At 50.9% G+C, this 142,504-nt stretch overlaps 1 protein-coding gene across 4 annotated transcripts; it reads right to left on the bottom strand.

The window, feature by feature from the left end:
- Positions 1-27,696: 27,696 nt before the first annotated feature.
- On the bottom strand, positions 27,697-88,241 carry VWA5B1 (von Willebrand factor A domain containing 5B1). Of its 4 annotated transcripts, none has more exons than XM_086715866.1 (22): positions 88,025-88,241; positions 69,644-69,808; positions 68,174-68,326; positions 66,257-66,527; positions 62,600-62,745; positions 61,689-61,820; positions 60,942-61,066; positions 57,103-57,279; positions 52,673-52,783; positions 50,316-50,518; positions 49,742-49,856; positions 46,245-46,430; positions 44,181-44,364; positions 43,050-43,240; positions 39,116-39,317; positions 38,332-38,646; positions 35,687-35,824; positions 33,104-33,235; positions 30,659-30,733; positions 29,701-29,770; positions 29,073-29,190; positions 27,697-28,203 (listed from the first exon to the last, which is right to left on the bottom strand). In XM_086715866.1, the coding sequence occupies exons 2-22, from the start codon at positions 69,780-69,782 to the stop codon at positions 27,697-27,699; spliced, it is 3,690 nt and encodes a 1,229-aa protein (XP_086571992.1). In that variant the 5' UTR covers positions 69,783-69,808; positions 88,025-88,241. The 4 variants fall into 4 exon arrangements, with proteins under 4 accessions (XP_086571992.1, XP_086571994.1, XP_086571993.1 ...); XM_086715868.1 differs by having other exon boundaries at positions 33,122-33,235; XM_086715867.1 differs by lacking the exon at positions 88,025-88,241 and adding an exon at positions 78,196-78,338.
- Between the last annotated feature and the right edge of the window lie 54,263 nt (positions 88,242-142,504).

Genomic DNA, 142,504 nt, shown 5'->3' with positions numbered 1-142,504 from the left:
GGAGCTGGAATTCTAGCCCAGATTTGGGCTCTTTCCACCACATCAGCCGTACCTGAAAGTGGAGTTTTAAGCTGGTGCCCAGGAAGGATTTGGCTTTCTTGAGGGCCAGATGCTGGGAGGGCAAGGAGGCACTGCCCAGTAGGAGTGCAGGGCTCAGCACAGGCTGTGTGAGGCTCCCAGTAGCCCTGCTTTCAGACCAGGGATCTGCACCTGGCCCTGCCCCTCACTTAGCAGTCTCAACTCCCCTTTGTCTGCAGGAACTTTCCAGCCACATTGCTCTCCTCACTGTCCCCTGGGAATGCCACCTCTTTCTCACCTCCACGCCCTTTCTCACCTTTCTCACCTCCAGCTTTCTCACCTCCACGCCCTTGTTCCCATTGTGGCTACTTCTAGAAAGCCTTTTTCTGCCCATGCCCTGCCTGCCCTCTGCATCCCCGCTCCTGGCATAGTTCTCCTCATTCTTTGTGATCCGGCTCAGTGGTCTCCTCTGAACCCCCCTGCCTCATCCCCCAAGTAGAGTTGGCCCCCTATCTCCTAGGCCAGGAGGGTTCCTAAAAGCCTCAAAGCCAGACTCAAATCCTGACTCCTCCACTTAGGAGCTTTGTGACTTAGGGCAAGTGACTTCCCCTCTGTGGCTCCCTGGCTGCTTCTCTGCAAAGTGGGGATTCTAATGGCTCCAAGTTCACAGGCTCATGGTAAGATTAATGTAATGAGATGACAGAAGTAAAGCCCTGGGCCCAGTGCCTGGCACATAGTGAGTCCTCTGTGAGTGAAGGCCATTGTATGGGTTGGAGCCCATTCTTTTGCGAGTATTTATTTACTCTGTTTTCTTTACCAGGCAGGGAGCTCCTTGAGAACAGAGCCTTCTTTTGTTTTAGTATTCCCAGTACATACCATAGACCCGATACATTCTAGGTGATGAGTGCATGTTTGTTGAATGAATGGACAGACACCGGCATCTTTATTCTCTATATTTTGCTTCCTTTCTCCACACCTGGCTTTTCAAGGTAACATTTGGGTTCCATACTCAACTGTACCCCTTTGCAGAGCCCAGCCCTGCACCCAGCAGGTGCTCAACAAAGGTCTGTGGTTTATTTCCATAGGCAGCCCCTTTCCCAGACGAGTGGGATTCAGCCCCTGATCCACACAGGCGTCAGCCATCCTCTGGGTTGTAACGGATACATATTTCTCATTGCCCACGTGTCTTGCCTTCCCTGCTGAACACTGTGTTAAATGGTTGTTTAGTAGCTCAAGTGCACAGATATTCCTTTCAAAATTACTACCTTCACCTTTTGTTGGCAAAACATGCCATATGAAACATCCCAACCTCTTACTGAGCGTGGCTGTATGCTTTCTGTTGCCACCTCAGTGGCAGTTCTTGAGGCCAAAAGGCCTTGTCAGGGTTTCAAGTACCTGCTTTGCCAAATATTATCTGGACTCAAGGGGCCAGTGGGAGCTGACAGGCCAGCTGGGTTAACCTGAGCTGACTTGCCGTTGCCATCATGGCATCATCATCTTTATCACTGACGCCACCATCACCACCACTACAGTCGTCACCACTGCCAATGCCACCATCAACACCACCATCACTACCACTGCCATCACCAGCACCATCACCATCACTGCCATCACCACCATCACCACCATCATCCTCATCACCACCATCACCACCATCATCCTCATCACCATCATCACCACCATCACCACTATCATCCTCATCACCACCATCACCGCCATCACCACCATCATCCTCATCACCACCCTCACCATCACCACCTATATCACCATCACCACCATCACCACAACCATCCCCACCACCACCAGCACTGTCACTATCACCACTGCATCATCACCACCATCACCACCAAATCACCACCAATATCCTCATCACCATCACCACCACCACCGCCATCACCACCATCATCTTCACCACCATCACCACCATCATCCTCATCACCACCATCACCACCATCGTCACCATCATCTTCATCACCACCACCATCCTCATCACCACCATCACCACCATCATCTTCATTACCACCCTCACCATCACCACCTACATCGCCATCACTGCCATCACCACCATCATCCTCATCACCACCATCACCGCCATCACCACCATCATCCTCATAACCACCCTCACCATCACCACCTATATCACCATCACCACCATCACCACAACCATCCCCACCACCACCAGCACTGTCACTATCACCACTGCATCATCACCCCATCATCACCAAATCACCACCAATATCCTCATCACCATCATCACCACCACCGCCATCACCACCATCATCTTCACCACCATCACCACCATCATCCTCATCACCACCATCACCGCCATCACCACCATCATCTTCATCACCACCCTCACCATCACCACCTACATCGCCATCACCGCCATCACCACCATCATCCTCATCACCATCATCACCACCATCGTCTTCATCACCACCATCACCGCCATCACCACCATCATCCTCATCACCACCATCACCATCACCATCCTCATCACCATCATCACCACCATCACCACCAGCATCCTCATCACCACCCTCACCATCACCACCTATATCACCATCACCACCATCACCACAACCATCCCCACCACCACCAGCACTGTCACTATCACCACTGCATCATCACCACCATCATCACCAAATCACCACCAATATCCTCATCACCATCACCACCACCACCGCCATCACCACCATCATCCTCATCACCATCATCACCACCATCACCACCACCACCATCACCGCCATCACCACCACCACCATCACCGCCATCACCACCATCATCTTCACCGCCATCACCACCATCATCCTCATCACCACCATCACCGCCATCACCACCATCACCATCACCATCCTCATCACCATCATCACCACCATCACCACCATCACCACCATCATCCTCATCACCACCCTCACCATCACCACCATCTTCACTACCACGATTAATACTATTAAGTATTAACATTTTGAGAACCTTGTCTGTGATAGATGTAGAGCTAAACATCTTACATGCATAACTTTATATAATCCTCAAAATGACCTCATAGGTATGTATGTTTTTTATTTTTGTCTTACAGATGAGAAAACTGAAGCTCAGAAAGGTAAAGAAACTTGCCCAATATCACACAGCCAGCAGGCGCTGAAGTCAGTTTTTCAAAAAAATCAAGTCAGCAGACATTTAATGAGCGTCCATTGGCACACAGGTTACAGCACCCCCCCACGCCCCGCCATTACCAGGGTTGCAAAAATGAGTGTGCTTCTTTTTTTTTTTTTCAAGTTTATTTGATATGAAAGAGAGAGAGAGAGAGAGAGCAAGCAGGGGAGGGGCAGAGAGAAACGGAGAGAGAATCGTAAGCAGACTCCTGCTGTCAGTGCAGAGCCTGATGTGGGGCTCAATCTCATGAACTGTGAGATCATGACTTGAGCTGAAATCAAGAGTCGGATGCTTAACCAGGCGCCATGAGGCGCCCCAAAATGAATGTGCTTACTGACTGTGGGGGTCTTTACAGCCCTGTGAGGGAGATTGGATGCGTATCATCAATACTAAGCAGCCTAAACATGTGTCCTGGGCAAGCTACCTGAGGGCAATGGGAAAGAAAGGTGATATGCGGTTAAGACTACACCTAGAGGCACTCTTGTGCCACATACATTTTGACAAAAGCCATCCTAGGCTTCTGGTCACTTAGGAGCCTTCTCATCTTCATGTATTCCTGCCCCAGAAATGTGACCAACCCCAGGGAAGACTTGGTCCTCTCCAATTCCATGTCCCAAAGTCCCAGGCCAATTTCTTTTGCTGCTCTAGGTTTATGAGGACCCCATCTTGGTTTCCAGCTGGAAGGGAGTCTAGCAGCCTCTCACAGATGGACAAGCTGAAACTCAGGGAAGGGAAGAAACTTATTGAAGGCTCAGAGTATATTTCTTTTTTGTCAACTCCCTTATAGCACAGACATTCTGTGAGGACTGTATGGACTCTAGGTTTATCTGTAATGAAAGGGGATGAAAGGCACCCCTTTCATCCTGTCTTTCCTCATTGCTGGTTTATACAGTAGATGGTAGGGGAGGGGCTCCTCCCTCAGTCCCTTCCAAGGGGACCTCAGGACAGGCTGGTTGAGCCTGGAGGTAGGGGACTGAGAGCTCTTTGTCCACCAGTCTTTCAAGGGTTCATATTTCCCATGGCAGGCCAGGGAATCCTTCCCTTAGAGAAGGAAGGTTCCAGAGCACAAGGTTCCAGAGTGTCTCTAGATCCCTCAACGAGAAAAATGACCAGCAGCATTTCAGTCTGGGCTTCTGGCCTAGAGTAGCAGACTGGCCCGTTTTCCTGAGAGGCTAGAGCAGGCCAGAGGCAGAGCTGGAGAGATTTAAAGATATTTGGTCTGAGTGATGGATGTAACCCATACTTCTGGCATTCTCTCAAGAAACTACATAAAGCCTTCAACTTTCCTTCTCGTGATTTCTGGGTATAAGACTAATGTTCTTCTGACTGTGACTCATGCTGATGTTGACTTCAGGGAGGAGGAAAAATGGTCTGGCTTGAAGAGGGTTACACTTGATTCTTTCATTGGCTCCCATGACAAACATTTTTACCTCCCACAAAGTGTCAAGCATTGTGGTCCCAGTGGCGAGGACAAAGTAGAAGTGGTCCTTGCTCTCGTGGGGAAGACAGACATGACTCCGGTAGTTACACAAATGGAAACGTAGTTACAAACACTTTTAAGCTCTACCCCAAAGAAGCAGGGGCTGCTAAGAGAATTTATAACAGGGAACTCGAAGTGGTTTTAAGAGTCAGAGCTTCCTTGAGGAAGTAATGACCAATCATTATTTTACAGACTGGGAAATTGAGGCTCAGAAATATTGAGTAGAGTCCAATGTATACAGCTAGTAAGTAGCAGGGTAGGGATTTGAACCCTGGCCCTCTGGCTTTGCAAGCTAGCTTCTCAGCCATTTTACTCCCAATGTTTCCAGTGGATGAATGAGTTTAACAAGGCAAAGATGGCATGGGCGTGGGGATAGGGGTGAGTGCCAGACAGGTGGAACAGAGCTCCATGGAAAATTATGGGTGGTAGGAAGAGTGCAGAGTGTTCAAAGAGCCAGATGAGGGCCAGTGCAGCTAACATGAGTGGTCCAGTGGTAGGAAGGTAGGGGGGGATGGGCAGGGCCAGATTGCATGGGGCGTGGTAGGAGCATTAGGGTTTGGGTCAAGATTGTGGCAGAATGAGCTCCACAGGGCAGGCACTCTGTCTTTCTTCACCATAGGTACCCAGCTGTGAGCACACTGCCTGGTGCACAGTAGGAAATAGTGAATGGCTGAGTACAGAGGGAGAGAACTCCCCTCTCTCCAGCCCTTGCCCTGCTTGGCTTCCTTAGTTGCCACAGTCCATTGAAATCCCCAGGGATCCTGTTAAAAATATAAATACTGGGGCTCCAGCCCTGGAAAATCCAGTTTAGTAACTTGGCTAAGCCTGGAGATCTGTATTTGCAGTAAACTGCCCAGGTGATTCTGACCTGGCTGTTCCCTGGGTAACCTTAGAAGCCAACAGTTTGGTTTGCAATGGGCCACATGAAGGTAGGGTGCTGCCCTTCAGACACTTGCTGGGGGACACATCTCACTGTCTCCTATTACAGTGTTTACCTACAGTGCTCTGGAGAGAAACCCTCTTGGTAGGCGGTCTTCTGATGGACCAGCAGCCCTCTTCTTTTGGGAATGCAGAGGTCAGTTCCTGGACTGAGCCTGACCACCTGACCACCCGGCCACCTGACCACCCGAGAACCCTGGACCGGATCATTGTTGACCTCGAGTTTCATGTATTCCTAGAAGTCTGTTGGGAACCAGGAGGGAGAGAAATGAATCAATCAGTCTATCAACCAATCAACTAGCCAATCCAGAGAAGAGAGGAAGAAGAGGGCAGGATGGAGACAAGGGAACAAGGTAAAATAGGAGAGGAGATGGAGAGAGAGGATGGGATGCAGAGGGAGAGGAGAAATAGAATGGAGAGAGAGACTGAGAGGGGAGAGAGAAGGCACAAGGTGGGGATGGGGTGGCTCTGCAGGGACAGTCCTGAGTAGTGCCAGTTCTGGGCAAGGCACCAACTTTCCCAGCCATTCTTGGAGGGGCTCTGAGGGGTCACCAGGAAACACGAGCATAGCTTACAGGTGTTGAGGGGGGTGGTGAGAAGATGTCTGCCCCCCCTTCCCCACACTCTCGGCCAGGTTCAAGTCTTCAGCTGCTGGGAAAGAGCCTCCTTCTCTGCAGCTTCACAGACCCCATCTGTCCAGGATTCCTTGTTTGTCTGATTGGGATGGTCACTCCCAAGGGCTCTCCTAGACACAAGGGCCACCCCTTCCTGGCATCCAACACTATACGGTGTTAAGTCACAGGAAGCAGGCAAGGCTGGAGGTGGCCAGAAAAGGTGGCCATGCCAGTCCCAGTGCAGTCTAGGGTTCCACCTTATCTTATTCAGAATGCCATGTTTGATATGTGGTGGCCCTAGGTACCCTCTGGATCGGGATGAACCACTGGGCCATTAGCAAATGGACTGGCAGTAACATGAGCCCATCTGTAGGACTTCTTCAGCTGGAAAATGAGGACATGGGAGCAGAAGATCATACCTACAGCTATTATGCTGAGCTCCCGTGATGTGTCCTACTTCTGTAAGCATTCTAGGACCCATCCTGACCTGGCCACACTCCCTGACCCAATCTCAGCCCCTGCCAATTCCTATCACTCCTTGTCTTCAATCTCTCTTGCCTGCTCTTGCCTCTGCAGAATGTCTCCCCCTCGTCTTTGCATGGCTGGCTCCTTCTTGCCATTCCTCCATGAACACCTGTCTCTAGTCACTTGCCATTGTATGACTCGGTTTGTATTTTTTGTCACTCTACTCTCTGCAGCCCCCAGCCGTGCAGTCCATTAAGACAGGGACCTTGTCCTTCTTAGTCTTGGGTATTCCACTCCTGTCCTGTCTCCATGCCTTGTTCAGTGCCCAGCATACACAGACACAATGAATGAGTGATGAATGAAATGCAGCAAAAGCAGTCAGTGCTTAGTTTGTGTCAGTTCATGTAGCTATTATGAATACTTGCTTTCACTAGGTACTGGGGGGATAACATGGTCAGCATCCTACACATGAAGAAGCCAAGGTTCTGAGAGGTGAAGCCAGCAGCGGAGGCCCAGACCAAGGACTCTGCCCCCAGAGCCCTCAGTCTTTCCATCACCCTGGGCTGCCCCACCCTTTGCTGAGCTTAGAGGAGACACAGGCAATGAGGAGGAAGTGGGAGTTATTTGCATTTAGATAGGAGGTGGTGGTTCAGGGTGGATCGCCAGCTCTGGTTGGTGGCACTCAGCACTGCCACCCACAGGCCTTTGGTGGTGATGACCTCCATGGATGGTCTTGGTTCCCACCCTCTGCAACTCTGTGATTTGGGGAGGCCCAGGGCAGGGCTGAGAGTGTTGTCCACCCACCCTGCTCCTGTAGAAGCCAGGGACAGATGCCCAGTTTGAACAAGGTTTTGGGCCATAGGAGAGACAGCGCTGCTCTCAGAACCACTTGGGCTCACTTCCCAGCCAGACCCGGCATGATGTTCCAAATGGGGAGAGGGTAAAGGCCTGACCTGATTTCTCCCTGGTGGCGTAGGGCAGCTTGAGGCATCCCACCCACAGGGCAGAGGCTCCTTGTCTTTGTGGTCATCAGAGAAGTACCACATGTTCCCTGAGCCTGCAGGGATAAGCCTTCATGCCATCGCCTGTCAGGGGTGGCCTATACTCTGAGAACCACTGGGCTGAGGTTTATCAGGATCAAGGGGCAAGGTCATGGCCTTTAGAGCTACCCAGGTATGGGTTCAAGTCCTAGCTCTGCCACTTACTTGCTGTGTGATGGTAGGCAAGTCACACAACTCTGTGAGCCTCAGTTTCCCTCTCTGTACAGGGGAAAGCACTTAGCAGAATGCCTGGTCACAGGAAATCAAGCTAGAGGCACGATCTCCTCAGCATCTGGCCACACTGTCACTGTGGGCTACTGCTGGCTGAGTCCTCCTCTGTGCCTTGGCACACACTGTTCTCGCCTTGCCCTACCTTGCCCTCCCGGGCAAAGGCCTCATCCTCCTGCATGGTGGGCATCTCCTCAGAGAAGCCTTCCCAGATACCCCAGAGGGCTGGGCAGCCCTGGCTTCTCTGGTGGGAGCTCTGGAGTGCTCTGGAGTGATGGGGTTGCAAAAGTCAGTGTTGTGCCTTAAGGACCCACGCTGTGTCTCGTTCATCCGTGTCGCCAGTGCCCAGCACAGGACTCAACACAGAGCAGGAGGAAAAGGGCTAGCATAGCACTTGAACAAATATGGGAGAGGAATTAAAAATAGGAATGAATTAATGAGGAGGCAAGGAGGGAGGAGGGAAAAAAACAAATGAAGGGAAAGAAGGAAGGGAGAGGAGGAAGGAAACGGGGAGAAAAGACACGAGAGTGACAGACAGAGGGGAGATGAGTTTCGGGGGTGTGTCCTAGACCCCCGCCCCCCTGCCACAGCACTGCCACCTCAGGCCTGTCCTCTCTCCCTGCCTGGTCCTCTCTGTCTGTCACTCTGCAGAACCCTAGTTGCCTCCGGCTCCCACAAAATATTCGTTGTTCTCTTGCCTGTTCTGCTCCCTTAGGTGCCAAAAATGGTGGAATTATCAGAGGTAAAACACGTCTGTCACCAGGCCTGGGGAGTGGGGGTGCTGCCACCAGCAGATTCATCCAAAGACACGCCTCTCCCCAGGGCAGGGCTTGGGGTCCAGAGGCTGACTCAGGCCTGACTGTGTCTTCCTCAGAAGACTTGGGGAAAGTGGCAAAGCCTACGAAAAACGACAGTCCTTGGGGCTGGAGAGTCCTTGGCTAGGGGTGGGGGGCTCGGTGCTGGACAGGGTCTGGGGGAGTGGTGCACAGTCAGCTGGGCATCCTGGGAGAAACCTATGGGCAACTCCTTGAGCATGATTTGGGGCTGCTGGTATCTGGGGAAGGGCTTGTGCTGGGGGCAGGGGACAGACTCTCCAGATGGGGCTGGAGGCAGGCTGAGAGGGCGGCAGAGAGTCAGAACTGCAGGTTGACGGACAGAGGCCAAGACTCTGGAAGGGGACTGAGGCCGGAGCCAGAGCGGGTGCGTGATGATGGCCACACAAAGTCCAGCTAATAGCCGTTGTTTCCTGTGCACCCGCTCTGTGCCAGGCCATGCTACGTGCTCTAGAGGCCTTATCTCACTTTATCCTTACACTAAGCATCACCACCATCCCCATGTGAGGAAATCACAGCTCAGACAGGTCAAGGAAATCATCATGCTCATGGGTAGCAAATGTCAGAGTCAAGATTTGAACCAAGGACTGACAAGCCCTGTTGCCTCCCTATCAAGGCCCACTTAAAAGAAAAAAGCATTTTATTAATCTTTCTAGAATAGAGTAATACATGTTAGCTGTAGAGATTTGGAAAGTAGGGTTCAAAAAGGAAAACAGAATTTATTCTAAGCCAAGTATTTTTTCCTATGCCCTTTAAAAAGAACCGTACAGCACTCCACATTTGGCATCTTGTTTTTCCTACTTAACACCAGAGCATAAGCAATTTTATACTCCCAGTAACTATAATTGTTAACGGTTGTCACAGTGTTCTGTTTGGGGATATGTACCCCAATTCCCTTAGCCATTCCCTAGCAGCCAAAATGTGGACTCCAAGTTTTCCTTGCCTGAGCACAGATCCCTGGAAGGGGGGTGATTGGACCAAAGAAAGGGCTGCTCTCGGGGCGCCTGGGTGGCTCAGTCAGTTAAGCGTTGACTCTTGGTTTCGGTTCTGGTCATGATCTCACAGTTTCATGGGTTTCAGCCCCGCATCAGGCTCTGGGCTGGTGGCATGGAGCCTGCTTGAGATTCTCTCTTTCCCTCTCTATCTGTCTCTCCCCGACTCACACTGTGTCTGTCTCTGTCAAAAATAAATAAATAAGCTGAAAAAAAGAAAAGAAAGAAAGAAAGGCTGCTCTCAGGGTTGGGTAGGTGGGAAGGGGAGTCCGAGGTTCCAGGCAATCTGCCCCTGGGAGGTTGGTTTCTTTCCAAGGGAGACCAACTCATGAGGGAGGCTCCCTTCCTTTGGACTAATATTTCTGATTTCTGGTCATGGGAATGAGACCTAAAACACAGGTTGGGTTGATATGCTTTTGACTGTTTCCCCACTGTCTCTCCCTGGAGCTGGTGGTGGGTGGTTTTGCGGGGGGCGGGGGGGGGCGTGGGGAACTTCAGGTAGTCACTTAGCTACTGGAGGCATCCAACAAGTCAGAGATCTTTGGGATCATCCCATCCAATGCTCCCCATGTTCACACAGGTGTGTGTTTGACAGGTGAAGTCCCAGCAAGGACAAGGAAGTAACTTGTCAGAGTCACTCTGCCTGATGATAACTTTGCTGTGGCCAGAGGCAGGCACTGATTCCCAGTCCGTTGCTCTACCCACAATGCTAGCTGCTTCTCATTGTTTGATTCTAGGCCAAATAATTCTACACCCTGAGCATAATGAATACAACCGCTGGTATCATAGTTACCATGGCAACGTTGGCCCCAAATGTTCTCCCAGAAGTGCTGGGCATGGGGCTTGGGCTGGGAGAGACCTCAGGCTGGGTGGGAGCTGACCTGGATGGGGCTGGAGCCCACTGGTGTCTCAGACTGTCAGGATGACATCACCCTGATGCCCTCAAGGAAGCCCCAGGGCTGGGCCTGGAGCAGGGACTGTCACCAATGATGTTCCAATTTGGTGTTGATGTTTCTGTGGAAAAAGAAGCAGGATCTATGTTTTAGATTTTTTTTTTTTTTTGAGACCAGAAAATGAGAGTTAGAGCTGAGTCCTGGAGCAGATAAGCCACCTAAGCAGGGAAAGGCCACTGGAGAGAAAGAGTGTCAGACTCTTTCGAAGTTCCAGGAAGTGCTGGTGAGTGGCAGGTGTTGGTTTGTTCAGGGGAAAGAGCACAGAAAAGCGCCTGGAGAGAAGCTAGGCCCAGAATAGGGTTCCAGGGATGAAGAGGCTCCCAAGCCAAAGTCCTGGGTCTCACAGGCAGGACCAGCCCCCAAATCCTGCTCCCCAGGTGTCCCTAGAGCCCTTATGCACTGGGGGCCTCACCCAGGCTGAGGCTGTGAAGGAAGAAGGTGCTGCCACAGAGGAGAATGGGGGCAAGTGAGGCCCTCAGAGGAAGGTGGGACAGAGCCCTGGGACTGAGGGGAGGTGGTCCCCACTTCCTGCTGTTCTCTATTCCCTTCTGTTCCCTGCTTCTTGTCCACTCCCTCCTCTCCACTCTGTCTCCCCTCTCTCCCTCTCCACCCTTTGCTTTCTTCCTTCTCTCTTGCCCTCCTTCTTCCTCCTCTGCCCCTCTCTTCCTCTCCTCTACCTCCTTGCTCCTCCTTCCCTCTTTCCTGAAGGCACTCTCCATTTCTCTCCTGTCTCTGGTCCCTCACCAGGTGACTAGAAACTCAGCAGTTCTCAGCCTCCCTGCAGCAAAGCCAACCTGAACCTTACACATACACACGTACGTACATTCAACCACATGGGCTCTTCCTGCCTTCCAGTCATCACCTGGGCCTGCCACTGTTTGCTCAGGGAATCTAAACAGCAGCCCAAAGCAAATAAAACTGAAAAGAAAAATCTATTGCTAAAATCCCAGGTTAAATAGACATGCACCTGGGACAGCACTTCCCAGACCGTGGCATATGAACTCCAGTCCTCAAGGTGGGAGATGCATTTCAGTAATGCAATTTAAGTGCAGGCTCTGGAGCACACTAGCCACATGACCTTGGGTAAGTACTTAACCCCCAGTGCCTCAGTTTCTGTTTCTGCAAAAAGGTAATAATAGTATCTGCTTCATAGGCTGTTGTGAAGATTAAGTGCCTTAACATTGGGAAGATCTTAGAATAGCTCCTGGCACATGATAAGTGATAGATATAGATAGATATAGATATAGATATAGATATAGATATAGATATAGATATAGATGATATAGATATAGATATAGATATAGATATAGATATAGATATAGATATAATACTGTTAGCCATTCCTGTAGGTGTTCCACGAAAGGATGTTTGAGAAACACTGAGTACTTCTTGCCCGCCATCTCGGAAACAATCAACACACAATAGCACATTCGAGGGCCCAGAAGTCCTACAGCAAACAGATCTGTTTCTGTTTACCATCAAAATTCTCAAACTTGCTTTTACTGTAGTATTTCCCCTCCCTTCTTTGGAGGCACAAAAATGCTTGTCTCTTGGGACACGCTCACTTTTGAGGGTCACAGTTTGAGAAATGCTGGTTTGTATTATTCACTGTTTTGAGACCATGGTGAGTGGGGTAGAGGTAGAAAGCATTATCTCAGTCATCAAAAAGATCTGGGGTCAAACCCCAGCTTTGCTCTACCAGCCATAGGGCCCAGGAAATGGTGCAGTCAGGGCCAGAGAGAGGAAGTGGCTTGCCCAAGGGAGAGACTCAAGACTGATGCACAGGACTCCTAGTCCAGGACCCTTCTACTTCCCTCCTGGCTTCTCCCTCACTGTCAAGTAAAAGCAGGAAGTCTTTTTTTGGCCGGGGCGGTGTCCCTCATCTTTGAGCCATATGTGAGCCCACCCTCCCCTCCCCTGCACCATTGGCTTTTCATGTCCTGTAAGTCTTGGGCCTCAGTGGCCACAAAGAACATATGCTTTCCTCCCAACCAGGGAGAGGGAGGAAGGAGGTAAGAAGATCCTCTTCATCTCTCCCCACCGGAAAGAGTAAAAGAGCTAAATTCCCAGCATGGGCAGTGACCAGGAGCTTTTGAGAGAGCCTGTGCATGTGCCCCTGTCCCTGGTGCTGAAAGATGTCTGGCCCCTGCGTGGTGGTCCCTCAACCCCAGACCTAGCTGGAAGGACCGCTGCAGAATCTCCTAAGGAGAGTCCATCAGCACTGTGATCCCCGGGCCTTTCATCTCACCTGCTCACTCAGAATCTCCTGAGATAAGTACCTAGCTTCCTCATGTTTGGAAATCTTCCGAGGGGTGGCTTGGGACCCCACTACCTTGGGGAGCATTTGTGTATCCCAACCCCAGTCTGCTTCTCCCACGGATCATTGTTTTTCAGTGATATTATTTCCTGAAAACAATTTGTGATTTCGATACTCTCACAGGAAATATAAATCATTTTATATGTTTTATATCAATGGAGCAGATTTTATGGGTGGTTGGCAGTTCTATTATTTTTACAGCAGTAGCGATTTTTTTCGACTGTTGGAGCTTGAGAGTGGATAGTCCCTCCTGATTCCATATTTGCACTGCTCTGAAGTCCACTCCATTCTTTCCCTCAGCCTGCAGGCCTGGCAATTCAGGGCGCTAGAGCGGTTTTAATTATGTTTCTGTGTTCTCTGTCCCCACGTTGTAACGCTCCAGGCATCGATGAGATACCTCTGTTGCTGTATTTACTCTTTTCAAATCTTTCTCTTTCCCTCTGGGACCCCAAGGATAATCCTCAGTGGAGAAGCAGGTGCAGTGGACATTCTACCAAGAAAGATGCAGGCAGGGGCCAGATAGCTTCACCAGCCTCTGATGACACCCTTGGGCTCTAATGCTGGTGGGGAGTTTGGATCTGACCCTTGAAGCCTCATCACCTCTGATTTCCCTGATGCCAGAGCAGCTGGCTCTGAGGCTGTGAGGAGATACAGAGTAGTGGTCACAATTACAGGCTTTGGAGTCAGATCTGGATTCAAAGTCTGGTTCTGTCTTTGGGTGGCCATGTGATCTGGGACAAGTTGCTTCCATTTCCTGGGCCTCAGTTGCCTAATGTGTGAAATGTGGACAGTGCTACCCATGCCCCAGCAGGTTGGTGTAGAGATATTGGAGAAAATGGACATCAAAGTGTCATCCTTTACATCACCATAAGTTATTCTCATCATACATACGACTCTCTATCCAGGTGATGGCAGCAATTTTAAGGAGGGCTTTTGTATGTTAACACGATATTCTTGGTGTCCTGCAAACTTCCACTTCCGTCCCCTCCCCTGGAAATCAAGTTCTAAGAATGAAGTTGAAAGTAGATGTTTGGGGTCACGGAAGGGTGGGGGTGTGTGTCCAGAGCAGAGTATTGCTCACTGTCCCCTCTAAGGCATCTTCTCGGGGTGCCTCTACAGGGCAGTCCAATCCAGAGGAAGAAAAGAAGCTGTCCCAGGGGTTGGAGAAGGTCACTGAGTCTTCCCAGGTCCCAGGTGTGGAAGCCTTGGGCCAGTGTGGGCTTGGAGCTGCTCAGGTCTTAGGGTTGGGCTCAGGGGAGAGAACCAAAAGTCATAAACTGGGGGCCCCTTTACCCCCCTTGCACAAATGGGAAAATGGAGGCCCAAAGGCAACAAGCAGCTTGCTCAGGGCCACAGGGTTAGTTGGCAGCAGAACCAATGGAAAGAAGCTGGTGTCCTTTTCATTACCCCACGTGGCCTCCTGGACACAGCACGGAGTGCAGCCACTGAGTCTGTGTAGAGTAAAAAAGACAAGACTCACGAGGTCCTGGGTTGGTTTCTGGGGAGGTGGGTTGGATTGGCTCTGTGTGACCTCAGGGAGAATCAGTAAATTTAGGTGCTGGGAACATAGATTTTGGCATCAGACAGACTGAAATGTGAACTCAGGCTCTGCTGTCCTCCACTTCTGTGAGCTTGGCCTCTGAGAGACCCAGTCTGTTCACCTGTGCAGTGGGACTAAAGGGAAATACTACGTTAGTGATGTTGTGAGTCAATAAAACAGCCAGTGGCAATGCGTGTGATGATGCGCTTTGCTCCTTTTCCAAATGATACTTGAGTTCTCTGTCTGTGCATGTGCTAAGATGCTGCGTGCAAGTGAAGAGGTTATGGTGTGGCCAGAAACAGCTGAAATTGTGTGTGTGGCCATCCAAAGATGGAAGGAGCTGCCTCATCACTGGAGGTGAGCAAGCCCCTGGTGGGGATACCACCGAGAGGATTCAGGCATCTGCTAGAGAAACGAACCAGCGCCTCTGATGTTCTGTGATGCCCACTCTCCCCCTTCTCAATTCCCTGGCTCCTGCTCACCAGGGGCCTCTGTTTTCCAAAGCAGCAAGCAGCCTGCATGGTAATTACTTTTGGACTTATTAAGCATAATTATCCCCTAATCGCATACAACCAGTAATTACTGTGGCTGTTACCAGGGGCCTACCCAGGCAGTACCGCCCGCAGCCCTGGGGTCCAACACCCAGCTGGGGCTTGAGGTGGTGCTGGTGCCCCCTGCCACAGGGTCTGGGGGGGGACCTTGCCTGCCACAGGGCTGCCGCACCCCCCACTGGGTGCTCCTTCAGCCTGGGCACCAGGCTGGTGAAGAGTTGCTCACGTCCGACAGCCCTCGGACCACTCCAAGCTCCAGCCTGGCCAAGTGCTCCCCACCCTGTTTCGCTTGTCTGATGCCACCCTGCCTCCGCCATGCTGTTCCCTCTTCCAGGGGCTCTCTTTTCCCCGTGCACTCCTCTTCCTTCCCTCCAACCACCCACCCTCTCTTCTTCCCTTCCTTCAAATATTTTTGAGTCTCTTTTATTCTTGGTACTAAAGATACAGCAGCAGTGTTGGGGGCGGGGGACAAAACCCATGCTTTCATGGAGCTTAATATTCGGGAGAGAGAGAGAGAGAGAGAGAGAGAGAGAGAGAGAGAGACAAAGAAGAAAATGGGTAAGTCATGTTATTAGAAGAGGTTGAGCACTGGAGGTTGAAGGAATAGAAAGCAGAATGATGACGATGTAGAGGAGGGAAGGGTTAGAGAAGTTCATACTTTAATAGGATGGCCCTGGGTTGGCCTCATGGAGAATGGGACACTTGAACAAAGACTTGAAGTAGGTGATGGGTTAACCTATGATGATGTGTGGTGAGAGAATGTTCTAGGAAGACGGAGCAGCTAGTATGAAAACTCAAAGGTGGGAACAGCCGAGGGGTCTAGGGTGGCTAGAGCAGGGGATGGGGGGGGGGAAGCAGGTCAGCGCCAAAAGGGAGCGGTGGCCGGTAGGGTCTGGTGGGCCCTTTAAGGATGTTGGTTTTCCTCTGCATGAAATATCTGAGCAGAGGAGGGGCTTAATGTGACTAGTATTTCTGTGTCTCTACTCTGTCCATAGAGGGACAATGGGGAGGCCAGTAAGCCTGAGCTGTTGCAGCAGCCCAGGTGGGAAATGGCTTGGCCATGGAGCTGGGAGGAGTGGAAGGATTCCAGAGATGTTTTCAAGGCCGAGAGGACAGGATTTCCTAATAGGAGGGGAGAGAGGCATCAAGGATGCAGGTTTTTGGCCTCAACAACTGGAAGGAGGGAGTTGCCACTTGCCAAACGGGAAACAGGAGGGTGAAGCAGGTTTGGGAGGAGGGCGGGTGCTGGGCTGGGGGCACGTTAAGGTCTTGGATGCCCGAGAGAGGTGCTAGTCTGTGGTTCAGAGGAGACAGGTCTGGCTGGAGCGCACATGAGGGAGCCTTCCACACAGGGACAACATGTAAAGCATCTAGAGTGAAGGCCCTCATCTAGTGAGCCAGTGGGGACAAGTGAGGAGAGGCCCATGTCCCAGCCCTGGGGTTTCCCAGGGTTAAGGGATGGGGGGAGGTGAAGAGGAGCGGGCAAAGAAGCAGAGACACAGGAGGAGAAACCCAGGAGGAAGTGTGTCAGCAGGAGGGAGGGAGCTCTCTCCTGTGTTATCCTGGGACACCAGATTCTGCCTCTTCTACTGTCCTCACTCCGCTCTTCGGATTCATCCCTCTCCTTCCCAGCCCCCCACTCACGTTTTCTCTCTCCCCACGGCATTTTTTGTCTTCCTCCCAGTCTCTCTCCCTTGGGCTCCTTCTCTGGGCCTCAGCTTCCAGGCCCAGCCCCGCCGCGGGTGAGGTCCCTGGGGCGCAGGGCACCTGCCAATGTCCTGGGGTCTTGGGAGCAGCTTGCGGGCCTCGGGGCTGCACCTCCTGCCCACATAAAGCGTTCTATTTATTTACATGCCGTTCAGACTATTATTTATTGAGGTAACACTGTCAGCTATGCACGCGCTGATTGTTCTTAATGTGCCCCCACCCCCACCTCGGGTTCACAAGGCGGCAGAGCCAGCGCGGTTCGGCGCGGGGAAACCGAGGCCCGAGCGCGCAGAGGGTGCGGGGAGAGCGGGTGACCTCGGGGTGCGCGCCGGAGGCACAGAGGGTGCTGGGAGCGCGCAGTCGGAAAGGTGGGGGATGCGGGGGCGCGGGCTGGGGGTCGCGGAGCTCCCGCCAGGAGAGCGACACCGAGTCTTGGAGCGGGTGGGGGACCCCGAGCACGAGGGGGCGGTTCCGGGGGACTCGGGTGCGGCTCTCGGAACGGATGGGGGACATCAGGACGGAGGGGAGGTGCAGGGGACCCAGGTGGGGGTTTTGGAGCGGATGGGGGACCCCGAGCGCGGGGCCTGGCGGGAGTGAGGTTGGGACGCACGGCGCTGGGGCCCCGCGAGGTTCGCCTGCCTTGTGGGCGGACAGACGGACGACCGCTGGGCCCCGGGAGGGGACCGTCGCCTCCCCCCACCCCACCCGCGTAGGCGGCGGCCTCGCCTCGCCCGGTTCTCCCGACGTCAGCAGCGGCCGCGGGAGCCAGAGGGAGCGGTTTAATTGGCAGGATTTTGGGTTAAGGACAGATGTGGCTTCGCCGGGTTTGGAGGCAGGGCGCACGGGGGCGGGGAGGGTGCTGGGCGGATGGGGGGGAGGGGAGCGGGGCAAACAGATTGAGAGAGACCCAGGCTAGGCGCCCCTAGAAAGAGGGGACAAAGGCAGAGTTGAGGGGGTGTGGGAAACAGTGGGAGCGAGAAGCGGATGAAGGCGTGCGACAAATACAGCTGGGGAAGAACAGAGGCGACACGGAGGCCGCAGAGACCGCCAGGAGAGGGCGCTGGCGGGCTGGCTTCTAACGCCCGCCCCGCTTCTTGCCTGGGACCACCCCCTCCCTGTATTAGCCCAGGCCCATCCCAGGCAGCTTGGGACATTTATTCATTTAATTTTATTACTGGTATTGTGGGTACAGGGCCTGCCAACTCCCAAGCCTTGTTGGTGTCACCCTGAAAGTTCTCTCCGGGCTGGGAATCGCAGCTTAAGAAAACCAAGGGAACTGTGCCCTGCGCCTCCCGCCCTTCTCCCCCCCCCCTTCTCCCCCCCACCCCCCAACTCTGTAAAAGCTGACTTGGGGTGGACTGCGCAGGGGCCCCTGGGTCCCCCTTCCGAGCCGCACAGGGACAAGCACGTTTCTTCCTGCCAACACCGTGGAGGGAAGGATGGTGATTTTCCAGATAGGCACACCGGGGCTGGGAGAGGTGAGGTGAATCGCCCAGCCAGTGACAGGAGACAGGCTGGCTGGAGAGGCCGGCCCAGAAACTCACACTTTTTCCACTACTCGGGGCCAAACCTTTCATTGATGGTGGTTGTAATTTCATCGGGCCTCCGGCCCTGAGGGACAGTGTTGTGGTGGCCTGGAACTGCACCCAGTGGGTCTGCGGGGTTGGTGGCTGTTCTGCACATTCTCTGGGTTCCCAGAGCACATGTCTCCACCCCTGAGCCAGGCCTGGTGGCACAGGACTCTGCCACCTGCATGCTGGGGCCTTGTGGCCCGAGGGAAGAGTCCTTGTCTCCAGGAGAGCTGACAATCTCTGGGCAATCCCCACACCCCTCTCATCCTGGAATGTTCTGAAGTCTGGAACCAGGATGGTAAAGCCACCAGCCTCAGAGTCGGAGGGAACCTTGTCCAGTCTTCCTCCCTCATTCCCTGAATGAGGAAACTGAGGCCCAGAGTCTGTGTGCTTGGCGTGACCTGGGCCTTCACAGCAGGACTTTTGGGGTGTGTGAACCGTGCCCCCCATCTCCTTATTTCAGCACGGGGGGGGGGCTGGGTTTCACCACAAAGTGGGGGAGGGCAGCAAGATTTGTTTTGTGTGCTCCAGCCTTCTTTCCAGCTCTTGTTCCCGGTCACCTAGTGCTCTCTGCTGCCCCAGGACTCGAACTGCCCTGGGATAGTAGCCTTCTGCCCACCCTGGAGCTCCCCTTTCCCTAATAACGCTTCATTTTTCTGCCTTATCACCTTTTGCCTTAATGTGTATTTACTTGATTTTGTGTTTCTTGTCTGTCTCTCTCCACTAGAACATCAGCCCCACGAGTGTAGCATTATGGGTGAAATTGTGTCCCTCCACCCAAATCCATTTGTTGAACTCTTAACTCCCAGGACTCAGAATGTGACCGTATTTGGAGATAGGATCTTTCCAGAGGCAATCAAGTTAAAATGGGGTCATTGTGGAGGGCCCTGATCCACCAATATGACTGAGGTCCTTATTAAAGGGAAATTTGGAGGGGTGCCTGGGTGGCTCAGTCGGTTAAGCATCTGACTCTTGATTTTGGCTTAGGTCATGATCTCACAGTCGTGGGATCGAGCCGCACCTGGGGCTCCATGGAGCCTGTTTAAGATTCTCTCTTCCTCTCTCTCTGCCTCCCCCTCCTATGCTCTCTCTCAAAATAAATGTTAAAAAAAAGGGGGGGGGGAATTTGAAGACAGACACATCACAGGGAGACAGCCATGTGAAGACAGGTTCTAGGGTCGCAAGCCAAGGAAGCACCGGAAGCCGGGAGAGGAGCCTGGAACAGACCCTTTCCTTGTAGTCCTCAGAAGGAGCCAGCCCTGCCAGCACCTTGAACTTGGACTTCCAGCCTCCAAAACAGGAGACATGAAATGTTCTGGTCAGTGCCTGTGGATACAGGCAGAGGCTGCTGGGCTCACTATGTGGCCCCGGGCTGGAACGAGTTACCCTGGCTTGTGACATGCAGTGATGAGGGCCAAATTCTGGGTGACCGCACAGATGGAACGGGGGAACCCTCAGAGGCAGAGCCGACATGTGGTACAAACAGGGAGTCTGGTGTCTTCAATCCTTTCCAATCTCACCTGCCTGCTTTCTGTTCTTTTCCCGAATAGTATCTTTCCTCTGATCAGACCCATCTTTCTCCCACCCAGTGTGCAAAGCTCTCTGATCTCCCCTTAGGGGAGGAGGGAGGAGGGCTGTCTTCAGATTGATGATTGCCTGGGGACAGAGACCTAAGACAGGTGTCACTGGAGGTGCACAAGAGTTACCTCAGAGAGTGAAGGGTCTGATGGGGGAGACAACCCCTGGTCAGATGGAGGACGTAAGGCCTGTGGCCTCAAAGACCCTCCAGTCTGATGGGAGCTACACAGCCTTGCCCCGGAAGAGATCTGCAAATATGGTTGGGAGCCCCCGGTCTGATGGGGGAGACAGAACACACATATGTATACACTAGTAAATATCCCGTAAGAAGCTGCTGCTGTGGGAAGACCTGGGAAGGCTTCCCGAAGGAGGTGGGTTCTCGCGGAGTCTGCAAAAGGAGGGGTGCTAATATGGCGGACAGGAGGAACAATGGGCAGAGCAAGGAAGCCCAAGTAGTCCCCTTTCCAGTTCCCGGGAGCTGGCCCGGCGTCTGGACTCACGGGTGAGTACGTGACCGGCGCAGCCTTTCAGTGGGCTTCCTAGCTATCACGAATCACCCATTTTTAGCAGGGAAAAAAGGCTGTTGACAGGGGACGGGAATAGCTTCTGAAGCCTCTCTCCATCCCTGCCCCTGCTGCCCCTCCTCTCCCGGAATGTTTCTGCGGGGCCCGGGTCTGGAAGACAGGGCACGCCCACAGCGCCCTCTGCTGGAAGGCACCTGAACAGCTCTGCAGGCTCCGCGCGCCGAGGCGTTTGTGCCAACAGCCCGGGGTCCCTGCTCTGCGGCAGCCCCAGAATCCGAAGCCAGGAGTGAAGGATAGGACCTCGGTTAGTGCCTGGGAGGGTCCATATCTGTGACCTGGAAGATCTTGGAGTTTAAGAGTAGTGGAGGGGTGGTCAGTTCTGCCTGGAGTGGCTGAGGGAGCGATGGTAGACAACTCCCCCCACCCACCCCAGATCACACCGGGAGGCTCAGGAGCTCTGAGTATCTAGGGACCCTCCTCCCCCCAGGCTAGGAGAGGGCCATCTCCCAACAGATTACTCATGTCTCATTATATAAAAGAGGATGTGTCCCTTTCTTTCTCCAACCGCGGGTGTGGGGTGGCTAGACTTTGGGTGGGTGGTCTGGATCCTTCCAGGAGGGATTTAGGATTGGGAGATTCTAGGTGATGCTGAGAATGAGGGTGGCTGGTGCTGGGGGGGCAGAACAAGAGAGCTTGGCAGAGCTATGCCGGGACTCACCGTGATGTGTTCTCCCCATTTCAGACCAGGATTAAGACTAATCAAGCCTAATGGAGCTCAAGTTTCCCAGGGGGTCAGTAGTGCCTTGGAGAGGACTGGCAGCCACAGGACAGAGGACCTAGGGGGCCGAGAGACCTGAACCACTGGGCTTTCTTCATTGTCTCCGTCCACCGAGTTCCTGGAGAGAACCCAGGGGTCCTGAGTTTCTGCTTTCTTGAGTATGTTTTCATAGCATGAGGAGTTAGGAGACCTTTACTGCCATCCCAGCAGGACACACACACACACACACACACACACACACTGGCTTTTACAGAATGCACAACCGGAGAAGAAAGCAAAGAAGCAAGTTTCATACAAAATGGAGTAGTGCCTGCTCACATATTAGTGAGATGCTAAAGGAACCTCAGGTCGAAGCTGCTGGGGGCTCAGAGAAAGGGCTTGTCTATGTCAGCGAAGGCCCATTACTCATCTGAAAGTCATCCAAGAGGGCCATGCTTGTGAGCAGTATTTCTGTTAGCTTTTGTAGTCTCAGCCTGTTGGCTTCTCAGATTGTTCCTATTAGGGGCTGTTAGCATGTCACGGCCATGTTTCCGGCCCCTTAGGAATTCCTGTTTTAATTAACCGTCCTCCCTGGAGGCTGCAAAGGGATGACCGATCCAAGGATACGATGTAAGCTGCTAACGGATTTCCAGATGACTCAGGTTGGCTTTGGGGGTCCGTTTGTATGGGCTCTCAGGCAAGACGGTGGCTGGCGATGATTTTCGAAGAAATATATTTGTGATCGCTAATTGCTTCTGGGGAAAATCCGAAACGTGGACGTCAGCTGTGCAGAACGACTGTAGCAGGTGCTATCAGCACCTTGCATTGTGTCCCCACGGCTGGTTTTCAGCTCCGGGGCACGGGGGCTAGACACGTGCCAATACCTGTACTTCTTTGACCGGAGGCTTTCTCTAGTTGCAGAAGTGAGCCCAGCTCGGCCACCCGTGGCAGGCCAGACGTGCCAAGGAAAGAATGCTTGGGAGTGACCCTCAACCAGTGACCGAGTGGAGCTGGAGCCTGCGCTCACTCCTTCCTTCTCTGTGAGCTTTGAGATGGGCATGTACTTTGGTTTCCAGAGCCCTGTGGGATGAAAGTCCACACTCAGAGTAGTAACTTGCTCACAGCATTCCCTTTGTTGGTGTTTTGTGTTGCAATTTCACTTCCTCACTTGCCTAAGGGTGTGTTTCCCGGGATCATACGATTACCCTATTTGCACTGAATCCTTATCTCAGGCTCCTCTTCTGGCTGAACTACTGTGACCAACTTGTCCCGATTTCCCCGGGGTTGTCCCAGTTTTAAAAGTGAAAGCCCCACGTCCTGACACTGCCCCACACTTCAGTTCCAGGCAAACAGAGACACTTGATCAAGGGGGATCCCAAACCAAGACAGATGTGACCACACTAAGCAAGGCAGACAGAGCACTGAACCACGAGTTTGAAAGCCCAGTATCGGTTTCGAGAACAAAAGAACAGACACAAGTATAATTTTGCCATGTCGTCGGGTTCATTAGTTTTTATGAGCTAAATGCCTATAAGAGAACAGTAGCCACCATTTACAAATAAGCCATTCCTTTGAAGACAGACACGGTCATACAGCCCGAGAGCGTGGTTTGCTAATTATTGGTGGACATAAGACGGCTGACATCCAGGACTCCCACAGTGTTGACATGACCGGCTACCGGGAAAAAGGCAACGTGTATTCCGAGGACAAGAAGTATCACAGGCACTGTGGGGACATGACAGATGAGCAGGCAAGGGGATGGGGCAGCACGGTGTAGGCACTTAAGGCTCCGAGGGGGACAAGCACCGGCCATGCCACTTGAGCCAAAGCCACCTGGGCAAATAGTGAAACTACACGGCGTGTGTCACCACATTCGACCACATTGAGGCAAGGCGCTTTGCCTCGGGAAGCGGCTGTAAGCTCAAGGCAGCTGGCTCCGAGCCAAGGAGGTTTGCAGCATGAACAGGAGAAATCCCACTTTGGCGGGTAACCTGGGAGGCAGTGCTGTTGAGAGGCCAAAGTCAACAGCCTGGGGGCCGGGTGAACACGTGGGTCAGGGGGCTCCACCGGAGAGGGGCTGGGAGCCCGGCTGGGAGATGCAGCCAAGCTCCTGACCTTAGGACAGATCTCTGAAGATCAGATTATCCAGCTGCAAAATGCCACACACGCCCCTGCCCTGGTTATTTTTATACTGGAGCTGTGGCACGTGCTCCGGCTGAGGAATGCGCCCGTTTGGTTGGGGGGGGGGGGTTGTTGATTTCCCTGGTCCCTGCTAGTTGGTGGCAAGAAGAAAAAGATCTCCCACGGGTCGTGAACACAACCCGTTCCTGGTAGCAATGCCCTTCTCTTTCCCTTCCCAAAGCCCTAGGATACAGGATGCGTTTGTGTCTAGGGGCCACTTGGGGATGCTCCAGGACGCAAGTAGGGGACAGCAGCATTTGGACCCTGCAACAGCAGGTGCTGTGTCACAGGCTCTAGTGGGGCAGGTGGACAGGGTGGCCGGTCACACAGATCAGGGGAGACCTGTTTCCTCGCTTCCTTTCACCGGGAGTCCCTGCCAAGAAAGAGAGAAGTTTCCCCTCCTAGAGAGCAGGTGAAACCCCCACTCCCACCCCACCCCCACCCCAGCAGGTAGTTTTGGAACTAGCTACTCCATTCATCCATCACAGCAGCACAGGCCAATAGATGTCGTTTGTCCACAGGCAGGGGAAGGACTGGGCAACCGCAAATGCGTCGGCTGGAAACCAATGCTTCTTCTCAAATCCAGTGCAGGTCTGCCTAAGTGCGGGGCCCAGTTTTCCCCGGGATCCAGAGTTGATCTCCTCCGCTGAGGGAGGACTCTGGGTGTGGCGGGAGGTTGGCTCCTCAGGATACTTTTGTGGCGGGGACTCCCCTGCTCCACCTGGCCAAGGAGGCTCACTGCAGGTGCTCCAGCGAGAGTGCCACGCCGCCTCCATTCTGGCTACACCATACACGCGCTGCTGCGGGCAGCTCTATCGTGCCATCCGTGTCAGAAAGCTCAGGGGCTGGCCTTCGGTGCAAACGATGCCCAGACAGCACAGTCTGAGGCCACACCTGCACATGACAGAACCACAGGCCAGGGATGTCGCAGCTCAGGCAGCTTAAGACACAGCGTCCCCCAGGGGTGGGGAAATGGTTCGCGGAGGAGGAGACATTCTTCAAATACTTCTCGCCAAGCTCCAAAAGCACAGGACTACCACCCGACATGTTCACTATGCCGCTTGGTGTGCCTGGCATCCAGAAGGATCTCTTTGAATATCAGTGTCTGCAAACCCCTGAGGGAGATCTCCACCAGAACGTTCCCAGCTGAATAACCCAGGGGACAGCAACCTTCGGAATCACCTCATTGGAGCCTGACAATACATATTTACATATTCATGACTCTGAGTCGGTCTTGACCTAAAGAGATCTGTTTTCCTAGTGTTTCCCCAACATATTTGCCTGCCCTGACAGTTTCTCATGAATTGCTAATTCACATATCCACCAAGGGATAGTGTTGGAAATGCTGATGGAGCGTGACCTCCTCATTCTACAACAGACGAAACAGGGCCCAGAGAAAGCAAGCAACTTGCCGGAAGTCACACAGCACGCTGGTGGAGTTTAGACCAGCACTGAAATCCCCCACTCTCTTCAGCGTTCTCCCCACTGAAGTGTCCAGCCTTCGCTGGTCAGTACCACTAGGCATTTGTTGTCTCCTGATTCCCCAGCCAGGCAGGGCATAAACGTTTCTTTCCGTGACCTAGAATGTGAGGGTTAGTTTAACAAAGGATCCAGGTTAATCCAAGTTAATCCCAAGTGCAAGGATGATGTTTCCCTCCTTGAGAATTTCTGGAACCGTCTTAGCTTCAGCACCTGTGCTAATTACCTAACGTTCTTAACTTTTCCTTAAAGCGAGTCCCTTCGGTTCTCTGCTTGGCAATCCTAGGGGCAGATTCTAGAGAAACATGCCATCTCAATACCTCTGAAGGTTTAAAAAAAATGTCTTACCCAGATGTCCCTCAGAGCCCTTGGGTTATTTGCAATCAATGAGAGTTTGTCCCTCTGCACCTTTGGGTGCTGGGCAGGAGAGCCAGGGGGTCAGAGGTCAGCAATTTGCTTATGCATCAAAATTGCCTGGAGCCCCAGCAGCCGCTGGAGGAGCAGGAACTGAGGACATTCCCTGGAGAAGGGGGTGGTCCACCCACCACCTTGCTGGGTGCTCGGTTACCCCTTTCAGTTCCACACTGGGCCACCTCGAACCTGTTCATTGTCCACACTGAGCCTGGAGGCCCAGAATCAGGTGAATCGCGAGGCCAGACAGCCCAGTCCAACCTCACTGTGTAAGAGGAGGGAGGAGGCCCAGGTAGCCCACGCCACTGGCTCAAAATCACACAGAGAGAGCAAGTCCACGGTTGCTAAGAGGGAAACATCTCAGAGGCAGAAAATCTGGGAACGTCCGAGCACGGGGGAGCCTCCCAGCTCCAGGACACCCAGCAAGGGGAAGCCGTTGCCCAAACTGGTGCCAGGAGTTCACACTCTCAGCCTGACTGTTGTTTCCATTCATGGTGAGCCAAAGGGGGATGTCACACTCCTCTCTCCTGACCCTGAAGCTGGGCTGCTGGCTGCTGGCTGCCGGCTGCAGAACCACTACTTTTGGGCAGGGGTGTGTGTAGGGAGATAACGCTGTCCTTACACCTGCTTGAGGCCTTGGACACGAGAGCCTAAGACCCTTGTCCCTCTCAGTGGCACTGATTTTAAGCCAACACCCCAGACGGTCACCCTGCCCCAGCTGGGGTCGTGGTGGCCACGGTGTTGGTGACTGCCCAGCTTGGTTCCTCCCCAGAGGGTGATTTGGAAGCAGAACAGTGGGCCAGGCAGCAGGTGGGACTTTATATGAAGCCTCCAGCCCCTTCCCTCCCCTGGGGATAGATCCATTGCCTGCTTTTTGGAGCCTCAGCAGAAGGCCAGGGCAGAGCTCTGCTCAAGGGCGGGCTGCACAAGGGGCACATCCAGTGGGGACTCCTCTTCTTCATGCCCGAAGGGCATTCTGCTGGACACCCTCTCTCCCTCAGCCCCTGCTGCAGAACGGGCGTTTCTGGAGGCTTTGTGAGGCCGGGACTTGTGCCAGAGCCCATGGCTCCTTTCCTCCACAGGTCAGTTTGCTCTGTGGGGACCTCCAGACCTCCCTGAGGGGGCTTTGTGCCGGGGCCATGGGGCCTGAAGGGACGGCTGATGGAGACATTAAGGCCTTAGGGAGGGGGGCCTGTGGTTTCAGCCTGGGGTCTCAAGCTGGTAGACTTCCAAGGGAGTCTTCGGGGCAGAGATGACGGGGACCAGTCCCCAGGGAACCTGAGGCGGCCACAGGCCCACCACCACATGGTGTCACAGGTGGGCCGAGACAGGGAAGTCCCCAGGGGCTGTCTGCTTTACAATTCAAGCCTTCCCTGTCTTTGAATTAATCTCCCCTCCCCGCTGGAGCTGCTGGCCCCAAAGGCATGGCAGCTGAGCACTGGTTCTCTGTGCAAAGGGGGCCCTTCTCCCCCACAGTGGTGTGGCTGGAGAGGGTCCCCACTGCCCCCCGGTGAAGCCAACACGGGGGTCCCTCTAGCCCCTCAGGGCAAGCTGAGTTCGCCTTGCACAATTCTGGAAAGTGTGCAAATGACTTCAGGGGTCGCCTGGTTTCTCCTCTGACTTCTGCCAGCATGTCTATTCTTTTGGGACTATTTTTGCCCACAATGAAGCTTCGTTTCAACACGTCAGCTCATAGGGGGTCTCCCCTTATGTTCCCCGCCTCCTCTCCTTAGATAGGAAGTCACAGTAAATCTGCAAACTAAAAAAGACCGAGGGCTTTCCTAGCCCAGGGAAAAGGCCCCTGACGGACTCTTTTGTAACGTGTTGGGAAGGATGGTTCTCCAGTCAGTTTGTAGGTGGGATTTTGGGATTAGGGGTTCTGGACCGTCACTGTGGAGCGAGCAGAGGTGGTCTCCTCGTGCCTAGATGAGGCTCGCAGTTCTGGTTACTGGCAGCCTTTGGGTTCGCTCATCCACCCTTTTATTTGGCGGGGGGGGGGGGGCTTTGCCCACGTGACTCTCCTCCAGGAGAACTTGGGTTTAAACTGTATTTTCTCTCTCCCCACCCACGGCTCCCTGGATGTCCAGCAGAAAGGAACCTCCAGAGCTTCTAGAGATCTAGACCACCTCCCTCACCTCACACGCTTATTTTACAGGTGGGGAAACTGAGGCCCAGACAGGGGGCAGGGGCCGGCCTAAAGTTGCACAGCTAGGTGGTAGCAAAGTTGGGATTGAACTCAGGCCTCCCGGCTGCCAGTCCAGGGCTCTTTCTAGCAGCCAATATATTGGCTGTAGCTTCAAAATCTCCCCCCACCCAGGCCCAAATGGTCCCCTCCCTCTCCTCCCACCCCCCCCACCCCCCACTACACATAATTCGGGTTATAGCAAAGCATATCAAACTCCAGATTCTCGTCCCAATGCCGCAGGAGCACGAACAGCTGGCGGGCGGCCGCCTTGAGCGTGCCCCGCGTGCGGCCCTCGGGCACCTCCTGCTGTTCCAGCCACGAGTTGGCTTTGGCGGCCACCAGCTCCCACTCTACAAAGTAGGAGGCCGAGCTGTGCTCCAGCCACGCCAGCGCCACCACCGTAGCCCAAAGCTTCCCTGTGTGTTCGATCGCAGCCCTGGTCTCCCAGCCTGGCTTGCCCCCCACCAGAGGCTCTGGGGAGAAGCCATCACAGGACAGGTGCTGGGCCGAGGGGCCGGCTGTGCACAGCTGGGGACTTGGGGTCTTGGGCTCAGGCTGGCGGGTGAGGGGCACTCGGTGGCAGGTGAAGGGTGAGGTCCACTTGAGCTTCTCCATGGGGACGTGGATGGCCTCGCAGAAGGCTTGGTTGAGCAGGAAGGCTCCGGAGGCCAGCTGCAGAGACACCTGTGTGGGGGGGAGCCCCTCAGTGGGCCTCAAACTTTTCAGCCTGTGCAGCCCCGGGCCGGGCAAAAGCCTGGGTCCACACTGCCCGCCCGCTCATCTCCCCCAGCCTGCCCCTCCTGCCTGGGAGACCTGAGGGGTACCCAGGCCAATTAAGCCTCTCAGGATTGCCTGGTTCCTGGTCTGTGTCCCCACAAGACACTTAGTGCCATGAACTTAGGGACTCTGTTCATCCAGTTCAAGGTTGTCTCCCAGGGTCTAGCACTGTGCCTGGCTCAACAAATACTTACCGTAAGCACAGTGCTGTGCTACTCAGGATATTTGGAAATTCAAAGTGACACTATGCCTCGGGAGTGTAGGGACTGGGGCTGTGCGGTGAAAAGCTCACACCGCGTCCGTCTCCCAGCACCCTCTGATCCCCAGATATGCTGGGGCCAGGCCCCTTTGTTCCTCAATTCGGAGACGCCCCCGCCAGACCTGGGCACCTCACCCTGCCCGCAGCACGCCGGGCTGTCTGCAGAGCCACTTACTAAACACATCGCGTGTCCCTGGGGTGTTAATGTTACTCACTTGTGAGCTATTCCAAGGCTTATTTTTATGTCTTGAAAAATAAACACACATAGGTGGTGGAGTAGAATGCAAAATACCTGTGAATTTTTAAAGCAAAGACAGCGGATTGCAAAGAATGTTCACGATGCTGGTGCTGGATTCGAGCGACACTCTGAGGCCCCAGGCCCTTTCCCTGTTGGCTACTTGGGTGGGAAGGTGTAGGTCTTCTTCCCTTTGTGAAGGGGGAGGGGTGGGCAGGAGGCTCACAGGAAGGCCCCTCGGGGAGTGTGGGGGGCTGAGGTCTAGGGTCTGGGGCCACTCACCAGCGGGATGTAATCGAAGTTCTGGCTCCCTGGGGTTGGCTCCGGAGCCTTGGTCAGCGGCTTGCTCAGGAAGCCCTTGGCTGCTCGAGTCAGCAGCCTGGACTTGTGCAGATTCAGCCTGTGTGGGGGGAACCGGGGACAGGTGGCCGTAGCTGCCCCCATGGTGTCCCTGGGAATCTCCCCCCTCCCCCGTGCTCACTCAGCAGCTTCTGAAAGTCAGGGCCAGAAAGAATGTGACAGATGGCTTCCTCCGACCTCCTCATTTGACAGCTGGGGAAACTGAGGCCCAGGGAGGGAGGTTTGCATTTCCCGAGACATTCAGTGAGTTAGCGGCAGCCTGGACGAGGAACGTCCCGTATTCTTCTTCTGACCCTCTTCTGATCATGTATTCCTTTCAGCCCCGGGGGTCAGAGAGTCTTGGGGCAGCCCTCCCAGGGGATTTGCACCTGCATAGAGACCATGGACGTGTGGGGGCTTCTGCTGTGTGATGATGGGAAGATGGTGATATTTCTGGGTAGGGAGCCTCCTGGATCCCTTTCGGATTGTTCGCTTTTGTCTAAATGTCAGGCTGGGCCTGCTTTCTGCCTTTCACGCTAGGGGTGGCCCCAGGGAAGCTGATCCCACATACCTGGATCCAAAGAGACTCTCTGAGGCCTTCAAGGAAGACAGGGTATTGGTGGCCAGACTGCGCAGGGGACCTGGAGAACCACAGAATGACAGTTGGGACCTGACAGATGACCCTGTCCAATGGCTCACTCCCCAGCTGGGAAACAGTGACCCAGAACGGGGCAGGGTCCTGCCTAGGTCCCTAGGGATCCACGCTGATCATTAGGCTGTTTTTATTTATTTATTTATTTATTTATTTATTTATTTAAAAAAATTTTTTTAATGTTTATCTTTATTTTTGAGACAGAGAGAGACAGAGCATGAGTGGGGGAGAGGCAGAGAGAGAGGGAGACACAGAATCTGAAGCAGGCTCCAGGCTCTGAGCTGTCAGCACAGAGCCTGATGCGGGGCTTGAACTCACAGACCACGAGATCATGACCTGAGCTGAAGTCGGACGCTCAAACGACTGAGCCACCCAGGCGCCCCTCATTAGGCTGTTTTTGACCCAGGTGGTGTGGGGAAGGGTGAAACACGTGTGTCCACATATAAGAAATAGGCCTCCAAGTTTCCTTGGCTGGCAGCCGCTGGTATCTTCTGGAAGGTTACCCGTGGGGGCAGTGACAGTTTCTCATCAGCCCCCCTCACCCCCGAGTGGGGATACTGAGCTTCCTTCCCTGGAATATTGCTGGAGGATTCTAAGCAGAGTTAGGTGCTAGAATGCTCCCTCCGCTGGGAATTGGGAGGTCTGATTCCAGGCCTCGTGTTGTCACTAACTTGCTGTGTGACCTTGGGAAAGTCACTTCACCTCTCTGAATCTTAGTTTCCATGTCTTTCAATTAAGGATACTCCTATTTATCTCACACAGGGGCATTTTGAGGAATAAATAAACCACCAAAGACTTTGTTGGGCTAACACTCTCCTGGCTCAAGGATCAATCACTCCACTATCTTAATGAAAGAGAGAGCTGACTGCCTACTCACCTTCCGAAGCAGGATGCTTCTCGCGGCCCGGGGATGTGGTCTCTCTGAAGGGCGCACTGGGGCTTTCCTCCACATCTACAACAGAGGAACCGGTGAGGCCTGAGCCCCCTGGGCCCTCCCTTTCCCCACCTCTCCTGCCCCCCAAGGAAAGCGAGGGCAAGAATTCACAGTCCCTGGGGGGTAAGTTGGATGAGCAAGGCCAGGGTTTCCATCCATGTTTTATGGTCCTTCGTCTTCCAAAGATAACACCATCGCTCCACCGTAAGAGTCAGAGAAGCCTGGGTTCAAATCCCAACTCACCCATTGACTAGCTGTGTGACCTTGGGAAAGTTACTTCCTTTATAAACTGAGGTCGCAAATTGAGGATAATAGTATCTACCTCGCAGTGTTGTCTTAGGGATCAAGGGAGACAATACACAGATGATGGTGCCGGGTGCCTGGCCCATGGTAAGTGCTCAATAAAGCCCTGAGCTCAGACCCAGCAGAGAAGTGCAAGCAGGCCGGGGGCCTGAGGGTGGGGGGCAAGGTGGGCATTCGCTCACCAGGTCTGTGCCTCACTGAGAAGGGGCTCCTGCCAGCTCTCCAGAAGGCACGAGAACATGGCACTAACTTGTCAGAGGGCTCTGAGCTTCAGTTTCCCCATCTGTAAAATGGGGATAATAACTGAACATAGCTGGTTCAAAATGCATACTCACGGTGCTTATTCTTATGATTGTTTCAAGGGCTGGACAGTGATGGGCAATATACCATAAGGGAATTTCCAAAATATGGAAAAAGCTTCATGCATAAATGTTTATCAAAGCCTCTATGTCCCCTAGGAGGCCATTAGTGGCTCTGTGAGGGCCAGGAAGATCTGTTTATCGCTGGGGGTGCGGGAATAGCACAACAGTGCACCAGTGACTGAACGCCTGAGTGACGGAGGCACTGGGAGGCAACATGGCAGTTAGCCTCATGGCTCTGGAGCCAGACACTGCCTGGGTTCAAGTCCCGGCTCTACCAGCTGTGTGACATTGAGTAAGTCACTTAACTCCTCTGAGCCTCAGTTTCCTCATTTCTCAATGAGGAAGAGAAACCATGTCAGATAATTAGAACAGTGGCCAGCACACAGAAAGTTCTCAAGAAATGTCAGCCATTGTCATTCTTGGGGAGGGAAAGGGCTTGGGATAGAGTCAGAGTGTAGAAGTTATAGACACTTGGGTGTGAATCAGAGGTCAATTGAAAAGAAGGTATTTGTGGGGCGCCTGATGGCTCAGCCAGTTAAGCATCTGATTCTGGATTTTGGCTCCAGTCATGATCTCCCAGTTCATGGGATCGAGCCCAGCATCCAGCTCTGTGCTGACAGCATGGAGCCTGCTTGGGAGTCTCTCTCTCTCTCTCTCTCTCTCTCTCTCTCTCTCTCTCCCCCCTGCCCCTCTCCTGCTCCGCTCTTTCTCTCTCTCTCTCTCTCTCTCAAAAATAAACTTAAAAACATATAAAATTTAAAAAAAGAGAGAAAAGAAGGGATTTGTGATTTTGAAGGAAGCCATGGGCCACCAAGAACTGAGCTACGGAGAAATGAAAAGGTAGACAGAAATTTCCTCTAGACTGGAAGCCCGGCTTGGTTCAGGGGTTACAGCATGCTCCCCCCAGTTTTGGAGGCTCTGAGGGACCAAAGAAATGGCAGAGCTTTTTAATTCTGGAGTTACACTCTCTTCTACCCCTCACACACTGTTCCTTTTTTAACCCACCAGTGTCTGTAAGGACTTTCTAGTCTCTCAGGTAAAAAACGATCAGGATCTGGGTGCCTGGCCTAGTGGTCAGGTGGGACTTCTGATGTCCTTCCCATGCACAGAAGAAGGCAGCAGATCCTCACTGAACATGAGAGGGCACGAAGGAAAGTGTTAGGACCAGTGCAGCAGTTAGGCTGTCTTTGGAGGGACCAAAGGACACACGTACATTCAAGACACGCAGGGTGAAAGCGATCCCGTGAATTAGTGCAAGGCCACAAAAGGGTCGAATCATGAATGTTTAAGGACCCAAGCTGTAGGCACAAGGAAATCAGGCGAAGGCGGAAAGGAAGCTTTGGGAATCCTGACAGAAGCAGATGGTAGGACCCAACCAGATGAAACTGCCTCTTTGTTCCTGGCTTTCCCCCTGGTTTGTTAGCTGTCTTGGCATTTGCTGCCTGGGAGGACTCGGGAGACTGGAGTCAGAGAACGGCCACCGGCTTGGCAAACCGTGAAGGGGGAGACGTGGAGGGATGGCACGGGCAAGCAGGTGCCTCGCAGCTTGCTCCGCGAGGCTGTGTTGATGGTGGCATGCTTGGGCCATGCTGAGCCTCGGGGAGCCCGGGAGACCTGGCCTCACCCAGGCCCTGTGAGGACCCAGAGCGCAGACTCAGAGACTGGCCTCCGCGGCCTTGGACACGGGGCCCAGGCTTCAGAGCACGCCTGAGGCAGCTCTTACTCAGGTTCTGGAATTTGCCATCTCCTGCTGCCGAGTATTCCCCAAGGAGGGTCTGGGACCGTCTGAAGCCGGCAGAGGTTCCCCTCCGCTGTCGGGTCAGAACCTGAGAGCTGACCATCCGCCATGCAGCACCTTCACAAGGACAAGGAGAAGAGGGTCAGATGGGTACCGTTGTGTCAGTCCTTTGCCTCTCCCCCGAGGCTAGCGGGAATGATTCTGGCTTCAGTCTGTCACTTATCCAAAGGCAGAGAGACATTTTACAAGGCAAGACTGTGAACTTTGGAGCCAGAATGACCTGGATTTGAACCTCAGCCCCATCTCTTAGCAGCTGGATGGGGTGCTCACCACTCTGTGCCTCAGTTTTCTTATCTAGAAAATGGGGATAATAACCTTGCTGGGTACATGCTATTGCTGAGCTAGCGTTCAGAAAGCAGCAATGTTTTCTAGTTAGTTAAAAGGCTGGTTTTCTCAGGAACACCCCATTTTCCTTCTCTCTTAGTTTACTGTCCCAGAGACTGAGATCCCAGTTCCCCTCCCACAGGGAAGGCCCCTGAAGTTCTAGGGCCCCACCAATGGGGGATGGGTAGAAGACAGATGAAACTATAGCACCCTCGAGTATGTTTTGGGGAACCCCACTTTTGGAGAACACTAGTCTGTAAATTATGTCTTAAAAAATACCAAGGAGTTCTATGGGGAGGTAAATTTAGAAGATGCAAACTGCAGTCCATTCTCTGAGCCTCCTGATGTAGATTAACGTACTAAAAAAAGGCTCTGACAAGTTCTGCAATCAAAAGTTCCGAGCTTAATCCAGTGATTCCTAAATGTATTTCCTAACTAGTACTTCCTAGTTTTGTGCTGAATGGCCATGAACAGCACATGGAACTAGGGTACTGATTTCCTGGAGCACACTTTGGGAGGTACTGATCCAGGTCTTAAGGGGCTGGGGGACTTGGGTTAAGACGTGGGCCAGGTCCCCAAACCTTACAGGCTGTGGGCTACAGACACTAGGAGGACAGTCTGAGATGGGAGGGGAGGGAGAGACATCCTGAATGTCATTCAGGATGACAAAAGCCCGGTGAATGAGAATGCCCAGTGGAGGAACAGCCTGGGCTTCTGGCCAGAACTTGAAATGAGACATCTGAAAGAGGGAACGGGTCATTGATTATTTTGGTACCACAGATGAAAAATAGCAGGGGGAGTGGGGTGGGAGGGATGCACAGGAGAAATGAGGAGAGGCACATTTTGTTTTCAAACATTCTTTCAGGAGGTTTGCTAAAGGAAACAAAAAAGAAAAAAAAGAAAATGGAGGTGCAGCGGACGGGAAAATGAAATATAGGAAAGAAAAAGTACATATAGTTTATGCCCCTATGGAGGGTAACTCACCAAAAAAAAAAAAAAAAAACAAAACAAAAAAAACAACAACAAACAAAAACCAAAAACCAAAAAACCTAGAATAATTCCCCGAAGAGAGAATCTTTTCTTGTCTATGAGCCTGGCAGCATTTAGAAAGATAAGCAGCATGCAGTGTTGGGGAAGGGAGATTTCTGAACAACCTCTGGGCAGGGTCAGTTTTGCACAATACATCACAGTTTTCAACGGGCAGAACTTTGGATGTGCACTCTTACTTCTGAGAGTTAATTGGCCCCAAGGAGATAACCAGACAGGGGCATAAAGATGTTTTTTGCACCGTAATTTACAATAATCAAAAGGGGGTTAAACTGAAGGTCTAATAACACAGGGCTGGTGAAATAGGTTCTGATAAACCTTAAGAGGCGGCGGAGAGGAGCAGGAGGGAATACACACTGGAGGCAGAACGCTGGGATTCAAAGCCTGGCTCTGCCCCTCCCTGCTGTGTGACCTTGGGCAAGTAACTTAACTCCCTCTGCCTCTGTCTTCCCATCTGTAAAGTGGGGGGGGGGGGGGCTCATAACAGCATCTGGGTTGCAGCGCTGTTTTGAGAATTAAGTCATTTGCTGTAAAGTGCTTTGGGACGCTGTCTAACTGGCTGTTACAATGATGAAAGTAGAAAACCCTGCAGGTATTAAAAGGGTGATACAGATTCAGCTTCGTGGAAAGATATTTTCTACACCCATAGTTTGGAAAATGTAGCGCATATTGGTATGATCCAATTCATGAAAAAATTATCTGTCTTTTGATTTCTCTACATGTAGATATTCATAGAAGTCTGGAAGGATGGTCACACCAAGGAAGTAATTAGTACTCATTTCTGGAGGACTGTCAGTTCCAAGCACTTTTATTTATTTTAGGTCTTTCTGTATTTTGGAACTTTCTCCAGTGAGCACACATTGTTCCAGTTGGAAAAATACAATAAAATCATATTCACTTGGTGGGGAAAAGGGAGTGGGGTGGTTTCATGGCCTTCTGCAGAGCAGTGGGAAGGGGGCTCATGCGCCCCCCACCCTATGGTGACCAAGTCATCTGCCAGGGGCCCCTTTTGCTTCTAGGTCATTCCTTGTACTCCTCTCGGTGGGCCTATGCTCCTTTGTGTCTCAGTTCCCCTCTGCCGGCCAAGGGGGGCACTGCTTGTTCCTCAGGCATGCCCCAGCCACCCATCTGCCTTACCAGAGTTGGGGTACCCCACCACGGTGGGCAGGTACCGGCTCTCGCTCACGTCCACAGGAACAAAGGCCGTGTATTTGCTGATGATGTTGCAGGCCTTGCTGGTGTGCACAGCGTTTACCTGGTAGCGGCGGCTGGACCCTGCAGAGGGAGAAGTTGGGGGTCAGTGTGCAGGCTCGGAAAGTCCCCCTTGACGCGGAAGTTCTGGAAGCTAAAAGAAGGGCTAGACCAGTGGTCCTCATCTTTGGGATTAAATAAGCCTTTAAGGGGTGCCTGGGTGGCTCAGTTGGTTAGGCGTCTGACTCTTGATCTCAGCTCAGGTCATGATCTCAACGGCTGTGTGGGTTTGAGCCCCTCATCGGGCTCTGTGCTGGCAACGCGGAGTCTGCTTGGGATTCTCCCCTTCTCCTCGCTCTCTGCCCCTCCCCCACTTGGACTGCTTCTCTCAAAATAAATAAATAAACTTTAAATAAATGGATAAATAAATAAGCCCTTAAAATTGAGGGGATGCCTTGACCTTAGCCCCCACCCCAGATTATTAACCTCTGTCATCATTTCCTAAAAGGACATTTTAATGTCAAAGAGCTAAGACGTCTTAAGACAAAAAAGATAGTTACACTCCTTAAATAATTTCAGCATTATTAAAAAAATCCTCTAGGGGCGCCTGTCTGGTTTGGTCTACTGAGCATGTGACTCTTGATCTTCGGGTTGTGAGTTCAAGCCCCACGTTGGGTGTAGGGATTACTTAAAAATAAAATCTCAAAAAAAACCCCCAAAACCTTTCTGTTGTCTGTATTTTCCATTTTCATTTTGCAGCTATCTGGTAAAAACTTTGTAGCAGGACTTTGCAGGTTCCCTGACTGGGTGGGGACCCCTGGTCTGGCCCATTGGGACAATCTTGCTGAGAAGAATGAAAACCAGAGAGGGAGAGGGGCGAACACAGGGTCACACAGCGAGTCAGTGATGGATCTGAATCCAAGATGGTCTGACCCCAAAGCCCAAGCCCTTTCCATGGAACAGGTGAGCAGTCTCTGGCTTGCTGCCTCCAGAGGGCTGTCTGTGTGAGGATCCAAGGAGATAAAAGGAGTACAAGTGGTTCGTAAACTGTAAGGTGAGGTGCTCATGGAAAGAAAACGATGATATATATTAAACGAAAGTACAGGGGCGCCTGGGTGGCGCAGTCGGTTAGGTGTCCGACTTCAGCCAGGTCACGATCTTGCGGTCCGTGAGTTCGAGCCCCGCGTCAGGCTCTGGGCTGATGGCTCAGAGCCTGGAGCCTGTTTCCGATTCTGGGTCTCCCTCTCTCTCTGCCCCTCCCCCGTTCATGCTCTGTCTCTCTCTGTCCCAAAAATAAATAAACGTTGAAAAAAAAATTTAAAAAAAAAAATAAATAAACGAAAGTACAAATAATATAAAATATAAGCAATACATTATTGTATAAACAAAGCATGAACCTATAAATAAGTACTATTCTCTATGTCTATATCTATCTATTCTCTTAAGTGTGCACCACCCTGATCCCACGAGTCACCATCTTAGGAAAGTTTGTCCCACTTCCTGAGCTAAATTAGCTCCCCTCCCATCCCGTTATAGGATTTCTTGGATCCCTGTATTTCTTAATAGCACTTAGGACAAATGCACTCAATTAATTGTGTGTATAATTATTTGATTGATGTCGGCTTCCTGGCTAGTCCTTGTCAATCAAGCACTCGTAAGTAAGGGTAGGAATTGTGGTGGTCATCGCACTGTTCAGCTTCGAGCCTGGCCCCCCGCTGATCCAAAATCAATAAAATGGCCTTGATGAGTGAGGGAGTGGACCGACTGGGTTTGGGGGGGGGGGTTCCCTAAGAATGTGCGTCCCAGGGGAGCGGGTCAGGTGGGACAGGGCTGGCTCCATCGTTCTGTCTCTGGAGCCCTACAGGGGGCGCTGTAAGGGGAAGCCGTGGGGAGTGAGGGGGAATGGGGGACCTGTAGTAGAGGGGAAGAAGGAAAGAGAGGAAAGGACGGATCACCGGAGGGGGTGAGACGGGTGGAGGAGTCCCTGGGGAGGAGAAGGTGGCTGGGGGATGGGAGCTGATCAGGAGAGGATGGAACACCTGGCTGTGTGTGTGGGCGGGGGGAGGTGGAGGGAGGGCTGGGGGGTTGGAGGAGAGGAGAGGCACTTGGAGGCCGCAGTGTAGGGAGAAGAGGTGGAGCATAGACAATGGCAGCTGTGGGAAGATGGAAAGAGCTGAAGCCAGGGGAAGGGAGCAGATCTCCGGGTGGGTGGGCCGGGAGGGCGACGGGGCATTGGGCGGGGCTGTGTGGAGGGGGCCGAACGCGGCAGCTGGGAGGGGGAGGATCATGGTGGGAAGCGTGGGATGGGCATTGGGCGGGGCTGCGGGGAGGGGGCGGATCATGGTGGGAGGAGTGGGATGGGCATTGGGCGGGGCTGCGGGGAGGGGGCGGATCATGGTGGGAGGAGTGGGATGGGCATTGGGCGGGGCTGCGGGGAGGGGGCAGATCATGGTGGGAGGAGTGGGATGGGCATTGGGCGGGGCTGCGGGGAGGGGGCGGATCATGGTGGGAAGAGTGGGATGGGCATTGGGCGGGGCTGAGAGGAGGGGCTCCGGGAGGGCAGATAGGAGTACGCAGGCCGTGGGGCTCACCTTGCTCGATCTCGTTCTCGCGCTCCGCCAGCTGCTCGAAGTCGCGGATGATGGCGCGGGCCGCCAGGTGGTGGAAGGTCTCGCTCCACAGGTCGGCCTCGTGTGCCCCTCCCCTCTCCGGGCCGGGGGGCCCCAGCTCAAAGCTCACTTCCCACTGCAAACGTTGGCTGTCGCGCAGGCCCTTGACCACGGCCTTGCCCAGCACCGGGCCTGGGGTAGGGGGCCTGCTGGGACTGACCCGATCCTCGGACTCGGCCAGGGGTTCCCAGTCCGAGGACGTCTCGGTCTCGAAGGTGGAAGGGTGATGGGACGGTTCTGCGAGTGGAGGGACAAGCAGGTGGTGCTCTGGGCTGGGGCACGGAGGGTCAATCCCTAGGGACATCATTCCTCCCCAGGGGGCAGACATCCCTAAGCAAGTACTGTCTTCCCCGACCCTCCCCACCTCAAGGAACACAGGATTCCTTCCCTAGGACAGCTGGAGGGTATGGCTTCTCCCCAAAATGGGGCAGACCCACCTCCCAGGAATCCAGTACTTGAGGTGGCCAGATAGAATGGTGTGGGGACACTTGGGCGCAAGAATGCAGCCTCAGGGACATCTGGGATCCTCACAGCCAGCCCAAGGGCTAGGTTGATTGGGAGAGTGAGGTTCTCTGGCAGGGATGGGCAATAACGGATCCTTCTCCCTCAAGGGCACAGAGGAAGGCATTTGCCATCAGTCCTATCATCTGAAGGTGAAGGATTCCTTCCTGTCCCCAGTCGGGTCCTGGACCCTGCAGGCACTTACCCAGGTCCCCAGGGCTACGGCTGTCTGAAGCAGGCTTCAGGTTAAACCCAAGATCGGGCTCTTTCATGGGGCTCCAGGTCTGGGTCTCCTGGCTGGAGGGCAGGCTGGGCTGGCAGCCTTGGGGCAGCAGAGACGGCCTGCGGGCACCTGGGCCGCGGAGTTTGGGGCCCTGGCTCAGGTCCGGACCGCTGTTGAGCAAGGGCTAGGAGTGCAAGAGGGAAGGGAGGAGGCTGAGCTCCTGGTGGCTGCCCTCTTCCCTCCACCCCTAGCCACAGCTCTTTCCCTGGGCACTTCAGCTCCTGCGGTTCCCAAGGACACATAACCTACTCTGTACTACCCATGAGGAACCATCAACACAAACAATCCCAAAGCATGGATAAAGCCCAAAGCATGGAAAACCATGGAAAATCACATACCATGGATAATACTCTAAATCCACTTTTTTTTTTTTTTTTTTGCCATAAAGTTTAAAACTTTGTGTGTGTGTTGGGAGGAGGCTAAAATTATCAGCGTTTTCCTTATGTCTTCTCATATGTCATGCTTAAAAGGTCTTTCCCACTCAAAAAAACTCTTCTGGAATTTTTATGATTTATTTTTGTTTGCTTAAATCTTTGATTCACATGAAATTTATTTTGGTGTCAAGAAGTAGAAACCAGCCTTTTCCTTGATTTTCTGAGTAGTACAGATCTCAACACTGCTTCCTGAATATGGTCCATTCATTCAGTTTCTAGGGTTTATCAGTTCCCTGCCTCTCTCCTGTCAAAGCTCTCATGTACATTTGGTTTTATTTCTGGACTTTCTCTTCTGTTTTGTGCATTTAATCTGTCTGTTCTTGTGCTGGTACAAAAAAAAAAAAAACATCAAAAGGCAAGGGATAAACTGGGAAATATATTTGCAACATGCATAACAAAGATCATTTTCAAGAAAAAGCGCTTGTAAATCACTGGGGCAGGAGGGCAGAGGTAGAATGTGGGTTCAGGGTATCTACAGGCAATTCAAAATGTATCAAATAAACCCATGAAGAAATGTTCTGCTTCATGAGCATTGCTCTAAATTAAAATAAGTTATGATTTTTTTCCGTTTTCCAGATTGGCAAATACTTAAACATTTGATGACACACATTGTGGCTAATTGGGGAGACAGGGTAGGGTCTCTCTCTTGGACTGTCGATGTGGGCGTAAGCCGGTGCACGCCTGTGGGAGGAACCTTTAGCAGTGTGCTATCAACATGAAATGTGCACAGGCTCCTTTGACCCAACAATTCCATTTTCAGAAATTTAATTCTGTGGAACACACAAGGATGCAGATATCTACGTGCACGTACTGTAGATTTGTTGCAGTATTGTTTGTAAAAGTGAAAAATCTGGACCCTGCAAAAACGTGCATCAATAGGGGTTGACAAATAAGTTATTATGGTAGATCCATACAACGAAACGCCACACAACCCAGAAATCAAAGTGGCAGATCTCTTCCTACCAACGTGGTAAGCTGTCCGAGATCAAACATATTTTAAAAAAGTAACTTGCAACTGTTCGGTATTTTGATTGTGGAGATAGTTACAGGACTATGCGTTTGTCAAAAGTCACAGAACAATTCACCAAGAAGAGGAATTTTACTGTATACAGAAAAGTGAATTAAAAAGGGGCACCTGGATGGGTCCTCCAGTTAAACGCCCGACTTCGGCTTGACTCATGATTTCACTGCTCCTAAGTTTAAGCACCATGTTGGGCTCTCTGCTGTCAGCACAGAGCCCGCTTCAGATCCTCTGCCCCCCCCTCCACTCGTTCTCTCTCTCTTTCTGCCTCAAAATAAATAAATAAACTTAAAAAAAGACATTAACAAAGTAAATCAGAGATTTACTTATGGACTTTGGAGAGATCCAATAATAATTAGATAGATTGGAGATTTATAATGTGATTCTTCAAAACGTGTGTGTGTGTGTGTGTCTTTGTAGTACTTCTGAAAGGAAACACTGAAAATCCAGTGGGTTTGGGCACAGGGAAGGGGTGATGTTAGTTTTACTTTATACCTGACTGCACTGTTTGAGGGTTTTTATTGAAAACTCTGAATGTGTAGTGCTTCTGTAATTAAAGAGTATTAATTAAAAATGAATTTTGTGCCTCCGGGAAACTTGCTATGCTTGGTAGGGGGAGCGGATTGGGAGAGGCCAAAGGCACTTACAAGGTGAAACAGAGAAAGCGCCTCTTAGGTTTTAAGGTCAACAGTTAACCATGGAATCTTCCTCATCTCTATCAAGTATTTACTGAGAAGAGGACTGTGCCTCTCCATTAGATGGGGACTCCTTAGGGCAGGGGCCGGGGTCCTCCTTCCCATCTCCTCTGGGGCTGGGGACAGTACAAAGGTGTGGGAGAAGGAAAAGACCGTTGGTCATTGTTAGGATGTCCCTGATGGGAGCTGGTACCCAGCCAGGGCTGCTGGGTCCCAAGGGATCCTTAGTCCCCCTCTCCCATGACAGACTGGGATTCCCCTCACCCCTGCCCCAACATCACAGCCACAGCAAGAAACAGACGCTGCTACAGCTTCCATGGTAACAGATTGGTCTAAGATGCAGTCCTTCACCCAGCCAGAGGCTGCAGGGAGTGTGTACGTGTGTGTGCTTGCATATGCATGTGTGTGCGTTTGTACCAGCATGCTGGGGAGAGTCAGACTGGAGAAGCCAAGCAGGGGCTCAGGGAGAGACGAGCAAAGATGGGCCAGAAGCAAGCAGGAGGGAGCAGATGCTAAGCTGCCCAGAGCTCTCACCAGGTAGAGGTGCATCTAAGGGACACCTACTGCATACCAGCTGCTGCTCCAGGGCACTTCATCTCTTATCAGCCATTGCCTGCAAGAGCCTTCCACTACAGTTGGCTCTCAAAAAAATCTGTTGATGGCTGTTATTAGCTCAATCATCTGTACAAGCGATTCTCCCCATTTCACAGAAGGGAAAATCAGGGCTCAGAGAGGGTAAGCAACATGCTTAAGGAGCAGAGTCTGCCTGAGTCCAAGGGTAGTGTCTTCCAACTGGCTAAGCACAGACAAGGGCCGAGGTGGCCGAGTCTCTGCCCTGGGGGGGAGGGCAGGAGCTTACGGAGGGGCGGGGATGGAGGGGGCGGTGGGTGGCATGGGAGAAGTAACGGCTGCTTTTATGGAACCAGGACCTAATGATGACAAAGCTACATGAAACCCATTCCTAAGAAAATGGGAGAAAGGCATGCAGATAATAAGAAACCCCAATCTGGTTTAGGACAGTGTTTCTCTGTCTGGTGACTCTACCCTCTTCCCCAGGGGGATTTGGCAGTGACTGTTTTTGGTTATGGTGATTGGGGGTGCATTTCAGTTGGTAGAGGCCAGGGCTGCTGCCAAACATTCTACAAAACACAGGACAGCGCCGGCCACAAAGAATTATCATGTCATAGTGCTGAGGCGGAGACACTCTGGTCTAGCTGAATGGCGGGTGACTGGTCCTGCTCTGGCTCTAACTCTGCAATGATCTCTGCCAGGGGTGAATGTGCAACACTTAGGATTTGCAGAAGGTGCAGTGTGATGGAGGGAGGGAAGCAGGAGCTTTGTAGGGAGAGGGTCCTGGGTCACAGTCCCCCGACTGGCTACATGACCCTGGATAAGTCACTTTACCTTTCTGGCCCTCAATTTCCACATCTGTACAGAGTGGGGGCGGTCAGCTCCCCCACCCGCTTCGATGCTCCCTGCTGGCTGGGAGGTGTTTGTGTGCATGGAATGAGTGATGTCACTGGCCAATGGGTACCATTATTAGAAAGGGGGTCAGGCAGGTGAAGATCCAGAAAAATGAAGAGGAAGTGACTTGTTTGGCAGAATAGGATGTGGCAGAAAAGGCCCCATCCTTGTGGCTAAAGCAGGACACACAGCTCTCTCCCCATCTATGGTCTCCCCCAGCTCCAACTTGCCCTGCTTGGTACCTGCAGATCAATCTGCCACCACGAGGCCTCTGTGCTGGTCTGGTTGGTGAGATCCTGCGGCTTGGCTTTCCGCAGTGGGTATCTCCTGGCAGGCACTGTGGGGTCGCTGGCTGTGGTGGCCCTTGGGGAAGGCTTGTGGTTGGTGATCTGGTTGGTGCTATATGCCCGCCGTCGCTGGGAGAAGTCCAGACCTGGGTAGGGTGGTGACAGGGGAGCCATCAGGGTGGAGAACAGTGGGGAAGGAGAGAGGGGCTTGTATGCTCCTTTCCTGCTTGGAACCGTCTTGCATTTTCTACCTCTTGCCTGGTGAAAGATTTGCAGGTGTCTCGGCTCACCTGGCATTTAAAGCCTTGCCTAATCTGGTCCCAATCCATCTACCCAGCTACTGTCCTTTCTGCTCCTTTTTCAATGTATTATGTGCTCCAAATATGCCAGATGAGTAATCAGTTGTGTATGTGTTTTCTAGGTGTCACACTTCCACATCTCAGGTCCATTTCTGCTGCCTGGAATCTCCTCTCTTCCCGCTTCTAAGAATCAGTGCCCTCATTATGTCTTTGTTGATATCCTCTACCGATGTGTCTTTTCTTGGGACCCTCACAGCTTGTTAAACTTTCCTGTGGTCCCTGTCACTCTGCTTCTATCAGAGTTAGGGCCAATTGTATCTGTTTCACTAGGCGGAGAGCTTCTGAAGGACAGGAGTCCACATTTGGGTTATCTTTGCTTCCCAGATCTGTGTTGGGTAGCCTAGCCTTAGTAGGTGATCCCTTCTCTTTCTCTGCCCCTCGTGTGATTCTCTCTCTCCACCCTTGCTCACTTGAGCCCCCCCCCCCAAAGTAAGTAAGTAAATAAATAAATACCTAGGACCAGAAATTAACACCATAAAGAAGTTTTGGGTCCAGACAGCTCTCAGACCCTTTGTCTGTACCCTCCCCCTCTTTCAAGTTTCATGATTTGGCCAAATTGTTTAAAGTCGCCAAGCCTCCATTTCATCATCTGCAGATAGGGAGAGCAGTACTCATCTGCACAGCTGCAGTGAGATTGTTTGTATAAAACAGCTTAGCACATAGTAACTGCATAGTAAAATGTAGCAACCATGGCCTCCCTGGAAGAGAGAGTGGAGCACAAGCTAACCAAGATTGGCGATGGGGTCTCCGGTGGATGGCTGGGCATCTTTGGGCTGCCTTGGGCTGCAGGGCGCGCCCATGCCCCTGACACAGTCCCTGCTGTCTGGGCTGGGCCCCTCGTCCTGTGAGTGGTAGAAGACAGAGCTGCTGGACTCTTGAGAGTGCAACATGCTGTATCGTCTCCTTTTGTCCTGGAGGGAGGGAGAGAGAAGAGGGCAGAGAGTGAGACTAGGTGTCGGAAAGAACATGTGCAGGGCAGCAAGCATGTGACAGGAGGTGACAGACATTCAATCTTTGAAGATCTGGAATAACAGGAAAGCTTTTTGCTTGCTTGATTTGTTTAGGCAGACTTCTGTTTAAGAGATGGTGAATGGCATTGACTCTCCATATCATTTATACTATTTATATTTTTAATTATCTTATTTATTGAAACATGTTTAAAAATGTCATTCTAAATGCCACTGCTGTCTCCAAATAGGTCATCAAAATTAACAGAATGAACCATCTGTTCCTTCCATTCCATTCTCCATGACATAAATATATATATAAAACATAAGGGCTTTGGAGGGTCACTTTTATTCTACCAAAGCTGGACTGTATTACTTACATTTATCAGTATCTTGAATTTTGCACTTAAAACATTTTGGAAATCCTGCATATCAACTATTCTTTTTAACAATTGACTGAATAAATATTCTCCCACCCCTTATTTTTAAGCATTCACTTTGTGGCCATTTATTTTTGCCGCCATAAAAAATTGCTATGGTGCATCCTTGGGCACGAATCCATTACATCACTTTTATTTCTATGTGTTAGATTCTTAGGAGGGATTTCTGGGCTGAAAAGTTATGTATTTCAAATTTCATTAGTTATTTCTAGATTGCTTTCCAGGGGGAAAAGTCATGTTTCCACCACGATATACAAGGGTACCCTTACCCAACAGCCTTGGTAAGAGTGGGAGAAAATTTGCCATTCTCATGAGTAAGGAAAGGGAAGGGATTTGATGGTCCCTTCTAGTGGTAGGGTCTGCTGGTGATCTGCTGCCTCCAGACCTCCGAGAAGGGTCTATACTGTTCAAAGACTGACCAACTTCTCCCTGCATTTGAATGCCCTGCTCTCCACAACACATTAACCATTACCCTGACCACGATTCTTAGGAGATTCTATAACATTCTAAAATCTGGAAATTGCACATAAAATTCTAACTTCTCTTGTAAGACTGAAAACACATTTAACACAGAGCCCACATTCCTGCATGGGAACAGTTTGTTAGAGCTGGGTAGGGACCATCCAATTTAGATGGGTGCATGCTGTCCAATTTGCCATATTCCTTATCACTCCTTATAGCCTTTCTATGGACTCAGTGATCACTGCTACCCTTCATGGCATTTTCCCTTTTATTTTTATAAGTTAATTTCAATCATTTTATACCTGCACAATCCCTCTAGGCAATGAGTTTGTGACTCCTGCTTAAAAATAAAACAAGAGGACAAATCCTTCAAGCAGGAGAGGAGAGACTCACTAAAGAGGGAAGATGGATGGGGAAATAGCTTCTCAGGCAATCTCCCACATTTTAACATGAACTCCACCTTCCTTATAGACATTCCTCACTTTTATCTCACGTCTGTCACCACATACAAGAGAATTATCCATGTAAATAAAACACAAACTCATCTGAGGAGACATGACCTGAATAGAGTGTTTGGGGAAAGAAACCTGAACGCAGTTATTCTGAAATGAATTGTTTATCAAAATCATCTTGAGGAGATTATATAAAATATAGGTTCCTAGGCCTTACCCTCAAAGACTTTGATTCAGTAGGCCCAGGTTGGAGGTTGGAGTCTGCATTTTAAGCGCGTTACCCCAAGTTTTCTGCTGCAGGGGATCTTAAGAACCATGTATTGCGATGATAGCACTTAGCCAAGCAATGTCATCATGACCACATGCCCTTGGCCTGGCCACCATGCCCCACAACTGTAAACACCAGATCCAATTAGTTCCTAGTTCCCAGTAGTCTTTCCAGCTAAGGATGGCTTTGTGGGCAAGGTTCTGGAATGTCTAAGATACTTACATATCTGGGATGGGAGATGTATAAGGAGGCATCACACACAATGCCATACCCCACCAGCCGCTCTCCAGGGAAGAGGCAGCTGGTGCTGACAGGCGAGATTAGGACCTCGGTGGTCTCAGGGAAGACCCACTCCACAGTTACATCACTCAGGACTGGGGCCATAGCCTTCTTCAGGGATTTGATCATCTGTTGGGCAGAGTCAGAACACAGGTTGGAGGCATGCGTGAGCAGGGACATGCACATAGGAGGAGCACCCACAAAGATCGTGTGGGTATGAACACGAGAGGGTGTGAGCAGAGAAGACACAGTGGGCTTTGGGGTGGCTTGTCCAACAGTGAACATGCCTCTGAGCTTCTTAAACTACCAGAATGCTCCTCTAAGCCTAGCATATTATAATGGGAAAACCCAAGACCCAAAGTAAGGTTGTGACTAGCCCAGGGCCCACAGGAAGCTTGTGTCAAAGCGTGGACTGGAGAGTGATCTTGAGCAAGTTAATTTGCCTCCCTGGGCCTCAGTTTCCCCACTGGTAAAGTGAGTTAGTAATTTTCAACTCTCAACGTCATTGGGAGGATTAGCCGAGATACTGGATTTGAAGTAGCTGCCTCATGATAAATGTTCAATACATGTCATCTGTGGGGGTGGCCTGGGTGACTCAGTCAGTTGAACATCTGCCTTCAGCTCAGGTCATGATCTTGCAGTTTGTAAGTTCGAGCCCTGTGTTGAGCTCAGAGCCTGGAGCCTGCTTTGGAATCTGGGATTCCCTCCCTCTTTGCTCCTCCCTCACTCATACTTTGTATCTCTCTGTCTCTCAAAAAGTAAATAAATGTTAAAAAAATTTTTTTTAAATGGAAAAAGTTTCCATGCTTCCGGATAGGAAGAACAAATATTGTTAAAACGTCGATACTATCCAAAGCAATCTATATATTCAATGCAATCCCTATCAAAATAACACCGGCATTCTTCACAGAGCTAGAACAAATAATCCTAAAATTTGTGTGGAATCAGAAAAGACCCCGAATAGCCAAAGCAATCTTGAAAAAGAAAACCAAAGCAGGAGGCATCACAATCCCAGACTTCAAGCTATACTACAAAGCTGTAACCATCAAGACAGCATGGTACTGGCATAAGAACAGACACTCAGATCATTGGAACAGAATAGAGAACCCAGAAATGGACCCACAAACATACGACCAACTAATCTTTGACAAAGCAGGAAAGAATATCCATTGGAGTAAAGACAGTCTCTTCAGCAAATGGTGCTGGGAAAACTGGACAGCGACATGCAGAAGAATGAACCTGGACCACTTTCTTACACCAGACACAAAAATAAACTCAAAATGGATGAAAGACCTAAACATAAGACAGGAAGCCATCAAAATCCACGAGGAGAAAGCAGGCAAAAACGTCTTTGATCTTGGCCGCAGCAACTTCTTACTCAACATGACTCTGGAGGCAAGGGAAACAAAAGCAAAAATGAACTACTGGGACCTCATCAAAATAAAAAGCTTCTGCACAGTGAAAGAAACAATCAGCAAAACTAAAAGGCAACCGACAGAATGGGAGAAGATATTTGCAAATGACATGTGAGATAAAGGGTTAGTATCCAAAATCTATAAAGAACTTATCAAACTCAACACCCCAAAAACAAATAATCCAGTGAAGAAATGGGCAAAAGACATGAATAGACACTTCTCCAAAGAAGACATCCAGATGGCCAACCAACACATGAAAAAATGCTCAACATCACTCATCATCAGGGAAATACAAATCAAAACCACAATGAGATACCACCTTACACCTGTCAGAATGGCTAACATTCACAACTCGGGCAACAACAGATGTTGGTGAGGATGCGGAGAGAGAGGATCTCTTTTGCATTGTTGGTAGAAATGCAAGCTGGTGCAGCCACTCTGGAAAACAGTATGGAGATTCCTCAAAAAACTAAAAATAGAACTACCCTACAACCCAGCAATTGCACTACTAGGCATTTATCCAAGGGATACAGGTGTGCTGTTTTGAAGGGACATATGTACCCCCGTGTTTATAGCAGCACTATCAACAATAGCCAAAGTATGGAAAGAGCCCAAATGTCCATCGATGGATGAATGGATAAAGAAAATGTGGTATATATATATATATATATATATATATATATATATATATATATACAATGGAGTATTACTCAGCAATCAAAAAGAATGAAAAGTTGCCATTTGCAACTAGGTGGATGGAACTGGAGGGGATTACGCTAAGTGAAATTAGTCAGAGACAGACAAAAATCATATGACTTCACTCATATGAGGACTTTAAGAGACAAAACAGATGAACATAAGGGAAGGGAAACAAAAATAGTATAAAAATGGGGAGGGGGACAAAACAGAAGAGACTCATAAATATGGAGAACAAACAGAGGGTTGCTGGAGGAGATGTGGGAGGAGGGACGGGCTAAATGGGTAAGGGGCACTAAGGAATCTACTCCTGAAATCATTGTTGCACTATATGCTCACTAATTTGGATGTAAATTAAAAAAAAATAAAATTAAAAAACAAACAAACAAAAACGACAGCTGTGGTTTAGCACCAGCTAGGCTGATTTCTTCAAAGGTACTGCAAAGCTGGAGAAAAATGATTTGGGGATTGTGGCAGCCAAAAAGGCGCACTCCCAGATCTCCCTCGGAGGAAGACTGTGTTCTTTGCAGAAAGGCATGCAGTTAGGTGATAGTCTCCAGATGTAATGCTCCAGCTTCTGAGCCAAGACCACACTTCTGCCTGGAAGCCCCGAGGCAATGGCTGAGCAGGGTGGACCTGATGTTTCAGCCTAATCTGACTACCTAATGGGAGATCTTTGCTCCAGAGCTCTCTGTTGGGTCCTTGCTGAGACCTTGCCAGACCTGCAGTCAGGCTCTCCCTTCTCCATGCTGCTTCCCTTCCTCCCTTTCACAGGCATGCAAATGCATCATGGGCTGAAGAGTGCTCCTTCCTGCTTCTTCCTCTTTCCTCTTTCATAGATATTATCCCCCAGTGAACCTCTTGCACTCTTAACTCCAGAGCTGTCCCTGGTTCCTGGAAGACCTGGGCTGACACAGGGTTTTTCTAAGGGTTGAGTTATTTGTGCCAACTGTGCAGAAAATGGAGAGAAGACTATAATCCCTTTGATTTCTGGGTCCTTTAGATTTCTTTTGAGCCACCATTTGTCACCATCAGGAATGTGGTCAGAAATGACCCCAAACACAACTCGTATCCATAGAGGCAGTGACTCTTTCAGAAGCCCCTCTCCTGCCCAGCCAGGGGATGGAGCATGTAGATCCGGTGACTGGAAACCAGTGGATCTAGTTTCCTGGACTAGCTCCAGAAGGTGCCTGCTCTGTGGCCTCCACCTCTCTGATCCTCACTGGGGTGTAGTGTGGCCTAGCGGGGAGCTCAGACCTGGATGAAATGAAGTTCCAGCTCCACCCCTGAGGTACCAGCACCAGAAGAGACTGAGCCCCTGTCACCCACCTTGGGTTGCAGCCGTTCTCCCTCCATCAGAAACTCAGCACTGCCCTTGGACACAGTTGCCAACCCTTTCACCAGTCTGTGGCACACGTTCGGTCCAATTCCAAAGCTATAGCACCTGGGAGAAGGGGAGGAGAGAGGCTGCTACTTCTGGTCCTCTGTGCCACCTTTGTCCCTTTGGTGGGGAAAGGGACAGAGCATGAGCCGGCAGAGCTATCTCAGAGCTGGTCCTAACATCAGGCAGAGGGTGTAGGTGAAGGAAGAGGGCCAGCAGCAGGCACTCACATTCACAATAGCCCATCAACCCCCACCCCAGGACAGAGTCAAAGCAGCAGGAAGGACTTCCTCTGACAAAGCTGCCCTTTGGAAGCAGAGGTGTGGGCATCTCATTCCATCTGAACTCTTGAGGCAAAAAGGCAAACTCTGAAGTCAGCTACACCACCCTGGACGCAAAGCACTGTAGGAATTGGGAGTTCTCTCCTCCCCTTCTGGCACTTTCCATGATGCCCTGGTTCAGCCACCCCCAGCCCAGGGCCACCCAGGATAACCAAGCCCTAGACCTTCAGCCTGTGCCCACCTGGTGGAGAAGGCATGGTTTCGCACCAGTTCTAGCACCTTCCCGGTGTTGTTGATGGCACCGTCCGTGATCAGGAAGAGAATCCGTGGGTGGCCTCGGTGCACTGGCTGCCGGATGATCCACTTGAGCGGGGAGAGGATATTGGTGCCACCCATGTCGGCCCGCATTCTCTGGATGTTATCACAGGCCATGGCCACGCTCTCCTGCAGGGAAGTGCCACAGGCAGGGAAGGTAGTCCCCAGGATCACCATATGGCTCTGAAACTCCAAGCCCCCTGGAGGATAAGCCCTTTGTTTCCCTAGATCTTAGTTGGGTCTCGCTGGATTGACTCATATTCCCAATTTCAACCCTGTCTGTGCACAGGAGGAATAGATGGCGACTCATTTGGGGTGATTCTGCCCAATAACACCCCCTACCAGTGCCCTAATGCTGTTGATGGTGTGTTCACTTACCTTTGTGCTTTCTTTGTTCCTCATTAAAAATATAAACACCCCTTAAAAGGTAGCACATCAAGCCCCAACTGCTCAGCACAAATGAGGTGTCCTTTTCTGATGAGCAAGGCAGGAGGTGTAGTGATATAAGAACATTACACTAGAAATCTCAAGACTTGAGTCCTGGCCTGCCTGGGATGCTAACTCCCTATGGTGCTTTGAGGAAATCAAAGTACCCCGACGTGGGCTTCAGATCCCCCTTCCCCTGGATCAATACTGTGAAACTCAACTGGCCAAGGACTGCTGTATCAGATGGATGTCACTGCAGCAGGAACAGATTCTCACTGGACATCAGATGTCCTGCTCCCGATTCACGAAGATGCTTTTTCAACCCCCATGATTGGGGTAACGGCATATAGCAAAAGTGTTGAAATGTATATGTCCCTTTTGAACCAACAGAACTAAGGATTTATCCTAAGGGAATCATTAAGGATGGGTACAAAGTCTTTGCTACAAAGATGACTGAATAGAAAAATAAATAGAAGCAATTTAAATGCCCAACTGTAGGGATCTAGTTAAGTAAGTCCCGATTTACCTGTGTAGTGAAATACTAGGCAGCCATTTACATTATGCTGCAGATTAATATTTACTGGCACGGAAATATGCTTATGATAGGCTGTTGTGTTGTGGCAGGTCTAATCCTATCTTTATTAAAAATGTGTGTAAATACATAGAACAAGGTCTGGCAGGCTTTATACTAAGCCTATAACAGTGGACTTTCTTTCTTCTTTTTTTTTTGTGATGTGATCATGGGAGATTTAAATTTTTTTCTTTTTGATTATCCAGATTTAGAAATTGTGGGACAATCAATATATAATTTTTAAAAAATATTTTAAAAACCCATAAAGTTATTTTTCACTCAAAAATGTTCTTCCTTCCTCTCTTCTCTCCCTCCCTTACTTTCTTTCTTCCTGTTCCTAGGTCTGGATAGGATATGCTCCAATTTTGAACATGCTGCTGGGGCCCCAGCCCTCTTGTTCTAAATTGTAGTTTGAACCTTGTGAGTTCTATTCTTAGCCCACCTCCCCACCTATTCACTCCACAATCCCCTTTCCATTCCCTCCTTTAGCTCAACCTTGCATGGGTCCATCGTTCTCTTGAAACAGAGGCTTCAGTGAGTGGCAGGCCTAGGATATATCTTATCTCCACCCCTTCCTTGTATCCCCTCTTTGTGCACACCTACACTTTGCCTAAAATATTCCTTATTTTATCAACATTTATTTATTTTTGGGACAGAGAGAGACAGAGCATGAATGGGGGACGGGCAGAGAGAGAGGGAGATACAGAATCGGAAACAGGCTCCAGGCTCTGAGCCATCAGCCCAGAGCCTGACGCGGGGCTCGAACTCACGGACTGCGAGATCGTGACCTGGCTGAAGTCGGACGCTTAACCGACTGCGCCACCCAGGCGCCCCAAAATATTCCTTATTTTAAAGAGGAGACAGGGTGCCTGGGTGGCTCAGTCAGTTGAGGGTCCAGCTCTTGATTTTGGCTCAGGTCATCTCAGGTCATGATCTCATGGTTGTGGGATTGAGCCCAGCATGGAGCTTGCTTGGGATTCTCTCTCTCTCTCTCTCTCTCTCTCTGCCCCTCTCCCACTCATGCACATGTGTGCATGATCTCTCTCTCTCTCTCTCTCTCTTAAAATAAATAAACTAAAAAAAAAAAAAAAAAAAAAAAAGAGATGTTAGAAACCAGCCTACCCAGAGATAGCCTCCCTGGTTCTCTGCTTGCGGGCATCACTGAGGTGCCACGTGAGGGATGGCTTCTGAGGCTGGCCTCAGGGTTACCTGCTCCTTCTTTTTCTTCTTTTCCTCTGCTCCTCACCACCCATCCACTCCTGGACCCAGCCCTTCCCCCTCCTTACCTCACTGTAGGTCTGGCTGGAAGGGAAGAGGGTCTTAAATGTGGATCCAAACCCAATGACATTGAAGAGGCAGGCCGGCATGAGGCTCTTAAGAGCCACCAGCATGGCATCCTGGCAGGCAAGAAAGGGATGTTCAGAATTCAGAAAGGAGCTACGACCTTTGCCACCACACACCAGTGTTCTCATCCCAGCCAGAAGCGGCCTCCAGGCAGGCCTTCCACCCCCCGCCTGCACCCAACATTGCCTTCTCCCTCAGATCTAGAAATTTGCTGACAGGGAGACCAGAGGCTGGACCAAAGCCATCATCATAAAACTTCTCACCCGTGTAGCAAGCCTGACTTCTCAAAGTCCTTCTATTATATTTGCCAGTTCCCTTTCACCTCCTGCTGACCCTGAGAGTTGGGGAGAGCAGAGAATATCCATTCCCTTCTGCAAAAACAAAATCAATGTCTAAGGGAGGCATGTGGCTGGGTCCAGGGCACACTGTTGATGGAACAGGCTTCTGGCTTTCATCCAGGGCCTTCTGCATCAGATGGGCCCCCTCCCCACTGTTAACTAGGGGACAAGTCTCTTAGGGACAGTCTCTTCAGTTCATATTTGTTAAATGCCAGGAGATACTTAACACACATTACTGTATGTAATCTTTGCAATAACCCTTTAGGCAGGCACAACATTATTCCCCTTTTATGCAAGAGAAAATTGAGGCACAGAGGGGTGCGATAAGTCATTGGTGAGCATTCTGACAATAGTGGAGTCAAAAACTCAAACATGTGTCACCTTGCCTCTGAAGTTTGTGAACAGTAGAGTCCTAACCTGCTTAACTAGACAACACCAGGAGACCTTGATGAAGGTCTGTTGAAATAAATAATGACAAAGAAGAAAGGTGGAGAGATGGTGGGGGCGGGGGATGATGATGATGATGATGTTGATAATGGTGATGATTATAGAACAGTGCAGTGGTAAATATCAAGCAATTACTATGTGCCAAATCCTGTGCTAAGCACTTTCTATTAATTATCTCACTTAATCTCTTTAACATGCATTACAGCACAGTGGTTAAGAAGATACATTTTGAAGTTAGATGTATGTTGGTTTAAATCTCACTTTTGCCCCATTACTAACTTGAACTTGGGTTAGTTATGTCCCTCCTCTAAGCCTCAGCCTGGCACTTAGTAAACATTCAGTAAATGGTTATTATTACCACCCCAATGAGAAACATATTAATAGCAATGCCTCTGTTTTACAGGTAAGAAAACTGAGGCTCAGGGGGACCTGGGTGGCTCAGTCATTTAAGCATCCAACTTTGGCTCAGGTCATGATCTCACAGTTTGTGAGTTTGAGCCCCACGTCAGGCTCTGTGCTGACAGTTCAGAGCCTGGAGCCTGCTTCGGATTCTGTGTCTCCCTCTCTCTCGGCCCCTCCCCCCACTCTCTCTTCCTCTTTTTCTCAAAAAGAAAAACATTAAAAAGAAAACTGAGGCTCAGAGGGTTAAGAAGTTGCTCTGGATTGCAAAACCTAAGACAGCTTTTAAAACATAGCTCTGAGATCCTTATTCATGTTGGCTCTGCCTTGGCACAGAGCTCAGAAATGAGGGGCTCTCTGTCACCCTCAAGGAGTTTATTGATGGCACCCCAGGGATCTCAGCTGACTTCACAGAGAGACAAACTGTTATATTCCAGAATCCAGAAGGAAGCACTTGCAAGTCTGTCTTGGCAACTTCCACAGCAATACAGCCTTGCAGGCACCACAGACCTGCAGCCCCTCTCCCATCCCCCTCCACAAACATCAAACATTAACATCAACCTTCACCATTCTCTCTGTCTCTTTTTGTTGCCTGTGTCAATACATTTTGTTTCTCTACAAAAGAAGTCAATATCTGCTTATTTTTTCATTAGCCACTAATGTATATTCCCGCTAGCGGGAGACTCTGCTGATCCATACAGACTGTCTCTGCTCACACCTATTAGAATTTTTAAAGCCATGTTTTTGGCATCGAGTGGCAGCTGAAGAATGAGACCAGCTGCAGGAAATTAAATTGGCTGAACTTTCCCCCTTGATGTGGCTGTTTGGATTTCTATTCTCTCTCACCTTCCTGAGCCCAGTTTTCCCTAAAATGTCTACCTAATGGCACACAGTTAATGCTCCAAGCAACCCCCCTATGGCCTCGTTGTCAGTGGGGAAAGGAGCATGTGCCTGAGTGATTTCTGTACCTTCTTCTAAAAGGGGCATGTGTAGCAGAATGGATTGTGCCAATGCAAAGCCATTTGTGGAGAGATGACCTTGAGCTCAGTGAGCTGAACTGGAAAAGAGAGCAGGGGAGACTCCAAAGGGGGAAAGGACTGAGACCAGAGTCAGAGGAAGTCATTGTCTGAAAAGTCTAGAGGGTAAAGTTTGGAAAGGTCTTTAGTTCAGGAAATAGGTTTCCACTCATAAACTGACTCCATTTAACTGGTAGTAACAGCCTGGACCACTGAGATGACAAGGGTGTAGAGAATGAGTCCAGGCTCAGCGTGGGAAAAAAATGCCATGGTCAATTATTGATGTCTGTCTGGCTTTAGGAGAGAGGAACAAAGGGATGTGTGACATATGTTTGCCCTCTCTGAATTAATCGTTCTTGCTCATTTTGCAGAAAGGATAAATGAATCCCAGAGTTGAGAAGCCACTTGTCCAAAGCCACATAGCAGGTCAGTGGCAGAAGTGATCCCAAAACCCAAGCATTGCTCTTTCTATTAAGCCATGCAGCAGAAATGACATAGAGAAGAGAGCTTTTCTCAGTAAAAGAGTATTCTAATACCCTACCAGCAACCTAAGGAAAATGAGCCCTGATCCAAGATATGGGAGGCTTTGACTTCCTCATTAGCCCTGTGGTGCTGGGGAGAACACCTAGCTTCTTGGGGACTCAGTTTCTTTACCCGGAAAATGGCAGGAAAAATGACTTAAATGCTAAGAGCTATCATAAGATCCCATGATACTTAAGAGTAACTGAAGAGATGTCTTAAAAACTGATACAGCTATGGAATGAAATACACATGGCCACACAGTCCTGGAGCATACTTCAGCAGAACTATGGACAGCTCCCCACTCTAATTCTTGCTTTTGATGGCAGACAAAGGTGGGGAGAAGGTGACAACTAGTCCTGTACCTCAGCGTCTAGAGGCCTCAAACAGGAGCTTGGGTCTCATACATGATTGCTCAGGCATACTTCAAGATTAAACCTAGTCATGGCAAGCCTGAGGAGATACCTGGCATCACAGATCCCATCTAACCCCTCCCCTCCTTGCCAATCCTGTTGCCCTGGGAACAAGAGTTTGCTCCAGAGACAAACTAGGGGGAGGGATGACATTTCAGGTGACAGCAGCAGAACTGTCTCTCTTCCTGTTCCCGCATCCTTCATTTCCTTGAACTATGAGCCTTTACCCAGTTCAATAAACAGCAACTGGGGGCTTTTTATGGGTAAGTACAGAGCGATGCTCCATGGGGAGAGATAGATGAGAAAGATCTGGTCCTTTCCCTTAATGAGTTCATAACTCCAGCAGAGGAGACATACCTCTCCACAATGAAAAATACAAAGGAGAGTTAGATAATGCCATAATCGAGGTGAATGATCTCCTGAAGGAGAGGAAACACTTCTGGATATGTGTGTGGGGGGGAAAGTTTATCACTCTTCTGTACTCCTTCAGAACTTCCCACTGCAGTGGGACCATGCTCCCAGCTATGACTGGTTAGCAGGGCTGCTCCCTCACTCGACTGTGAACGCCTTGAGGCCAGGAACTACATTTACAACCTGTTGTCTTTCCAGATGGCCAAGCATTGTACACAGTCCTTAATGGCTGAGGCCATGTGCAATGAATCTCTGATGTCAGGTGGTAGGAACAGACAGACATGAGTTTGATCTTAGACCACACTAGCTGTGTGACTTTGGGTAGGTTACTGAAATTTTCAGGATTGGCTTTCCCATTTGGAGAATGGTGACAAGAGGGCCAACCTCACGGGATTATTGTCTGGATTCAACACCACGCTGTGCATTAAGTGGCTGGTATTGTATCTGGCACATAAACCTGATGCTATGGGAGTTCCCTCCTCTCTTCTCTGTGCCTCTCTCCACTCAGTACCTGGTGAGATGTCTCAGCCCAAGCAGGCACTCAACAAAGGTTTGCAGAGTGCCAAGGAAAGCTATTGATGATGACTCTATCCCTTGGTAAATGGGCAACAGTTCTACCTCTGCTCATCCATTTCAGGGTTTTATTTGGGGAACAAGTTGAGTTTGGGTGTCTGTGTTCAAATGTATTTTAGAAAGTTGAGTTGTTCCTTTTAGTCCCGGAGTAATTTAGGAAAGTAGTTCAGGTGTGGAAGGAGGGCTGCTTGGAACAGAGAGTGCTGAGGAAGTGCTGAAGCCCTAAATCGCGGGGCATGGGTCCTCTTATAGGTACCTTGACACGGTGGATGTTGGTCCCACTCATGCTGCCACTCCGGTCAATGAGGAAGATAAACTCCCCATGGGTCTTTCTCAGGTTCGGCTGGACTGACTGGAGGTCGGGGCAGAAGTTGAGCATGATGACCGAATGGTGGAGGATGTCCTTGTGGAGACGCTTCCGGATGATTTCTGTCTGGAGAAGAAAGGAAAACTCTCTCACTTGAGCACTCAAGGCGTCCAGAGCTGCTCCTGGGGGCTCACGCTGGTCCCCCGTTACTCAACCAGGTTTTGTCAAGATCCCACTCATGCTCCGCACGAGAGACACTTCCAGGTCGACCATACCCGGTTCTTCTGTTTGCTAGACTTTCACAGTGGCAACAAACAGCAAGCATAGACTTTGGAGGCAGAAAGACCGGGGTTTAAATCCCAGCTCTCACCGTCCAGCTGTGTGATCTTGGGCATGTCCCTCCTCTGGGTCTGTTTCTTCATTTATAAAATGGGGCAAGTAGCATCCCCTTCTCAGGGTGGTTATGGGATGGACACGTGCAGGACCTCAGCTGAGAAGTGTGTCTCTGGCTTTCACCCCCAGCGTCTAAGCCACTCCCTCCGGCTCATCTTGGCTGTGAACTTGGTTTCCCTGGGTTTACCGCTTCTCTCCCTCTGATAACTTCCTACTCCGTCTTCAGATTTTACCTCTTTAGAATGCCTGCCCGCGTCTTCAGGGTGAACTGACTATTGCTTAATTTCCTCACGCATGGAATGAAGACAAGAGTACTGATCTCACGGAGTTATATGGACTAAATGCAATGCCCGTGAAGCCTGCTGGCAGCCTGGCGCAGAGCAAGTGTCTCTACACGGGAGCCACCATCACTGTATCTGCTGCTGTTTGTTGTGGGGGCCCAGGCGCTTCTCACATTGCGATGTTTCTGCTTACCTGGCTGCCTCCTCCTAGCTTGTATACTACTTGCAGGCAGGCCATACCTGAGTCTCTTTCCATCTTACCAGGGCTTACCTCAGAGCCCGGTAGAAAGATGGACTCATAAACATCAAAGGCGGGACAGCACCACACTTCTTTATCTTTCTGTGCGTTCTCTTCACTTGCCCTGGCACGCTGCTGCTGAACCCTGCTTCCAGACTCACCACGCACGCTGCGCCGAATCTCATTTCCTCCATCCTCGCCCTACCTCTCTCTCTCTCCTCACCCCCATTTCCTCTGTCTGCCTCTTCGTCTGACTGTGTCTGGTGCGCGTGCCTCTTTGTGTCTGTTTCTCAGTGTTTTCATTTCAGCCCCTTCCCCAACTCGGTAGGTGACATCATCACCCACCCAGGTGTGTTCACACTCAAGACCTAGGGCTTGTCCTTGGTTCCTCTCTTATCCTCCTCCCCCCGCCCCCACGGCTCGTCGTTCAGCAAGGCATTGTCAGCTCTGTCGCTGAGATGCGCTCTGAACTTGTCTTCTTGTCTCTGTCTCTACCCACACCCCCAGCCCAGTTTGGGACCGTACTGTCTCTAGTCTGGACCTTTAATGCCTCTGTCAACCACTCTTACCTCCCTGTGGTCTGTTCTCTACATAGAGCAGGGAGTGTGATCATCCTTGTCGTTCTACTGCTTACACCACAGCTTCCCCCATGCCTTGCACATGGTTATGAAGCCCCCCTAGTGCCTGACCCCTGCCTACCTGTCCCCGCCATCTTTGCCCACGACATTTCGGCAATTCCGGCCACCTGTTTCCCAGACGCGTCGCCCTTATTCTGCTTTCAGTTCTGTGCACGGTCTTCCGTTGTTCACCACTCACCAGGCCTCATTCTCAGACAGGCTTTCTCTAAACACCAGGCTAAGCAGCGCCCATGCTTATCACGCATTATATCCTATCGTTCTGCGGTATTTCTTTCTTGGTTCCCCAGCCCTCTCTGCCCCTGAACTTGCTCATTCGTTTACTTCTAGTCTGTGCTAGAATGTAAGCTCCATGAGAACAAGGACATGTCGTTTTTAGTGTCCTCCCAGTGCCTAGAACAGAGCCTGACATCTCCTGGGGGACATAGTGTTTGTTGAATAAATAAATGAGAAGTGAATCTGTGTGGGCACCTATGTGTGCATCTCTGAGTTGCTTTTTTTTTCTGTCTTCCAGTCTCTGTCTCTACTTGTCTCTGCTTCTCTCTGCATCTGTCTCTTGTACGTGGCATCTTCCTCTGTGTCATTTGCCCCCTCTTTGCTAAATCACAGCCTCTGACGGCTTGTCATACCCACTCTTCATGATTGATGTTCACCTTCTGGATGCCTGCCTCCCTCCTCCGTGAGGGATCACGCTCTCCCTCCCACGTGGAGCTCCCTTTGCCAAAGGCCACTGCCCAGCCTGGCTTTCCGGAAGACAGAGCCCAAGGCAGCAACAGCCTCATCTGCCAGTGACAGGAGCCCCTTCTGGGAACCTGAGTTTTGCCTCTCAGCGAGGTGGCGTGGGGACCCCGGCTCAGGATTCACCAATGTCTCCTCCTGCTGCCTTTATCCAATTGCAATAAACTCATCACTTCTTAGTGGCTCTGGGTGATCCCCTGTCATCCCCGGAGCTCACAAGAATACAGGGTACTTGCATAACCAACCCAAGGTGGCAAATTCTCATTTGCTTCCACCCTCCCGGGGCTAATTGATTTAATCTTGGCAGGCAGAGGAGCCCCGGGCCTGGGAGACCCACTGCCCCCACTGCTGCCCACATGCTACAGTCCTCAGAGCTCCGGGACACCCCCACTCTGAGAACCTGGCCCCAGCCTCTTTTCCGAACTGATTCATCTGGGCGAGGGAGCCCCTCTGGGAAGGCAGATGTTCCCAGTGGGGTCCCCAACATGCGACGACAGGGGCAGTGAGCTACTGACCCTTTCCTTTCGCCATCCCTCCTGCCCCCCACCAAGCAGGCCCTGCCAGGGGGATGTCTGCTGAAGGGGTTGGCACGAGCAGGGAAGGGTCTACATATTCCCATGCCCTCCCCCTCTGCCATGGTCCTCTGCCAGTCAGGGAGGGGCTCTTAGATCCAGCCAAGCTGCCCCCACAGGGTTGACTCTGAGTCCTTAACCTCATGTCACCAAAGCCAACGGTCTTCCCTTCCTCTCAGCTGAGTGGTTCTTCTTGGGTGCTAAACCTCAGCGTTCTCGTCTAAAATGGGGATACCAGAAAAAGAAGCATGCCATCGTCCTTGCACCTGCCTTGGCATTCAGGGCCCGGCTTGGTGTGCAGAGCCACGAACAGGAGAGGCTGCTGGCTCAGCCTCCTACCAGCCTTCCCCAGCCCCCCCCCCCACCCCCTGCTGAGGCCTTCTCACACTGACACTTCATGGGGGGAGGGGGAGGGCCAAGAAAGGGTCTCCTTCCGGCTTTCTCTGCTCTGCCTTTATTCTTTAGGTAATAGTTGCAAGGATCTCAGAGGAAGGAAGAGCAGGAGACCCATTCAGCAGATGGGAAAATGGAGGCCCAGGGGTAAAGGTGGGACTGAGAGGGCACCTGGGGGCTCCTTGGGATGAAGCGACCTGGAGAAGACCAAGGTTGTTTCTGCCACCAGCCTAGAACGTCGCCTGGCTTAGGCACCTCGGTGGCATTAGGAGAAGGTGGGCTGGCAGGAGGCAGGAAGACAGGGTGCCTGCCGGGTGACGGGGAGACAGAGTGACGGCTGCATCTGGACGTCCATGTCCCAGCAGCACCCCAGCCACAGGTGGAAACAGTGATCAGGATGTGCCAGCAGCGTGCTGAGGGAGGGACCCGGGCAAGCCACCCTCTTCCCCTGCTCAGCATCCTCATGGGTCCTCTGATGACTGAGCCCCCGATGTCACCCCAGTTCTGCCGCCGCCGACTTGGCTCCAGCCACACGCACCTGTCTCTCTGCACTGCTGTCCTTCTTCATCCCTTTAATGAAATCCGTTCTTCCCTTCAAGTGCTGCTCAAACTCTCCCAGGGTCATGTCCCCTTTCTCCATCAGGACGTGGGGCATGTGGGGCTCTGCAGAGATGAGATCAACTCTTGGCACTTGTCCGAGTGGGAGGGCAAGGCCAGGGGCCTTGGTTTAGGAGGAAGATCTTCATGGAGGGGGAGGACTCCCAATGTGGGGAGGGGGAGGGACCCCCTGGCTGCCTGGAGTGGCGTGGGCCTCGGGAAGACTCCTTCTCTGCCAGGCAGGGGAGCCTAGTGGTCATGGAGAACTCACACACTTCTCTGGGCCTCAGTTTACCCATCTATAAAATGGGGGTGAGACTGGGCTCTGATTTTTTCAGATCCTGACATTTTATGAAGCTTTCAAGAGACAAAGGAATTGTTCTCTGAGGGTTCAGAGCTGCGAGGGTCTCCCTGAGCTTGGGATTTCAAAGGTTACCTGCTCAGCTGGCCTGGAGGCCAAGTTCCCCATTGGGTGGATGAGACCCCCAGGCCCTCTGGAGCTAGAATCCGGGCAGGAGGCACTCAATTCCGCCAACTAGAGTCAGGTTTCCAGGAGCCACTATTGCTGGTTTCCTCTCTGCTGCCCGCCCCCCACCCCCTCCCGGGCTGGCCTCGTATCTCTGCCCCACAGGATCAGCACCTCCTCCCTCCCACAGGCCTCCCAGGGGCCCCGCCTGGTGCGTAGTACCACTGGGGTGGATGAGGATCTCCACCGGCCGGTCGAAGGTGTGCCTGTTGGCCAAGGTGATAATGATGCTCTTGGCCGAGCGTGCAGATGGGGCAGCATCAGCTCGGATCTCGTGGGTGGGACTCTCCACCCCTGAGTGGCACAGAAACATGGAATAAGCTCAGGAGTCTCAGGAGAAATAGGGGCTCCGTTGGGGACAGGAAGACCCGTGTCAGAGATGAGGGGCTCCTGACCTGCTGTGCAACCATGGACAGGCCTCCTCAATTCCCCCATCTGCAAAATGGGGGCTAAGACTGGCGATGTCTGTGGCCCTTCCTGCCCTGACCTCAGGATCCACTGGGGTCAAAGGGTGGCTTCCTCATAGTGCACATAAAGAAAGCAAGAGCTCAAGGCTCGATGGCTGGGCACTCTGTAAATGCCATCATGCTGCTCTGGGAGAACACTCATTGACAAGAAACTGCGTCCTCATGTCCCTTTAAAACCTTGAGTGGGTTGGGGAGGGGAGCCATCAGAACAATAGTCCCCAACTCTGGTTGCATGTTAGAATCGTCTGGGAGCTCTTAAATATTCCAGTGTTCAGGACACAGCCCAGACCACTGTCATCAGCAGCTCTGGGTGGGATCTGGATGGTGGGATCTGAAAACTCCCCAGCCGATTTGACTATGCAAGGGAGCCATTGAGGTGGGCATGGGGGCAGCCTTGAAACCCGTCGTTGGGAGGGGCTCATCTTTGGGCCACACGTTGGGGAGCAGGAAGTGGGGGTCCACGAAGCTCCATGTGCTTCTGGGCGGGTCAGCTTCCCTGCCTTCCCCCTCCTCTCTATCCCTGGCAGCTTTCTGCTGGAAGCCCTCCCCACCTCCAGGCCTCAGGTCTTTCCGGCCCCGATCCAGGTCTGGGTGGCCCTCTCTCACCTGCGAGCAGGCACGGCCCGCGAATCTCCAGCTGGAAGTTGAACTCGTATTCCATGGGGTTGGACACATCGGTGTCCAGGAGAGTTGCCAGGCACAGCTTGTTCCAGGAGTCCAGGGCCCGGGTGCCGAAGCAATGCTTGTCTTTGCTGGGGAGGTGGCCGAAAGGAGGAGGAGGTGGCAGGAAGGAAGGAAGGAAGGAAGAAGGAAAGAAGGAAGCGGCAGGAAAACAGAAGAAGACGGTGAGTCCCAAGCGGCCTCGGCATTCCCTGCAGCCCAGCCCGAAAGGGGGCTGAGGAGCCTCCTCCCAGCCCACACCCTTACTCGGCCATGGGATCTGACCCCAGGGAGAGCCTGGACTCCGACATGAGACCCGACGACTCACGGTGGATGGGCCAGGCGCCAGGCCTGGTGCCCCAAAGCATTGGCACCTGTCGTTCTCACCACCTCCCGTAGAAGAGGCATCAGGGCCCCCAGGACCCCCATTTCCCATATGGGAAAACAGAGGCTCAGCAAGATGTAGCAGCTAGCCTAAGTTCCCACAACTAGCACTTGGCAGAGAGCGTGTCCTCGCCGGGTGAGTCTGGCTCCACGCTGAGGACATTCACACAACATCACACAATGTCTCGGATCCCTGCTCTTCCTTGTGAGCCGGGGGCGCCTTGCCCAAGCCGCTTCTCCAAGTCTGGGTTTTCCATCCATTAAATGTGGATAATAATGACAGAGAGTTGCTCAGTGAGTCACCTGCTGAAGGCTCAAGTTCCCAGGCTCTCTTTCTGGGTCATCCCCCACCCTGTCTTTGACCCTACTGTATCCCCCACCCCTCAGGGTCACACCCTCTAAGGTCTTTGTTCTACGTGCTTAATCTGCAGGTCTCCTTGTAAAGCACCCTGTGGGGTGTGTGTGTGTGTGTGTGTGTGTGGCCCATCACTTCCCTTGTTTTGCTCACTGCTGTTTTTTTAAGCTCTGTCCAGGTGCGCTGTGCAAACCAGTCTTTGCTGGGACGCGTGTCACCTGGGGGCATCTATTATATTGTACTTCTTCTCCCTGCCTCCCTGGGTTAACAGATAACACAGCAGGTCTGCATCCCTTTTGTGGACTTAGGAAACAATGTCTCTGGGGTTCGTGGGTCAAAGGACAGCCGCTGTGTTTCACCAGATTGCTTTCCAGGCTGCAAAGTTTCCATTTCTGCCAGCAATGGACAGGAATCTCCTCCTCTCGGCACCCTCACTAACCCTTGGTATTATTATCTGTTATTCTTATTTTTTCTCGTGTCACTCTGTGCGCACAGCTCCGAGGTTCCTGGGGATTTGATGCAGGCTGCTCCTGAGAGCATGTTTTACTCTGCCTGCTGGAACGGGCAGGGATAAGCTTCTCAGGGCCTCCTGGGCCCCTTGTTCTTCCATCCACCGAGGTCTTGAGTGTCCCCAGCTCCGGTAGGCCCCGTGTCTCAAACACAGAAGACTTGGGGCCGATGTCAGCACGTACAAAGACAGCACACAAGCTGGTGTTCCTGGTCTGAGACTGGCTGGTGCCTCAAGTTTCTGTGCTGTGACAACAGGTGTCCTCACTTAGGCTTCAAGACCTTATACAGTCTGACTCCCCATCATCCCTCTGACCTGTCTCGCACTCTGCTAGATGTTTTAGCCTTCCGGCTGCTCCTCCAACACATCATGCCCGCTGCTGCCTCAGGGCCTTTGCACTTACCCCTCCCGCTGCCCTCTGCACAGAATGTTCTTCCTCCAGCATATCTCCACCCTCCCTTTCTTCAGATCATGCAAATGTTGCCTAAGCTGTCCTTTCTAGCTAAAATAGCACCCAGTCTATCCTCCCTAGCCTCTACAGCATTTAGCTTCATAGAACTTGCCTAACATATTACATGTGATGGGCTTATTTCTTTATTAACTGTCTGCCCCCCCCCCCTTCTGCTGTCAGAATGCCAACCCCATGAGGACAGCGACCTTGTCTGTCTGGTTTACTGCTGTATATTCCCCGCACGCAGAACGGTGCCTGGCACACAGTAGGTGTTTAATTACTGTTCATGTAGTGACTGAAAATTACACTCGAGGCTCACTCCACATGGGAAGCTGCCATAACCCTCCCCCTGGCTCAGCCTGAGGTCAGCATTTCAAAGGTGGCATCTAGACATTTGCTGACACTGCTGTCTGTGTCCCGATGGGCACGTGTTCCCGGCTGTCCCGGAGTCTTACCAGGGTGTGTATGAAAGTCCTGGATGGATATGGTACATCTTCACGGATTTCAACTTGGCCCAAACGTTTGAGACAAGACTTGGGGGGGGGGGGCGGAGTTAAGCAGTTCAACTGGTCATTAATTGTAAGTGTTATTTTTATGCCAGAGTAGCACAAAGACGCTATGGCATAGATTTTAAAAATTCACATGTGAATGATAAAATGCAAGACCTCCAAAGACATCTGAATGCTGCAGGCTGCTTGGCTGCTTGACCGTGGCCTCCTCTCTCCCTGCATGGGAAATGCTCACCCGCCTCAGTCCCCATGGGGTCGGGGGGGAAGGGGGGAGCCCCAATTTCAGCAGCAGGTGCCTCAGGCTGTGACCCACCTTCTTTTCCTGTTTGGGGGGGGGCACAGCAGAGCACAGAGAAACCCTCTTGTCCTGGGCTTGTAGTTTTCCCAGTCCCACCTTCCTAAAACCCCTATTACTGGCTTTTTGTTGCTTTTGGAAGAAATCCAAAGTCAGCCAGGTCTACAGGGTGTCCTAAGTGTCTATAGCCTCATTTCGTGTCACCCGTGCTTCAGTTCTCTGGGGTCTGTCCTTGCTACCTCAGGGCCTTTGCCCCTGCTGTTCTCACCTGCAGCAGCTCTCCTCTCAGTGCCCACCTCCCTCTCATCGCTCAGCTCCCAGCTGAAATATTGGTCTCCGGTCCCTGGAGAAGCCTGGCCTGGCCCCTGGCCTTCCAGGGCGGGTTCCTCTTTCATACCGTCGGCCCTGTCATTGCACTTTTCACATCATTAATTATGCATGCAATACAGAAGCAATTACCTACGCATCCGTTACATTATTAGTTGGATAATGATCTCTCCCCCTCAGTCCCAAAAAGGAAGGAGCCATGTTGGTTGGGCGCCCTCTGTATCCCTGACACCGTCTGTCTAGCACTACTAGGGTGCTAAGAAAATGCCTCGAGTGCATTAAAAAATAAAGCCTGGAAATTCGAATCCCAAGCTGTCCAAATACCTGAGCTTCCGGCCAGTAGCAGCACGGGGCATTTCAAGGGAGATTATTTAAAAAAAAATTTTTTTTTTAAATGTTTATTTATTTTTGAGAGAGAGAGAGAGAGAGAGAGAGAGTGTGAGTGGGGGAGGGGCAGAGAGAGAGGGAGACACAGAATCCCAAGCAGGCTCCAGGCTCCGAGCTGTCGGCACAGGGCCCGTCGCGGGGCTCAAACTCACAGACTGCGAGATCGTGACCTGAGCCGAAGTCGGATGCTCCACCCACTGAGCCACCCAGGCGCCCCTCAGGGAGATTCTTAAGCGAGCAGAAGGGAGCAATTATTCGGGTGGTGGCTACTGTACCACCAAGTGTCGTCCTCTCTCCTCTCTCCCCTGCCCCACACTCCCCTGCCTTCATCCGCAGCCTCCTTGCTGCCACCCGAGACTCCGCCCTGGGCTGGGCAGGGCTCCTTACCCTTGGGCCTGTTGGCTGGAGGGGCCAGCGCTCTCGGTGCAGAACTGAGGCACGGTCGGGGCGCAGACAGCAGGCAGCAGGACCCGCACAGCCCCGCTGGGCAGTGTGGGGAGCTCCGAGGACGTGCTGACGAAGATGGTGACGTTCTCCATGGGGACAATGGTCCCCAGGTTGACCACGAACAGGACCCGCTCCAAATCCTCATCCAAAGCCACCTTCCCCGGCGTGCAGGAATGAGGGATGACGGAAACCCCCTCTTGCAGAGTGGTCCCTAAGTGACAGGCCTGGAGTCAGCAGCTATGCACGTATTATCTCTAGTCCCCTCGAAGTGGGGTAGGTTTAAGAGCTCATTTTGCTGATGGGAATATTGAAGCTTAGTGGCGGGGGTGGGGGTGGGGGTGGGGGTGGGGGTGGGGGGTGGGGGTGGGAGGGGTGCAACTCGCCCAAGTTACTAGGCAAATAACTAACTCGTTGGCCCGGGATCTGAACCCACGTGGGTCCGAGGCCAGGCTGGAGTACTTCCCACTGGCACCCTGCTGGGAGTGGGGGGCTGGGACCCACACAACCTGGACAGAGGCCATGCCCCCATCCGCAGACCCTGCTTCCCCTCAAAGAACCACATTTAAGTATCCCCCCACCTTTGGGGCAGATGCCTTTGTTCATGTCTATTGCTGTTGTCTGAGAGGCCCGTTCCCTCGCCCCTACTTGGCCAGCCTCACGCAGCCACCAGCCCCTCCACAAAAGCCTCTCTGGTCCCCAGTCGGACCCTCCTTCCCTCCTCTGACATTACGCAGACCCCTTCTGGCACAGCTGCCTTCCACCTCCTGTTGCGGCTCCCCCGATGCGTGTACAGCTTTTCGTCCAGACTGTGAGCAGCCCTAACAACTTGGAGGCAGCTTGGTGTCTTGCCCACAGTGGGTGCTCATTCGAAGATTCTTGACTGTCTTAATGATCAGGTGAACAAATGTCACTTTGATCACAGATCCAATGGTAAGAGTCTCTTATGTCACATGATCCTTGGTCTGACTTCAAATCCTGACTTGTCACTAACATGCTGTGTGAACTTGGGCTGAGACAAGTTTAAGTGAGACACTGCATGTAGAGGGCTCACCCCAGGGCTTCCTCTCAGTACATGTTGGGGATGGCTTTCCTTTCCTTTCCTCTCTGGGATTCCTTCCTGGTCTTACTCTCCCACCAGCTCAGACTGCATCTGGGCACCTGTGTGTTTCATATGTCTCCTTGGTGGTCATGGCCATCGATAGACCCCAGACCTGCCACCCAGCCACCCCAGGGATCCCCCTTTTCTGCACCACCCGGCCTGGGTGTTGCCTGAAGAATATATTCACGGCCTTAACTTCCTCTGAGGTCCTGGGCCATGCTGCGAGGTTACCACACTCATGCTGTCCCCTCAGATGGCACAGGGAGGCTGTGTGGGCCCTCTCTGTGCCTCAGTATCCTCAGTAGCAGGCATCCGCAGCCATGATTTGGGTACTTACTCTGTACCAGAGACTGCCATCTCCACAATCACGTCTCTGTTCGGCTTTGGATGCGTACGATTATTTGTTCCATTTTACGGATGAAGTGTAATTTTTTCTTTAAGCCCATACCATTTGCAACAGGATGGGGAGTCAAACCCTGGTGTGATTCACTCCACAACCTCTGAGCTTAATGGACACGCTGTTCTGCTCTATAGAGGCAACTTAGCAATGCTTTTGTCGCCTCCTTTGATCCTCACCCTGCTTTTGAGGTGAGAGAACAGGAATGAGGTTCAGAGAAGTAAATTATTAGCCTGAGGGCACACAGGATTCCTGACTCCTAGTTTAGTGCTCTCTCTACCCTATCCCACTGTTGTCCTTTCAGACTGCTTGAGACCCCAGCCAGACCCAGGCCCTGCCACGGCCTTTCCGTCCTCCTCACCTGTGACATTTGTGGCTCGGATGCGGGTGCCATCAAAGTGGCTGCTCTCCATCTTGGCTTTGTCCTTGATCTGTACTGTCACGACACGGTCGGCAATGACTGCCTCAAAGCCGATCACTGTGGTGTATTCATCCAGTGGGTACACAAAGAGGCCTGCCAGGGAAGGGCCCAGCATCACGGAGGGTCCCCGCCCCACCCTGCATCAGCATCACGGAGGGTCCCAGCCCCACCCTGCATCAGCATCACGGAGGGTCCCAGCCCCACCTTGCATCAGCATCACGGAGGGCACCCAAGCCTTTGACCTGCCAGATCCATGGTTGGTTCTCACTGTCACAGAGAGGGTGCCAGAGGGCTCTGGCTGGGACCTTGTGGCTCTGGAGCCAGCAGGCAAGTGCAGCAGAGGAACTGTGGGAACAGTGGGGCGACTGGAAAAGGGACATCTGCTCCCCTGTCCCAGCTGACTGTGCAGGCACATGAGACCCATGTGGCCAGGGCTTTTGAGTTTTCAAGACACAGTGGAAATCTGGATTTTTATGTGACCTATTCTGCATGCTGGGACATTGGAGGAAGAAGAACCTTAGAACTAAGGTTCTAATCCAGTCCCTACCACCTCTCCTCGCCTGGTGATTTTGGATAAGACACTTAGCTTCTCTAAGCCTCCCAGCCCCATCTGTAAAATGGGCTCAGTAGAGCCAAACTCATGAGGTTGTCATGCAAATGGAAAAAGTAGCCACCATTTATTGAGCTATGTGCCCCAGAGTGTGTGCCCCGTGTGTTTAGACCTTAGTGCCTCCCAGACTCTAAGAGCACATGAGTCACCTTGGGGGTCTTGTTAAAAGGCAGATTCTGATTCAGTAGAGGGATCAAGGCTCTATCTCATTTAACGTGGCCACGAACACCAGGGCGGCTCAATGCCTGGCTGATGGTGAGCCCACCCCGGCTCCCATCCCTCTGAGCCTCAGTTTCCTCATCTACGAAATGGGCAGAGGCTGGTTCTTCCCGCATGCGGCATGCCAAAGGACCATCCTGACATTGGCCCGTCGTTTAGTCTCCTGGGTCCCCAGCAAGTTCTGTTTTGTCACCCTCTGGAGATTTTCCTAAACAGATGACCAGGGTGAGCCACGCCTAAGAGTGGGAGCTCCTGGGTTTGCATGGCGTCTTGACGACTCTCCTGCTGTGGGGCTCCCTGAGAAAGTTGGGTCTGGCCATTTGATGCGGGTGGGCACGCCCATGTGGGACACAGGCAGTCCTGGGACAGCTGGTGGGGGCTGAGCCCAAAGCCCGACCTGATTTGCTACTGGCTCTGAGGCCTCTGGGGGCAGAAATGCCATTCTTATTTCTCAGATGGGGAAACCGAGACTCGGAGAAGTTACATGACTTGCCCTACATCCATCCGCTTGTGTGTGTCAAAATGAGGAAAACACGTTGAGAGCAGGGTGGCCCTGGGGCAGCCGTAACAGGGGTCCTCACCTTGAAAGGGCTGGGCTTCCAGGTTGCCATAGGTGAGAGAGGCCGTCAGCCCCAGGGCGTAGCCACTGACGAAGGAGGTGACATCGGAGGCGGTGAGGGGCAGGGCTGCCCCTGTGAGCTGGTTCAGCAGCCCAGGCATCCCGCTGGCTACTCAGCCTTCAGACCCTGCAAGAGAGACAGGAAGGACAGGAAGTGGGGAAACCCCACCCCCATCCCTTCCCAAACCAGTTCTCTACTTCAGCCCCCACAGGCGGCCAGCACACTGTTCTCTCCATGTTCCCCACACTCTTCCCGGGTAGTGACCCCTGCTATCTCTCAAGCACCCCTGAGAGAAGTGGGAATTTCATTTCCCTCCATGTCACAGCAGGGAAACTGAGGCCTGAAGACAGGTGACCCACTTGGGCTTACTCAGCGAGATGGGGCACAATCGGGGCTGGAGTCCAAGCAGGCTCATGGCCAAGCTGGAATCCTCCCCGGCAGACGGTGCTCCCCTAACTCTGGATGGGAGTCTGGGGCCTTGGGCTCTGACCCCATCCCTATGTCAGTCCCATAATCTCTGAGCTGAGGCTGCTTCCTGTGCAGCATGAGGGAACTGAAATCGCTCACCGCATCCCTCCTTCTCTGATTTCAGGGGGCGTCTGAAATGAATCTGCCCAGCACCAGCAGCCCGGGGTTGTGAGGGGAGTGAGGAGCACCCCCAAAAGAGCTCAGGTGAAAGGGGCCACCATCCCTCCAGGTGTGCAGGTCAAAAGCCTGGGAGTGATTCCTGGCACCTCTTTTTCAGCAACCCCCATCCCCAGGCCATGGCCAAGGCTTGTGATTTACCTCTGGAAAAGCAGTGGCATCCATCGTGCCTTCCCCTCCCTGACACCTGCACCCTCATTCCAGCCACCACCGCGTCTGTCTGGACCGAGGTGCCCCATTGGCCTCTTGAATCTGCTGTCACCGCCCCCTCCAGCCATTTCTCTACTCAGTGGCCATGTCCCCATAGCAAAGCACCAGTTGGTTTGGTCTCTTTCCCCCACCACCCTGCTCCTGGGGCAGAGACCGAAACCCTTAAGCCTGCCTAGGGCCTGTGCAGTCTGGCCCTGCCGGCCTCTCCCGCTGGTCAGTCACCACGTCCGCACCCAGCCTTTGGGACTCTCCCAGGCTTCCAGTCCATTCCTCAGAGGTATCCTGTGACCTCCCACCTTTGTTCTGCTGTTCACCCCCTGGAAGGTTCACCCCACCACCCACTTTAAACTAGTAACCTCCTGGGGCACTTGGGTGGCTCAGTCAGTTAAGCCTCTGACTTCGGCTCGGGTCAAGATCTTGCAGTCTGTGGGTTTGAGCCCCGCCTTGGGCTTGGAGCCTGGAGCCTTCTTGGAATTGTGTCTCCCTCTCCCTCTGCCCCTCTCTCCCTCTCTCAAAAATAAATAAACATTAAAAAAATTAAAAAAAAAAAAAAAACTAGTCACCTCCTTCTTGTCCTTCAGTGTCAATGGAGGGTTGCCCCGCAGGGAAGTGACACCACCTGTGCCCAGAGTCCTTCATTCGTCTGCCTCCGCAGAGACAAGTCTCTTTCCGTGAGAGCAAATGTATTCATTTGCAGGGATACATTTTGTTGTGTGAGGTTATTTTGTTGCTGTCTGTCATCCCATTTACAGTGTGTGCTCCTGGAGGGATAGGCCGTGTCTCTTTGTTCTTCCTATTGTACCCTCAGTGCTGATTAAACCGATATGAGAACGGATGACTGTCGTCACTCCATCGCGAAGGACCGAGCACTTCACGGGGCAATGATGTGTCCATTATCTACTGGGCTCCCAGGACCCTCCTGGGTAATCCCTGGGCTTGAAGGGTGGGGTGGAAACGGGAAGTGCCAGAAGCCGAGCTCTCCAACCAGCCTGACGACAGGGCCCGGGCGGTGGACGGATCGGGACTGCACGGTGGCCCGCTGACAGTGAAGCTTCTTGTCCTCCCGCTTTTATGTAATTTGGCCTTAAATAAAAGAACCTGGGGAATTGTCTGTTGGGGAATTGCCCTCGACAGGCCCCCTGGGAAAAGAACTACTGGGGAAAGAAAATAAGGTTCCGCAAGGAAATTGCACGGCCCTACATTTAACCCTTGCCACCCCCTGTAAAGACTCCTCTACCTAAAGGAAGGATAGCCCCATATATCTCCCAGCCAAGGAGAGACAAATGGAGTTGAAAGCCCCACTCCGGCAACAAAGGAGCATATCTATGGGCACAAATTACTCCAACCCCTAGGCCCACTTGGCCCCCAGGAGGCATTCCAGATGATGATTGAACCTAGTTGGTTAAGGTGCAGAATGGTTCATAAGTTCCTAGGTGCATGGTCTCTCTGAGAACGCCCTAAGGCGTGGGTTCCTAAGGCCCTCTTGGCCCCCTCCTGGCACCTCAGACCGAGGCGAACACTTTTGTTCCTCAAACCACAAGTGGTTCAGGGAAACAACTAAGAGGTCATGTCCCTGTAACTGTCCCACTTGAGATGTTGAGAGACAGATGACCTTTCATGAAAACAGCAAAGCAAATGCTTTATAGATTACAGATAAATGTAGATACGTCATGAAAATAATGTAAGAAATTAATCAATAAGCAAAGGGCAGGAGGGAGCGTTATGAGAAAATAACCATGTTATTCCTTAAAGGGTGATTACACACAGGGACATTTTAGAATTAGGTAAAGCCCAGAAAACATAGATGACGCACGCTACAAGGAAATTGCTAGCAAACATAATGCCACGTTTGCCACGATAAAGCGGCCAGTCCAACACACTGCTGTGGTCTGTGTCCACTTTTATTTTTGTTTTATTTTATTTTCACTTTTTCGCCGACGCCGTTCATCCTTTGGGAACCCCTGGACCTGCAGGAGCTGGACTCCGGCAGGGAAGCAAAGTCAAAGGGTGGGGAATACACATTTGAGGTCAAGTTCAAGGCAGGTTTTCCTCCATGTGGAGCGCGAGCCAAGCAAAGCCCGATCAACGCGTGCTACTGCGCTGCCTTTTCCCAAGGAAGGGAAGTCTTCCCCTGCAAGCCTTCCTCATGGCCCTGCGTGGCTCCTCCGGGGCTCCCGCCCTCTCTGCCCCACAGCAGCGTCTTTATAATTATGTTCTCTCTTGTGGTTCTGGCCCAGACGCCTCTCAGCCCTGCCTTATCGAGGCAGGCTGACTGACGGCAGGAGGCAGATAAGGAGCCAGGAGGGAGCTGCTGGACCCCCAGCCACCCTCTCTCAGGAATGTTCTCTGTCCTGGTGGCCTGAGCAAAGCCTCGCCACTCCCAGGGGTAGAACAAGGTGGCGGAGTTCATTTCCTGAGCCGTCTCAGCTGCCACCCACACTCCCTCCCTCCTCCTCCTCAGCCCGGTTCCCTCCTGGCCAGAATACTTGGACTTCAGCTTCCGTCCATCCTGGGGTGGAGTTTGGCCAAGGACATCTTCCCACACAGTCCCTGGTGCCCGTCCCGGGGGCACCTTGCCCTGGAAGGGAGGCTTGGATGACAGTGATGGTGATAACAGGGGACAGACTCACTCAGAACTCACCCCTTTAACAATATCAATACCTTCTCTTCTCAGGAAGAGAGAGCTTGAGATTCCTTGGGGCCTAAACAATGCATATTTTTCATGAATTCATCCAGCATTAATAAGCACTTGTTGTATTCAAGGCCCCGAATTAGCCACTGGGGGCACATGAGACACAGCTCTGTCCTTAAGGAGCTTAGATTCCCACGATTCAGTGCTTACGAACAACACCCAGGGCTCGTCCCAACAAGTGGAATCTGCTCCCGAAGCCAAGAGCACACTGTATACACCGTATGTTAGCTAAACTTGATGATAAATTATATTAGGAAAAAAACAAAATAAAAAATAATTACAATTGTGAAAAAAAAGGAGCTTAGAATCTCGTGGCGGGGAGATCTGTCAAACATCGAAATTGCTGGGCACGTACATCATTCAATCCTCAGAGCCATGTAGGAGGTACATTGCTGTTCTGCAGATGAGGACACTGTGGCCTGAAGAGAGATGTGCTTGCTTCTGCACATGAGTTGGGGGGGGGGGGGGCCTGGAGAGGCAATCCTCCCAATCTGGGCCTCGAGTGACCGCCAGGTCATAGGACACATCCGGGGTATGGGAGGTTCCCGGTGTGACGGTTGAACACCAAGACTGTTTCTTGGTGGTCTAGAACCTGTAAATCTCCAGTGATCCCTGTCCTTCGGGCAGGCCTCTCTGGAGCCAGACAAGCCTAGACGTGACTCCTGGTGCATAACCGACTGCTACCCTGCCCCAAGTGGGTGCCTTTTATTCCCTGGATGCCAGCTCCCTCATCTGCAAAACCAGGCGAGCAGAGGGGCCCCTGGCTGGCACCTCACCAGCACCATGAAGATTACATTGAGTAATGTATGAAAAGTACCCAGTACCATGCCTGGCACATACTAGGTGCTCAATAAATATTTATGCAGGGAAATGAATGAATGAACGTCGGCTGCTTCCCAAGGACACGAACTTTCAGTGATCACCCAGGTGCCGGGGAGACCGTGGGAGACAAGCCAGGTGTGAGACATAAATTAATGGGAGAGACACATATTAAATAAAGCTGCAAGCCAACAGACTCACAATCTGACCCCTTCTTGTCGCCTTCCCCTGCTGCCACCTTCTCGTAGTCCAACAGTCTATCCCCAGTGGAGCAGACAGAGTGATGCCTTGAAGCCGTGATCCAGTCACGTGACTCGATGGCACAGCCCTCTTGACGGCTCCCCGCATGCCTCCAGGCCCCCCAGGCCTGCTTCCTTCTTCCCATTGAAGACATGACGTCCTTCCAGCTCTGCTCCTGGCTTTGCTCTTTTGCAACGGCTGTTCCACACCCAGGAATGCTTTCCCTTAGGCATTCTCGTGGCTCGTTCCTTCGCTCTTTCAAGTCTTTGCTCAAAGGGGACTTGTTCGTGGAAGCTTACCCTTAGACTGGCGACCTGTTCGTCCATCTTCACGTTCAATCCCTCAACCTACGTTTCATTTATATTTCCCGTAGCATGCACCACTATAATACGATGTAATACAATCTGTGCATTACGTTTGCTGCTTATAATCTACTTCCCCTGCACAAAGGCAAGGATTGGGGTCTGTTTTTCTCACTGATATATCCCAAGTGTCTTGAATAGTGCTTGCACCAATGGTAGGTGGTGAATAAATATTTGTTGAATGGATCAATCAACACGTAGTCATAATGTCAGGCTGGCCATTTCGGGGTTCCTCAGCTCTCCCAGCTGAGGGAGAGATGTCTTCTGACCACCAGGCCCAGAGCAGCACCTCAGAGAAGATATTGATGCTAAATCCATTAGACTCTCATCTCAGTGTTTATATCAGGGCCCCAGATACACCCTCGTTGGCACCAAGGTCCTGCCATTTTGGAGCTCACCCATCGGTCCATAGTGGACGCTGCTATCCTGTGTCCCTGAGCCAGCCTCTGGCCACCTCCCATCCCTCAAGCCCACCACAGTGCCTTCTGCGGCTACCAGTCTGGAGCCAGCAGGCCCCCTGTATTCTGGGGCTCTCCTGGGATTTTCTCAGAGTCCTTGGCCAAGGACCTGGCTTCCCCTGCAGCGCCCTAGACGGGAAGGACTGCCTACTCCTTGTCACCCCTCAGTGTCAAGGGTGGGACGGTGGCCTCCTTGGCCTCAGCCGCTGCTCCAAAACCACCATTTTGCTTCTGCCTATAAAACCCCTTCTCCGTGGTGGTGGTTGGGGGCACTGTTGCCTTTTGACTCCGTACCCGCCCATTGCTTGCCATTCCCAAGGTCCTGATTTTAGCAAACACTTGGCACCTGGCTCCCATCTTCCTCTGCTCCCCAAACCCTGCCATCAACCAGGTGACTTTAACACCCACAGGTGTGGTGCATCTCCCGGCCCTTTTATCTCCGGACCCCTGCACCTCAGTAACCTTTGCTTCTGCTCCAGCTCAGCTGGTGACTTCCACTCCCACACCTTGAGCTTGACATACCACCCATGTGTGCCCCATCTCCAAAACCACGCAGGCAGCCACATAGGTTGTTCTAAAAACCTCCAAATCTTGGCACGTCTGAGCCCTCTTTTCCTTGTGTTCTCCTTAGCACTTAATCACCATACTGTATATTCTTCTTATTAATAGTCTCATTCAACATGTCTCCCCAGCTCTCCAGGGTGTAATCCCCAATGAGGGCGAGGGTTTTGTTTCAGTCCGTTCACTGCTGCATCCACGACCAAGAGAATAATGCCTGGGTATCGTAGATGCTCAATAAATATATTTGTTTTTGAATGAATGAAACATCACTCCATGGACTTTTTATATAAAATTTGGCAACAGCCTTCAGCGGTAGGTATACGCTTAGTATCCCCATTTTATAGATGAAAACACCAATCTCAGAGAGGCGAAGTAGACTGTCCAAGGCCACACAGCCAGAAGGTAAGGGGGCTGAGAGCTGAACCCAGGCAGAAGGACCGCAGAGCCATGAGCTTAGCCTCGTGGCTGCACTGCCTCCTGCTTAACCTTCTCCTGGGCTGGGCCATCTCTCTCCATGCGTCTCTTGCCAGCCTCCTCTCCCCTCCATTTCTACCGCTGCTGCTTCCTTATTCTGCCCTGGACCATCTCTACCCTCCCTTCCAGTTCACTCTGTCACCTCGGGTGCACACACACACACATACACACACACACACACACACCAGCCTTCTTTTCCCCTGGGCTTAATGGCTCCCCATTGCTCTCGTCTGATAGGGCAGGTTAAACTCTTAGCCTTGTGCCCAGGGCTCTTCCCCATTTGGGTCCCCATCTCTGTCCAGTGTCACCTCCTGCCGAGTTCTCCATCACTGTGTCTCAACCACGCCAACCTTCTCACTGTGCCCTGAACCGGCCAGGTTCTTTCTCACCCTTGGGCCTTTCCCCGGAATGATGGTTGCTTTCTTTTCGCCTTTCAAAGTGCTGTTCAGCATTCAAAGCCCTGTTTCACTGTCACCTCCTCTCTGAAGCCCCCCACCCCAACGTCCCGGCCCATCAGACACGCCCTTCTCAGGGCCTCCACGGCCTCTGAGCACTTGTCTGGCACATCTCTCATCTGGACGGACCAGAACTGCTCGTCGCTAACGCTTGTTGACCCCAAGCGCTGTACGAACAGGGCGCACCTCCTTCTCTGCCTGTGTCCTAGCTTCCTGCACAGGGCTCAGTTCAGAGGAGGGCCTCTAAATGGGGCACCTACCGGGTTCTAGTGCTTTGTAATCCTCGCTAAAGCTCACACCCACCCTCACTTTATGGGGGGGCGGAATGAGGTGCAGAGGGGAAGTCTGGAAGCATGTTGGTGAGCGGTCAGGCTGGGTGGGTGGTCAAGCAGCCTTCCACCAGCCAATGCCTGCCCTTTTCTTCCCCAGTTGCTTCCCAGTCCATGCTGAGCACAGGAGAGGCTGGCAAGAGAGGGAGGGTGAGGAGGAGGGAGCACCAGGAGCCTGGGGGACCGAGCTTCAGGACACGGGGCTTCCCCTGGCTGTGATGCCTCTCAAGCTGCTGCTGTGATCCTGACCACCATGAGCTCAGCAGGCCCCTGCATACCAGCCCCCCGCCCCAGCTGCGGGCCCCAGAAGATGCCTCTGGGGAGGCTGTGGTCTGGGCCCCAGTCGTCCCGGAATCACCTGGCGTGCAGCGTTCTAGGCTGAGAACACTCTGGGCCATCAAGAACCTGCAGCAGGTGGCGTGAGTTGGTTTACATGTGATGTGGGGACGTGTGCAGGGAAAGGAACAGGGAGAAGAGAGTGCGGGGTCCCTGCTTGTCTTCAGTCATCATGACAGGCTGGGGAACACCTGCATCAGGGTCCTGGGGTACAGGAGAGGGGCCTCCCGCTCACTTGCCAGAAAGGGATTGGAAAGTCGGGGGAGCTTGCTTGCGGGATAGCAGCCGGGTCCTAGGATCCAGAGCATTGCCTGGGTTAGTGTCCGAGATGGCCAGTCCCTGGTGGCCTGGGGCCAGTTACTCAGCTGGGCTCTGCTGCTTATATATCGTGTGACCTTGAGCCCCTTAACCTCTTTGTGCCTTAGCTTTTGCTTCTATAAAATGGGACCATGATGGCGCCCACTTCCTTAGAAACTGGATAGATAAAGGAGACGATGTCTGTGAGTGGTGGGCAGGAAGCTGGTGGGTCCTGAGGAGGCTGGAAGCTTCTCTTCCAGGCCTTTTTTCCATAGAGTCTCCTTGTAAGGCTCCCTTCCTGGACTGGGTGACCTTGCACAGGCACCAAGCTCGCACAGCTGGGAAGATCCCCGGGTCCTGGCCCAAGCGCCCACCTCTGGTTCTGACCTTGGAGCCGGAACGTGCCCTGTTCCCTTTCTTCCCTAGCTCATATTGTTCCAGAGACAGCATGGCAGGCCTTCTTTCTCCACCTGGAAGGCCGTTCTGGAGACCTCTCCCCTTCCCCCTGGTCAGGTGCCCCCAGATTGTGTCCACGGGGTCGGGGCTTCCCAGCTCTGTGGTCTCAGCCAGGCCTGGGCCAGGCACAGACTGTGAACCCACCAAGCAGTTCTGGCCTTGCCACTCTGCCCACTCACCTTGGGCTGGGGGTCCTCATCGTATTTCCTGTCACCAAGCTGTCTAGGAAGTCTATGCTTTCATGCCCCTGCCGGGAGCCTGTCCTCCAAGGACCGCCCCACACACAGATGAGCCCCAGTATTCCCTTCAAAGCTGGGGCAGAGTTGATGGGTTCTCAGGCCCCGCTGATTGTCCTAAGCTTCTAGAATTCTGGGGTTCTCACAGGCTGGTCTCCTTCTCTACACCTCCCCCCTTGGGCCCACACCTACGGTCCTGAACTGCCCCCCCCCCCCCCGCCCGCCACCCGCCCCAGCCAGGAGGCTGCCAGCTCCTGGCACTGGAGGCAAGGACTATCTCCCCCACCGTCTGGCCCACAGTGGGTGCTTAGCGATGGCCTGAATGGATGGATGGCGTGTGCTCTATCTACCCAATGAATGAATGAATGAGTGAGTGAAGGAATGAATAAATAAATAGGATAGAGTGTATCAGGGGTGGGAATAGGCCTCGGCCACGGGTTCATTTAAAGCAGCTAACAGTGAGAGAAATCCCTCTATTTCAACCCAAAGCCTGTAGGATTCCATCCTGGAGCCAGCCGTGGTCTCCCGTTGGGGTGGGGAGTCGGGGCTAATCAGGACAGAGGGCGCCCCGGCCTCTCAGTGCTCGGTGTTCCCGCCCTGCCGGGAGACCTGGAGTCCCGCCAGTCCGGATGTCCAGGGCAGTCAGCCCTGCAGGTGGCTGAGGCCCAAGCCACCCACGGCTGCAGAGGCTTCCGGCTAAGAGGCTGAGACTGGGCCTGCTGCGGGAGGGAAAAATAGACACAACTAAGCCGAAAACTGCGTGTCCCCCAAGCCCTCCATGAGGGCTGTCGGGTTTCCGAAAAGAGTCTTTGTTGTGTACCATTAAGGTGATGGTGGGAATACTTGTGAGCAGGTGCCAGATGCCCGTTTCCCGGGGGCCCCGTGAGGCTCCAGCACTGGAGTCTCTGCCCACGGAGGGCCGTTCAGACACGAGCCACCACACTGCCGGGAAAACCGGACTCCGTGTACACGGATTCGGTTTCTGCCCATCTTTCCAGGGCCGCACGTGCAAGGTGAGCCCCCTGTGCTGAGCAACCAGCATCCCTGTGGCCCATGAAAGATACTAACCGAACGGTTGTGGCCTTGGCCTTATCCATGCCTCCCTGTTGCTAAGGGGCTCACGGAACAACCGCGCCGGGAAAGGGCCATTTTAGAATCCACCCCCCAGGCATTTCCCTTCTAGAACTGCTGTCTGGCACTGGGGGCTCCTAGGAAGTTGAAGAGGCACCCTTGGACCATGCCTTCCCCAGACACTTCTAAGGGTGGAATGACAGGCTGGGAAGACTTTCCAAGTCTTCCTTCCAAGTCTTTCCCACAGAAACTCAGTATTGCCCTCTGTGTAATGGGCATGTACCGTGGCGATTTATCTCCCAGGGCTCCAGCAAGGATTACAAGTGAGACACTGCATGTAGAGGGCTCACCCCAGGGCTTCCCCTCAGTACATGTTGGGGATGGCTTTCCTTTCCTTTCCTCTCTGGGATTCCTTCCTGGTCTTACTCTCCCCCCAGCTCAGACTGCATCTGGGCACCTGTGTGTTTCATATTTCTCCTTGGTGGTCATGGCCATCGATAGACCCCAGACCTGCCACCCGGCCACCCCAGGGATCCCCCTTTTCTGCACCACCCGGCCTGGGTGTTGCCTGAAGAATATATTCACGGCCTTAACTTCCTCTGAGGTCCTGGGCCATGCTGCGAGGTCACCGCACTCACGCTGTCCCCTCAGATGGCACAGGGAGGCTGTGTGGGCCGAGACAGGGTCCCCAGGCCCAGGTGCCAGTTCTGCCAACCACTCCATATGGACCCCGGACCGGGACCCTGCTATCACACATGCTGCCAGCATCCATCGCTTGGGCCCCACACACAGTACACCTAGTGGGACACAAAGATGGGGGGGTGGCTGGCTTAGTGTCTGTCTTTGCCCCACTTGCCCAGCGGTAGGGACCCAAGCTGTCTTGTTCCTTGTTCTATTCCCCAGCACATGAAAGAAGTCTTTAAAAATAATAACAGCTAATACGTACGGAGCAATTAATATCCACCAGGCATTATTCTAAATGCTTTTCATGCGTTAGCTCAGGGAACCCTCAGGACGACCCTGTGAAGTAGGCATGACCGTTATTCCCATTTTGCAGATATGAAACTGAGGCCCAGAGTGCTTACATCCCCTGCCCAAGTGCTACTCTCCTAAGCGGTGGAGCTCGGATTTGGACTCTTCACTTTATAGCAGAGGAAACCAAGGCCCAGAGAGGTTAAGGGAATCTCAAGGTCACACAGCACGCTAGTGGTACAGTCCGGATTTGAACCCAAGCCTTCCGGTTCCAGAACGTGGGTTCTTAACTGTGTCGTTCTGCAGCCTCCCAGTCAGATCCAGGTGCCAAGGCCCAGGGAGGGTGCCTGAGAGCCTGCTTGCTATTCCAAGCGGCCAGGTTCCATGCCACGCTGGCTCCCACCCTTCTGGGGCTCCTTCCCCAGGCTTCGAGCAGCAATGTCGGATCCGCATCATGCCCTCCTCCTACAGAGTCGGCATATTTGAGGCAGCTCCCGCTGGGAAATCATCCGAGCTAACAGGCAAACAACACAGCGGATGCGCACAGAGGCCTCCAAATGGGTCTCAGGGGGGCGGGGAGGGGGACAGTGCGGGAGAGACTCTGGAAGGTTTGCTGTGTCCCTGTTCCTGGGAGGGCTCCAGGTGGTGAGGAGCCAGCGGAAGGCTAATAGGGAGTGGGGAGGCGGTGGAAGGAGCTGGGTCCAGGATACAGAGTCCCCACTGCCAACCAGGCTTAAGGAGATAGGATTTAGAGGCTCCCGACACTTATCACAAACTGTCCCTGAATCAGGCACTGCGCTAAGCAGTTTATGTGGATTAGCACACTGATTCCTCATGAGCCTGTAGCATTTCTTTCTTTCTTTCTTTCTTTCTTTCTTTCTTTCTTCTTTCTTCTTTCTTTTTTTTTTTCTGCAGATGATCTGGGTGAACACAAGGGGAGTTAAGAAACTGGCCCAAGGTCACAAAGCTAGTAAGTAATAGGTCTGGGACCGGAAGTCTGGCAGTCTCTTTCTGGTGCCTCTGTGTCTCTCACTGTGCCATCATGGAGTCCGTCCTAACAATATCCCTCACGTTCAGAGGCAAAGGAAAAGCCCTCTCAGACTGCCAGGTACAAAGTGGGTTGTCAGTGCCAGAGATTAACCCAGCTGGGGACGAGAAAGCAGGGAGAGGAGGCCAGCAGCAGAGCCCCCCACCCCGGTCAGCCAGCCTGAAGGCCAAGAGCTCAGGCTCTAGAGTCTCAACAGTTAGGCTCAAAGCCAGGCTCTGACTCATACCTCTGAGTGACAAGGGCAGGTTTCCTCATGTCTCTGAGCCTCAGTTTTCTGATCTGTGAAAAGGGCACAGTAGCAGGTCTGCTTTCGAGTGTTGTCATGAGGCAGTGAAGCAATGCGTGTGAAACACTGAGCCCAATGCCCGGCCCAGAGTAAGTGCTTCCTGTGTCTGCACAGGTACGTATCATGGCTGGCCTGGAGCCGTGTGAGGAAGACAGGGCTGGCTCTTGAAGGTGAGTGGGCAGCTTTGGCCTTGCGGGGGAAGATGGGGTGAGGGGCAAACTGGGTCAAGGTCAGACCTCCCGACAGGGTCTTGAAGAATCTCTTAGAAAACCCTTCAAGGTTCAAAGAATTGAAAATGATGAGGGCTCAGTCGGTTAAGCATCCGACTTCAGCTCAGGTCATGATCTCGCGGTCCGTGAGTTCAAGACCTGCGTCAGGCTCTATGCTGACAGCTCAGAGCCTGGAGCCTGCTTTGGAGTCTGTGTCTCCCTCTCTCTCTGCCTGTCCCCCACTCTCTCTCTCTCTCAAAAATAAACATTAAAAAAATTTTTTTAAAGAAAATGATGGAGTTTACAGTAGTGAGGGCGTTCTAGTCTCTGACCAATTTACCCTTTTAAATCTACCATTGTGCCGTAAGAGTATGAATAATGAGCATCGAGCCTTATATGGAGTGATTTATAATATACTTTCACATCTGTGAATTAAATTGGAGCTCTGTGAGTTGGGGCAAAATAAAGATTATTATACCCATTTTAAGGATCAGGGACTGAGGCTCAGAGGGGGAATTAACACAGGGGAATTGGAGCTCCTATGGCAGAGCTTTCTCTACGTTATGGGCTGAAGGTCTGTGTCCCCGCAAATTCAAAGCTCTAATCCCCAGTGTGACGGTATTTGGAGATGAGGCATTTGGAAGGTAATTAGATGTGGAGGAGGTCATGAGTGTTGAACCCCTTGATGGAATTAGATGAAAAGAGGAAGAAGCCAGAGCTCTCTCTTTCTCCTCACCATGTGAGGACACAGCATGGCTGTCTGTAAACCAGGAAGAGGGCCCTTACCAAGGAGCCAACCATGTGGGCATCCTGATCTCAGACTTCTGGCCTCCAGAACTGTGAGAAGTAAATTGCTGTTTGAGCTACGCATTCTGGGGTACCCTTGTTCAAGCAGCCTGAGCTGACTGAGACACTATGAAGGCTCTCCACCTGCTTTGCTAGGCTGGGCTTCAGGGTTGGCAGAAGATGAGTCCACTGGCCGTGAGGTATTCAGTGGCCAGGGCTGGGGGCTAAGATGCCCAAAGGGATTCAACCCAAGATAACTCTTCCTCTTCCCCCCATTTTCTGTTTGCATTCTCATAAAGGCTATGATGCTCCTCTCTGAAGAAGCCCACATGTGATCTTCACATTGTTGGGCAGACTTTTCCAGTTCTCTGGGCACTTGGTAGGCTGTCTTCTAGAAGGTATGGCTGTGTGTCTTGTTAGGACGAATGAACTGAGTGGAAGGGAGGTGTGTCAATTCCCAGGAGGAAGCTTTCAAAGCTGCTGCGTACTTGGCCATATCTTTTTCCCTGCCACTGTGATCATGGGGACACATGTCTACAAGGAGCCTCTGTTATCCTGGACATAAGAGTGACTCTATTATGTGACAATATGCATGACCCACTTTGATGTGCAGCAGGAGCAAGAATGAAAGATTGTGCTTTTTACTGCAGCACAATCTAACTTGGCAAGTAGAGCCATAAATGTTTGGGTCTCTGAGCAAAGACGATGGTCCAGAGACAGAAACCACAATATTGGGAAGGGAGTAAGAGATGGGGGAGGGGGAATTGCCCAGTGGGTCCACTCTCCATGAAGGCAGAGATTTTTGTATGTTTTGTTGACAGTTATATCCCTAGTACTTAGCAGAGTGTCTGGCCATCAGCGGGTGCTCATTAATGCTGAAAAAACAAATGAATGACCTCCATATTTGCCCAATAATTGGACCAGAAAGAGACCACTCCAGTGAATCCACTGAAGACAGGGACCAAAATTTCATATGAAATTGTGAGTGAAAAAAAGTTTCAACTGGGATTTTATTTTGAAAAGTAAAACTAAAAATATGAAAATAGAATCTTATGTTGGACCAAAATGAGATTATAATTACAGCCACCTGTTAAACCTTCCAATGAACAAAGAACAAATCAAGTATTGATTGGGCGGCAGCGGGGGTGGGGAGATAAATTTTTTGTGCAAAATCATATGCTAGCATGATATGACATTTTCTCATTTCACATTTCTCCATCACAGAGCGACCATTCAAGTTTTCTAACCATGAACTCATTGTTGCCAGTTTCCCCTTCTGTTGTTTTCTGGTCTACCTCTGCCAGGTTCTCATTTGTCTGTGGCTTTGTGTGAGATGAGAAGAGATGAGAACCTTTCTTGGTTCATTAAATCCTACAACCTTCATAAGACCTCAGTTTCACTTTGCAATCCTTTGGCATTGTATGTTCAGTTGCTGACACCACCCCAAACCCAAAAAGAACCTGATGGACACCAGTATTAAGTGATGGCCAGGGATGGATGTTGGCATTGTGGAAGGAGAGATTTCAGGCAGGGACTACTTTTTAAGTGGTCATTTCATTAGCGTTCTTCTATCAGGGTACTCTTTTTTAAACCTACAACCTCACATCTGTAGGGTCTCAGATAATGATGACTCAGACCCCTGTATGGGATCTGAAGAAGGAACCGGGAATACATGGCCAATCAGGCGGACTCATCCCCTGCCCTCCAGCCTCTCTCACCCATGGTTCCTTTCTAGGCTGTGTTGGAAGCATCCACCTCAGCTGCCTGTCCTCACCTTGCATCCTTCACTGTCTCCAGAGTGGCACCTGTAGAAGGAACCACTTCTTATCCTGGGCCCAGTAGTGTGATTCCCAGCATGGTTACAGGAAGAGGGAGAAGAGCTTTGTATTAAGACCACCTGGGACTCAAGAACATTCAAAGCACATCATCTAGCAAAGAGTTTCAAACGGAGGACTGTGATCCCCCCGATTCCAGTGAGGATTCATGAGGTGAAATTTTATCTCCTCAGGTTCATCAGTTTGTCTTCCTGGGGTCCCCATCTGACCAGTTCTTCCTACTCCAGGAGTGCCAATAGCTTTGGCTAAAGCCCTACTCTTTCATGCCAAACTCAGCCTCCCTAATTGTCACCCCCTTACCTACTTCTGCCTGATCCTATCTTACGCCTCCCCTCTTACCCTATGTTCCTGGAAAAGCAGCATGTTTGTTCCTCCCCAGACCTCTGTGAACCCAACTCCGTGTCCTTGTTTATGCACTTCCCTCCACCCAGAGCACCATTGGCCCATCTACCAGTTTCTTGTCTCTGGGCCCTTTCACGTCCCACCTCCTCCGAATCCCTTTAGCTGGCTGTGAGGCTCCCTCCGCTGACCCCCTCAGCCATATCCTGCTCTAATCCTCCTGCTCCATGGATGGTCCTAACATCTCTTCCAAGAGGATGGCAAAGAAGCCCTTCTTATTCTGTTTCTGCCCTGGCACCAGGCAGGTAGCACGAGCTCAGGACCATCCTTTGCTTCATTCCTGGCGAAATGGTTCTGCATTTGCTAGGTGACCTTAAACCTAGCGCTTGGAGCTCTCCAAGACTCAGTTTCATCAGCTGCAAAATGGGGACTGAATAAAATACCAGGGGTAAGGTCCCCGGCAAGGGGAAAACACAAGGCGGGGAAGACACGAGGTACTGTTCCCTCCCTCCGGCTTCTCCTTCTCTGTCTCTTTTGCAGATTCATCCTTCCATAAGGCAAGTAACCAGCATGGAGGCAAACATTCCTTAAGGGCCCGCCTCAGGCCTTCTGTCCCAAAGTGGTTTTCCCCTGTCCTGCTCCAGCGTATGAGCAGACGACCCACAAATGTGTCTCTGCATCCTGGCCCCTTCTCTACCTCTCAGGCCCAGAGAAACTCCCTTGCATTCTCCTCTTGGCAAGCTCAAGGAGGCTTCAAGTCCAAGTGCTCCTCTCCTGGGAACTATTTTACATAATCATGGCTGATTGATAAATGTCAGTCTCCCCACTAGAGACTACAAGCTCCTTGAGGACAGGGGCCCGATACTCAGCACAGAACCTGGCAGAAAGTGGGCATCCAGCGCCTGGATGATGGCCATGCTTTTCCCTCTTTCCGCCTGAGTTTGTCTGTTCGTTCAAACTGACCGACCATCAGCCATGACCTCCTGCCCCTTCCAACATGTACTCATACCTCTGGCCCATATAAAGCTTCCCCTGCTCCTCTCTGTCCGTCCATATATCCATATCTCCCCCCACTGCTTCCTCCAAGTCCTCACCCCAGCACCACTTTCTCCAGGAAGCCTTCTCAGCCCCACACTGAGCACCCCTGATCCCAATCCCCTCTCCCAGAGGGCTTCGTGGATCAGCCGTGCTGCTGGGTGAGCGGCCCTTGAGAGCACTGGCCAGGGTTTTCATGAGGGAGTGCCCAGTGGCCACATTTTGTTAAAGGAGGTTAAATGAGATGAGAGTATTTGTTCATCCCTGGTGACCTACAGCCACACTTCATTCCCTGAGCCCACTGGACTGTTCCCAATGACCGCAAGGAAGTCTGTGGACTTCTTGTTTATGATGACGCTCTCTGTGGCATTGCCCAAGCCCCTCTCCAGTCTGGCTGGGCTGGGGACGCCGGTGAGGATATGGGAAATCTAGGTTGGCTTGGCCTTTGGTTATCGAGGCCATGTAGGTGGAGGGACTTGGCCAGGGGGTGCTAGAAAGGATCCACTATGCAGCAGAAAGGACAGCTTGAACTTGAGCAGGAGCCTGAGGCCAGGGTCCTGGAGGAGCTGCTGATCTGGAGCCCCTGGGTGCCTCTTCCACTGTCCCCACTCCTCCAGGGCTGTGCCCTTTCCGTGTAGGGGTGGCCTCCTGCAGAACCAGAGTCAGCATTGTTTGTCCATGAGGAAGAGGGACTGCACCAGGGGGCTGGTGCAGGTGCTCACTCAGAACGGTGTGCAGTGAGGGACACCAGGCACAGAGTGTCGCTTCTTCCCTCTGGGCCAGGATGACTTTACCAACAGCCCATTCAACCGAGCTGCAAACCAATGGCCAATGGCTGGAATCCCTTCTGAGAGCTTAGTCTGGCCTGGATTTGAGTTTGGTCCTCATGCTGTTTTCCACAAGGCCACAGACCCCTAGTCACCTACCCACCCAGGCTGGGAACCTTGGCCCGTCTCATGTCTGAAAAGCAGTCGGGTCTGCGGTCCACCCATCAAGAACACTGCCCACCTCACCTTAGGCCCTGGATCACCACCTGTGTGGGGTTGGATGGAAAACAGCACTCCCCACGAGGGGGACTCTGACCAAGGCTGGGTGACAAGGGAACTGCATCAGGCCTCGGGGGTCCTGCCCAGCAACCTCTGGGTCAAGTTCAATCCACAATCATTTGTACATGTGCATGTGTGCACGTGCGTGTGTGCACACATGTGCCCCACACTCTTAAATCCCTGCAGGCACAGGGCATCCCACACAAGTACCCCTAAACACGTAATCACATTTATACATGCGCCACTGGCCCTCCCCCCCCCACAACCACCAACTTATGGAGCTCACTCTATACGAATCACTACCCTCCAGGGACACACCCCTGCCTGCACATGCCCCATACACTTCTCAACATACATCCCACACACCACACGCACATGTGCTCAGTGGCCCCCAGCCCAGCTAACCAAGGGAGTGTCCGTGCCCTCTGCCTCCACCGTGCAGGAGGCGGGAGTTCATCCGACCTCCTCGGAGCCTCTGCCTAGCTCCCTGGGACCTGCCTGGGCTCAGACAGATGAACCCAGGGAACAGGGTTCTATGCCAGCAGAGGAGGAGAGGAAGAATGCTCTGTCTCTGCTGAAGACTACTAGGAAGAAAGAAAGAAAGAAAAAGAAAGAAAGAAGGAAGGAAAGAAAGAGGAAAGAAAGAAAGGAAAAAAGAGAAAGAAAGAAAAAAAGAAAGAAAGAAGGAAAGAAAGAAAGGAAAAAAGAGAAAGAAAGAAAGAAAGAAAGAGAAAGAAGGATGGAAAGAAAGAGGAAAGAAAAAAGAAAAAAAGAAAAAGAAAAGAAAGAGAGAAAGAAAGGAAGAAAGAAAGAAAGAAAAAGGCAAAGAAAGAAAAGAAAGAAAGAGGCATAGGAGCAGAGACAGGAAGGTGCCTGTTGCTTTTGGTTGGGGGAGAGGAGGGGAAGGTTCTGGCTTCCACCCCACCAAGCCTCCGCCAAATTTCCTCTGCTGCGTGGTGAGGAGGGAGCGGAGGGAGCGTCGCATCGGACTGAACTGTTGCGGCTGCAGGAGATGTAATGACGGCTTCCAGCGGGACTTGACATGTTAGCAGACACCAATGCTGCACTCGGGGCCAGGTCCCCCCCTGCGCCCACCCACCTCCCACCGCTGGAGGACCCCTTCTCCGTCCTGGAGCCCCACTTACCAGGCAGGAGTAGGGGTCGGGGGGGACACACACGCCGCACTTGGCCAGTGGTTTTGGGGACAGTCACACGCCGGGCACCTGGAGGGCAGCAGGCACGAGCCAGGCAGCCAGGGATGGACAGTCTGCAGAGCTCCTGGCAGCCCCAGGGCTCCGGAGGACAGACTAGAGATGACGGGGACCCAGAGACGGGGGAAACAGGTGGCTGGGATGGGTGGGGGGTGGGGGAAGGGGGGAGGCAGAGACGGAGGGGAGAGAGACACAAGGAGGAGGAGATGCTGAGAGAATCACACCCAGAAGAAAGAGAGAAACAGACCGAGAGCTCCAGAGAGAGGGAGACAGGGGAAAGGATGGGGAGAGAGAGAGAGGGAGGGAGCGGGAGGGAGAGAGGGACTGGGAGGGGGGAGGACTCCAGCAGCAACATGTGGTGGTGTTGCTCTCACTCCTAATGCTGGAACATCCCGGCCTCATCTTCCTCTGCCCCCTCCCCTCGTGCAAACGCACGACGTACACATCCTGATGCACACAGACACACACACTCACGCGGCCACTGGCACACAGAGGCACCTGAATTCTGCGAACACACCCTGGCCTCACACTCAGGACAGCCTCCCTGCGGCCCCTCACCCGCCCACCCTTACCTGCCCCAGAAGCAACATGTGTCTGGGCAAATACTCCCTCGGTCCGCTGCCCCCGAGGCTGCCTGCCTGCACCCAGAGCTGCTGGAGGGGGTGCCCGGGGCTGGGCTCCGGTGCCCAAGCCCAGCGCCCGCCGCCCTGGCAGCTGGCCTGATGGATGCCCACATCACGATAGCTGTTTAGGTGGCCTGCGGGAAGCAGAGAACCATTTGTTTTGTCAGAGCGTAACCATGACAATCACCCCCTGCTCACACCGCTCGTGCTGCTCACCCCCCATCCCCACCCCTTCCCTCCCCCCTTCTCTGGAGCACTGGAGGAAGCAGGAGGCCACTTAGCAGCCTCTGCTAATTCCTGCTGGGACTGATGGGAAGAGCCTGGCCAGTGGTAACAGGCTTGGGCAGCCCCTCCCTGGGGGAATGGGGCTGCCTCCGGGCCATTCAGCCCTGTGTTGGGCCTGCCATGGCCCTGGGGCCCCTGTCGCTGGGACCAGAGCAGAGCTGGCTCCTTGTCCCCCCGCAAGTCCATTCTAGTGCCCGATGACATAAGCTGGAGGTCCGTTGCCTCCCGGGGCCACGATGCCACCAAGCAGATGGCTCTGGTGACTGTGGTCATGGGCCATGGGTGAGTCATCTGCTAAGAACTTTGGCCATGCCTGTCCCGTCTTAGCGTCCCCAAGCCGTCACCTCCTGCCCTTGGTCAAGCCAAAGCCACAAGGGAAATTGTTAGGCTTTTAGGTGCAGCTCCAGGAGTCATCAGATTGGAGGTCTGGTCTCTGGGGTACAAAGTTGGACACCCAGAGAGCCAGAGATTGTCGTCATCAAGGACAGGTAGATCTGGAAGGCAAGAGGCCTGCCAGGTGGGTCCGTGAAACCTAATTTGGGGTCTAGAGTTGAGGAGTCCTAAGCTGAGAGGGTAGATGCCTCGGGGGTACAGAACAGAGCTAACAGTCATCCGCTCGCACATCTTGTGGGGTCCTTATGAGAACCTGAGAAGAGGGGCTTAATCCCAGAGTGAAGAGAGAAACTGCACTTCAGAGAAGTGGAGCAACTTGTCCAAGGACACGTGGTAGGAGGAGAGGAGAAAGGATTCAAGCTCACACCTGTCAGATTCCGGCACCTGGGAATTTTCCAGTACACCTCGTTGGCCTTTTCAAGCAGTCACCGTGTGCCAGGCACTGCAGGCAAGGCCTGGAAGAAAGTCATGCTTGCCTGCTCTGTGCCAAACACGGGGAGGTGGGTGCTATGTTCCTCATTTCAAAAACAAGCCCAGAGAGGTGAAGTAACTTGCCTAAGGCCACACAGCAAGTGGAAGACCCAAAATTCAAGTCCAGGTCTGTCTGACTCCATCTCTCCACCCTGCCTCCCTCACCACGTATCAGGGGCTACATCCAGGGCAGAAGACCTATCCCCTTTCTGGACTCTCTGCCTGAGGAGGGTGGAGTCTGAGGGTGGGGCGGGGACAGTGGGCAGAGGGGTAAAGAAGGTGTGAATGAAGCAGAGATGTCATGTGAGGTCCAAGACACGTGATCTTAGAAGCCTGAGAACCAATGATTCCACCATTAGAAAGTCACATCTCAGGATTCCCTGGAGCCTGAAGTTCCCCCAGACTTCCGTTAAATGTCTACCTGAAACCCCAGGTCTTTGCCATCATGGCAGGTGTCAGCCAGCTGAAAGGGAGGCCCCAGCAGGAGAATTTTGGAGGAGAGTCTGGAGGGAGGGATCTGGGAGGCTAGTGCTGGGCAGAGGGAGTGGAGGGGCGGAGGGGGGAGGGAGCTAGGCTGAGCAGAACTTTTCCGACTTGGTTGTTTAGCCTGGTTTGCCTCTGAATGTCTGCTGGGGTGTCATAGCACCAAAGACAGTAGAAGATGGTGTTTGGGGAACGGCGCGCTGCCTCTGTCCTTTGGAGGACGAACCCAGACACGTGGCAGAGTTGAGTTCAGTACTTATGCTCACCCGGTGAGCCAGGCTTTGGGTCCAGTGCTTGAAGAGGGTGCTGAGGAGCGGGACACAGATTCCAGGAACTTGGCCAAGTGGGAAGTGGGCACAGGGGTTCACAACCAACTTCCAGGCCACTCGGCAGTCCCCTAAAGCCTTTCCCCCTGCGTTGTCTTATCGAATGTCTTAATGAGTCACCCAGGTGGCAGGCAGAATCAGCCGTGCCCTGGAGGGGTGGGAGACGGAGGCTGACAGGGCACTGTCACCTGGCACCTGGAGTCACCTGCAGGTCAAGGACTAGGGCTTAAGGCACATAGCCATTTAGAATTCCAAGCCTTCCCCAAAGCCCGGTTCTCAGCCCCATGAAGTTCAAGATCTCTGCCCCCCTATCCAGGCCATTTCCAGACTCATCCTTTCTACTCAGCCACCCCACGCCGGAGTTCTAGGACCCAAATTCTCCGGGATTCAAGGTCAGCCTGGGTGCATGGTGATAAGGCTGTAAGGAGAAACACGAGGTGGCCGGAGACAGAGGATCTGAGACAAGAACTGGCTGGGTTGAGAAGCCTGCCTGCTCGGAGGTGTTTTCCAGAGCTGCCTCTGCTTAAAGCCCCAAGATTTCCTTACTCGGTGTCTCAGGTTCCCAGGGCTGCTGTGACAGACGACCACAAAATTAGAGATTTAAAAGAAGAGACATTTATTCTCTCACAGTTCCGGAGGCTAGACATCCAAGATCAAGTGTCTGCAGGGCCTTGCTCCCTCTGAAGGCTTAGGGAAGGAGCCTTCCCTGTCGTCTGCACCCCGGTGGCTCCTGGCCATTCTTTGCCTTCCTACACTTTATGACTGGGCTGTGCCTCTGTCTCCCTCAGACGTCTTCCCTGTGTGTCTCTGTGTCTTGGTGTACCTGTCTCCAAATTCCCCTCTCCTTTCTCTTACAAAGACATCCGCCACTGATTAGGGCCCGTTCTCAACTCAGCCTGATTACATCTGCAAAGACCCTCTCCCCAGGAAGCTCATGTCCACATATCAGGGGCTAGGACTTGAGCATATCATTTTGGGGGATACAATTCAACCCGCAAAAGGAACGCAGAAGGTAATAAAGGCATGGGACTAGCATGACCCCAAGAGGCCAGTCCTTCTAGAAATTCGGAGAGGAGAGGAAAGCAACTGGCCGTGTTATCAGGTGGTTAAATGTGCACTCTGGCACTGAACTGCTGGGTTCAAGCCCTGACTCTCTCATTCCCTGGCTGTGTGTCCTGGGAGATGCCTCAGTGACCCCTCTGTAACATTGGGAGACTTGAAGTGTCATCATGATAATTAAATGAGTTAATATTTGCCAAGCACTTAAGACAGGATGGCACTTAACATCACATGAGTGTTCAGGTAAGCTTTGAGTGTCCCCTAGACCGACGTTACTGTTTCACAGGTGCAAAAACTCAGTTGCAGAAAGGTGAGGTGATATCCCCTAGGTCACCCAGTTGGGCCAGCTGGGCTGCAGGGTTGCCCTCAGGGGAGATTAAATCTCCTTCCCATTTCTTGTGCGGTTGGAGAAGTCAGGTGGATGGTCTGGAGGGGCAGCGAGCAAGGAGGAGGTATGTGTAGACGGGGACCGAGGATCCCAGTGAGGACGGAAGCAGTAGCTTCCTCCCGTCCACACATACACACACCTCTTTTCCCACCCAGCCCTCTGTTTGCAGGATTGGAAGCTGCCGTGAGACTGTTTCTGCCCACACAGAGGAAAACAAGCCTCCGGGGTGTGTAATCAACACAGTCTGGGTGAGACGGGAAAGCTAGTCCCCCGGTGACACAAGCTGGGGACCCAGGGCACGGCTGACAGATCAGGGAAGGTCTGGCTGGGGGGTAACGGGCAGGGGTTTGGCTCTTTCCCCAGAATGCCTGGGGCCGGGTGGTCAGGCTGCGCACACAGCGCATCAGAGCGGAGCCCTGCCTTAGGCTTAATTCCCGAAGGGGCTGGATGCAGCCGTTGTCTAGCTGTGGGGTGCCAGACGGACCAGGTCCCAGCTTTGGAGGCAGGGGGCTGACATGTACCACGTTCTTAGCAACACTCATGACCCCCCTTCCTTTCTTTGCCACCCCTCCCAGCCCCTCATCTGCCTGCAGGAAATAGTGAGATCATTCCAGCCCATTACTGTTCCGTGCCTGCGTATCTCTGCTCTGTGCCATGTGATTTGGCAGTTCTTCCTCTAAAAAGGTGGATACAGCCCCGCCCCTTCACCTTGGCTTTGGGCCCATGACTTAACCAATGGGATGTTGAAGGGGATGACGTAACTAAAGGCTTGGAAAGTGCTCACCTGATTGGGCTTGCTCTCTTGTGCCTCTGCCCTCGTTGCCGTGAGAAGAACATGCCCAGATTGGTGCACTGGCCCTAGGAGGGGGGCAAGGGACACACAGAGCAGGACCAAAATGCCCCAGTCAAGCCCAGCTGAGATCAGCCAACTCTTAGCTGATCGAGAATAAATGCTTGTTGTTGTAAGTCATGGGGTTTGGAGTGGTCTGGTCAGCAGCATTTTCTGGCAATGGCTAAGCGATAAGCCACCTCTTGTGGATTTCAGCTTCCCGATGTCTTCTGAGCACCTGCCTTGTCTCCACCCCTAGCCTCGGTTCCAGCCTCCTCACAGCTTCCTATCCCCATGCTGCCACCAGATCTTTGTAATACCTGATGATGCTTGTCTCTACTTATTACCCCTTTCTCAACCAAGCCTAAACCTTTTCAATGTCTCTCCGTGGCTTTCGGTAAAAAGTCCCCTTCTTAGCTTGGCATCCAAGGCCCTTTCTGATATTGCCCCTGCCCTCTCTCTGGCCCGGCTCCTGCCCAGTCCCCCATACGGACACTTCCCCTAGCCACATAGAACTACTTGTGGCTCTTCGCACCTTGGGTTGTTTCAAACCTCTGGAGTTTAACCCGTGTTAATCCCTCCGTTCCCCATTTCCATCTAGCTATCTTCCATTTGTCCCGCGGAGCTGAAGCGCCAGCCCCCTGAGAAAGCCTAACCATCCCAGATAGATCACCTGGCCAAGGGGCTGCACTATCCCACACCCGATGCAGAGCCCAGCATACAGTAGGTGCTCAACTAACACCATGTTGGATGAATAAGTGAATGAGGGCGTGGATAAATGAGCATCGCTCAAGAGCAGTATCATGTCTAACACACCTGTATTTACAGCATCTAACACTGATCCGGACTCCTAGCGGGGCTTCATAAAGATTGGTTGAGTAAGTGAATGAATGAACATGACCGCATCACCCAAAGACTGTCCCGAAACACTTTCGGCAAGCGGCCCCTGTCCTCCCCAGCAGGGAGGAAGCTGGGAGGGACGTTGAGGGGCCAGGGCAGTGGGAGCCATCTGCTCCGAGTCTAGCAAGAGAAATTGCATTGTCTGTGGAGAGCTTAAAAACCCTCACGTAGACTACAATCAGTCCGTGTTTTATCATCGCTCAGTGGTAAGTTAGAACAATGGCCGTGATAAAATCATCCTCCCCACCGAGCAGACCACTCCATCCGTCTCTGCCCTGATGTCCCGCTGCAGGGAGGAGATCGCTGACGCTCACCACCCCGACAGTCTGCCTCGTACCCCCCAAGGACATCCTTGGAGGGATAGGGCAGCTCAGTCTCAGGAAGGGGATGCTGGAGACCTCATTGAACCCAGTCTGGGTTATAAGGGCTTGCAATTCCGGTTAGACTCCAGGAAGCTACTGGCAGGACGTGGGGGCTTATGGCTAAAAGGGAGCAAAGGCAGGATTTGCACCAGGTCTGTGTGCGTCCAAAACTTTCTTCTCTACCCCTTCCAGGTCCTGTCTCCAACTGGTCCTCGAGCTTTGGTCCCCTCCTGCCCGCTGCTGGCACCCTTGGGCCTTGGCTGAGGACAGGGCCGGTCAGCCCAGAAGCTGCCCTCATCACCCGGGGCAGCATGAGCCTCAGGGAAGAGGCCAGCCCTGGCCTCAGGAACCAGTCTTCACCCAGCCACCCAGGGCTCACCTACATAACAATACCTGACACTGGTCTCCTGGGGACCGCACCCCTGAGTCGGGAGCCAGGTCCTATCACTTGCCATTTGCGGGGACCACTTCCCCTTTCTGAGGCTTGAATCTCTTCTCTCCAGAGCGGGGGTGGTAATTCCTGTCTCCCCCTGGTGAATGGCAACCCCCTCCTTCCCGCTGCACTGCCAGCGACTGGCCGTTCTCTCCAGCCCTGCTCCACCACCCTTCCAAGTCACCGTCATCCCCTGCAGGGCACTGCCATAGCCTCCGGCCCCTGCTTCTCCTCAAGCCCTTCCAGTCTGTTCTCCAAGCAGCTGCCAGAGTGAACGCTGCAGAGCATCAAACCCGATCTCGTGAAACCCTGGTTAGGCCCGCAAACGCTTCCCATTGCTCTCAGGATAAAGACACAATTCCTCTGTACCTCGGCCAACAAGGAACGCCCGCAGATCTGGTCCCTGCTGACTTCTTCCACCTCGTTTCCGCTCTGTGTCCTCCGGAGGCACCGTATTCCTCGCAGACTGTCGTGGTCCCCGGGCTACCTTCTGACTCAGGGTTTTGTCCTAGCTGTTCCCTTTCTCCAGAACATTCTTCCCGCCTCTCTTAATTAACACCTGTGCTTCATCAGATGGCAGCTCAAGGATCACTTCCTCAGGGGATGCTCGAGGTCGAATTCCCCAATCACAGGCTCTCCTTGCCCCGAGGACCTGTCCTTTGTAGACTTTGTGGCTCTTGTCACCGCTGCAACTGAACATTTCACCATGGGATCACTTGATGCATGTCTTTCTCCCCGACTACAATGAAGGCTCCTTCTCTTTGGACAGCCATATATGCCACACCCGGCATGGGGCCTGGCACAGGGTAGGCCATCAGGAAATATTTTTTGAACAACCAAATAAGTGAAACAAAATGAAACCCGTACTGGAAGCGACCTTTATCAAAAATATAAATCCTGGGTACCCATTTGGAATTATTGTTATACCCACTTTACAGATGAGGAAACTGACAATCAGAAGAGTTAAGGGACTTACTCAAGTCTCCTGGCTTGGTGGCACAGCCAGGGCCCGAACCCGGACCCGGCCACGGTTGCTGGCATGTGGAGGGGCTCAGGCCTTGCTCGCTGAGCCACCTCCACTGCCTGTGCCCCGCACCCTGCTGCCTCTCCAGAAGGTGGGCTGCCTGGAGTTTGCAGATGGCTGCTGGCAGGGGTCAATGCTGGCGGGAGACAGCTGCTCTGCAATCAGGCACCTGTTTCTTATTCATGATCTGTTACCATACGTGGTGCCTTCAGTACAAACAAACAGGCAGCGACAGCTCCTGGCTTCAAAGCTGTCCCGGGGGCAGGAACACAGCCGCCCTGGCCAGGGGTCCAGTGCAGCTCGGTGCTGCAGGGAGAGGTGGGGGCTGGGACAGATGCTGGCGTCTCGGAACAGGTGGCTGGCTGCTCCACAGAAATTGGAAGGAGGTAAAGATTTGCTCAGGGGACCAAGAAGGGCCGAATCTCTGAAGCTACCAATCTTGTTCTGTGATCTTTGGCTTTTGAAACATAGACACATTGCAAAGAAGGAAAGGAGGAAAACAAAGGAGAATAAATTCCTTCAAATGTGGTCTGGAGCACTTCCTTCTGTTTCTTGCCCTCTTGTCTCTTCAGGCTTTGTCTGGGAAAAGAGGATAATGTGTTTCTAGTCTCTGCAATCTGCAAGCCAGCCTGGGACACTTTGTGCATTGAGGGCCTACAATGAGCCTGGCACCGTGCCAGGCGCTTTCTCTCTCTCTCTCTCTCTTTCTCTCTCTCTTTCTCTCACACACACTGTGGCACATAATTCTCACAACACTCTGGGAAGCTTTTCCTGTTGTTGTTGGGTTTGTTTCAATTCAACAAACGTTTTCTGTGTCTCCTCTGCTAGATGTGCGGGACCCCAGTGATGAACATGGACGCTACCCCTGCCATCACGAATCCTACATTCTCCATTCAGAAGAACATTCAAGATTTGATAAATGCCCGAAAGGGGACAATTTGAGTGGCATGGCCCAGAGTCACTAGGGTGAGGGATGGGACTTTACATAGGGAAGTCAGGGGAGGCTTCTCTGAGCAAGTGACGTCTGAGCTGAAGCGTGAAGGGTGAGGAGAGAGCCAGCTGTTTAGAGAATGGGGTGGTGGAGGAGTAGAGGAGCAGCAGGTGCAAAGTCGGGGAGGGTTACCCCAGGAAGGGAAGGGGACCAGGCTGGCTGGAACAAAGTGAGAGCAGCCCATGTGGGCGGTGGGGGAGTGATGGGAGCAGTGCTTGTCCCTGTGGAATAGGAATTTTACCCTGAGAGCAATGGACAGTTCCAGCAAGATGATAAACTGGGGGAAATCGGCTTTTGCTTCCAATTGATGAGGTCATCCCGGCCACTGTGTAGCGAATGGATTGGAGCAGGGTAAGCTGGGAGAAAGTCAAGGGGGAAGCTATCATGGAACTAAAAGTAACAGAAGATGGTGGTGATGGAGAGCAGTGGATAGCTTGAGGGGGCGCGGTATGCGAAAGACAAGAACCAAGGGTACTTCCTATGCTATGGGCTTGTGCAGGTAGATGGGTGGGGAGGACCAGGTTGAAGGTGGCATGGGTGAGAATCTAGAAACCTGGACATAATGAGTTTATGACAAATCAAGTATCCAGGGAGGGTTCATAGTTGGATACGAGTTTGGGCCTCAGTATCAGATGATACTGAGCCGAAGATAACACTCAGGAGTCATTAAGCTCTAGATGACAATTAGCACCATGCAATGGGACCATCTGTGGGCTGGGAGTTGGCTGAGCATTCGCTGTGAATTCCATGGCAGCAGGGACCATGCCTGCCATTTTCACTGTCCTATAACTCCAGCATCTACAACCCAGTACATAGTAAGCATTTAAGTCATCGTTGAAGATGGAAAGACAGAGATGCAAAGGAATCCAAGGTCATGATCTCTTTCTTCAAGGAGCTTATGGTACACAGGGCCACCCAGAAGCAAAGGCAGCTTCATATGCATAGAACAATAGTCTCAGAGCCAATATGGAATCCGGGACCATTCTGATGAGCCAGGGAGGACCCTTACCTTAGCCTGCCTTCATGTGTGGTCCAAGTGAATGGGCTAAGCACACATGTGAGGAAGACATTTAAGAACAGGTATTTCCAAGCCCTTTGGAAGTATCTGGTACATGCTCCATATCAGATATGTGTTCAGTGGATTTATACACCATTTGCCTTTGCTTTTCTGTAGGCTGTTTGGGTATGTCTTTGCTACTGTCCTTGACTCACTGCATTCTGGTCCTTTCCTTTGGAGATGTCCTTACCATCTTTCCCTCAAACATCTCTCCCTATCACCCACAAAACTCCAAGCTTTGCAAGGCTAGGGGACTTTATCCGATTTGTCTTCCTAATTCCAGAGGCTGGCTGAGTGCTGGGCATGTGACAGTTAATAAACCACCAGTGCCCGTGATAGATAATAGAAGCTCGATGGGTTTATTGAATAAATGAATTCGCAGCTATTTATCAAAGCAAATTCTCTAAGGATCTCTCTTGGGTAAGTCTCTTAACCTCTCTGGGCCTCAGTTTCTCCTAAGCACAGCCTAGAAATGGTCTGCAATGCCTGATTTCTTGCTCACTGTAGTGTGATATGAATTTATACATATTCATTTGGGTGGCATGGAGCTCCGGCTGAGCTGAAGCTAATGCAGGCCACTGAGGTGGCCACAAGCCCTGCGTGGGGCAGGAGGACTGACTGCAGGAAGATTTGGGTGCCAGTGTCCAGGGCCAGAGGGGGAAAAACTTGTAAAGTGTGGTCTGGAGCACTTCCTGCTTGAGAAAGGCATTGGAATGATGACTATACATGTATTCTATCTATATATAAAAAAATTTGCGATACCTGTTGTTAATCCATCAATGGGCATTGTTGATTTTCCCTCCAAACTACCTCTTAGATCCATCACCTGGCCCCCAGCGCCCCCTCCACCAACCCCAGACTCTGCAGCATCCTCCCACCGCTCTGTTTCCCTCTTGTTTTCCCCACAGAGTGACTTTTATTATTTTATTTTTATTTTTTTAATATATGTATTTTTAAGTCCATTTCTTTATTTTTGAGAGAGAGAGAGAGACACAGAGAGAGGGGTAGGGGCAGAGAGAGAGGGAGAGAGAGAGAGAATCCCAAGCGGATTCCGAGCTGTCTGTGTGGAGCCTGATGCGGGGCTCGAACCCATGAAGCATGAGATCATGACCTGAGCCGAAATCAAGAGTCAGATGCTTAACTGACGGAGTCACCCAGGTGCCCTTACACAGAGTGACTTTTAAAAACATAAATCACATCACATCCCTGCCCTGCTTAAGACACTTTGGGAATGACATCACGCTCAAAATCCAAACTCTTCACCCTGGCCTTGCGTGACCAGGCCCAGCCTCCTTGTCCCATGTGTGTGTGTTCCAGCCATTTTCTCTCCTTTCACTTCCTCACGCCCAGCCCTCAGGTCCTCCCCACCACCCTGCTCCCTCGAGGGCAGTGCTCCACCGCTCCCTTTGAGCAAGACCGTCTTAGATGCTCGCCATAAATGTCACCTCCTCAGAGAGGTCCTCCTTGACTACCGATCCCAAGGCAGACCCTCCTCAGTTTATCTAAGTGAACAGCATCGTGTTTATTTCCTTAGCAGCTCTTCCCACAACTTGAAATGTCTCTGTTCATTTGTGTGTTTGTTGTTTCCCCCTGCAGACCACTCTCTCCTCAGAGAATGAACACCACATCACGTCTGTTCCCCGGGGCACCTCCAGAACTTAGCACGGCACCTGGCACACAGACGCTCAATAAATAGTCATCGCATGAACAAATCCTTCCTGCTCCTCGTGGTCCCCAGCCTGGTTCCAATACAGTGAGGATGGAGGGAGAAAGGGGCTATTCTGGCATCTTGAGGCTTCAGCCCAGAGAGCCCTGGACTACAGCACTCTAGCATAGGTAAAAAAAACAAACAAACAAAAAAACTGTACCCACAGCCCTCTCAGGCAACACAATGTGGCCTAGCATGGCCGTGTTTGCAGGCATGTGGTGGGCAACTTCCCCCAGGACTTCTGGCGACACTTGGTGGAGCCCCGAGCCTGTGCGTCTGTGTATTCATGTTAGGACACTCGCTCCTGGTTACTCGCCTCCACTGGGGCCCTTTGCTCTCACTGATGAATGAAACCGTATTTGGATTCAGTAAGCGTGTCTGCACTGCCTTGCGTCCTCCAACAGGGAGTCAGGCTCAGCCGCGGTTCCAGAGTTGGCTCTCACAGAAGCAGAAGGCCTCCTTGAAGCCACATGACTTTTGTGCTGGGGAAGAGGCGTGCCCAGAACCATCTCTCACAACTTGTTCTTTGTTCCCTCCACTTGGCAGACATTACATGGCAGATGTAACATGAGCAAAAAGCATAACCTTCACTGGCTTCCGGTGGAGAGTTGCTGGCCCGTGCTGAACCTTCATTGTCAAGGTGAAAAAAGGGTTTGATGGAGCCTAAGAACCAACGGATGTCCATTTGCCTACTTGACTCCCGGATACCCATTCATGCCCAGGGTGAGTGCTTGTCCAGTCTGGTTCCCGAAGCCCCGCTATGGAATCAGAGGGAACTGCCCACATTGGCAGAGATGCTCAGAGTCGAGCCAGGACCATGGTCCATCCAAGCAGCTGCAATCATACAACACTCCTCCAAGGAGCATTTCTGTTTGGGGTGGGAAGGAGTTAGGGGAGAGGCTGGGGCCTGTGGCTGTCAGGTGAAGGTGGCCACCGTGGTCTTCCACAGCATGTAGTCTAACAGCTAGTGCTGTCCCTTCTCACTTGTATTTGTGAGAACGTATGAATTCATTTCCTGACGGACCTTGCGTAATTCAGTTACCTGGGCTCTGTGGACCTGGAAAGCCTCCCCTGAGAGCAGGGACGACGATACCTGCCTCACAGGTGGGTTGTGTAGACAGACAAGATGAGGTAGGCCAAGGGCATGGTATGGGCTGAGCCGCCCCTGACTCTGACCCTGACTTGGACTCTGCCCTTGTAGCAGAACCAAAACTTTGGTAAATCACTCTCAACAGGTTGCCATCCATTTTATTAAGTATCCACATAGGAACATATCACACGTCCTCATGTCACCCTCTCTACATTACCTGCCGCGCTGCTGATAAAAACAGCTATGATTGGGGCGCCTGGGTGGCTCAGTCGGTTGGGTGTCTGACTCTTGATTTCAACTCAGGTTTGTGATCTCTCAGTTCATCACTTCAATCCCTGCATTGGGCTCTATGCTGATGATGCAGAGCCTGCTTGGGATTCTCTCTCTCTCCCTCTCTGTGCCGTTCCCCTGCTTGCACTCTCTGTCTCAAAATACATAAGTAAACTTAAACATATATACATATACACACACTCACACACATATATAAACATATATACATATATATATACACATTTAAGAAAAACAGCTATGATTTTGTGTGTACTTTCCAGGTTGCAGGAACTTTTCACTTGTTAACAGATCTGGTCCTTACAATAGCCCTGCAAAGTTTCTATTACAATCCCCAGTGTATAAATGAGGATGCTGAACTCAGAGGGGAAGGGAATCAGAAGGCACAGCCAAGATTTGAACCCAGGACAACGGCCCATCCCTTGGTACCATGCCCATCCCCCACCTGCAAGGAAACTTTCCATGACCTCTTTAATCATGATTCTCCATGCCCACCTGGGAAACTCGCCCCCATGGGGACAGTCACTGTCCACATGTGGACAGGCTTCTGGATAGGACTGAGTGGTCTATGGTTCCCCTGGGCACTCAGAGGCAATTAAGTGCAATGACGTGTTCCCACCAAGGTCGTCCCTGTGAGGTTGGACCCTGGAAGTCTGATTTGCCGTCCCCAGGAGCAGTCCGGGCCCTCCCAGGAGCTAGGCCGTTGCCATAGCATCCGTCTCAGCTCCTCTGAGACTGGGCCCAGCCGGCGCGGTCCAGATAAGCATCAGATGATGCCAGGCTGGTGGCAATGTTGCCAAGGGGATGCTGGCCTTCGAGACGCTCGGGTGCTGTGAATACTGATGAGGAGCCAGAGGGATGCAGGGACAGGAGTTCCAAAGGACATCTCTCTCCTCGGGGCTGCCCCTCTGCTTCAGAAAAGTCCCTGATGGTTGATGTCTCCCACGGTGCCTAGCACCATGCCTGCCAAATGGTGGATGCTCATTCACTCCCTCAAGCAACGTGTGTTGGGCACACCCACATGCCAAGCACTGGGCGTGCAGGGAGAGAGTGAAAACACACACAGGACTGACCCTTGCAGAGCTTATATTTTAGTGGAAGAGGGAGCTACTAATGAGTGTGACAAATGCCACCAAGGGAACTCCATGGAGCTTGACTGATGGGGGGAATTTGACCTAATCAGGGAAGTTGGAAGTCTACTTGAGTTGAGATCCAAATGCAGAGGTGTTCATTAGAGGGTGGGGGGTGGAAGTGGAGGGGGAGGAAGAAGAGGGGGAGCAGCAGGGGGAGGAGGAGGAGGGAAGGAGGGAGAGGAGGGGGAAGGGGAGGAGGAGGGGGAGAAGGAGGAAGAGAAGGGGAGGAGGAGGGGGGAGGGAAGGAGGGAGAGGAGGAGGAAGGGGAGGAAGGAGAGGAAGGGGAGGAGGAGCAGGAGGAGGAGGAGGAAGAGGAGAGGCAGAGCTAAGAGCATTGCAAAGCGTGTGTGTGTGTGTGTGTGTGTGTGTGTGTGTGTGTGTATGCAAAAGAAGATGAGGGCCAGACCCTGCAGGGCCTTGAAGACTGTGCTGAGGAATCTGGCCTTAATCTCAAGGGTGGTAAGAAGCCATCAGAAAGCTTTAAAGCAGGGGCTGATGTGATCAGATCCGTTTTGAAGCTATCGGGTAGGTTCAGAGTGAAGGTTTAGAGGGAAGGCCCTGAGCTGATATGGAGAGATCAGAGGGGGTGGGAAAAGTGCTCAATCAATATTCTGAGACTATTTTCCAAATCTGTTTCCTGCCTTCCTTCCCCACCACCCCTATCTTGTTTTCTCTCTTTCACAGATGCAACCAGCCCCTAATCGGACTCCTGGCCTCTGTGGTTTCCCACCTCATCATGACTGGCCAAGGCCCCATTTAAGACCCCAAGTCTGATCATGCTCTCCATGGACTACACCGTGATTCTCTGTGTCTCCCTTCCTTCAGGCTGGAATGTGGGGCTCTCTCATCACAGATCTGGCAGCTGCCTCTCTCGGGGACAGGGCTTGGGGGACGGTTGTCATTGGCTCCCTAGGACTCCTTGCACCCGGGAAAGGAAGACATCAGGGAACAATGCACCTAAATAAAGGTAAACCTCTTATTCTCCCCATATCTGCTCTTTGCCTGAAGTCCCTCTGTCTCAACAATGATATTATTGCTGGGTATCTGTACAGTATTAACATTGACACGGTATATTTACGTCATAAATGGCATTAACATATTTAATGCATATGTATCTGTGTCAGGCTCCATGCAAACTGCTTAGCTAGCATTATCTCCACAGAAACTTTACAAGAACCCTGCAAGGGAGGTGCCATTATGCCCCGTGGTGGAGAAGAAACAGAGCCAAGTGCTCACCTACAGTAGGAGAGGCTGGACTAGGCTGGCCCCAAGCCCACAGTCCCTTCCTCTATGAAATATGCCTTGTGTATGTACAAGGAATGGTTTGCCTGGGTCTCAAGGTCATTAGGGGCTGAATTACTTGTGTGGTCTTCATAGTTTTTCCCAGAGCCTGAGCCCCACTGCTCCCCCAGCCCAGCTTCACATGCTCCTGGAATTCTCTGGCAGAAAGGAGGCAATCTTCATTTAGGCTCACACGACTTCATATATCCATCCATCCATCCATCCATCCATCCATCCATCTATCCACCTGTCCATCCAAGAAGCATTTGTTAGTGCCTACTGTGTGCCATGCCTTACTATGTTCTGGAACTACACAGATAAAAAGCAGCACAGCACACAGGCCAGTATTGTTCTCTTCCCACCAAAGGTATCAGTGACAACATAGAGAACAGTCAGCAAATCTGATTTCTGGAAGGGCCCAGGGACTCGTCGCAGGTCGACAGCCTGAAAGCAGGTCCAGAAAGTCCTTCTTTTCTCCACCTCCGGTAAGGGCTGGGGCAGATGCCACAGATCTGTGGGAAAAGAAATGAGCTCAGTGGTTGCTTGTCCCTCATGAGCATCAACAATTAGGAAACATCTTGCAGAGTCTGGGCAGCGTCATCACAGTTGGATTTCCCCTGGCCCAGGCAGCTTGCTGGGATCTTTCTAGAGGCAGATTGTCACGGCTCTTCTGCCAGCAACAGCTCAGGAGGCATCTCTCAACATCTCGCCCTTCCTGTCGACACTTCTGTCAGCGGGGAGGCTGCAAGGCGGGCTCTCCCTTCCTCAAGAAGATTGTATTACATCTGGCGGGTATTCTGTGACCTCTGTATACCACTCCCCACAATGATCCCAGAATGTAGGGGATATTATCCCCATTTTCCAGCTGAAAACAGTGAGGCTCATTGAGGGAGGGGGACACCTTGGCCAAGATCAGACAGCCAGACAGTGGAGTGCTGGGTGGGAGCCTGGGACCCCCTGATGTAAGCCTGCATTAATTGTTATGTACTGAATTGTTTCGCAACCCAGCAGCCCTACCTGCGGGGTAAGCGCTAGACAAGGTTGTGGTGTCTTCTGGGTTTCTGATCCCTTTGTTTGTGGGGATTAAGGAGGTCTGAGGGCCTCAGGGGAGACCATCAGATACAGCACTTAGCTTATACGAAAGTAGTGTCTAAAAGTTTGGAATCTGGAATCCATTTGCCTAGGCAAGATGGTGGCTGGATTTCCAGACTGGCCCTCAGAATCCCATTTGAGCCCTAAATATTTGGAGGATCAGTAGTAATATTTCAGCTGCACTCAACTGCCATTTACAACCCTGTTCCCGTAAGAAATGCATCCCAAGATGTCACTGGTGATACCAGCACCATGTCTCTCCTCTTTGATGCCCCCACCCTCTAGCCACAGCCTCAGAGCACCTCCAAAAGGGCAGCATGGGAGCTCCACTCCTTGTCTATGAGGCAGAGACCCCTTCGAACACTGGCGAACACTCCTGTCTGAGACAGAGCCTGACACACAGCAGGTTCTGAGTAGATTTTGCAACCCCCTCCCCGAAAAAAAAAGAAAGAAAAAGAAAATGGGGGGAGTGGGGAGGACGGGGGGCAGGAGGGAAGGTAAGAAGCCAGGAAGGAAAGAGTGATGTGCAGCCGGGAAGCCAGAGCTTTACGCAGGTGTTTGAGGGGCTATGGGCAGATGATGCAGGTGGGCCAGACAGACGTGCCTGTGCTATACTTGGCCTCCACCTACACACTGGCTTCCGGCTGGCTGGCCTGTCTCAAAGATAAAGAGCTCTCTCCCACAGCAGGGAAGTCAGTCCTGGCTGCCCTCCACAGGGACACAGATGCTGTGGCACCAGCCGCAGCCCCACCAGGCACTGGTTGCCCATGCAGGGCTGTGAGGGCTGACGCTGCACCTCATAAATGACTCCTTCCCACCCTGGGTGTCCATTTGCCCTTTCCTGATGGAAGCGACTTTGTCTGGAAGACAGGCATCGCTGGGCGTTGCCATGGTGATGGCTATGATGTCACCAGGGAGTAAATCAAAGCGCAAGTCTCACCAGTTGAGCAGGAGGCTCGTTGAGACCAGAAGAGCGGAGGCAGGGGAGTCACAGGGCGGGTCTGCAGGGCCACCATCTTCCAAGCCCCTGCTTTGTTTCCTGAGATGAGGCTCATTTGTTTATTCATTTATGCAAATAGTTTTTGAGTGCTTACTGTGTGTCAGCCACCAAGCTAGGCACTGGGGATGGGGCCTGGGATAAGAAGACAATGTGGTCCCTGTATGGCTGCACAGCTCACAGTCTAGTGGGAGAGGTGGGCACATGAGAACGTATACAATAACGCATCACTACCATTGTGGTTCGTGCTAAGAAGGAAAGTGCCGGAAGTGTATTCACTTGCTGTGGCTGCCATAACAAAGTAGCACAGACTGGGCGGCCTAAACAACAGAAATGTATTTTGTCACAATTCTGGAGGCTAGAAGTCCAAGATTCAGGTGCTAACTGGGGTGGTATCTTCTGATGGCTCTCCTTGGCTTGCAGACGGCCGTCTTTTCCCTGGTCCTCCCGCGGTCTTCACTCTGTGTGTTTGTCCTAATTTGCTCTTCTTATAAGACCAGCAATCATTGGATAGGACCCACCCTAGTGAACTCATCTTAACTCAGTTACCTCTTTAAAGACTCTCTCTGCAAATATAGTCACATTGTGAGGTACTGGGGGGTTGGGACTTCAGTACGTGAACCTCAGCCCATCACAGGAAGTTAGAAAATGTCTAAGAGGGGATCCAAGGTGGCAGGGTGGAAGATGGGCCAGGAGGGCCTCCCTGAAGAAATGGCATTTCCTTAGAGTCTTGGAGAGCTGGAAGGGTTTCCAGGAGGGCAGATGGGGGAAGTTGGGATGAATTTCCAGATGCAGGGAACAGATGTTGGAAAGGCCAAGAGTGGGGGAGTGTCCTCGTGAGTTCAAGGAGTTAGAAGACCCGTGTGGCTGGAGCAGAGTGAGTCACGGTGAATGGTGTAAGAGGTGGGAAGATGCCAGATCACACAGCACCTTGTGGACAACAGTAAGAGTCTGGACTTTCTCCCAGAACCAGTGGGAAGCCATCAATGGCTTCGAGGATCGATCAGAACGTGATTAGAGGCTCGAGGAACAGCTCAATCAGAATGTTCTTTTAAATGTTTATTTATTATTTTTGAGAGAGACTGTGCAAACAGGGGATGGGGAGAGAGAGAGAGAGAGAGAAAGACAGAGAATCCCAAACCGTCCCTGCACTTGGAGCCTGACACAGAGCTCAATCCCATGAACCATGAGATCATGACCTGAGCTGGAATCAAGAGTCAATACTTAACTGACTGAGCCACTTAAGCATCCCAATCAGAATGTTCTATTAAAAGATATCTCTTCCAGAGGTTTTGGGATGATACCCATTATAGAGGTTGCCATAGTAGCTCTGGAATGGCAGTTTATACTATTTGCCTTCAATTCTGCCTCCCTTCCTGGCCCTCGGTATGGCTTCCCTTTTATGAGAGGAACAATATTTTTCTGCCTCATCATCTTTGGGCTTAACTACTTGCTTTAGTAGAATATTAGGGGGTGTAATAAGCAGGGGTTTCGACTTGCATGGTTTGGCTTACACTCTTATGCATCTGCCATGTGCCATGAGAGCATGTCCTGGGTAGCTGCTGTCCATGGAGAATGGGGAGACCTACAGAGAAGACCAGAACCTGACCTGTAGCCTGAGGAAGTACTGTCTCAAATGACTTATAAGCCCATCATCAAGAAAAGCATATGTTTAAGTGGCTCAGTTGGTTAAGTGTCTGACTTGGGCTCAGGTCATGACCTCGCTGTTCCTGAGTTCAAGCCCACGTCAGGCTCTGTGCTGACAGCTCAGAGTCTGGAGCTTGTTTCAGATTCTCTGTCTCTCTCTTTCTCTGCCCCATCCCCACTCGCTCTCTCTCAAAAATAAATAAACATTAAGAGGGGCGCCTGGGTGGCGCAGTCGGTTAAGCGTCCGACTTCAGCCAGGTCATGATCTCGCGGTCCATGAGTTCGAGCCCCGCGTCAGGCTCTGGGCTGATGGCTCAGAGCCTGGAGCCTGTTTCTGATTCTGTGTCTCCCTCTCTCTGCCCCTCCCCCGTTCATGCTCTGTCTCTCTCTGTCCCAAATAAATAAATAAACGTTGAAAAATAAATAAATAAACATTAAGAAAGAAAAGCATATTTGTTGTGGTAAACCACTGAGATTGGGGGGGGGGTGTTTGTTTTACAGCATTATCATAACAATACCGGGCTAATGTACTGAGAGAGGAGGTTGGCTTGAGTTAAGGTGATGACAATGGGGCTGGAGAGAAGTGGGCAGATTCAAGATAAATTCGGTAGTTGTCAAGTTACAGGTGACATTTAAGTCCTAGGATAGATCTGCAAGGAATAGAATGTAGAATGAGGAGAGGGACCATGGTTAATTCTTGAGAGATTCCCCCAACTAATGAGCAGTGCATTAGTCGGCTTGGGTTGCCATAACAATACCACAGACTGGGCGGCTTAAGCCAAGCTTAAACCTCACAGTTTTGGAGGCTGGAAGTCCAAGATCAAGGCAGCAGCAGAGCTGGTTTCTGGTGAGGCTGCCTGCCAGCAGTGTCCTCACATGGCTTTTCCTCTTCTTTTAGGAACATAAGTCCTATTGAATTAGGACCCCACCCTTATGACTTAACCTTAATTTTTTTCTTGAAGGCCCTGTCTCCAAACATAGTCACCATGGAGGGTAGGGCTTCAACATACACCTTTTGAATGGACACAGTTCTATCCATAACAGGTAGCATCTCCTATGCACTGGGTACTGGGTACAAAACCGAAGCTGCCAGCCTTCTGAAGATGTAGATGGGTAAGAGTCACACAGCTTTGCAACCAGCAGGGTGTAGGGCCGGCTCAGACTGGAGGGCACAAGAGAAATAGATTCCGTCTCTTGGTGGGAGGAGGGGCAAAGCCACGTCCGAAGAAGGGCACGCAGGAGGGAGGGATCATGTGCCCATCTTTGAAAGTGAGAATCAAGGATGAGTGAGTAGGAGACTTCAGAATCCCCCCCGGTCCTCTGGTCACCACCAAGGGGCTTAACAGTTATCTGGAGGCAGACAGACATGGAGGCCAAGACACAACCCCCCCACCACCCTGCACAGAGTTTCTCTCCCCTGTCCTTTAGTCTAGCTGGGTATTTGAGAACATCCATGCTGGAACCCTCCTCATGTGACAGCTCTGACAGGGACCTAGAATCATCTGAAGTGTGAAAATGATGGGCCCCTCAGCATCTTCTAAAAGTGGCAGATGACATTGGATACCTAGGTTTTGCTGGCCCAACCCCCATCCTCCTTTTCAGGATAATAGAGCTCTGATGCTGCTTTTGTGAGCGTCCTCCTCCTTCACCACGGACAGGATCTGTGGGACTGTCAATCAAGGTGTCCTGCCCATCCCCCAGCTAAGAGGAGAACAGAGAGTAGGAGGCTTCTGGAACTCAAGTCTCCAGGGAAGTCACACTAAGACAGTGTCAGGGTGAACATGACTCACCCACAAAAGCCCTGGCTAGGCTTATGCTGTGGTTCCTGCTGCCTGGATTCTTGCTGTCTTGTTCTGCTTGAGATCTGGCTGGTCTGTTTTGTTTCAGTGCTTCCTTTGATCTGTAAGCTTTGCCAAATCCTTCCCAATAAATTTCTTCTTTGCTTAAGTGAGCCTGTGTGGATTTCTGTTCCATGCAGCCAAAGATCCCTACCATCCATCTTGGCTGCAGAAACCTGACATGGTGGTGAAAAGAAGATTTGGTTCAGGAATGGGAGTCATATGAAGAGGAGTCCAACTGCCCTTGGAGGAGAAGGAGGTTGACCCTGCTGGGAGGGTCCTTGTGATACCTTGATTACATGAGGGTAAGACAGATTTCCAAGGGTGCTCTGAATATCTTGTCTGTCCATTCTGGGTTGCCCCAGAAGCCACTGAGATGGGGGCTGGGGGAAAGGTTCCTGGACCATGTATGACAACACCAAATGCTGCCAGGATACAGAGCATTGAGCAAAGAGAGAGCCACTGTCAGCCCCCCTGATGGTCATTCTGGCAGAGCCGTGGGTGCAAAGTCACTGCTGGGGACTCAGGGAAGGGCTGGTTAATAGGACATTGGGTGACTGTTTTTCAGGGCAGTGGGGAGAGGGGTATCATTAACAAGGGGTCCCAGGTTCCCCGATTTGCTGGCTGTGTGACCTTGGGTCTACATCCTCATCTGTCAAATTGAGAGAAATGAGAAACCTACCACATACAGGTTGTTGGGGGAATTGATTAAGTGCATACCAGAGTTTTCCAGATACACATCCAGAGTTTTCTGGATACAACTACCACTGGTGAAGCATTAGATCCTTTCAATCGGTACACAAATAAGCACGTTCTATTTTAATAGTGGGTGTTTATTTCTATGGGCATCACCGTGAATAATGAGCATCCCATGACTGCAATTTTGTGGATATTGTTCTTCAGGATGAGGCCAAGTTAAAACTTAATCTGGTTCTGCCATTCACTGGCTCTGAAGCCTTGGTAGGTCTCCTTCTGTTTTCAGCCTCAGTTTCCTCATCTGTAAAATGGGAGCGATAGGATTTCTTGGAAAATGTATACCCCACCTAATTCCCATAATGGCTGATAGGGAGCAGAATGGCTTGGTGAGCCCAGCACTGGGCTCTAGAAATATGTGCTTCCTTCCACTGCTCATACAAGGCTTCAGTTTGTCCATCTGTGAGAGGGAGGGGCAATGGGAAGGCTGAGCGGCACCCTCTCCGAGATTTCTCCCACCTCAAACCCACCTTCTTCTCTGTGCTAGGCTTTGTTCTGCTGTGAAAAACACTGGGAAGCAAGATGGGTGTTATGTGTCTTCCTCCCCGCTCTCCATCCCCCCCCCCCCATATCAGGGCAGTGAGTGGGCCCAGAATCAGAGAGACCTGTCTTAGACCCTCAACTCAGCCACTAACCACCCTGATGACCTCATCTAAGTTCCTTAACCTTTATGTGCCTCAGTTTTCTCATCTACAAAATGGGAATAAAAATCTCGACTCTTATTCTTCATCAATAAGATCAGGAATGTGAAAGTGCTAGAGCATTCCCAGCACATAGTGGATCCTGTCCCTTCCCTTCCTGGCAGAAATGCATCGTGTCATGTTCCAAAATCGCATTGTACAACCTCACTTCACCTTCAGTGACCATTCAAGCTCCTTCTCTACCCCTCCCCTCTTTCTCTTTCTTTCCCCCTGCCCCCCACCTCCTGCTGTGGACCCTGGACATGAAACCACTGTGTCTGTGTGTCCAGATCTCTTGGATTCGAGTGGAGGGCAGCTGGCTCAGTGACAGCAGCCTGGAAGGAGGGCCTTGGCATTGGCAAGTGAATGTAATTAGTACTGATGAGGCCCAGGGATCCCTCTCCATATGGGCCTGTGAACTTGGCCATTGCACTCCTCTTGATGAACACTGATGAGCAATGTTTGAGCAGGTACTGCCTCAAGGTGGGCAAGCGGGAAGGCAGGGGTGGGTCACAAAGATTAGCAACAAGAGCTGTCATTTACTGAGCACTCAGCCTGGTTGTTCTAAGAGCTTTGGGTGCGTTACTTTGTTGAATCCTGATCTTGGCTCTTTCATGAATTTATGCTAATACGAATAGTGATTGTAGTCGGAATTCTTTGTGCTGATTCTGCTCTAGGTGCTGTGTTGAGCACTGTGCACACATTTTCTCAGTTATTCCCCCGAAACCCTATGAGCCAGGTACTATCATCTCCATATCTTACAGGTGATGGAACTGAGACTCAAATAAGTTTCTGGTGCTAAAACAGAGCTTCTCATACTTTGGGGTACGTATAAAACAGCTGATAATCTTGTCCAATTCCAGATTATTCAGATCCAGCAGTTCTGGGGTGGGGCCTGAGACTCTGCATTTCTAACAGGCCCCAGGGTGATACAGATGCTGCTGGCCCAGATCACACGGGAATTGGGAGATCCTAGATCACCCAGCTGGAAAGTGACTGATTCAGGATCAGAACATGCAGCTAAATCAAGTGTGAGGCCAACTTGGAAGAGCACCGTTGGGAGAATGTATGAGAGGACAGAGGAAAAAGGGACTATTTATGACCAGAGGGTTGAAGGAAGGCTGCACGGAAGAGGTGGTTTGAGTAAGGCCTTCAAGGATGGGTAGGATTTTGAAGGGATGGAAGGGAAGGGGCGTTTCAGGTCATGAGCAAAAAACACAGAGGAAGAGAAGAGTGGGGTGTATTTGGGGGATGTTACTGTCGAAACATAGGGAAGGTGATGTGTTGAATTGTGTCCCTCCCCTCCCTCCCAATTCATATGTTGAGGTTGTAATCCTGAGCATCTCAAAATGGGACTTTATTTTTTATTTATTTTTTTTTAATGTTTATTTTTGAGAAAGAGAGAGTGAGCGAGTGAGCTGGGGAGGGTCAGAGAAAGAGAGGAAGACACAGAATCCGAAGCAGGCTCCAGGCTCTGAGCTGTCAGCACAGAACCTGATGGGGGGCTCAAACCCATGGACCACAAGATCATGACCTTAGCTGAAGTCGGAAGCTTAACCGACTGAGCCCGCAGCACCCCTCAGAATGGGATTTTAGTTGGAAGTAGGGTCATTTCTGATATAATTGGTCAAGGTGAAGTCATGCTGGAGTAGAGTGGGCCTTTAATCCCATATGATATGGTGTCCTTAGAGAAAAGGGAAATTTAAATACAAAGCTGTGCACAGAGAGAACACCATATAAAGAGGGGAGTCATACCTCCACCAGCCGAGGAGCCACCAGATTGGGAGGGGGTCCTGGCCCAGATCCTTCCCTAACGCCTTCAAGGGAGCATGGCTCTGAGGACACCTTGATCTTGGACTCCTCTCCCCAGAGCTGTGGGACAATATATTTCTGTTGTTTAACCTACTCAGCATGTGGAACTTTGTTCCGGCATCCCTAGGGAAGGGATACAGGGTAACTGCTATGTGTGTGTGCTGGCAGATGGCCTTGAGGAAGAAAAAGCCTTTTTGTACCTAAGCACTTCACTTTTAGATCCAAGAAGATCCCTTGGCCCAAGGGGAAACGGATCGGACAATGGCTAACTTGTTCCAGAGGGGCCTGTTCCTGGGACCTGGTTGAAAGCACATGTAAATGTGTACACTCAAAGCTAAGTTAAGGCATAACTTGAAGCATTTCTAAGTACTGATCTCAATCTCTTCCCCTTCGAGAAGGTTGTAAGTGAGAAAATGGGAACAGGAATGACTAGGCATTGAGTCTTGTTGTGCTAGGCACGCTTCATGCTTTAGTTCCGTCTCTACTGCACTCTTGGAAGGAAGATCTTGTTACCCTCATCTCACCGAGAATGAGACTGAGGGTCAAAGAGTTTAGGTCACTTACCCCAGGATGCATAGGCAGCAGATGGCACAGTGGACATGGGGACCCAATGGTCTAACTTCTCCCATGCCTCCTGCCGTTACGTGAGGTGTAACGACAGGAAAAGTGACCCAGAGCTGGGCTGCAATTTGAGGAGGGGAATGAGCCCAATATCAAGAGGTTGGCGAAGAGATCTGTCTACAGAATTCTCACCATATGAGACAACAGCCCCCTTAATGTTCAAGCTACTTTGAGTTGCACCGTCTGTTGTTTACAACCAGAAGCTTTCTAACAGAATCAGCTGTTAAAATGAGCCAGGTCTTCAGGTCCAAGATAGATTGCAAGTGCTGCCCGTCCAGAGGAGCTAATAAACACTACCCTTGTTTCTGCACCCACGTTCTGAACCAACCAGAAGTAAGAGTGAGGGAAAGGCAGATGGAGCCCCCAAACATTGCCTTTACTAAAGATAAAGCTGCTATTGGAGAACATGGCTTTACGTGCAGGAGAGTGGGCTGCCTTATGTTACACCCGGAATAGGAAGGCTTGCCCCCCTCCTAGGGTGTAGGCAGCTTTGGGCCGTGGAAGGGACTGCAAGAACCATGCAGAACCTTGGTCCCCATGGAGACAGCTGGGCTACCGTTGCCAAGTTCCTTATCCCAGGTCACTCACCAATGAGCAAGGTCACTCAGTGGGGCAGAGCTGTGAGGGATGGAGAGCGGTGAGTGGCATCCAGAGAGCGTTGCTTCTGGAGGATTCTCCAGGAGGGGGGAAGAAATTTTCTTCCAGGAGGGTAAAATTGAAAGAAAAGAGAGAGAGCACGTGCACACAGAGTGATTATATAATATAAACTTATTTTTGTTAAAAAAAAATGGGAAAAACCTACACATGTACATGCTTGGGTGAGCACAGACAGGTGTGGTAGACACCAAGACTACCCCCAAGGGGTGAGGGTGGAGAGGGAGGGAAAGATGATAAGTGGGAGTGGGGACAAGAAGGTACAAGGTTCTCACCCACTGGCAGCGGCCATCTTTTGGGCAAATTCAGATGACATTCTAGGATCCCATCTGGAAAGTGAGATAGGGTCATGCATTCAGGTTGGAACTGGATTGTGCAGACTGCTCACAGGAGTGTGAGGAAATCAGAGGAGTGTTCACAGAGGAGACGGACACTGACTGGGAGGCTGAGAGTGTAGACCAGTGGTTCTCAAAGAGTGGTCCAGCACCCACATCATCTGGAAACTTGTTACAAATACAAATTCTTGGGCCCCATCCCAGATCTGCTGAGCCAGACACTTGGGGCAAGTCTTCGCTAGCCTGAGGTGGCCTTGATGTTTGCTATACCACTGTTGTAGAAGGTACAGCTTTGGAGTCAGATCACCTGGGTTTAATCTTGGCTCTGGTTCTTAATAACTCTGTGGCCTTTAGCAACTCAAGTAACTTCTGTGAGGCTCAAGTTTCTCACTGGGGAAAATAGGAATATTGTTGTATTTTATGCCTTGATTATTACTAGGTACACGTGAGGCACCATTCTCAATACTGAGGTCAGAGTTGAACAAACTGACCTCTGACCTCAAAGAACTAGCAGTCAACAGGCTGTAACAAGAGCCAATATTTATTAAGCACCTGTGATGTGCCAGATATTATGCTGACTGATTTATGTGTATTATGTCATTTATTTCTCAGAACACCCCTATAAGGAAGGAACAATTATTATCCCCATGTTCAGATGGGGCTGAGTGACACATGGCCACTGACCATGGACAGCTGAGAGCCAAAGACAGGTTGTTTGACTCCAAAGCCCCAGACAGAGGAAACTCCATGGTTTTGAGCAAGGGGAAGGAAGCCCAGCCTGAAGGCCCCATTTCCCACAGAAGAGGGACCATGACTGCAAGAGAGGCTCACATAGATATGAGGAGAGCTTTATCAGGACCCTTCCTTGGCTACTCCAAAACCCAAGTCTGGGGGGTAAATTTTCCCAGAGTTTCGCACTACTTTCCATTTCAAAGAATCTACATTTTCAAAAATTTAAAGCTTTTGGCTCAAGGTCATTGCCAGAATTCTAGAACAAAGATTTAGGGCTAATGGTCTGAAAGTATTGTCATGTCAAAACATCACTGCCATATTGAATTATTGGTTGTGTTTCCCTTTGGTCAATCTCTGTTTGCCCCCCGCCCCTCCACTTCTACTGCCTCTTGCTGGGTTCTTATCTGCTGTTCTCTGACCTGCTCTGTGTCCCCAGAGGCTGACCACTTCACACCCATCAGTCAGCTGCCCATAGCTTCTAGCTTCCAGTTGGAAGTACCAAGAGGGGATTGGAAGGCAAGAAGAAAGGGAAATGGGGCCTCTATTCTCTCTACTCCCTTCTGCCTGGCTGTGGTGGGTCTCACCCACACCAGCTGTGGCTGCTTTTCTCTGTGTCACAGCCCCTGCGGAGCTCTCTCTTCCGTGGCCCCTTCTCTTGTCCCTCAAGATCTGGAATAGTAACAGCATTCTGCTGTTGCTGGCCCCTTGGGTGCTTCGCCATCCTTCATAGCTTCCCTTAACCCTGCCCACACCTCCTAAACAGTCTCTTTATTACATTCTCTTCCTGGCAAACCTTTTGAGCATTCCATCTGCTTCCTGAATGGGACCCTCACTGATACAGACAGCAGCACCATTCATGGCTAGCGTTTATGGGGTGATTTCATACGTGTGGCCTTGTTCTAAGAGCGTTTCCATGCTTTGACTCATTTAAGCTTCTCTGTGTAGTAGGTGCTCTCTGGCATTATTCTTGAATGAATGCTAGTTACCTTTGGCCAATGAACTTCAGGCAGGGTTCCAGGTGAAGGAAACAGGGTGGTAAATCAAACAGAAGCTCCTGTAACGGTATCTGACTTTTATTACCATGCCGCGGAAGCTGATGTTGCAAAGGCCCGATGCCTCTACAGTGACAGCCTCTTGTCGGGGTTTATTTTTCCTCCCCTTCCCCCCTCCCTGCTCTTTGAGTGCTGGAACTGTTTTTTATGCTGCTGGGCCCCTCCAAGCACCCAGCACAGGCCAAGAGGCTGGCAGCAGATATGCCACAGGCTCCTGCGGACTGATTGATTGGCTGATACCGTGCGGCTGAATGAGTGGATGCTCTCCGAGCAGCTGCTGCCAGGGGAAAATTCCAAGCGCAAAATATTATTATTAATTATCACGATTGCTCTTTCGGCTGTAGGCACAGTGTCTGCTTAGAAGGAAGAGATAAGGCTTCCCTGCCAAAGCAAAAAGACTGATTAATGCTGATGGATTTTGTCCTCTGAGAGAAGGCTGCGGAGAGCTATTATTTTCTTTTGAATGACTTCTAGACCGAAGTTAATAAAACACAAGACAAAACCTGGATTTGAGGCCTGGCTAGGCCCAAGGCTGCGTGACCTTGGATGAATTACTTAACCTCTCTGTGCCTCAGAGTCTTTATTGATTAAGTTAGGACTAGACTAGGTAATGTCTAAGATTCCTTCTAGCAGTCCTCCAGAGATGCTGGGCAGTGCAACACCAGGCCCCCATCGATGGGCTGTGCTCAGCCATCCTTTCTTCTTCCAAGGGGCATTCTCAAAAGCCATGCCCCCGCCTCCTGGGCTCCTCAGGACGTGAGAGTTGAATGTGCCCTCCTTTCATGGCTGTGGGAGTCATGGACACGGTAGGGAGTAGGGGTCTGACACAGAGTCCCTGCCTCTTCTTCTTTCTCTTCTCTCTTCATGATCACAATAAAAACACCCCCAGCTCCCGCTGTTGGAGGCTTTCTGTGGTGCCCATCACCATTATCAGCACCTTATAGAAATGAATCTTTTTAATCCTCATGACACCTTCATGAGGGGTAAGCTGCTACTGCCCTTTCTTTACACATGAGGAAATGGAGGCATGGGACTTTCAGTCCCATCTTTGAGGCCACCCAGCTGGAAATAGGATCTGACCTTGGAGTTGGAAGGACCCTTAGGGCCTGTCTAGCCCAGGTCTCAACCTGCCTGCACATTGGAATCACCTGGAGAGTCTGATAAAGGCTGATGCTTCAGTCCCACCCAGAGATTCTGAGTTGGTTGGGGGCACAGCTGGGTTCTGGTTTTTTTTTTTTAATCTCCCCCAGATGATCCTAACATGCAGCGTAGTGTGAGAAGCACAATTTCGTCTAATTACCTATTTGCAGATGAGGGAGTTGAGGCTCAAAGGAGGGAAGCAGACTTATCTGAGTTTCCCTACCATGGGTGGCCCTGCCCCACAGCTCTCCAGGTGGGAGTTCAGAGGAAGTGATGCCGGATGGAGGGGCTGATCCTGCTCTATGAGGCCCCTCCCAGCCAGTATCTCTGAATCTCCCCAGGGTATGACAGGGGTGGTTTTTGCTACCTCCCCCCACCCATCAGGCTGGCATCAGCCAGCCAAGCCTTGAGGTAACTAGAAACTCCAGAGGGGGGGCAGAGTCAGAGGAGATCAGAGATGGAGACCTTGCTGGACTCAGCCCTGGGGACTTAATTATCCTTCACCTTGGCCTGAGCCTTTGTTCTTATCCTCTCCCAACACGTGATTTCCTGAGCAGAGGGCTTGCAAGTTTGAACTGGTGGGGATTGCCAGTGTCTGGCCCATCCAGAGCACGGGTGCCAAGCATACTGGGGCTCGGACCAAAACAAAATCCTAAGAGTAACTGCCTAAGAAGGGCTTCCTGGGAGCCAGATACCACGGACGTTATTTCATTTAAGCTTTGCAAATATAAGTGGAAAATATGAATTCTACGTTTCAATTGTAGGAATGGAGGCCTAGAAGAGTTAACTAGCTACCTTAGCTAACATTAGTTAACTAGGTACATTAGCTAGTAAGGGACAGATGGAGATTTGAACCCAGGTCACCTGCTGATGTTAGCCTAAATTCTACCTCCTCCTGGAAGCCTTCCCTGGAAATCAAGACAGGTCAGAACAGATCCTTTTAGTATGCTTCTCTGTGTGTTACTTCTATCCTTTTATAATTGAGTATTCATCGGTGCTGTTGTTCAAGGAGGCTTTGTCTCTCCCACTAGACTGTAAGTTCCTTGAGGGGGGCTGTTTTGCTCACACCCCCACATCCCCAGTTCTCAGAATAATGCCTACCACCTGGCAGACTAGCCACCTAATAAGTGTTGAAGGAAAAAAGATGAATGGTCTAAATGATCCCAAAGTCAATATTTATACTCATGCCACAGTCTTACATTTACATTGACTAGTTGGGAATGGTCTCCAAAATTAGCCTCTTTTTTTTTTAATTTTTTTTTTATTTTTGAGAGAGAAACAGACAGAACATAAGCAGGAGAGGGGCAGAGAGAGACACAAAATCTGAAGCTGGTTCTAGGCTCTGAGCTGTCAGCACAGAGCCCAACATGGGGCTGAACTCATGAACTGTGAGATCATGACCTGAGCCAAGATCAGCTGCTTAATTGACTGAGCCACCCAAGGCCCCCTAAAATTAGCCTCTTTTAAGAAATGTGGTGCTCTGGGGTGCCTGGGTGGCTCAGTCAGTTAAGCTTCTGATCCTTGATTTTGGCTCAGGTCATGGTCTCGTGGTCATGAGATCGATCCCTGCATCAGGCTCCAAGCTGAGCATGGAGCCTGCTTGAGATTCTCTCTCTCTCCCTCTTCCTCTCCCCTGCTCATGGTCTCTAAACAAACAAACAAACAAACAAACAAACAAACAAACATTTAAAAGAAAGATGGTGCCCCAGAAGGTGAAATCCCGGGGGTCCTTGCCATATTAGGGATACTGGGAACCCCTGAGAATTTTTAACCCAATAAGAACAATCCTAAGGATTCCATCACAGTTGTGTATTCATTATGCATGTTTATTGGCCTAGTGGAGGCTAAATGGCCTGAGCTGAGCGGGTAGCTATCTAGCTGTTCAATTGGATCATCAAAGTTCACTAAGCATTGCTTATGCGCCCAGTTATAGCATTTAGGATTGTGTGTAGAATGTAGCAGAAGCCCGTCCAGTAGAGTCATCAAACTGGGGTTTGATTTTTATATCTTACAACCAGTTCAGAAGAGGAAAATCCCAGGAGCTCACAGTTACTCAAGGAAGAAGTCCTTAAGGACTTAGGATTCTTCCAGATGCCTGCTCAGCTATCCCCAGTGTGATTTTTCATCCTTATGGTCACAAGATGGCTGCCCTACCTTGAGGTGTGGGGTCCAAGGTTATAGTCAAGAAAATGAAGTGAGAGTGTGCGGGTATAAGGGACCAAAGGCAAAGAGCCAGATGGGTCTGGCCCTTTATCAGGAAAGCAGTGTCTTTTCTAGAAGCCCACAGTATAGAACTCAAGTTGCCTCTCATTGGTCCAAGCTGGGTCACATGACACCTGAACTTCAGGGGAGCCTGGGGAGGTGAATATTTTTAATTAAACATGTTGTTTGGTTGGGATTCTGTTAAAAAGGAAGACGGGAAGGATGGATGTCAGTAGGCCACTGACAATATCTGTCATGCAGGCTCTGTGTTAGGCGTATGGAACATGAAGATGTCCAACATATGGTCCCTTCCTACCATGGGGCATACTACCTGGTAGATGAGTCAGACACAAAAACAGTCTTTTATAGTACAACATATATATTGTTAGAAACATGGTGGGAGCCCAGAAAAGTAAGGAGAGAGTATGTGGATTACCTGGGGGAGCTGGGTCAGTATTACAAAGAAGATAACATTTCAACATTTGAGATTGAAGACAATGGGGCAATAGTTTGCCATGTAAATGGAACAAGGCCCCAACCTTTCAAAATCTGGTCTCAAACTCCCTGTTAGCCCCAGCTCTTGGGATTATTCCATTCTGAATGCTTCAGACCCACATATAACTAGCTCTATTTGTCCTTCTTTGGGACAGGTCTTGAAGGATGAGTAGGAATTTGGCAGACCAACCATAAGAACCTGGCCATTCAAAATCTGGTTCCAATCTCTTTCAGCCTCAGCTGTTGGGATATTGCATGCTGCAGGCTTTAGAGCCCCCCAGACCACTCACCATTCCTGCATATTCCATAGTTAGTAATTTCTCCATGCCCTCCCCTCTGTGCACAAGCTGTTTTTTTTTTTTCTGCCTGGAATGCCCCTCCCCCTTCATTTTCTGGGATATGGCTCTCCTGTGGTGGTGACTCATCCTTGGCCAGCTGTTTGGAGGGCGAGAAAGGACTTCATCAGAGTGAGATGTATGCAGGAAGCTGGATAGCAGTCACATGACCCAGATGCAGAACTTGGCTTTGCTGGTTGAGGAAACGAGAGAAGGGAAACTAACTTTATGAACTCCAATCATGTGAGGACTACTAGATGCATCATCTGATCCCTGAAACAAGCCTGTGTGGTGGGTATTTTTATGTGCCTTCCTTGGGAGACCAGACCTCTGCAAGGCGAAGCAGTTTGTCCACTATTGCATAGTAATAAGTGACGCACCTGCCTGTCCAATGCCAAAGCCTGCGCTTCACTCCTTCCATCAAACCACGAGGCCTTCTTGGTGCCCTTCCTTGTCCTGGGTTCTGCCTTATTCCTGGAGGTCAGCCATTCTGTTTAGAGGTTTTACTTCTGGGTATTCCAGATGAAGAGTTTCTGCTTAAGTCTCTCTCCTGCTCTTGACCTTCATTCCAAGCCAGAGCAGTGGTTCTCCAATGGAGGAAGGGGTGATTTTTCTCCCCCAGGTGGCATCTAAAAGGGCTGGAGACGTTTTTGGTTGTCACACTGGGCAAGTGGGCAACTGCAGGCATCTAGAGGGGAGAAACCAGGGATGCTGTTCAACATCCTGCGGTGCGCGGGACATCCTCCCACAACAAAAAATGTTCCCACCCAAAATGCCAGTAGTGTGGAGGATGAGAAACCCGAGTTAGAGTTATAGTCTGTGCACATTGAGGAAGCAGGTTCTTTCTGAAAGTTTCCCCGATCAGTTCCTGCTGTGCTTGCTCCTCCCACTCTTAACTTGGTGCAAAACAATGACATTACCGTATGCTGGAGGGTAATCTGTGCTGACTGTGGTTCCCATGCACGGGGTGCAGGGGTGGGAGGTCTCCCTTCTGCACCCATCTCCTAAATTCTTGCTCATCTTAAGTAATTCTTTGAAACTGTAATTCCCTTGAAGGGCTTGGCCTCCAGAGTCAGTCCATCTGGGGTTCGGGTTATGAGCACATAACTTACCTGGAACAAGTCATTTAACTCCTGGAAGACTCAAGGTCCATCTTCAAAATGGAGATAACAAGAGCACAGAGCTTGTTAAAGTAGTTTTGAGGATTTAATGTGATGATTCCCATGAATTGGGGTGCCCAGGCAGATGGTAAATACTCAATATGTGTCTGGAATTGTTACTCTGAGTGTTTTTTTCACCGGTTAGCTCTTCTTTGAACCTTTTTGTCTCTTTGGAAAGCATCTGGTAGGGTGAGAAGGACACAGACACTGAAGTGAGGCATCTCAGGGTTCCGGTCAGTTAGTTCTGCTAACTAGATGGCCAGGGACCTTGATCAACTTCCTTCTCTGAGCCTCATTTCCTCATCTGAAAGCTGAGATAATACTCCGACCTTCTAATTCTTGTAAGGACTAAGGTGATTAACTGTCTGATACTTAATAGGTGTTCAGTAAACCATGCAACCCTCCTCAGAACACAGTGCCAATAAAGCAGAGATAAAACTCAATGCACGGACTCATTTGGAGGTCTCTGATGAAATTCAGTATTGACAGCGTTGTTTAGAAATGGCATTCCCAGACTGCAGGAGCTGAAGGTGAATGTGGGTTTGCTCCATTTCTCTGCAGGAGTTAGCAAGCGGAATAGAAATGTTTGGACAGCAAGGAGGAAAGAGGGTGCTGTGCTGGAAACTTCCATTTGGCCCTCCAGATCTACTCTCCACTGCTCTGTGCCCCCAGAAGTTTGGACCACAAGGACCACATCCATGACTTCTGCCATTTTTGAGCCTTGACTAGCAAGGAAGGGAAGAGAGTAATATAGGGGTATTCATTTCCCTGCTCCCCTCCCTGTAGCTCCCCAGCCAGCTGGCTAGTCCCCAAAGGCCACAGCTTTTATTCGGGCAACTCTGCTTCCACAGAATGTTCTCCCTGCCCCTTCCCCAGCAGCCCAGAGATAGTAATGGCTCCCCATGGTTGCCAGCCTCAGCATCCTTCACTCTCCCTCACGCTGTCCCACACTCTGCCTGCAACTCCACAAATGGTCTTTTTATTAAACTCACCCAAAATTATCCAATTTGAGTGTGTGGTGCACTTGCTGCTAGTACCTTGAATGATAAAGAAGAACCCATCACAGACACTCCATCCAGGGTTTTCTTGCAAGCTCCTGGTTTTCCTCGTGGTCGTGTGTATGAGTTTACTCTGGCTCCTGTAACAAAGCACCACAGACTGGGCGGCTTAGACAATAGCAGTCTGTTTCCTCACAGTTCTGGAGGCTGGAACTTTGAGATCAGGGTGTCAGTAGAGCCCTTCTGAGGTCACCAGGGACCTGTTGGGGAGGGATCTGTTCCCAGCCTTTCTCCTTAGCTGGTAGCTGGCCTTCTTCTCTCTGTGTCCCCCCCACCATGGTCTTCCCTGTCTGTGAAGGGGTCCAAATTTCCTCTTCTCATGAGGACATCAGTCATACTGGATTAGTGCCCACCCAAATGACATTACTTTAATTTAATTACCTCTTTAAGACCCTCTCCCCCAACATAGTTTCATTCTAAAACCCTGGGGGTTAGGACTTCAACATATGAGTTTTTGTGGGGCTATAGTTCAGTCTGTAACTTGGTGGTTGAGAAATGGGGATGTGATCACTGGGTAGGAGTAAGACTGGGGGAAGGCAGCGGGACTCAGCAGCACTCCAGAGGGATGAGATCACCGCTTTCAAGGGCCAACATTCTAGTTGGATGGGGAGAAGAAGCAAGAAAGAGATAGATCACATACAGATCAATAAACAGAACTCTTCCAACAGTGACAAATTCGGTATATGACAGAAGGACTGGACCAGCTCAGACAGGTTGGGGACAGCCTCTCTGAGGAGGCCATTTGAAAGCAGATACAGGAAGGAGACAGAGGAATCACCACTCGACTTCCCCATTTGGGGCAGTGCCTTCCTGGCAGAGGAAATGCAGCAAACAACAAGCAGGGAGCGGTTTTCATCCAGAGAGCAGCCTTTGCTGATGTAGAGAGCAGGAGAATTTGGAAAGAAAATTTTCAAACAAGATTAAACAGGCCTCCTGAGGGTGGGCCATTTTCCAGGACATTCTGTTCACACAGCAGCCGTCTCTGTACTTGGGCTTTACCTCCTCCTTCACTGGCCTGCCCGGCAGCAAAGTTCAGCCCGGCTCCGTCCTGTCTTAACCGCTGCCAGGCAGTGCAGGACCCAGATGTGCTGCCTCTATGTACAGAGATGACTGGGCATCCCCACCAAACCAATCACAGCTTCCCCCATGGTCTGCTAGGTGGCACAGAGGATTACTGTACCAGAGCCAGGCTCATATTAAAATATTAATTTACATTTAAAGTGTTGCCAATATGTCCATGTGGATCTCCATTCCATATGTTTGTGAGAGCCCTGGGGCCACCAGGGTGTTTGATTTTGAGTGTTTTAAAATGAAGGCTAAAGGTGACTTTTGCAATAAAGCAGTGCAAGTGATAGCATCAGAGGCTGCTAGGCTGCAAAACACCCTAGAGACCATCTCCTTTAACTATTTCCGCCTCCCTTGGTTTTAAACTCCTCCCTTTCTCCCTCCCTTCTTCCCCTTCTTCCAAAAATGGTTCAGCTGACCACTTATGTCAGTTTCTTATGACTGCTATAACAAACGACCACAAACTCGGTGGCTTAAAACAACATGAATTTATTAGCTGACAGTTCTGGAGGTCAGAAGTCCAAAACAGACCTTAAGAGGCTAAAATCAGGGTGGTGCTGTTCCTTCTGGAAGCTCAGGGGGAAAATCCACTTCTTTGCCTTCCCCAGCTTCTAGAGGCCACCCACACTCTCCATCCTCAAAGCCAGGAATGTACCGTCAGGTCTTTCTTATGCTGCCTCACTTTGACTCTCCTGCCTCCCTCCCTCACTTATCGGGACTCTTGTGATTCCATTGGGTCCACTTGGCTAATCTAGAATAATCTCCTGTCTCAAAATCTTTAATTTAATCACATCTACATAGCCTCTTTTGTCATGTAAGGTGACATATTCACAGATTCTGGGGATTAGGTGGTAGACATCTTTGGGAGGTCATTATTCTGCCTATGACACTACCCCTCAAGCAGTTCAGTTTCTCCAAGTGACACGCTTCATACCTTATTCACAGTGTCCAGCAATGCTGGGGCTCACTGCTTAGTTATGCAATTATCAGTTTAATGTCTGTCTCCCATAAGTGGACAAAAAGCTCTCCAAAGGAGGTCATCAGAGATGTTTTGACTACTACTATCACTTTCTCAGAGCTTCCTAGCAGCCCACGCAAGAGAGGAAGCATGGTGAGAAGAGAAAATGAAGAGAAAACAATGGCTAACATTGAAGGACCATCACCTCTGTGCCAGCAATATTCCAAGAGCTTTTAACCTATTCAATTCACACTTTGTAAAGGAAGGTCTATCATCTACTACAAGCAAGTGACATAGTAGGGATTTGAAATCCACACTCTTAACCACTATGTCATACGAGCACCCTCAAATAGTAGTTCATGTGCTATAAGAGAAGTCTGAGAGGCAGAAATGAAGGAGGAAGAGATCAGTTTTATAGACCTGTCAGGCAAAACTTTCCAGAGGTCATAATAAATGGAAGGCAGAGAAGGGTGTGCCAGGTTGGGGATGTATAGAAGGGGGCAGGAGAATTGGGGAGGAGAGTGGGATAGGATGTTCCACGTGGAGGAGACTGTGTGAATCAAGTTCCAGGCAGGAAATGGGCTTGGTGTTTCTAGAAATCGAAGGTAATACAGTACTGCTAGAGCTTAGGTGGTGACAGGGCACAAGTCAAGAAATGGGGTTGACTTGGAGTGCTGGGTGGCTCAATTGGCTGAGCATCTGACTTTGGCTCAGGTCATGATCTCACGGCTCATGAGTTCGAGCCCCACATCGGGCTCTGTGCTAACAGCTCAGAGCCTGGAACTTGCTTCAGATTCTGTCTCCCTCTCTCTGACCCTTCCCTGCTTGCATTCTGTCTCTTTCTCTCAAAAATAAAAATGTTAAAAAAAAAAAAGAAATGGGGCTGACTCAGGAGGCAGAAGTGCCCTTCTGAGGATGCTATGGGCCATTAGAAGCCTTTGATACAGAGGTTTTAACAAAATCAGTTTCCTCACCATGACGAGGAAGGATTGCAGGATGCTAAAGACAAAGGGGCAAACAGAGAGGGTGTGAATGGGAAGCTTAGTGCTTGAACCCAGAGTTTTGTGGCTCCAGTCCAGGGCATTCTCAGCCATGCCTCTGGACCCTCCCAAAGGCCTCATCACCATGCACAAAGGAGGGGGGTGATAGCCAACACTCCACTGTTTGGAATGAATACACTTGAAGTCCAATCACTGTTTGAGGACCAGTCAGAGGGAGTGGAATTGAGCCAGAGAGAAATGCATTTCTTAACTCACAGCCCCTTCCTTCAAGAAGCTTGCCTTGCTTAATTCATTCAGAAATTATTTCTCCCTCCTGTGAACACTTCCCACTATTATTTCTGCCACTTACATTCATTAAATCGACAAATACTTACTGAGCACCTACCATGTGCCAAGCACTGCATTAGGCACTGTGGCAGATTCAGAAATGAACAATCCCGATGTGTTCTTTGCCCTTGTGGGATTTATTGTAGTGGGAGAGTAAAACATCAAACAAATAAATGCATACATCATTTTAAGTGTGGTGAGCCCTGTGAAGAAGTTGAGGGTGCCTGAAAAGGATGTGAGAGGGAAACTGATTATGGCAAATTGCACCCCTGGTTCCAGTTCTTTGCTTCTCCTTGTAGTTGCAACCTTGTTACATGACTTTGGAATTTCTCCCATAACCACAGGGTGTGTTTCCACATCCTGTTGACTTTTGGGTTGGCCATGTGACTTGCTTCGGCTAGTGAGATGAAATGGGGATGACAGTGAGCCAATTGCAAGTGTAGGTATTGACAGGTCTTGGTGTGTTCCCATTTGCCTTCTTGTGCCTCTCCATCATTCTGAAAATACACCTCCCACGAGGAGGCTGAGAGGCAGGTGGAGCAGAGTCACCCCGGGGGAGCCACTCTAGCTAAACAGAGTCTCGATTACCTGACCCGTGAGCCTTAAAGATTGGTGAGAGACACTCACAATACTTTAGGTCTACCCACGAACCTGTAGGAACTGAATCAGAGTCCACTAATCTTCCTGTGCGTGGTGCCTTGAAATCCCACCAAGCCATGGGGGGATCACTGCTGCCACTTCTCAAACTCCAATGCTCGTGTGCATGGACAGCTTTTGGGGCAGCCCTATTACAGGCTAAGTAAACTCATCTTTGGAAGGTTCAGTTTTCTTCCATGCATCTGTGAGGAATATGAGGAAAATCATCAACCATGCTGAAGCACTGAGTTTTAAAAAAAAAAAAAAAAACATCTCATGAATGAGATCTCCTGAATACTAAGTACATAGCATCAAACCATTCATTTTTCTAGCACATGATAATTTAAACACCATTCAAGGAACCACACCATATGCTTTGAGTGATATGAGAGGTATGATGATCATGATCCTTATGCTGGGGGACTTTCAAGAAATCTGTAATTGGGCAAAGGAGGGGAGAGATGTGACATGACATGGGCGGGTCACTCCCTGCTAGAAAAATGTACATGTGTTGGTCAACAAAGAGATGAATGTACTGTAAAGCAATGAATGAGAAAGTCCAGCTGAGACCAGTAGAGCTGCCCAGCCAATCCCAACTCAGGTCAGCTAACCTCTAGCTAACCCGCACCATTATGAGTTCAATAAATGCTCATTGATGTAAGCTGATAAGATAGCTGTGGTCCTTTATTTTGCAGCATTGTTGTTTATAGTTAACTGGTACACTGACAGTCTGAGCAGGTGGTGGCAAGATTCCCTACGATAATGGCATCTTAGTAAAACCTAAAGGAAATAGATGAAGGAGGAGGAGAGGAGCATTCTAGGCTGAGGGATGAGCAAAGGTCCTCAGGCAGGAAGGACACAAACATTTAAGAAACTAAAAGAAATCAGGATTTCCTGGAGAGTGCCAAGGTGACCAGGTGAGGTGGGCGAGCACTGGTGAGGAAACAGATAACCTTTATGATTCCCTGCTCTGGGGTGGCACAGCAAAATTAATGTGCTGTGGTAGTGTGCATTTTTGTGATGCTTCCAGGTATAATTCCCTTGGGGGAAGGACCCATGGTTTATTTATCTTTGTTTCCCTCTTACTCTGCCAGAGGAATATCCCACACCACAGTAAATGCCCAATGAAGGAAGGCGTTAGCCAAGGGGAGAGGTGCTGAAAGAACAGCTCCCTGACATCTCCTAAACTTGGGACAAAGGCTACAGTTTTTCTTCCTTGGTAAATTCTTCCTTGTTCATTTTTATCACTGTTGTTTGAAATGCAAGGCTCTTCTCCTTTACCTGTCTGTTTTCATACTGAGCTTTTTGTTTTCTTGTAGCATTTATTATTACCTGATGTTATATTTACAGAATTATTGTTTTGGCATCTGTCTCTTTCACTAGAGGGCAGGGACATGTCTTGCTCATGACTGTATCCTCAATGCCAAGGACATGCCTGACACAGATATAGATGCACAAAAAATATTTATCAAAAGAATGCATGCTCAGATGCTGAAATATTTAATGCTGAAGAACCTTCCAAAAAGTACGATTCAGGAGTTAGTGTACTAATTATCTGTTTGTTCAGTAAGAAAGTGAGACAAAGCTTTCTTATATGGGATGGGGAGCATCCATGGACACAGCAAAAGGAGTGGTTAAGTCACCTGTGATTCTTACTGGGATAGGCGGGGCCTTAGGCTTTTAGTATAAGGCCCTTTAGTTAAGGGTTTACAATATCATATCAGTTATTTGTTGCTGCTTAACAAACCAAAAATATGTGGCTTAAAACAACCACCATTGCATTTGCTCACAATTCTGTAGGACAGAAATGTGAGATAAGTTCAGCTGGGTGGTTTTTCTGAATTAACTCACATGGCTGCTATCATCTGGCAACTAGACTAGGGCTGGAAAAACCAAATTCTGGTGGAGCTGGATGTTGACCAGGCCATTCTCTCCTCAAGGCATCTCATCCTCAAGGATGATGGCAGCTTCAGGGCAGCAAGTAGGGTGACCAGCCATACTGCTTTGCCTGGAACTATCTTGGTTTTAGCAATGAAAGTCCCATGGCATGGGAAACTTCTGGAGAATCAGGATGGTTGGTCATCCTAGCAGTGAGGAAGAAAGAGGGTGGGAGCTAACAAGGTTTCTGAGGTCTAGGCTCAGAACTTCCACAGTGAGACTTCTGTTTCATTCTGCTAAACATGTCACAAGGCCAGCCCTGATTCAAGGGGTAGAGAAATAGACTCCATCTTTCAGTGGGAAATGCAGCAAACACATATTGCAAAGATGAATGCATGTAGGGTTGGGGGGATTTTTGCAATTTACTACATATATTGTGGAAAGTAAGACCACAGACTCTGAAGTCAAAGTAAGGCTTTTGTATTTATTGAAAAAAACCTGTACAAAGGAAGGAAATACTACAAGAGCAATCACTAGCCAAATGTCGAGTGACAACTGACTTCGGTGTCTCAATACATCAGAATTATAGGCTTTCTTGTATGTGTAAGCACAACCTAAGACCCCTTCCTTTGGAACAATGCCTGCGGTCAGCAGATTAGGAGTGATGGTGAAATATTCAGGTGAAGGAGAGAAGGCTTCCTGGCAGTTATGAGAGAGGAGAGCAAATCTCATCATCACATGTTAATATCAAAAACGCTATTTCAAGGGTAGTATCGATAACCTGTTTGTCCAGTGAACTATTTGGGATAATACAATATTACATTTATATAATGCTTACTGTGTGCCAGACGCCGTTCCAGTGTAGGCGATTTACATCGATTAACACATTTAATTTTTTTAATGTTTATTTATTTTTGAGAGCGCGCGCGAGAGGCAGAGCATGAACGGGGGAGGGGCAGAGAGAGAGAGAGAGAGAGAGAGAGAGAGAGAGAGAGGGAGGGACACACAGAATCCAAAGCAGGCTTCAGGCTCCGGCTATCAGCACAGAACCCGACGCGGGGCTCCAACTCACGCACGAACCGTGAGATCATTTCCTGAGCTGAAGTCGGACACTTAACCGACTAAGTCACCCAAGCGCCCCAATCGATTAACATTTAAAACGTACATCTACACACGAGGAAACCGAGGCCCAAGATCACCTAGGTAGTAAGTGGTGAAGTCAGGATTTGAACCCAGGCAGTCTGGCTCTTAATCTGCCTCTCCAGGAGCTACCATTTTCCCAAGACTTTGACTTCCTTTTCCTAACTAGCAGTTGGGAGTAGTACTCTAACCGTCTGTTAGGGCGATTGCTTTTGCTCATCAGGGTTAGAGAGAGGGTGGCCCGGGAGTTTGGCCCCGGAACAGAAGTGCAAGCCTCGGGTTCCCACCCGGGCGAGAACGGAGGCGCGTCCTGCGCAGGCGCAGTCCTGCACCAGCCTGCAGCCGCTGGAGAGCTCCGGGGTCCGAGGTTAGGCCGCCCTTCCCCCACCCGCGGACCCGGCGCGCAAGGGTCTACGGGTCGGGGTGGGGAGCAGAGCGGGAGCTGGCGGGGGGGGGACCCCGGGAAGCTCTGGAAAATGTGGAACCCGAAAGGGCCCCCGGTGTCGCACGTGGGATGTAGAACCTCTCAGACGTCGTGGGCCCGACCTCAGAATCGGCTGGGCGCCCGCGCCCATTCTGCAGATGCGCAGACTGAGTCCTGTCCTCCCGGGAGCCCTGGAGAGAACTTCGCTTCCTTTTCTTTTCTCTGAGCCTGGGTCCCTCATCTGGGTAGTGGGACGCTCGGCTCCTGTGTGGCCCAGTGCGTTCAGAGAATACTGATTAAGCGCTTACTGGTCACTGCGCTAAGTGCTGCTTATTCACGAGGTTGTCGAGGGGAGATCAAATGTAGATCGCGAGAGCGAAAGCACCTGCCATGCTTTTAAGCACGTCACACATGTGAGCTCATAGGAACTCGCATTTGTGTTTGTAGTGGTTTTTATTAAGGAAGAGTTCAAGGGCCCTTGAGTGGCTCGGTGGGTTAAGCGTCTGACTTCGGCTGAGGTCATGATCCCACAGATTCCTGGGTTCAAGTCCCGCGTGGGGCTCTGCGCTGACGCTCAGAGGCTGGAGTCTGCTTCGGCTTCTGTTGTCTCCCTCTTTCTTTGACCGCCCCCCCTCCTCAAAAATAAACACTTAAAAATTTTTTAAGAAAGAGTTCAAGCTTTGCTGTTTCCTGGCCTCAGGTCACCCCAGTCTCTCTGGCCAGATTCTTTGCAATTGGCTCCACTTTCAGTCCCTAGAAGAGTTGAGAATTGGATCTACTCAGTGCAGATAGATGGCTCTGATATTGCCCTTGCTCTGCAGTGTATGTATCTTGACTCCTCCTTCGAAGGGATTGAGGTGAGTTGGTAATTTGTAACTGCTCTGAGTGTAGTTCTCTGGCAGGTTCAGAATAGATTTCAATTTCCTAGTTAGTTCAGGAGGTTGAAAATTGTCTATGTTGAAATGGAACTCTTGGCTGCTGCTCTCCTCCCTTCCCCCTTTGGTTGATAAAATCCCAGTGATAGGAAAAACACCCTTGCCATTCTCACTGCTTCCTGTTGCATTCATAAGCCTCGATGCTCCATTTGTGGAATGCAACATTTATTCTCCAGTAGTTTAAAACATGTTTGTACAACAACTAAGTTGGATAAGACCTTGGGGCAAGCCATCAAGACCCGAGAAAATGATTATGATATGGTCCCTACTCTCAAAGAGCTTGCAGTATTGAGAGGGGAAGAATGTGGTGGGGAATCTCATACGAGTCAAGTTAAATTCGGACTAAATGGGGATTTCACAGACAACCAGCATTATTTTATTAAAGTTGTTGGTTGTTTTATTTTACTCATGATTGGCATTGTATCTTTCAGTGAATCCTATTTAGAGCCAAAGGTACATGCTTTACAAACCCCTTAGCTATCATGAAAAATAATTTAAGTACTTTACTAGCTCCCAGGTCCACCATCCACCATCACAGACATGCTCCTGCCTCTAAGAACATATTCTCAAATGAGCTGTATGAGGCGCATAAGAGGAGAATTTCTGAGTCTTAACAAGAAAATGCTTTTCAAGTGGTGTGGCTTTGGGGTTTGCTGACCTGTCCCGTGAACACACATTCTTGACCCTCAAACTCTCTTATCTTCATTTCAAGGCACAGCTAATTTACCATACTTTTCTCACTGTCTGTATCATACTGAGATTCTTTTTCTTTAAACAATAGCAGTCAGAGTCTACTACTCTTACCTAACATTTATTTTTTTTTAAATGTTTGTTTATTTTGAGAGAGAGAGAGAACCCCAAGAAGGCTCTGTGCTGTCAGCACAGATTCTGAAATGGGGCTTGATTCCATGAACCATGAGATCATGACCTCAGCCTAAATCCAGAGTTGGATGCTTAAGCGACTGAGCCACTCCGGTGCCCCAACTACCTTGACATTTAATCATGGACCACTTTGCATTGTTGGCTAACTTCCTTATAAATTGTGTGTTGTTGAGCGGGGATTCAGGAACACTGTATAGTAGATGAAAAAGCACAGGTTTGGGAGATCAGCAGGTTTGAGTTTGAATTTCAGTATCCCTGCTTAGTGACTACGTTTCTAAAACTTTGTGGACCTCAGTTTGCTCAGCCACCACATGTAAGACTGTCTTTTACAGGAGTGTTATTCATAGGCGTCTAGTGAAAATAAAAGGGGAAGCCCCTTTCTCTCCTTCCCTCCCCCCCCTTTTCTGCTTCCAGCCCTATACAGTATGTGTGTCTATAGGTTCTATTTAATACCAGTGGAATGAATGAAAGCCTGTCACTTACAGTTAAGTTGTGAGTGTGGATTACAAGTTTTCACCCCAAATTATTACATTTTAGAATACACGCCTTCTGATCCTCAGCCCGATGCCACTGTTTGGTGTAATCTACACTGACTGTTTCTCTGCATACTAAGTTCAGAGCACTGTCTCGTCAAAGAAGCAGATGAGGCTGGGTTCCTGTACCTGAGAGGTTTCAGTCTGTCTGGGTAGCGAGAGATCCCCATCTCCCATCTGTGTTGCCTCTATCCCAACAACTAAATCCCTAAAATTTGAAGTGTTCTGCAATATAGGCTGGGTCACTGTTGAGCTTTATCGTCTCCTGGGCTGAGCTCATCCACCTCCATGGCTTTGCATACCTGGGACATGTGAGAGACTCCTAAACGTGTATCCGAAGTTTAGACTGTTCTTTTAAACTTCAAACACATAACTACTTAACAAATGAGCTCATTCCACAGCTACTGCAAGTTAAAGTTATCTGGAACAAGCCTCCTTTTCCTCCAAACCTGTTCCGCCTCCAGTGTTCCCCATCTTCCTTCCAGTCCCCATCCCTCTGCCCACATTCAACAAATCATGGAGTCATGCAGTGGCTGTCTTCAGCCATTTTTCTCTCCAGCTCCATCGATACCACCAAAATTGAAGCCACCGTCATCCGTCCCCTCTACTACCATAATGGCTGCCTCTAATCTAACGGTCCCCTCTAATCCGTTTTCCATGTGCCAACAAGAGTGATCTTTTACAGTACAGAGCTGGTCTGGCCGCTTCCCCGCTGACAATTCTCCAATGCCTTTGCCAGTAAGTTAAGGTTCTGAGTCATTCCCAGCTCTCTCACGGTCCATATAAGTTGCTCCTGGTGATTTCTCTGACTCATCTCCTACCACCCCCCACCCAGCTGCCTCCTTCTGGCCACAGAGTGCTTCTCTTTGTGCATCAATGATCACCTTTTCAGGGAAACCTTCCCTGCCCCCCACTATTTAGACAGGTTCCCTTGTTATACCTTCTTATGGGACCCTGACCTTTTGGGGGCATGTTATTTATCTTAATTATAATTATATAGTACTCTTTGCATAAATATTTGGTCATCGATTTGCTCATTAGTCTGCAAGCTCCTTGAGAGCAGACATCACGTCTTCTGAGCACCCAGAACTCTGCCCAGCATACATGGGTGCCCATTAGGTAATGGTAGAAAGAATGACAGCAGTAAGATGGCTCGTATAAAGTGTCAAAGAAAAGCTCAAAACGATGAATGTATGAGAATTCAGAGACAGAAGAGATCACTGGGGCCTCGGGTGGGTAAGACTTGAGTTATTTCTTAGAGGAAAAACAGAAGACTCTTCAAAGGTGGCTGTGGGCTCTGAATAAACAGGAGTCAAAGAGTGTGCCAGTTTGACAGAAGCAGAGTTTCATATAAGGAAAGAATTCGAAATACAGGTTGGGAAGTAAGTTGAGGCCATCTTGTGGATGGCCTTGGGTGCTAGACTAAGGAATGTAAACTCTGGTCTATGGAGAGTAGGAAACCATTGATATTTTCTGAGCATGAGTGGTAACATTTGCAAATCAGTGGCAAATCAGTGGGGCTTTCAGTTGCCAGTGAGAGAAACCCATTCCAAATAGGCTTAACCAAACGGAAATTTTTTGGCTTACACAACTGGGAAGTCCAGGGATAGACCTTACTTTAAGCATAGCCTGATCCCAAAGCTCAAATGATGTAACTGCTTGCTTCTGAGTCTCTGTGCTCAGCATCCTTTGAGTAGGCTCCTTTCTCCAGTAGGCTTCCCCTCGTGGTGATAGGATGGTTGCAGCAGCTCCAGCCAGGATCACCTCTTTCCAGATTGACGTCCAGGAAAAAGAGATCATCAGCTTTGCTGGTGGCTCCAATACTGATCCTGGAATAGAGCCTCGATGGCTGGGACAGCCTGGTTTGGTTCAGGTACCCCTTTCGGGGCCAGTATTTGTTACCAGAGGAATGCAGTGTGCCAGGTGGCTTGGGGCTACGTAGTTCAAATTCACAGCCCAGCTTCCCCGGTTCAGGGTGGAGCCCTCCCTGACCGAACCAGAGTGAAGGAGACCAGGGAGGAGTGAATTTCCAAATAAAAAGAGAATTGTGGCCAGAAGCAGGGTATTTGGAGGCTGGGCCCCAATATCCAGTGAACACCCAGAACGGAAGGAGGGTCGGCCTGTCCATGCATGGAATAGACCACAGCAGACTGCTGGGAGCATGACCACACAGCTCAGCCACCCAGCTCTCTGCAGCCATCAGAGCACCTCTTACAGTCCTCTGCTTGCCAAAGACCCCCATAGATCCGCTAGGTTGTCTCCACGGAGATCAATCAGAAGGGGAGGAAGGAGTTGGGATGGATACAAGGCACCTAGGGGGCCACACCTGTCTCCCGGCCCATAAATCGGTCACATTCTGCCGTTTAAGAAGACTTGTTGTTTCCTTTTAGAAGCTGGTGCAGCAGTATGTTTGGAGGGAAAGGCTGTGAATTTGGCAGGACTGTTAATCTGTCTAGGCTTATGGTGATTTCATTCCTTCTGGATTTGTTGTTATAAAAAATGGGTTAAAAAAAGATCAGATTTTTTTTTTAGTTTCCTTGTCATTTTTATTTATTGCACAAATAATATCACAACAATAAAGGAAGAATAAAAGACGGGGGGGGGATACTGTAAATGTCTTCTTAAAAAGACACACGGCCCTTGGCAGATGTGTAAATGTCTTCAATTTATCTCATACGCTCTAAATGAGCACTTGTCAAAAAAAAAAAAAAAACTTCATTTTGTAATAGCACCAAAAGGCACATTAGTACAAAGTACAACGTGGCTCTGGTGAAGTTTTTTTTTATAAGTATTGGCTAGACAAGAAAAGCTATCATCCACACTTGTCCAATTTCAGATGAAAGAGCTTGAGGAAAGTGGAAAGGAATCTGTATTATGTGTTTTTCCTTTTGGCCTGTAGGCATCCCTTCTGCAAAGTCTCCTATGTGAAGGCAATGCAGCTTCTTTCTAAACCATTTTCCATCTTCTGATACGATCTCTTGAGAGCTGGCTAGGTCACTGAGCTCTCGACTTTCTGAAAACTCCATAGAACCAAGAGAGCATTAAATACGTTTTTGTGAAGCAGAGTGATGAATTGTTTCGTTGTGACCTTGGCTGTGAGGGGGATGGGTTGCTGTTGGGACTCTCTAATGGAAAGATTGCCATCTGATGGATTGACCTACTTTGATACAGTTTTCCCCACTCCCCGCCTCTGACACTTTTAAGTCTTTTTTTAAACAATTCATGGCCCACCTATTAATTTAATGTGATTGAGACAAGCATTTTAAGACTGTAATTGAAAGAGCACAGCTTTTCCACATGTGCGGGGAAGACTAATATTTGCAAAGCCTCTGGACTTCAGGCATATCTGACAGGTATGTAGGTGGTAAATTGAATGAATAAAATCTATCATGTGCTGGAAGGTGGTTTCTGTAAATAGGAAATTAATGTTGCCCGTAATGAATCCGATCTGAAATGGCGGTGTTTAAAACCGTTGACTCCCCCTCCGGTATTTTAAGGACTAAGCCAGCCATTCTTAACCCTTTTCGAAATGCGAGGTACCAGGATATGACAGGCGGTGACCCTGAAGCATTATCTGTCCCCTCTGGGCTCATTTGCATAATACACACACAAGCCAGTACAATCAACATTTATCAGCTCATGCCCTTCAAAATTAATGGAATCATTTCCTGAATCCTTTGTGGAGGAGTCTTCCCTGCATCTCCGACATTCAGCCTGCCGTTAGCCAATTCTCCCTCCTTTCCTGTTCCCGCAAAGATGCCCCTGTCTTCTGTCCCTGGCTAAGCATAGAGAAACACTAGCTTGCTGCCCTATCTTCCTGGCCTCCCCACACCCACCCACTTGTGTTGGGAGCTCCTTTCAATGAATTATGTTCTTCCTTTCAGAGCTTAGTTTTTGTGAAAACTGAAAAATCATCAGTGTGTGGAAGTTTTAAGAGACTCTTTTTTTTACGATGATTTTTTAAAATGTAAGCCATTTCCCCTCATAGTAATGGTATCGATTATACAGTGCCAAGTACCTGACGTGTAGGACCAGCAGTCTGAACTTGGCTTTGCGTTTGAAGCAGAGCCGTGCTCTGCTTCTGCAGGTGCTTTGTCGGGTGCAGACAACGGTGAATCGCACCCCCTCACCTCTCTGTCAATCACACTGTGTTTATACCTGTTCTTGTGCTCTGGAGGGCAGGGCTCTGACTGCCCCCCCCCCCAGCCCCCAGCACTGTGCAGTCTGAGTCGGTCCTTGCTCTGCATTGGATGTGGGTAATTCTGCCCCCTGCACTCCCGCCCCAGCTCTCTTCGTCAGCCCTGAGCACTTCGAGTGAAAACGTGGTTGGCGGGAGGAGATGTGTGTTGCACACCCAACCTTGCACGTCCTCATTAGCTGTCTTTCTTCAAGGCAGAGCACCAGAGAAGTGCAAGTTTCAGCAGACTTCTCTCCTAAGCAGGTCCTGCTTCCCCCCTGTACATCCCTTGAACCCAGCTTGAGAAAATAACATTCCTTTGGTGCCTGGGCCAGGAATGTTCTCAATGTGTTGGCATACGACCACTTATCAAATGTATGTTAGGCAGAAGGCACATCCCCTCTACTACATCCTTTAATCCCCATACTAACTCTGGAGATAGGCATGGAGTCTGAAAGACCTGGGTTTGAAGGGTGGCACTGCCATTCACAAGCTGTGTGACCTCAGGTACCTTAAGTGACCTCTCTGAGCTTTATTTCCCTGTCTGTAAGATGCAAATAATATTCCCCCCTTCACAGGATTGCTGTGAGATTGAGGCAGGATGGTTGATGTAAAGCCCTTAACACAGCGCCTTGGCATAGAAGTGCTTGAGAAAGGGTAGCTATTATTATGGAGACTTTGAACTTGGCCAGGTTAGTTGACTTATCCAAGGCTACACACCTAGCAAGTGATAGAACTGAGCTATGAATTCAAATCTTTGTGATCTGTTTCCTCTTCTTCTCCTCCTCCTTTATTAAAAAAGGCTGCTGTGGGGCGCCTGGGGGGCTCAGTCGGTGAAGCGTCCACAATTCTTGGTTTCGGCTCAGGTCATGATCTCACGGTTCTTGGGTTCGAGCCCTGCATCAGGCTCTGCGCTGACTGCGTGGAACCTGCTTGGGATTCTCTCTCTCCCTCTCTCTCTTCCCCTCCCCAGCTCGCGCTCTCTCCTCTCTCAAAATAAATAAATAAACTTAAAAAAAAAAAAAGGCTGCTGTGTCAGTGCCAGAGTGCTGCGTAAAAGCTGCCAGAGTTCCTGGGTACTTTGGCAAGTGAGCTGGGCGATTAAACTCCAAGGCTAACAATAAAAAAATTACAATACGATAGCTAATATCTACTGAGTAAGAAAGCCGGCATCATTTAGCATAAATAGAAAGTGACCTGGAACATACGTACAATAAAGACAAAGCTGTATTGTCAAGGTCCTGCCAGATAATGCTCTGGGCCTGAGGTTAAAAAGGGAGATTAGCAGGTGTTAGAGGAGCAGTAAAGACACCCAGAGCCTTCTGGTAGTTCTTCTGGCCTTAAGTAGAGTGACAGAAAGAGCTGGGAAGCGAACAACATTCTCACGTGAGGTGCCGTGTTCTTCGATGCCGTGTCAGTATGCCACCTGCCATGTCACGTGGCTCCGTGGCTCCGTGGCTCCGTGGCTCCGTGGCTCCATGGCTCCATGGCTCCAGGGCTCCATTTCCCGATGAGGGAGACACTGCCACATGAGAGGTGTGGGGGGAGCTATCATTGCCGCAAGTTACAGATGGCGCTCTCATCATTTACCCAAGATCACACATCTCATACGCGATGAAAGACAGAGTTAGCCTTTCTCAAAACGTGAGGGAAATGTGTCAGACGTCAACAAGCTTGAATGATGGGGTCTGCCCAGGGGCTTCAGAGAGCTTGCTTGAGTTTTCTTTACAGGTTCATGGTCCTCGAGCTCATTGAGCTGCTGAGGTCTGTAGCAGCTTGAGAAACCCTGACACCCTTGGGGAGGCGGGTGATCCAGGGGCCTGGAATCGGGCGGGAAGGGGGTCCTTGCAGGTGGCAGGCAAGCGCCCGATGATGCTTCCCTCGCTTGACACTTGAGCTGCGGCCCCTCCCCGCTAGAGGGGAGACTGGCCGGGTCTGTGGTGGGCTGTGTGGGAGGTAAGAAGGTGTCAGGACCCGAGGCCGTCCTTGGCATGCCAAGGCCATTGACTGGTCGCACTGGAGTGGTGGAAAGAGGAGAAGCCCGATTTCAAATCCCAGTGATTCCATTAAATTACTTACCAGGGTAAATGCGGGAAAATGCTTGCCATTTTGCCCCTCAGTTTCCTAATCTGAGAAATAAGGATGATGCCAATCCCCCCTCATAGGGTTCTCTTGAAGATGAAATGAGCTAAAGCCTGAATATCTAGCAACATACTGACTGCTTATGTTTTTTTAATTAATTCATTTATTTTGAGAGAGGGGGGCAGAGAGAAAGAGAATCCCAAGCAGGTTCCACGCTGTTAGCACAGATCCCGCCTTGGGGCTCGATCCCATGAACTGTGAGATCATGACTTGAGCTGAAATCAAGAGTTGGATGCTTACTGACTGAGCTACCCAGATGCCACCTGACTGCTTATTAGGTAATGTTTTTCTTTTGTCCCTCCTCCTCCTCCTCCAGTCGGCCATATATACTTCCTTAAATCCTCCTTCCCCTCCCAGCGCCATCCTCCAGAAAATGAATATAATAAATGCCTATAATTGTGAGGACATAGGCTGAGGCCGGGGCATCTTTGGGAATATAATATCTAGGGGGGTGTATAATATCTCTCCCATATTAGGAGTGTCTTTACCATTTGTAGCTGTTCATATTCTCCAACAAATTGTGGATCATAGCCTGTGAGGGTTTTTTTTTCTTCGTTAAGAAACCTTTGGGGAGCCTGGGTGGCTCAGTCGGTTAAGCGTCCGACTTTGGCTCAGGTCCTGATCTCACACTTCGTGAGTTCAAGCCCCGCGTCGGGCTCTGTGCTGACAGCTCAGAGCCTGGAGCCTGCTTCAGATTGTGTCTCCTCCTCTCTCTCTACCCCTCCCCTACTCATGCTCTGTCTCTCTCTCTCAAGGATTAATAAACACTAAAAAATAAAATAAAAGGAAGATGCTAAGCAGCTTTCAATGATATTTAAAAAAAAGGAAGAAAAGAAAACCTTTGGGCTTTCCGCCTGTTGCTGTTCCAACAAGAGGAAACATCATGGCATCTGCCATCTGCTCAGGTCAGACTGAGCATCAGGTCTGCTCAGGGAGGACTATTCTCTCCCGTGTGGTATTTTCTCTCTCCAGTCTCTCCCACTGTGCTGGAAAGTGGCCCACAAGCCCTCGAGTGCTGTGAATTGCCCTCCAAGTGGGCCGCATGTAGTTTTTAAATGCTGCAGCTTTTAGAGAGGAGGGACAGACCTGTCATGTGCACGAATAACCAGAGCATCTCCCATTTTGGCTCCAAAAGTCAGTCTGTCAAAGCTTGTGAATCCTGTTAGTGATTTGGTTTTCAACAAATGCCCTTGAGGAAGGGCACCCGCCTGTCTTGTAATAGGTGCCATTGTCAAGGCTGATAATGCGTGGAAGGCAAGAGGGGGCGGAGAGAAGGGTAACTTCCATTTGAGGTTCTGTGACAAGAGAGGGTAAAGAGGTTCTGCAAAGGTCCTGGAATAATGAGGACAATGAACCATTGTTCCCAGGCCTTCACTGTTAGACTGTTGTGATAAGTACCTTGAATCTCAATGGTTTACATACAATCAGGGAAATTCTAGGAAAGCATAAAGCCCATTAAAGCGATAGAAGCAAGAAGTTCTACCGAAGGCCTGCATTTTGGGTTCAATTGCTCTCAGTTAAATCAATGAAAAAAATATCTTCTGGCTCCAGAGGTTAAAGAACGTGTTTCTAGGAGGAGAAGAGGAAGCAAGGGACTGAGAGAGGGAAGGATACAGCAGAACAAGGTGAGGCATGGAGGGGACAGGAACTAACCCTTGTGGGTCAAGGCTGCCATGCTCAGCATGTGACAAATGTCCTCTCAGTTAGTAGCCATGAAACCTCTGTAAGGAGAGAGCCCGTTACTCCCATTTTCCAGGTGAGGAAACAGGGGCTCAGAACAGAGAAAAACCCTCCTAGGGCCACCCTCAGGGTGGTCTGGACCCCCACCCCTGGCCGGGCTGATCGAGGCAGGAGCAGGGTGCCAGTGTGACGTCGTTAACTTCAAGATGCTCTTTAGTCAACTTGTGTCATCACCCTTGTGATATGTGGGGACAGTGCTGCAAAGGCATGACCAAACAAGATATTCCTACGTAGTGACCTTGGTTTGTTAACAACACAAACCAAGAAAGTTTTGTGATGAATGCATACCTACTCCCCACCGCCCCCTAACACTCCCCTGAATTCACACGAGGCTTTCTGAGGGCTTCGGTTCTCTACATTCTCATGCTATCCATGGCTCAATCCGTTGTAGCCAGATGGATCGAACCTGCTTTCAGTTTGCTTTCTAAGCTTAGGAAATTCCGGATGCAGGCTGGTGTTATACTATCTGGGTGCAGAGACAAGGCCCTGTGGTGGCCAGTCAGTGATGATGGCCATCCTTCCGTCACATGTACGCACTAAAACTGTAGCAGGCGACCCATGTCGGCCTCCTGAGACCGTCTCAAGTGACCTCAAGGAGAAACCTAAAACAAGAACTGGCAAATCAGTTAAGCGGGGGCAGGCCGGCATTGTTGTTGAAGGATCCAAAATGATCGAAACATGATGTGTTGACATCACTAAGGGTCTTTTACCTGTCTATGTGGACATCAGTAAGCCTTAATTTTTACAACCAAACAATGCACAGCTAGACGCCTTCTTGCAAGCCCCTTCCCCTTTTTACATCGAATCCCCTGCAAACTGACAAGTTTTGGAGTGAAAGGGCGGGCCTACGCCGCCGACTCCATCTTGTTCTGTGTCCTTCACCTTGACCACACCTCCTCCCCTTGAGTAAACCCCCCCTCACCTGCCTAACCGGACTTGGACCCTTCCCCAGGACCCTTCCCCAGCCAATCGGCTGAGGCCATAGCCATTACCTCACCAACTGCCCCCAGGCCCCAATAAAACCTTTGTCCTTTTGAAACTCTCTTTCCCTGGTATCTCACCGCTGCGTCGGTGCAGGTAGCGGATTGAGCTCGAGCGAGCTCGGATAAAGGCTCTTTGCTTTTGCATCGGACTCGGCTCCCTAGTGGTCTTTGGGGATCACGAATTCTGGGCATAACAGGAGCAACCTGAAATACTGTCTCCTGGGGTATAGTCCCCAGTAAGACAACGTATAAAGCATTTACTCTCCTAGTTTCAGAATGGCTTTTTTTCTTCCAGTCAACACGTGTGTGGAAAATTCTTGCTTATTTGAGGAGCCTTACCCAATAATTTATTTGATGCCCTTTTATGACTGCTGCGAACATAGGAAAAGAAGGAGAAACTATTTGGAAGGAGAGTTTAGGAAATACATGAAGATGCTTTCTTTCCTCTGTGCTTGATTTTTTAAAATTTATTTATTTTAAATGTTTATTTTTGAGAGAGAGAGAGAGACAGAGTGTGAGTGGGGGAAGGGCAGAGAAAGAGAGAGAGAGAGAATATGAAGAAGCCTTGCTCCAGGCTCCGAGCTGTCAGCACAGAGCCTGATGCAGGGCTCCAACCCATGAACCGTGAGATCATGACCTGAGTCGAAGTCGGATGCTCAGCTGACTGAGCCACCCAGGAGCCCCAAGATTTTTTTTTTTTAATCTTAGTGTTGAAGACTTGTGGTTTTGAAAGCTACAATTCCCAAGCCTTTATGTTGGACTTCTGTGAGGCGCTGAGCTGGCTGCCTTCCCACAGTGCGTTCAGCTGAGCATGAATGGAGCACTTCGTAGTGGTGGCCAAAAGTAACATGTAAGCTGGTGAACACCTGTCACGGGCTCCCGGCAAAGAGCTCTAAGTGAGGTACTTTTAAAGGGGAGCGTGTGCCAGGGTCTCTGCTTGCCTCACTGTGGCGCCTTGCGAGGCATGGCGCTGGGTCTCCGTGAATCTTAGGTGTGAGAGGGTCTTTTCCAAGGCCCCCCGTGGTTGCCTGAAGTCCAAGGGTTTCGTGCGTAAGGTCAGAGAAAGTCATCCAAGAGAACTGGGGCGGACAGACTGAGCCACAGGCATCCACCTTGCATTCTGCCTTTCTTCCTGCCTGCGAATTATTTTCCAATTATGTTTCCATGCTGTTCTTAAGCAGGCAGTTCCTTGTGCTTTATTGCCTAGACTTTCTAAGGACGGGGTTGAACCATTCGCTCCAGAAACAAAATGTTCACAAGACGCCCTCTATCTGGAAATCCACAGGCAGGAATGAGGTTGGTGCCACCGCCTCAGGTTAAGAGACTCATTTGCATCTCTTGCAAGCCTCCTGTCCTACCTGCCCCCACCTTTCGCTCTTGGGTTCACACTCCTCCCAGGTTCTGATTTAAAAGCACTTAATTAGGATGCTAATTAGAACCTAATCAGGTTGCTAATGAAGTAGTTGACAGCCCAGATCAATTAAAAAAGGGAAAAAAGCATCCCTGGCCTTTTGTTTGCAGCCTCTACAGGAGATGACATTCTCTTTTTAATTGCTTCCAAGCAGGCTGGGCTGAACCAATCAGCGCCTGTGGTTGACGCTTGTCTCCTGGTCACGCTTGTCTCCTGGTCACGTTGCCTGTGTCTGAAGAGGCTCTGCCGCGGGAGGCACGCGGTCAGACTTTGGAAAGCAAGCTTTCTCCTTTCTGTGTGCCTGAAGCTCTATAAATCCCACGCCTCTAAAAGGATTGCTCTGCCTCTCTGTCCCTGCTCCTGACCACCGACACTGAGATACTAGCTCTAAAGCCTGATGGAATCGAATTATCACTGAACGGGCGCATCTCCCCAGAGTCTATACATATGTAGCT

Source organism: Puma concolor, chromosome C1 (assembly GCF_028749965.1).
Source record: "Puma concolor isolate L17-30 chromosome C1, mPumCon1.1.hap2, whole genome shotgun sequence".
In the NCBI taxonomy this organism is placed as follows: domain Eukaryota; kingdom Metazoa; phylum Chordata; class Mammalia; order Carnivora; family Felidae; genus Puma; species Puma concolor.
This window is presented reverse-complemented; position numbering and strand designations above follow the sequence as displayed.

What these genes read in the sequence shown, in the direction of transcription:
- VWA5B1 (XM_086715866.1), bottom strand. Translation starts at nt 69,782, where the DNA reads ATGCCTGGGCTGCTGAACCAGCTCACAGGGGCAGCCCTGCCCCTCACC. An exon ending in ACATCTCCCATCCCAGATAT is followed by an intron (nt 44,365 to 46,244) that starts GTAAGTATCTTA and finishes CCCTCCCTCCAG; the next exon opens with GACAAAAGGAGACGATACAG. An exon ending in AGACCCCATCGCCAATCTTG is followed by an intron (nt 43,241 to 44,180) that starts GTTAGCTTGTGC and finishes CACCCTACCCAG; the next exon opens with GTCTGGACTTCTCCCAGCGA.